Source organism: Periplaneta americana, chromosome 16, assembly GCF_040183065.1.
Source record: "Periplaneta americana isolate PAMFEO1 chromosome 16, P.americana_PAMFEO1_priV1, whole genome shotgun sequence".
Taxonomy (NCBI): domain Eukaryota; kingdom Metazoa; phylum Arthropoda; class Insecta; order Blattodea; family Blattidae; genus Periplaneta; species Periplaneta americana.
Genome location: NC_091132.1, coordinates 83,725,072 through 83,869,250, shown reverse-complemented (window position 1 = coordinate 83,869,250; position 144,179 = coordinate 83,725,072). Strand labels below are relative to the sequence as shown.

The window sequence follows — 144,179 nt, the reverse complement described above, 5'->3', positions numbered from 1 at the left end:
TCTAATATAAAATATTATTTCTCTGTGTCTACTTACTTAAAGCCCCAAAATCTTTCACTTTCATATCATCAGTATACCATTATATGTTGCGTTAACTATAATAATATTTCATTTTTAATGGTAATAATGTCATCAAACATTCTTAAGTTTTGTAGTTCTTAGTATTCAATACACAGCTGTATTCTGAAAACTACAGACCAGAGAATCAGACCTGTAAATTATAATTATTTTTTATACGTTATCAAAAAATTACACAAATGAAGATCGACATATTGGCAGCATTATGATGTGAAAGGATCTGAGCCATCTGAACTGTCAGCAATCCTGCAGGTCATGGCCTTCGTGTAATAGTCTATTGTTTGTTTATTGTAGTGTGTTTCGTTTTATTCTGAAATGCAATTAATTAGTTCTCAAAACTGACGAAAGATGGATTGTGGAAAAAAGGAAAATGATGTAGGAAAATTAACATTTCACTGAAAACTACTATTTTTCTGAAAAACTTTGGGTTCCAAGCTTCAAAATGAGGGGTCATTTGTTAAAATCCGTTCAGCCGTTTTCTCATAATTTCCATTACCAGTTCAAATTTTATATATATATATATATATATATATATATATATATATATAATCGGAATATAGGCGTACTTAATATTCTGAATATGATATAACTTCCTGAAGAGCTATACATTGTGCAGACATCTCCAGATATAGCCGTTGAAGTCCTTTGACTGTAATTTCTCAGTATGGAGAATACTACATTACTTTTAAGTTGGAGTACACTGGGCTGCAAAAGAAATACCGATACGAAATTATATCGTTTTTCCGAGGACTTTAGCAAACATAGCGAGGTGGGAAGATATTTCCCTGAGATTAATTTTTATAAACATATAAATAAATACTGAAATCAGAAGTAAACACTGAAGTAATGAAACAATTGTCTTTAGAGACAATATTAGGTACCCTCCACAAAACTGGCTTCATTTATATACACCGACGGATCCTTGATCTCCAGGGAACAAGGTGCCGGTGCAGGTGTTACGTGCTGTCTCTTCTCACTTTATAGATCTCTTGGATATGGAACAACAAGTTTTGATGGAGAAATCATTGCAATAAATGAAAGTCTCAGGAATCTTCTATGCCATATCAATAAATTTAATAATGCAATTATTTTGTCAGACTCAAAAGCAGCTATTCTATCAATAGTCTCTAGACACACACCTTCATCTCAAATAGCAGAAATAACTAAAATGCTCTCTCAATTAATAACACTAAATAAAAGAATTGTATTCCAATGGATACCATCCCATTGTGGAATCCTGAGAAACGAGAATGTGGATGCTTTAGCAAAGAAGGGCAACACTGCTACTTACAGACCTGTTACTAAATCTACGTATTACTCTGTGAAAAGATTTATTAAATCTACATACTTAGACTTCAACAAACAAAATTTGATAATACAATCTCAAGGGAAAAATGGAACTCTCTGCATCATAATCCACAGTTAATTCCCGATTTACCACGCAAATCGTCTGTAGCTGCATTTAGATTGGCAACAGGCCATGACTGTTTGGCCAAGCACCTGCATAGAATTGGAATATATCAGTCCCCTAACTGCCCATTGTGCAACTCAAACCAAGAAATGGATTCGAAACACTTCAAAATCTGTGCTTCAGTGGCTGGCCATGATAATATCTTTGAAAAATATTGGAGTGCAAGAGGTCAAATGACTTTTATCAAACGCCTGGCATTAGAAAACAACAACAACAACGTAAACATATAAATACGATTTTTAAAACATGTTCATGTTATTATTTAATATGAATTGATTTTGAATTATTATTATTATTATTATTATTATTATTATTATTATTATTATTATTTTTATTATTATTATTATTCCACAGCCTTCCTTATTGTCCATGGATGCTGTCATTGTTACAGTCGATATATAGCCTACAGCCAGTTACGTTTCATATTATATTAACAAAAATGTATCAATTTTATTATAAATATAAATATAAAATTTTATTATTAATACAGATACAAAACTGGAAGTTGAATCTAATTGAAACACACACACACACACACACACACACACACACACACACACACACACACACACACACACACACATATATATATATATATATATATATATATATAATATTTTATACAATTTGAATCCATTTAATGTTTAAGGTTAACCTTTGTATTCTATAGTTGTTTTAATTATTGTCTTAAATTGATGTAGAGATTATATTATATTATATTATATAAAAAGTGTGTTGATAACAGATGTACTCCGATAAGTAGTCTAAGTTTTTAATTTATTGAAACATATAACTACACATTTCTCCTTTGCATGGAATGAAAACTCTTTAGAAAATTCAGGTCAATGCCTTCTATGTATCTCTATTTCTATTGTTTTCTAAGAGAAGTCCTCGTAACACGGTAATGTTTCAAATCGATAGCGACTTCGACTCGGTATTTCTTTTGCAGCCCAGTGTACATATAGGTTGGACTTAATTACCTCCGATTGTAATATAGCTAATCAAAAATGATGGCTAGCGAATTGAATTTTGTCTTGATCAAGCAATAGCTGCCTGTTGTCTTCTAATTAAAAATAAATATTTATATAGTATATGCGTTCTTGTAACTTACTGCTAAGTCTGTTTGCAGTTGCCAGGCTCAGAAGTGAATCATCCTGCACATTCTTCTTTACCAGATCCTTAGTCCCTCATTATGCTCTATTATGGCGTTTCATAATATTTATCGCGGCATACTTCACTTGCATTCGCAGAGTGCCGTCCTTGTTTGTAGGCCTATAGGCCTACCGAGTCCAGAAAGTATTCGTACAATGAAGATTTTAAGTAATCTATCTGGGAAAATGAAGGCCAGAGTTATTATACAGTGACATCATTTTATTTTTACTTCAAGTTTTATTGTACCTGAGTTTTTTAATGTACTTCACTCCCCTTTTCTAGTAAACTTCCAACTGTTCTCCTCACAGAACCAAGCGTATACAGTCAAAGTCGCCTTAAGGTCGTAGTAAACACAAACAGTATTGAGTTAGTGAGTATAGTACGTTTCAGAAATATGTTCGCGTTTTCCAGTGACGAAAGAGATTTCAATATTGAATCATATTTTCTCACGGGTATTGTCGTCCGTTTGCCTACGTCGCATCCCGATTTCCCTCATCCGCAACTGTTTAAAATAACTTAAATAAAAGTAATTAACTGTCACGTGATTTCCCCCCTTTCTACGATCCTGCGACATAACCACTTGGACGGACAGAAGATAGCATGTCTAATGTTATCTGTGCGTGTCGGACTGAGGTGAAGATTGAATTTACAGTACGTAAGGTACTCTTTTATATAATAGGTATAGAATTATTTTAACATGAGTTACTAGTACGAAGGACGAAACTGGTAATTGGAATTAGATGCAGTAGTCTAAAGTGTGATAATATGCACAAAAGAACTGAAGCCTGTATCTAAATGAACGGCCACCATTTTCAAAAATGTGTTTAAATATCCATATTATGATTATTTTTCAATCTAACTTCATTCTCTACATTGTACGCTAATGTGCTGTAGACAGTGTAATATGCACTACATAATGAATAGTTCGCATGGATAACCCAGTTCGTGAGTAAAAACACTTATTGTTAATACTGTACTGTATTTTTATTAAACAAAAACCTAATGAAAATTATCAAACTCAAAATTACGATATCTCCTAGTTTACGTAAATGGATTCACTATTTTTCTTCCTTCCTATACTTAGTAAAGTGATTTGTTTGTATTTTACGCCAGAATCATCGAACTCCAGTCGTGGAAGGGGGTAGCAAACCGTGTTCCCGGCTCTGAACCATTAATCCAAAGGCATAGCCAGGTTAATATTAAAAATGTTAGTAAAAATAAAATGATGTCCCTGTATATAACTAACAAGTGGCATATTTTCTTTTCCATATTGAGATTCTTGGTTGAAAAATATGAAAATATAACATCCTGTAAGAACACAGTTAAATACCGTATTCTCAAAACAAACATTCGGACACCCGAAGTGTCTCATTAGATGGTTGCTATATTATTTATGTGGACAAATCATCCTTCCATTTTCCCTATTCACACTCACCTAGATTGAATCTTGTCCTCTGAAATGTTAGTAGTTTTCGCTATGTTGAACGGTTAAGTAGGACCTATGTTATCGTTTAGTCAACTGTCCGAAGACAGGTTTGAACCTGATACGTAGGGCTCGGAAGATGATGAAATATCTTTTTTCTGAGACATCACAGACAATGCAGGATGCAATATAAACTCGTTTCACTTCAACAGAAACTAATGTAGCCTACTTTTATTTTGCTTTTTTTTTTTCGATCTTTTATTGTCTACCGGTCCATTTTTAGGAAATGTTCTACTTTTTGTTGCATTTTTGCACTTTTCTGCTCATGAACGGACACTTTTTTACGGTGTAGTCGTAGTCTATATTCGAGAACCTACTGCAGATTGCTTACGTAATTCGATTGCGTCATCCAGGAATTTTCCTTATAGTTGCATTAGTCTTGACTTCTGATATGTGTGTTACGTGCTTCCCTCAATTCAACGCAACAGAGCAAATACTACATCCTCAGTGTCCGCAGTCAGCATCAATATCACACAAGTGAAGACGTAAAAATGCCGAAAGTAAAACAAAGCAGACAAAGTTTTTGCGACAGTTAGTGACTGAGTTTGATGACTATGTATTTTCCACAGATGGAAGTGTAATATTATTTTGTTGGTATTTTACTATTAAAATCGTGGTCTTTTTTTAATTTTAATGTCATGTTTTCATAAATTTAAGTCATTTTATAGGTAATTTTTCTGTGATTTTTATGTCAACAACTTCCGAGCCTTACTGATAAGTGATACCAATTAACCATCACTCATGAGGCAACTAAGTCAGAATATAATATGGTAGAGTGGCCAGTTCCTTTCCCCCTCTATTGCATACATCGCTGACCAGTAACATATTACACTAATCAGACTACAAATGTATACAAACAGTTGTTGCCTGATAATAGATATAAGAACCTCAATCGGTTAAGCATAGTTAATGTAAACGGGACATAAGGGACGGAGATGAATGGAGCTGAACGGAAGTTCATCATTAGGTACACAATAAGTGTAGACCATTCCTAGACTATAATCGACTATCTAATCAGTAATAAATCGTTTTGGAGTAACAAAGCAGTGGAAACTAGAAAAATAAAGAAGATCCAGAATTTCCTACAGATTGCGACAAAGAAATCTTAAAACGTGTGCTGCGAAAGTGATCGCAGAACTTGAAAATGGTGGCTTGTCAGTACATTATAAATACATGAAATCAAGGGTTTTTTAGAGTCGAGTGCCTTGAAAAAAGTGGTGAGTTAATGATAAGAACCGCAATTTACAAGGCCATGATTATGAATTGTAGACCGTAGACTTTGGGTGTAGGATAACTTTACCGACGAAAATAAATGTATTTGAGTCACATGCTAGGTATATGGCAGGCTTGCAGAACTGGGCACCAATTGTAGCGTTGCGTCACTCATCGGAATACGTCACTCATCCCCTCCTTCCACCCCCTCGTCTATAACTTGGATGGGGGAGGGGATTTGTATTCATTGTCTGTGATTGAGTACGGGCCACAGATACGTCATTCAACGCCGGTGGACGGTGGTCGGGCAACCAACGCTTGCTCCTTGCTTTCCACCCCTCTCTCGCCAGTTCTATAAACCTGGTATTTTGTATGGCTGAAGAAAAACGTAAGGGTTGTATTTTTTTACTTTATCTCTAAGAGTTTTAATTCAAACTTGATCCCTACGGTACGAATACTTTCAATACTCTTTGAACATCTACTTTCTACTCTCCAAGCCTACTCGTATTCTGATAATCTTTTCAGGAGCCTACTTATTCTTGTGTATATAGTGTATTTTTTTCTGTTTATTTCTATTATTGTATTTGTATTCCTGGTGTCGCGGAAGAGAAGGCCTGATGGCCTTAACTACACCAGAATAAATAAATAAATAAATAAACAACATGATCGAAATGATAGCCGTCCAAATCTTGGATTTAAAATATCGGCATCTTAATCAATTCAAATGAACAAAAAAGAAAATGTAAATTAATGTTAAAAAATACATAATGAAATTTATTAAAAGGAATATTCTGCGACAAGATGTGGTAGCTATCAAAACGATAAAAATTTATTGAAAATAAATAAATAAATAAATAAATAAATAAATAAATAAATAAATAAATAAATAAATAAATAAATAAATAAATAAATAAATAAATAAGTATTGTAGAAACTAGGACACTTTGTTATCGCACTCTATTTGTACTGCCAGTAATTTTTTCTATCTGTTTTCTTAAGAACCCAAGTCTCACGCCTTTAAAAGGAAGAAATAACACTTGAAATATCCGCAAAAAGGCGTCCTTATGAGGCAACTAGGCCAGGAGATAATGAGGTAGGGTGACCAGTTCCTCATTCCATTACATACATCGCCAACTAGCTACATCTTCCACTAATCAGACTTCAGATATATACAAATACTTATTCTTCCTCTGATACATATCGTCAAGTGAGATGTACTGCTTGATAATAGACGTAGGCCTACATATCTGCCAGAATCTCAGTCAGAGGATTGCTGTTATTATCACCTTCAAACCATATGCCTTTCCTCCTGACTCACCCTGTATTTAACCACTATCTATTTTTCGTGTCGCCTAGTTCTATATGGCAAAAGAAATGCCTGCTTGGATTGGCGATATAGGCCTAGTACAGCCGTGGCGAGAACGTGACTCGCGAGACATTGTGGCTCGCAGTGATAGCTGTGTATTTCGCTTGCTTCTAACCTCCACCAACCCCAACCCCCACCCTCTCACTCACTGGAGTCAAACTCCGTTCCATTTATATTTGTCTCTGACCTGCGAGTAGCATATGTCTCTCTCGAAACCATGTGCGAAAGTTTCAAGTAGGATGGGAGGACGCATTTTCTTGTTGTCAATATGATGAGAATATTAAATGTATGATTTGTTCACAAGTATTACGAGGAAAAGGGTTGTATAACATAAAACTGCATTATACTACATGTTACTGATCAAACATTAAAAGTTTAAGTGCTATTATTATTATTATTATTATTATTATTATTATTATTATTATTATTATCATCATCATCATCATCATAATCATCATCATCATCATCATCATCTCTGTACGTCGACCATTTTTCAGCAGATGTACAAATAATGCGGTTAGCTCTTCAATTTGAACTCACTGATTTACTATGTGATGTTAAATGAAAGCTAGATGTAAGGACTTGACAAATATTGAACTTTCAAATCTTCGCCAAAAAATAAATATCCGAAGCTTCGTTCTTTCGCTTGCTCTGTTGAAGCCATGTTCGCTACAACTTACGTTTGTGAAAAATTATTTTCAAGAATGAAAATAGTAAAAACCAAATTAAGATCACGACTGACAGACAAATATCTTCGTGATCAACTACGACTGGCAGTAAGTGACATAATTCCTGATTTTGAAACTCTGTCGCAGAGACATTCTGAAGACAGTTAATTTTAGGTTGTGATATTGTTCATTTATTGTTCATTTCTTTCTTCGTTATACGTACTAAACATTAGCTTGTAGCCTTGTACTTACTTACTCACTTACTGGCTTTTAAGGAATCCGGAGGTTCATTGCCGCCCTCACATAAGCCCGCCATTGGTCCCTATCCTGAGCAAGATTAATCCAGTCTCTACCATCATATCCCACCTCCCTCAAATCCATTTTAATATTATCTTCCCATTTACGTCTCGGCCTCCCCAAAGGTCTTTTTCCCTCCGGCCTCCCAACTAACACTCTATATGCATTTCTGGATTCGCCCATGCTTACTACATGTCCTGCCCATCTCAAACGTCTGGATTTTATGTTCCTAATTATGTCAGGTGAAGTATATAATCCGTGCAGCTCTGCGTTGTGTAACTTTCTCCATTCTCCTGTAACTTCATCCCTCTTAGCCCCAAATATTTTTCTAAGAACCTTATTCTCAAACACCCTTAATCTCTGTTCCTCTCTCAAAGTGAGAGTCCAAGTTTCACAATCATACAGAACAACCGGTAATATGATTGTTTTATAAATTCTAACTTTCAGACTTTTTGACAGAAGACTAGATGACAAAAGCTTCTCAACCGAATAATAACAGGCATTGTAGCCTTGTACTGTATAAAATTATATTTAAGTGCTTGACGTAAGGAAAATGAAAATCCGTTAATAAGTCAGACAGTTGCTGCACTTCCCCTTCGGGTATCCGCCTCCCTCCATAGGTGCTATGCACGTTTCAGGTTACACAGTGGCTCTGCGCACGATTACATTTTCGCCACCGCTGGGCTAGTAGAAAGTAAAGAATATGAAGGAGCTTGCAATAAGTCAATACGCTGCAGTGTGTCAGGGGACCTCGAAATAAAAAGGAAATAAAAAGTGATTACATGTGAAGCCCATATCATTCCTACAGGAAATACGATGGCTGGCAAGGTCAAAAATACCTCATGAGGCGTTAGTAATGAGATAATTAAGGATCACTAAAATTAGAGAGGAGAACAAGAGGACTTCAAGAACATCAGAAATCCTACTGGGCACATTGGAACTTGAAGTTGGTTGCATCTGATTAACTTGCAATAGTTTATCATCATCCTGGAGAAAAGAGTTTGATAATGTTACCATGTCGACTTGAATTACAACATTCCCTCTATTTTCCAACACAATTTGAAATAATTGATTAAATGGCGACCTTACTCGTGTTAATTATGTAAGCATATGCGGCTTACAGCTGTTTCGGTGCTATTCGACACCATCCTCAGAGCCTACTAGATCTCGGCGCTATCTCAACTTCGCTGCCTGTTGTGTGGGTGCGTTCATGTGATGAAGAGTTGTGTCAAATAGTGTGTGTGTTCTGAAATTCTATAAGCCGCACATGCTTACATGATTAACACGAGTAAGATCGCCATTTAATCAATTATTTATATTCAAGTGTTAAAAGTAGTGTACGAAAGATTCAACATGGATTATCAAGACAATTTGAAGATCTAGGCGATGTCATGATAATAGTACTATTCCTATTGTCACATAGCCGAAATCACTATTACATCGCCAAAAGTATCGCCACTGTCACAATCATGATATTAATTTTCATCACCGCTACCATTATTACAAAAAGCATATTCAAGGAATTTCTTCACAACGACTACCAACACAATTGAGGTCAGCGCCATTACTTTTCCACTATAACCTTTGATATCATCTCTACATCAGCATCACAATCGTTTCATCGACGCTTTATCAACTAGTAGGTTATTTAGCGTCAATAGAATTGGTGACAGCGAAATGAGGCCGAGAATTCGCCATGGATTACTTGACATTTGCCTTACGATTGGAGAAAAACTCGGGGAAGGGAACTCAATGATACTGTATAATAATAATAATAATAATAATAATAATAATAATAATAATAATAATAATGTTTTATTTATTCTGGCAGAGTTAAAGCCGTGAGGCCTTCTCTTCCACTCAACCAGAGGATAAAAAGGAAATGCATCATAATATAGGTAATGTTAATACAAAAGAAAGTAATAGGTAGCCTATACCTAAGACAAAATCGAAACAGAAAAATATGCATAAGCCAGAAGGTAATAGAACTTAAATACTTACTTAAACCAAATGAAAATTGAATTAAATGATTACTTCATAAACTAGTTACAATTGTGAATTATAATATATACCCTGGGACAATGTGCGTCTAAAATAAGATGTTTCACTTTGGACTTGAAAACATAATAATAATAATAATAATAATAATAATAATAATAATAATAATAATAATAATAATAATAATAAATTTCATTTTACTTGGCAGAGTTAAGGTCTTGAGGTCTTCTCTTTCACAAACCAGGTGGTAACAAGATGAGAGCTAGGATTTACCGTGAATTACTTGAAATTCTCCTTACAGTTGGGGAAAACTTCGGGGAGAAAACACATCAGGTATGAGCCCAAGCGAGAGACGAACCCACGCCCGAGAGCAGCTCTTGATACAAAGAAAACGCGCTACCGACTGAACTACGCCGGTGACTCAATATTGCAATTATTGCTGCCAGTATTATCATTACCTATATAATCACAATGATTACCAATGCCGTTATCACCATCGCCATAATTATTGTAGGCCTACTGAACCACCACCATCACCCCATCATCATCATCATCATCATCATCATCATCATCATCATCATCTATTTATTTTACCGCAAGTTTACTGGCATCAGCACTATCGCAAATCATCGGCGTAGCTAAGACGGCAGGCGAATTTACTGATTCGTAGTTGCACTCGGGCGTGGGTTCGATTCCCGCTTGGACTGGACTTTTTCCATTGTAAGGCGAATATGAGGTAATCACATTACAAATCTTCAACCTCATCTTGCCAAATACCATCTCACTATCACCCATTCAATTGATGCTAACATAGTATTTGATACAGCGTCTTTAAATAAACTGAAAAAGACACTACCACAGCACAATGCTCCACGCCATAGCGGAATGGTGTGAATGTGTGAAGGCTCCTCGCCAATCCCCTCCACGTCGCCCCCGAACTCCCCTACAGCCTACATGATCCCTCTACCTTTCCGTGTAAGCCTCACCGCGGTTCCTCATCCCCGGTCACACGAGCTACCATGAGCATAGTAGAGATCCCATTTGCATAGCGCTACCGCCAACAACGAATGGCCACATATCCATGAGTTCCAATTTGGGTGGCAGCCTGCAGCCGACTCTACACCGGAGCAGGCCCGAAATATAGGAAAGAAACGGAAATGACGATGGAAGAGGGGAAGTGTAATTATGTTTGCAAAATGAGTCCGAGGCTCGCCGCCAATAGTTACCCAGAAACTGTGCTTCAATTGGTTGAGGAAAAACTCGGATAAAACCTCAACCATATATCTTGTTTTAACCAGGATTTGAACCCTGGCCCCCTCGTTTTACGATCAGACATGCTAACCCTTACTCCTCAACAGTGGACTTAAGGCATCATGCCCAGGAATGCGCACTGATTCGAATCCACATGAGGAAGGAATTTTCTAATGAAATTTCACCCAATGGACGGGACGGCTAACCACTCATCATGATGAATTTAGGGGGCTAGATAGGTAGCGAAATCAGGTTACTACTCGTAAAACCAGCTATAACGATTGGTGGGGTCATCGCGCTAACCACACGATACCTCATTTCTGGCTGAATGATCGTTCACCTCTACTGAGACAAGTGGACCTGAGGTCAGCAGCCGGCTGGTCGGCATTGACGCTTCATGGGCTGTCACGTCACGGATTGTTGTTGTTATTATTATTATTATTACTATTATTTAATTAGTTATTTTACGACTGTTTATCAACTGCTGTGGTTATCTAGCGTCTGAATGAGATGGTGAAAATGCCAGCTAAATGAGCCCAGGGTTCAGGGAGCGCTGAAAGTATAATAATAATAATAATAATAATAATAATAATAATAATAATAATAATAATAATAATTATTATTATTATTATTATTATTATTATTATTATATTAATTGGTTTTTACGATGCTTTGTCAACTGTTATGGTTATCTAGCGTCTGAATGAGATGGTGATAATACCAGCAAAATGAGCCCAGGTTCCACCGCTGAAATTATTATTATTATTATTATTATTATTATTATTATTATTATTTTAATTGATTATTTTACGATGCTTTATCAACTGCTATGATTATGTAACGTCTGAATGAGATGGTGATAATGCCAACGAAATGAACCCAGGGTCCAGCGCTGAAAGTATTATTATTATTATTATTTTAATTAATTATTTTGCGACGCTTTATCAACTGCTGGGTTATCTAGCGTCTGAATGAGATGGTGATAATGCCAGCGAAATGAATCCGGAATCTTCGCTGAAAATATTATTATTATTATTATTATTATTATTATTATTATTATTATTATTATTATTATTATTTTAATTAGTTATTTTACGACGCTTTATTAACTACTGATATTATCTAGCGTCTGAAAGAGATGGTGATTCTGCCAGCGAAATGAGTTCGGGGCCAGCGCTGAAAGTATTATTATTATTATTATTATTATTATTATTATTATTATTATCATTATTGTTATTATTGTTATTATTATCATTATTATCGTTATTATTATTATTATTATTATTATTATTATTATTATTATTATTATTATTATCAACATCATCATTATCATCACAGCACAATCGCCGTAACCATTAGAGTACTATGATAATCACTTACCTATATCATCACTACGATGATTATCAATGCTATCGTCTTCATAACATTGATATTTATAATCTCATTATTTTCATTCTCAGGTAAAGAAGATCATAACAGAAGCAATTTACTTAGATTTGGCTAATGTGTTAAGCAATGGTGTTCTGATATCAAATCACAAGTTGGTGTCTCTACATTCCTGTATCAATTCTAAGTCCCCTCACCTGTTGGTTGCTCCTGCGAAGTGTTTTATTGTGGTTATTAACGATTTCATATGGTCATAATGTAATAGGACGTGCGTGGAAACTTGGTACCAATTAAAAAGTCACATCTCGGTTTTCGTGAAGATCTGACCGAGTGCGTTTTATGGCACCTAAACACGCCAAGGCCCCGGTGGCTGGCGTGACGCTGACCGCTTAATACTGGAACACCTCTCGTTACGCGTCGGACATCCCGGGAGCCGAGCGAGCATCTCACCTCGTTACCGCCACTGCTTTTTCTTGCAGGCAACACGGAATCGATTTTCTGCTTTAACGCGCTTACAGCCCAGCGAGGTCACTGATACATTCCATGCCCTTGCAAATCTAAAAACTGGAACTTTCAAAAGAAGAGTGAATCGCAAATTTATTACGGCCCATTCATACAGCAAACGTGGACCGTAAACTCGTTACTCTTACAAAGATCCATTTGCATGACAGCATAAATTGTAGGGTGGAAGCGGATCTGGTTTAATATCCTGACGTAAGTGGTATACACGAAGAATTTTGATGCTCCAGTAACTGATTCTGAGATTATCACGAAACAGCTCCTCGTTGGCTGAAAAACTAAATCCTCTCTCTCACCTTAGACCAAAAGCAGGGGCTGAAATCATGGTCAGACCAGATAAAATTTGTTATGGACAGATACTGTGGTTGAGGAAAATTCTCCTCTCCTCTCCTCTCCTCTCCTCTCCTCTCCTCTCCTCTCCTCTCCTCTCCTCTCTTCTCTTCTCTTCTAGCAGTCTAGCCCGTGTATAACATGGATTCACTCCCGTGTAGGGTTGCCAACCCCCCCCATATTTCCCGGAATATCCCGTATTTAGTATTTTCCTTCTTTTGGAGCTTTTCTCCCTTATTTTTGCATAATGTAAAAAAATTGAACCGGTTACATCAGCTGCTTCTCTATGTGGATGACGTGAATATGTTAGGAGAAAATCCACAAAAAATTAGGGAAAATACGGGAATTTTACTTGAAGCAAGTAAGGAGATAGGTTTGGAAGTAAATCCCGAAAAGACAAAGTATATGATTATGTCTCGTGACCAGAATATTGTACGAAAGGGAAATATAAAAATTGGAAATTTATCCTTTGAAGAGGTGGAAAAATTCAAATGTCTGGGAGCAACAGTAACAAATATAAATGATACTCGGGAGGAAATTAAACACAGAATAAATATGGGAAATGCCTGTTATTATTCGGTTGAGAAGCTTTTATCATCCAGCCTGCTGTCAAAAAATCTGAAAGTTAGAATTTATAAAACAGTTATAGGTATTACCGGTTGTTCTTTATGGTTTTGAAACTTGGACTCTCACTTTGAGAGAGGAACATAGGTTAAGGGTGTTTGAGAATAAGGTGCTTAGGAAAATATATGGGGCTAAAAGGGATAAGTTACAGGAGACTGGAGAAAGTTACACAACACAGAACTGCACGCATTGTATTCTTCACCTGACATAATTAGGAACATTAAATCCAGACGTTTGAATTGGGCAGGGCATGTAGCACGTATGGGCGAATCCAGTGTTAGTTGGGAGGACGGAGGGAAGAAGACCTTTAGGGAGTCTGAGACGTAGATGGGAAGATAATATTAAAATGGATTTGAGGGAGGTGGGATATGATGACAGAGAGTGGATTAATCTTGCTCAGGATAGGGACCAATGGCGGCTTATGTGAGGGCGGCAATGAACCTCCGGGTTCCTTAAAAGCCAGTGAGTGAGTGAGTAAGTAAGTTATGTAAAAATATATTTGAAACATTTCTACATGATTGAAGGTGATTTATATGATGAATTCTGTTGTTCCAGAGATGCTCTGAAATATGCAGAGCAAAGAGTGTTTCCTATTATGATCAGTAAGTGAACAGATGTTCGAAAAAGGAGCGTGACACATCTAATCAAATCAGAACTGCGAATCACAGTCAACTTGAACTACTCATGTAGGGAATCTTTAAAATTTGTTTGAAAGCATTACGCGAGGGAAAAGTCTCAAAATACTCTTAAGGGGAGGCAGAGGTGAAATTTTCGAACAAAACTGAAGAAAAAATGAAAATTTGGTTTTTTCCATTTTTATTATCTTTATTTTGATATTCCGATGTTAGTTTTTGATTTTGTGCCCTTAAAAGTATGAAATTAAAACCAAGATAATTGTATTACTATATTATTCCCACAATAAACTAATACTTATCATTATTTATATACCTTCTCTGAACATACTGTATAAATAAAAAGAAATATTGAAAATTTCTTACAATATGGTGCATGGAGCATTTTATATCAAACGATATAAAGTTTTATAAAATTATTAATATTTATAGAACTATTGTTTTTAGAAAGTTGAAGCTTGGTATGTCCATTACTAATAACATACTTAGTATCCATGATCAATTTCAAACAAATCGGATAAATTTTGTGCATTTTGAAATATTCACCTCTGCCTTTCTTTAATTTAAGCCAATCTGCCAAAATGTAGAATAAAGTTGTATTCCTCCTTGTTCTCGTTGTCTTCTCTTTGTTTTTCTCATTCCTCGATATTTCTTTAAAATCATTTTTTTCTCTTCCTACAACCAATTTCCTTCCTTCTTTCTCTTTTTACATCCCTCCACCTTCCTCTTCCTCCAACGTTCCCTATTTTCCTCATTCCCTTTTGTCCTCTCTTCCTATTCCCTTTCCTGCTCCTATACCTTCTTCCTTCTTCCTGCCTGCTTTCTTTTCCAACCATCCTTCTGCCTTTCCTTTCTTCCTCTCTCCTTCGTTTACCTACTTCTTCCTCCTGCTTCTCTTTTCTCCTCCTTTCCGACTTCTTTACCTCCTTCCAGCATTTGCTTTCTCTCTTCTTCTCTCTCGTATTTTCTTCATCCTTCTACCTTTTTCCTGCCCTGACTTTTCTTCTTTCTACCTTTCCTTCCTCTATATTTTCTCTCTTTCCTCAAACTCGTTCCCTCCCTCATGATTTCCCCTTCTCGTATCCTCATTTGTGTTCTGTGTTTTCTTCTTTCTTCTCCCTCCTCTATTGGAATTGTTATTGTATTGTATTGTATTTATTAACATTCCATGGTGTTCATACATTGCTTACAGCTAGAATATGGAACAAGTAAAAAAACTTAATACTATTATAAAATCTTAATTTATAGTCACAGTCTAGATGAAATATATACAGACGAGATTTACAATATAATCTACTAGTACAACACAAAGTTTTAGTATCAATTTCATGAACTATTATTTAATGTCATGAATTCACCTACAGAATAGAAGGAGTGAGAAATTAGGTACTTCTTTAATTTGGCCCTAAATAATTTTATGTTTTGAGTTTTATTTTTTTTATATCGATAGGGAGGCTATTAAAAATTTTTACTGCCATATAACGCACTCCTTTTTGATAGCACGATAGACTTGCTGATGGAGTATGAAAGTCATTTTTGACGTGTATTTATGCTATGAACTGTTGAATTAGTTACAAAGTTTTTATGATTACATAGGAGGAAGATTATTAATGACAAGATATACTGACAAGCCATGGGCATTATTTGTAGTTTTTTGAAAATAGTCCTACACGATTCCCTAGATTTGGCACCTACTATTATTCTAATTACTCTTTTTTGTAATAGAAATATATTGTTACTATCTGTGGAATTTCCCCAGAATATTATTCCAAAACTCATTACCGAGTGGAAGTATGCAAAGTATATTGTTTTTAAGGTATTGATATTTACTATCTTTTGCATAGCCTAGATCTAATAGCAAAACAAGCTGAATTTAGTTGGGGGGGTTATTTCTTTAACATGATTTTTCCAGTTTAGCACACTATTGATTTTTAAGCCAAGAAATGTGGTTGTTGTTGTTTCTAATAGGGATCTATTATTAATTATTGCGCTAGAAATTCGCGACGTTGAATTTTGGACAGGATTTAAACTGAATTATGTTATTTTTGTTACAATTTAATACCAATTTATTGACTGAGAACCAGTCACATATTTTGAAGAGAATTTCCTCTGTTGAAGATTGGAATGTGTTGTTATTTCTCCATCATGACTTTTCTTATCTATTCCCGTCTGCATTTTCTTGTTTCTTCTGTTTTTCTCCTTCTCTCCTCCGTTCTCTATCTTGTCCTGCTTTACTTATTTTCTCCCTTCTGCCTATTCTTTCTTTTGCATTTCTCCACCTTTCCTCCTCCTCTCAAATATACTAAATTTGTAAATGTTCTCGTGAAGTGTTCGTTATGCAAATTTCCGTGTGTTCATGATGGTACAAGTATCAGTATTGTTAATTCTCGTGACGTCCGCAGCATGTATTAGGCCACGAAGGCACGCAGCATCAGAACGTAGGATTTTGGAATTCAGGATGTGGGGCCTTGAGTTTGATGTGAAATTTTATGGCCTATGTTTAAAAATTACGACATCGTTAAAACAGCCTCACAGCACGTGATGAACCCAAGGACGCGCTTCTTTTTGTAATTTGTTAGACCTTACCTATTTTCTTACTTAGGTGCCATAAATGATCCTTCCTTCGCCTTACTTCACGTTTTTTTTAATTCAGCCTCATACGAGACTATTAATAAAGATCGTTTTACCTGGCTTCTTGGAGATTCATTTTAGACATTTTTACAGCAGAGTTAGGGTATAACTAATTTTCCCAGAAAACTGCATGTACGTTATATTTTGTTAATTTTTAAATACAATCTCAGTGAATAATGAACGTAGAGACATGAACATATTAACAGCCGAAGAATTGTTTAGCAATTTCTGTTTCAGAAATTATTACTTACTTACAAATGGCTTTTAAGGAACCCGCTGGTTCATTGCCGCCCTCACATAAACCCGCCATCGATCCCTATCCTGTGCAAGAATAATCCACTCCTATCATCATATCCCACTTCTATTCCAAGTTTAAATCTTTCTTTTATAAATAAGAATTTTAGATTTCTTCTACAATGGAGAAATGTATTGCATCTATTTTGATACCGTACTTCCAAATGTTTCCGAACTTTTCTTACCTCAACCTGAATATCAGTGTTTAATTAATAGTTCATAGTATTTTGTTGTTTAATTTGTAAATAACTTTTGTATACATGTAACTCTCATCTAAATCAAATTGTTGGATTCTTTGTAAGTTCATGCATATGTATATACACTTTTTGCTGGTTGAGTGGAAGAGAAGGCCTTACGGCCTTAACTCTGCCAGCTAAAATAAATCATTATTATTATTATTATTATTATTATTATTATTATTATTATTATTATTATTATTAATATGTTCTCATTCTATGACAGATTTTTTAAGTATAGTATCTTATTCCAAACGTGAGAGTTTCTATAAAATAATTTCAAAGAAAAGTTTCATGGGATGAGTGCTTAGAAGTTGACTAAAATATTTCACTTGTGTTCAAGTTATATATCTGTTTTCTGTAAGTCTCTCAATGAAACAAAATTGCTTTTGCTTTACTTATACATCTTAAGAATTTTTGGATCAAATATGATGCTTAAAATGAAATCAATAATACTGGCGAAAGCACTATCAAAAGGAAAAATAAAGCCAACCATAGAAGAAAGGCTTGCTTGTTTTAATAAACTTTATTCAGTACGCTCAATTATACAGGGTGATTCACGAGAATTTACCGTCCTTTACGGAGCTTATTTCCGAAGACATTCTGAGCAAAAAATGTCATATAAACATGGGTCCCATTCTCAATATGTGCAGAGTTACGTTTCGTTATTGGAACGCATTGCTGTGAAAGCGTGATCTTGGTCAGCGTGCAGTCAACAGCCAGCGCGAGCGCTACGGAAATCAAAGACAGCCGCATGAAGTTACGTAGAGCAGCCGTGGCGAAAATGTATTCGTGCGCCGAGCCACTGTGTAACCTGCAACGTGCATAGCACCTATGGAGGGAGGGGGACACCCGAAGGGGAAGTGAAGCAACTGTCTGACTTATTAACGGATATTCATTTTCCTTACGTCAAGCACTTAAATATAATTTTATACAGTACAAGGCTACAAACTAATGTTAAGTACGTGTAATCAAGAAAGAAATGAACAATATCACAACCTAAAATTAACTGTCTTCAGAATATGTCTGCGACCAAGTTTCAAAATCAGGAATTATGTCACTTACTGCCAGTCGTAGTTGATCACGAAGATATTTGTCTGTCAGTCGTGATCTTAATTTGGTTTTTATTATTTTCATTCTTGAAAATAATTTTTCACAAACGTAAGTTGTAGCGAACATGGCTTCAACAGAGCAAGCGAAAGAACGAAGCTTCGGATATTTATTTTTTGGCAAAGATTTGAAAGTTCAATATTTGTCAAGTCCTTACATCTAGCTTTCATTTAACATCACATAGTAAATCAGTGAGTTTAAATTGAAGATCTAACCGCATTATTCGTATATCTGCTAAAAAGGTTCGACGTACAGCGATGATGATGATGATGATGATGATGATGATGATGATGATGATGATAATAATAGCACTTAAACTTTTAATGTTTCATGAGTAACATGTAGTATAATGCCGTTTTATGTCATACAACTGGTTTCCTCATAATACTCGTGAACAAATCATACATTTAATATTCTCATCATATTGACAGCTCCCATCCTATTTAAAACTTTCGTTTCTGTAGAGGTACATGGTTTCGAGAGAGACATACGCCACTCGCAGGTCAGAGACAAATACAAATGGAACGGAGTTTGACTCCAGTGAGTGAGAGGGTGGGGGTTGGGGAGATTAGAAGCAAGAGAAATGCACAGCTATCACTGCGAGCCACAATGTCTCGCGAGTCACAGTCTCGCCACGGCTGACGTAGAGCGACGAGTGCCGTTAACAAGCGTGCGGCCAAGTGTACTCATGTGGACGGCGACATTTTTTTTAATGTGTTGTAAAGTCTCCAAGACTGTAAATTAGGATGCAAAATTGAAACTACAAAGAATTAAGTCGGTGGAAGTGGTGTGATTTGTAATAATTATTGTGATAAGTGCGTAATAATAGTCGAAATAATAATAGTTTTTATTTTCCCTGGCAGAGTTAAGGCCATCAGGCCTTCTCTTCCACTCAACCAGGCTCAAATCACATACAGAAAAAAATACATACCGGTATACAAATATGAACTTAAAAATAATAATAAACATAATTAAGTAAAAAAGAGAGATTGAATACATATACACAATCAGTATTGACTTTGAAATAACAATAATAAAAAATATATGTGTAATGGTAATTTTCTGTTTAAAAATAGAAAAAGATCTCTGTACGAAGCAACTAAGGAGTTCACAGCATATTTTTAGCTTCATAATACTTGCCAATTAAAGAAATGATACTTCTGAATGGTTCATTGTTATTTGTATTATTCGTTTACCTTCAAACTAAAGAAAAAACGTATTTTAAAACAACTTTAAATTAGTGTAACTCTGAAAATATTGAGAATAGGAGCTATGTTTATATGACAATTGCTCAAAATGTCTTCAGAAATAAGCTCTGTAAAGACGGTAAATTCTCGTGAATCAACCTGCATAATATCAGAATAATACTGACTGTAGGGTCGAAGATATTTAATGACAGTCCTTTAAAAGAACGAATCCTGTGCGAAGTATGAACAGAAAAGTCCTCCCCATTTTATTCCTCTGCGCTTTAATTTCCTAGAAATAACTATTTTACATAGTAATTTTATCCTTTTGTCTCCTAAACACATTTAGAAAAAACATTTTGTAAACGTTTTTACATTGAAGTTATCACTTCTAACAAGTAATCTGTATAAATATTAACATTTACGGATTAAGAGCATTTTAATGCTTTAATTATTAATAAAATCACAATAAGCAATGGATATTTGGTAACGCTGTTACCGAAATATAGGCAGGTATTTCCAATAAGGGCTCACCTTGTGAAAAAGTCTGATGTTAATATTGACTACATAACTGCCCTCATTGCTGCGGAGGAGTTTTTCCATGCATTGAAATGCTACTGAAAAGTAATAATGCGAACTGGCAAAGCAAAATTCTGTTCCTTTTATCTTAGGGATTTGTTCTGTGAAAATACTCCTATTGAACACCTTCACTCCGCATAATCCTATTTAATAATGAATAACAACATATTGTAGAACCCTAGATTTAATTACTTTTACAATGTTTCATAAGCAGTAGACTTAATGAAAATGTAACACATTTTTTTTAGATATTTTACAAAGAAGTTCTCCTGTGACACTGGTCATTATAATTATTTTCTTTAGCTCAATCGCTTCTCCCAGTATGTCCCTCTGATGTTTCAGTGTAAGCCTATGTTAAGTATTCTCAATTTGTGAATCTTCAATACATGTACAAGTAGGACCATCTATTGCGTCAAATAATATGTATAGGTATGATTTTGTTTTTTCTTGTCCACACTGTCTTATCATAGTCGTTAATGCTGCAGTGAGTAAACGTTCCATTTAATCTTGTCCGTACAAAGAGAAAGGTCTTGCAAGTAGTCCCTTTATACAGGGTGTAAGAGGTATAAGTGCCATTATTTTAACTGATGATTGTTCATGTCATAAAGAAGAAAAAATGTCCTCACACTTTGTTTCTAATTTCGATATTTAACTAATTATCAAAGTTTACAACATTAGGCGTTTGATAACGTTGCTGGATGGGTAGGAGCGAGTTTACAAGTAGTCTTCACAGTACAGGTCAAGCGGGTACAGACATACCGGTACAAAACAGATGCTCTGTTCTAATGCAGGAGCAGACTGTTGTTTACATAAAGCGAGCAGCAAATACAAACTTTCAGTCTCATTAATAGAAATTTATGGTAAATTTCCATTTTATTTAACGATATTGGGAATATTGGTCATTTTTAATTGTACGTCTAAAAAATAAACAATAATGGCTTACTGCACAAAATCACACGAACATTTTTTAAATGCAACATTTTAATCTCTCCCGCTTCCATAAAGTAGTACCATTTTTAAGAAATTTCTGTTTGTATGATTTTCGAAACGAGGTAGGAGTCTCTACTCCTAGTTTCTAATAATCGTTGAGAAAACGCTACAAAAGTTCGCCGATTAGGTAACCTTCATTGCGGAAAACATTAACGGTACATCTTCTTACCTCATTTGAATTACGACGACTTTCTCCATAAATTAACATATATTCCTAAACTGTGAATGACATTGTAAGTTGTTATCCTGTACTGAACTGTCATCCGCTCGGCAGTATACCTATGGACAGGGAGGTTGAACTCAACTGACATTTTTTTTTTTTTTTTTTTTTAATATTAGTTGAACGGCATGTCCCATTACAATAAAGGTAATACTACATGCCTTGCTACCTGTATGTTTGCAATATAACACATTATGTCTCGTTTCTGTCACTCTCTAGGCGTATGTAGATTTGTTATTCTGTTGTGAAAATTTGAGTCTTTCATTATATCTATTGCCTACTCTTATCTATCCTAGATTAAATTATCCTAAGTTTACTCGTCTAAATTTATAACATTGACATAATTTATGAATGTGTGCACATGTTCTTGCATTATTTTAAGCTTTGTGAAAGTCCACTTGCCAGTTTTCCTTAACATTTCCCGCTGGAACGCTAGTCTTTCTTTGTCCAATTTCGGGCACTCGAAAAGGAGGTGGTCGACGGTCTGTTCCTCTGCTCCACACGCACACGACGGGTTGTCCCTCAGCTTGAATCTATATAAGTAAGCACCGGCTTTTCCATGTCCAGTTAGAAAAGTTGTGACCTTTCCATTAAGTGGAATATTAACGCGTAACCTCTCTTTTACTGACATGTACGTACGTCTGTGCAGAGTACTGCCTGCTGAACACGTTGCCACGTCTGTCACGCCAGAATATTAACAAATTTAGGCATGCAATTCTATTTAATTTCACGAAAACGTAATAGAACACACAAATATGTATTTAAACTAATATTAACTCTTTGCTGGATATGCCACCGATGTACAGTAATTGTTTGTTACTAACGATATAAGCAGCATAACGCGAATAAAATAAGAGAAGAAATATTTTTCTTGGGAAAACTATCAAGTTTGACCCTATGTTATATGGACATTTTTTGAACATGTAGACAGTCCCCGACGACTGTGAAAAGGACGTCATTTATACCCCTTAACCCTGTATTTATTGGTTCACTGCTTCTGCCATTTTATAAGTCCTTCTTCCTTAACTTCACTAATGATAGCATTTTTAGACTTCTTGCTGAAGAGTTGTAGATTAACTTGATGACATCTTCTGCTGGTGTTTTCTTGGCCAATTTATCAGCCATTTCGTTACCGAGAAATCCCACATGTAAATACATAATCCTATGCTTTTCTTTAAGGAAAGCCTATAGAGAAAATATGACATTAAAAATGGATTTTATTTTGAAAATGGTTCCTAATACCCTACTCTACATGTTTCCAACGTTTCAAGTACGTAAGATCCTCCTCCTAATGACGTATTTAAAGATTAGTGCTCTTGAAGTGTCGACTTTAAAGTCATTTTTCTCTGTTATAATATTTTGTGCATTTCTTTTCATTGAAATGACTAAGATTTCTATAATTTTGTAGCTTAAGATCTGAACTTCTGTGTATATATTCATTACACCATGCTTAACAATTTTGTGCATGATTTTTTTTGTAACTCTCCAATTTATAAAAAAATATATGTGACATAAACAAGAAAATTCATAGTTCTCTTTCTAACATAGCAGTGGTGCTGTATAAAACATTAAGATTGATTGAATGAAATTTGTATGAGTAGAATTTTGAAAATTGCTTCATTTTTCTTAAAAAAATCGAATAACTGAAGTAATAAGTGTAGGCTATCATAAAAATCAAATTTTCATAACTTTATTACTTTGCTAAGATACATAATATGTAAACCAAAAATGGAAGCTGTATCTTAAACAAATTAGAAAATGTAATTTTTTTCTTTTGTCCTTCCCAAATACTCTTGATCCTACTTGGTATTTTTCTATTATGTAACTGTGGTGAGAGTTACTTTTAGGAGATGTGAGGTTATTTGTCTGCCTGTATAAACTGCTAATAGTCTTCCCTCTTGCCTCTGATTGAGGTTCTGGCAGTACATCTCATTTGATGATATGTGTCACAATAATTGATTGTACGCATCTGAAGTCTGATTGGCGTACATATAGTTAATCGACTATGTATGCAATGAAGGGAGAAAGGAACTGGCCACTTTATCCAAGTACCTCCTGGCCTAGTTGCCTCATAAATGCCTTGTTGGTATCACTTGTGAGGTTCAGACCTGTCTACGAACAGTTCACTAAACAACAACAGTCTTCCCTCAATCTTGATAAGCAATTTTCCAAGTGTCAATTGCTCCTAGTATTGCAATTTGTTCAGCCTGATTGTTGAGACATTCATACTGTAATTTACTTTTCACAGTATGTGTCAATGTAACGTGTCTGAATATCAGCACCCGCAGCTCCTACTTTTAAGGAGATATTGAAGCAATATTCCTCAAAGAAGGCAAATGATTGAGATACAATGATAGCGTTGAGAAATATTTCAAAAGTGCTAGCCAGTGATGATAGATGAAACTTGTAAAAATGTGAAACTTTGTTTATTCATCGGCGGGAAACCTCTAAGATTTGCAAGGTTGAATATGAAAATGGTGGTGGTAACAATGATAGGTTCTCGCTTCAAGGCTAAGATTGGAAGATATTCAATTTAAGGACGCTGATACAGGACTGAGGTTCGGCAAGTGGATTATAAGGCGTAATTAAATATTTTAATTAAAAGGACGATACCCCTTTCAAATATCAAATCTCTTTATTTAATTAAAATAATCATAAAATCTTTGCTACAGATAATGCATTCACAATTATTCATTTATTATCTTCATATAAAAATACTATTACAGCTGAAAGGAACCATAGTGTGGAGATTTCAGCATCACAGAGTGCTTTCACAAAGTTTACTTCTTACATAATGTTCTGGGGATTTATATTACAAACTAATGCAGAACATTATTTGCAGTCATGTTGAAAATTGCTACGAAAAGTAAATACGCCATTTTTGTAGATGTTTTATGCTGTACAATATATTAAATTATCTTAACTAGTTGTCTAGTGATATCAAATATCTAGATTAATATTATATAGTATAGAAGTAAACTTTATATAAATTCAGGAATTGTGGTTTAAATAATAATTTAATTCAATTCATAGCCATTATTATGTAGTTATTGTGTTTGGGGTCAGGTACATTATTCTGGCTCAAAGTTATCTTGAAAATTATATTTTATAAACGTAACAGAGAGTCAACCTTCCACCCGGCAAGTCCAAATAAAATTTGTGGTGTACAGGATTATGCTGGAGAAAGTTCTCACGGGGTACTCCTGTTTTCCCGCTCTCATTTTACCATTTCTAAATTAATTATCATCGCTCTTGGTGCAATAAAGATCCACTTCCAAGTGGTGAACTACGAGCAAAGTCGATGCGACAAAGCGAGTTACAATTTTAAGAGTGTCATGTGCTATTTAGAGGGAGCAGACATTTCCTTTTTTGTCTAATTATCTATGTTATTATTTTTCTCCTATTTTTAGATTGTTTTGTCTTTATTGGTTTGATTTGTAATTCCTTATTTTACTGGTTTTATTTCTTCAGAATTGGGTTTATTATTTTTTCTTTATTGTACTAGTTTGGGTGTATACACTGTTATAATTGCTGGATTATATGGATATGTTTTTAATTGCTTGTGATTAAATTTTAGAATACCAGGTAAAATTACACCATCGAAATTATTTCAACGAACACAACCTACTTTGTATGTGTAAATTTTAAACATGACTGCAATTACAATTAATATATTTTACATATTTAAAAATAACAGTTTTCTTTCAAATAAGATTCAAGAGAAAAGTGATTTGCTCTTAACTCATTACAAGATTAAATTCTGATCCCATATTAGAATCAATCTGTACAATATCCGAACTACCACTACAACAAATTGATACTACGTTACATGTACTACACATTTGAAAGACATCGGTAGTTACAGAGCTTCGATTACACTGTACTTACATACAAGCATTCTTCTGAACAAAATTTAGACATGGCATTTAAGGTTTTCTTAAAAAAATACATATTTATAAAAACATGCCAATCTACTACACATTCGTTAATGTAAAAATGTGCTCGGAAGCCACATCTATAAAAAAAAATAAATGTTTTTGATTACAGTCCTCATCTTTTTAAAATCGTGTGTCAACCAAAACTCATTTTCCTACTATTACGCTTAAATTCTGATTATTATTGTCCATTCGTCCATAGTTTGTCACCAGTAAATTTCATTAGTTTTTTTAGCATATCGAACATCTCCTTTATTTCGTATCAGGCCTTCTAATTTTTTACGTATTTTTTATTTTATGTGCATATCTAAGGTCTGTCTTACTATTTAATGTCATACCCTGCCAGTAGTCACGTTCAGTTGTCGTCACTATTAAGATCGGACACATTTTACTCTTTTTCTTAGCAAATTCTAGTGTCTTTATTTCTACATTTTGTTTCATTAGGCCTAGTCCCTTTTGCATCTTAAGCAGTTGTTCATTTATATGCCTTAAGTTCTATGCTACTCTTTACTTACAGATGTCAGTAAAAGTTTCGTCCCGTTAACATCATTATTAATAAGCAAAGATACTATTTTTTCTTTCTTCTGTCAGTCCCTTGTTCGTCTTGTGTCGTCTTCTCATTTGTGAGTTCAAATGTTGTATTAATTTATACAGGCCTACCTGTACATTATAGATAGTTTTCTTAGGTCATCATTAGTCATTATTTGTCAAATTCTGATCCAGCTCGAGTAAGATTCCCCGTCCTTGGTCCTATTCTTCAACTTGCACGTTCACATTAGTAGCTACTTTTCTTGAATCCTTATCACGACCGTCTGTCTGATCCGCCAGAGAGGTCCATCCGCACATTTTTGTTTCCCGTTTCACCGTCTATTTGATCTGTCCTGTCTGGTCCACTCATCTATCTGATGCGTCCGTCTGTCTTGTCCGTCCAGTTATCTGGTCTGTCCGTCAGTCTTTTTTCGTCTTCGTCTGATCCATCCGTCTGGTTATTTATCCGCCTGTTCCATTCCTCCGGTCCGTTCGTCCATCTGATCCATCCATGCTGTCCGTTCGTCAGCTCGATCCATCTGTCTGGTCTTTTCGTCCGCCTGATTCATTTTCCTGATCCAGTCGTCCGAGTGATCCATCAGTCTGATTCATCCGTTTTGTCCGTTCGTCCGTCTGATCCATCCGTCTGGTCCCTTAGTACGCATGCACCATCCGCCTGATCGTTCGCCCGTCTGGTCCATCTGATCCATCTGTCTGATCGGTTCGTCCGTTTTATCCATTCGTCTGGTCCGTTCGTCCTTTTGATCCATCCATCTGATCCGTTCGTTAGCGTGATCCATCCGTCTGGTCCGTTCGTCCGTGATCCATCCGTCCACTTCGTCCGTCTGATCCATCCGTCCAGTTCGTCCGTCTAATCCATCCGTCTGGTCCGTTAGTCCGCCTGCTCAATCCATTCGGTCCGTTCGTCCGCCTAATCTATCCATTCAATCCGTGTGATCCATCCACCTGGTCCGTTAGTCCGTCTATTCCATCTTTGTGATCTGTTAGTTCGCCTGGTCCATCCATCCTGTCCGTTCGTCCGTCTGATCCGTCTGGTCGTTCGTCAGTGTGATCCATCCGTCCAGTCCGTTCACCCGTATTATTCATCCGTCCGATCTGTTAGTTCGCCCGCTCCGGTCCGTTTGTCCGTTTGTCGCATCCGTCTCTCCGTTCATCTTATCCATCCTTCCTATCCGTTAGTCCACCTGCTCCATTCGTCCGTCTGATCCATCCGTACGGTCCGTTCATCAGCCAGGTCCATCCGTCTGGTCCTTTCGTCCGCATGGTTCATTAACCTGGTCCGTTCGTCCGTTTTATCCATGTTTGGTCCGTTCGTCCGCGTGATCCATCCATGAGTCCGGTCCGTTCGTCCGTCTGATTCATGCGGTTGGTCCATTTGTCCACGCGATACATCTGTCTGGTTGGTTCGTTCGTCCGCCTGATCCATTCGTCTAGTCCCTTCGTACATCTGATCCATTTGTCTGGTCCGTTCGTAAGTCTGACCCATTCGTCTGGTTCGTTTTTTATCCATCCGTCTAGTTCATTATTCCGTCTAATCTATCCGCCTAGTATTTTCGTCCGTTTTATCCATTAGTCTGGTCCGTTATTCTGTCTGTTCTATCTGTCCGATCCGTTTGTCCGCTTCTTCGTTAATTTGCAAAATGTGTCCAGTTTCATTTTTCTCTATGAAATACTAGATTTTCTCTATCGAAAACAGTCTCTTATGCAATTTTTTGTATGTTCTACGTCCACCGCAAGAACAGATCAAAGGTTGTTCCTACACTTTAAATTTTGAGAATTTTATAGATTTGACCTCGAATACAAAAAGGAATAACATAAAATAAATTTCTCCCAAAGGAATGTAAGGAATGACAGTTCACGTTCTCTTCTTGATCAATGGAGCTCGTGGAGTGCATTTCTTTCAATCTGGAAACTGTCTGGGAAATAATTCATCATTTATTTTACCTGATTTAATTATAAAAGCAGATTTAATAATTAATAAAGCCATGGCTATCACAGGCGAGCACGCAGTTTTACTTTCAGAAAGGATCCACGTTCATTTAGTTGTCTGAAGTTCAGTGACCTCTTATGTATCGACATAATTACGTAAAATTTGTTTATTATAACAAAATGCCAATTATATCAATGCGAATAAATAATTGGCTGGCTTGTGTACTGTTATTAGGATAAAAATATTTATCACGCGTAACTTAGCAAAATTTAGATTAAGGGATTAAAATCTGCACTAGTAAATTTTAACAATTGTCACTGAACAAAAGACATTTCATTTCAATATTTAAGTTTTCACAGTTTTTGAAACCTAGAAACAATTACTTAATTATTTTAATTTACATCTATAGTGAAGGTTATTTATAAAGACATGGAGAAGTATTTATTCAAATACCACCATCTTTTGCATTTAGAATGATTGTATAATTATTATTAGATTTACTCTTAAAGAACATGAAACTAATGAATAATTGGCTGTTTAATACAGTTTTTAATAAACCGCATGTCCCATTTCTTAATATTGTGTTATAGATGCTATATTTTTGTTACAAAAATGTACAAATTTTAACTGACGAGAAATAGAGGTATTCGAATAAATACTGGAGTATAAAATGCCAATGCACGTAATTTACATTGTCTTTTAAAAGTTGTTTCAAATGATTGATTACAGTGACATTTTGTTTTTTAAAACATACATTCATATAATCACACAACAACTACAGACTTATAGTAAGTCTGATGAAGTCAAAATAAAATCACTTCCCCATGCAATGTTTGCATATTTTATTCAGGTATCTAATACACTTGAAAATGCTTTCTTTTTCAAATCTATTCCATTGAATAATTCTAAGAGAGACTTGTTAAAACTTTGTACACATCTGAGATCACTGAGCCGTGTTGAAAGCAACGCACTAACAAGCTACAAGTTAATAAACCACCTCTCAAAAATAGAATCAACATCAGATTTATGAATTATATTATATCAGGAATATGTAACCTTCTGTCTTGAGAGAGATCAATGAAATTTCAAGTAGTGTACAATTATCAAAGTAATCTCACTAGAGGTTTTGATTTATCTAGAGAAAATCAAAACTCGAGTGGGATTTAATTACTATTACACGATTAGAAGAAAGTATATAAGGATTAGAGGTAACGAAGTACTCCAATACAATAAAATATTAATTGACTTACGAAAATACAAAACTGTCTTCAAATTTGTACCATCTCAACATTATGAATATTACGCTAATAGATGACAGTAGTGTTATGAATAGCTGTTTTCTTATCAGTTGTGCCAACTATGGAATCTGCATTGAACCCTGTGGACGGTTACTGGTCAAGAAAGCTTTGTTGATTCAGTTTCATTTTTATTAAAACAGTTGCATTCCACTTCAATTATCCCGATCCCAGTAATCAACATCACTTGACAGATGATTTTCAATAAATCTTAGTATTAAACAATCTCTGATACGTGACTATTCATAATATCATGTAGAAGAAGCTATAACATAACCTAAATAATATAAACGAGTGTTAGAAAAGTTTTAATTAGGGATGATGAAATAAACAAGAAACGTTTTAATTAACGATGATAAAATAAAAAATAAACATGAATAATTTTAAAAGAAACAATTATTGAAAGTAGGTACAATTTTCAAATTTGGATGTTTTAGTTGTTGGTGGTTCAGTTGATGTTATATTGGACGTGTGCGTAAAAGAAGTGAACTCGTTGATGTACATGGTGTATCCCTCAACTTATTCAGGATTTCCGAATGGTGCTCTTCATTTATTTGTAAATAGGGTTTCAGGGAAGATGCATAGCTGTGACCAATGATCTTTATTAATTCTTGTTCTTGAATGCCAATGTGAGTCATATTTGAAACTGCTGTGCATCGACTGGAGTGGTTTGTAATTTTTTTTTTTTTGACGTCCAGGCCAGTGCAATTTGAAATGTTGGCAAACAAAGAAACAAATGCTAGAGTAGTGATAAAAATAAACAAATGCTAGGGACGCGATAAAATTAAACAAATGCTAGGGACGCGATAAAATTGTGCGATAAGCAGCCATGATTGGTTGAAAGACGTCCTTTCGTACCGTTTTATTGGTCAAAAGTAGTGTGACGTAGTAAAAGTGTAATAGTCAGTAATAAATCTAGTTTCGTATAGTTTGTAACGAATTTAAGTGGCCAATTTTTATTTACAAACTAAATATATAATAACTCAACAGGACAATTAAGTATTGTTGCCATTTATAGACAATTCTGATAAGATATACAGTTGACATAGGGGTCAACTCATCTTTCGTTCAAGCTGTAGCGTTACCAACCACAATTTTTCTCGATCTCCGTCACTAAAATGGAAATTTGTCCCTCTCTCATTGAGATTCGTTGTGCATCTTACGTTCATTCTTTAGTGCTGGCAAACGCCATATTAAACTACATAATCACCGCACACCTACTTTTAAATATTTAGTGTTTGGTTTTTTTACCTTCACAGTTGATGATAGAAGAGACCAAAGAGTCCCAACTCCGAAAGATGATATTATGATGGTGATTGTTACTATGAAAAGAAAATTTGTGTTTCCCAATGTCTCTAGCGTATTGCCAAATCTATGTGCCTAAATATGCAAGATTTAAAATGCCTTATCAGTTGAAAGACCGTCGGGAAAATTGTAAAAAGAATTGTTGGGTTTTATATTATGAATATATTTGGTTGGTAGTTGACGCTCATAATTCCATGTTGTGATGGATTCGGAACTCATTGCTCCCGATTATAGGAGGAGAGAGAGGATTATAACTAAGAAAGTCAAATTTTGATTAGAGTGAGTAATGACGGTAAATTTTGCTAAGTCTCTAGTTCTGTTCAAGATTATTTGAAAGATAGACCTAAATAAATACGACATAGACAGCGAAGAAAATCATTCTAAGGTTATTTCATCTTTAAAATCTTTATTATGGCTATTATAGCAACCATTAAACGCCTAGAAATACACATTCGTGAATATAGGGGAGAATCGGGTAGTATCGGACGTCTGGTAATATCGGACAGTGCGTTTCTTTCATCTACCACCATATGGTAGTACCTGAATGACATGGTTACGTTTCTCTATGCGACATCACAAAAACGTAACCATGTCAATCAGGTACTATCATCGTGTGGTAGATGAAAGAAACTCACTGTCCGATATTACCCGATGTCCGATACTACCCGACTCTACTCTAAGTTAAATTTTTTGTAGATATAAAATTGTTTGTGATTTTTTAATTTTGCTTCTTATATGAAAATTCTATGAAATCATAAATAGTATAATTTCTTCAGTTTAATTGTAATAACAAAGCAAGAATCTTCAGTTCTAAATAAAAAAAAAATTGTAACGCGAAAGTCCATGAAGGTCCAAGGTGAAAATCATCCAATCAGTACGGGGGGATGTATGGTCAGCACTATAATATCCCCAACCTTGGCTTATTTACCAAGCAATTCTCACTGTATGCATTGATTACGATGCTTGCTCGACACCGGTCCCATAAACTATCTAAAGTTTCATAATACAAATTCTTCTACCATGTGGACTCGAACCAGCGCTCATTCAGTTTCTCTAGACCTTAGACCACACATCTACGGTGCGGAACTCAGTTCTGAATTGTCTCAAACATGTTTGACTGAATTTGATTGGTTTATGAAGCTAAATATATCAGTCATACGTAATGGTACATACAAGAATTTCATTTGAATCTCTCAGAATGCTGACAGTGACTTTTAAAATTGTCAGAAAAGAACTTCTAGAAAAATTCTCTATACCTGATATAATATTTTAAGCTAACTTAACAACTGTACATTATATAGAGCACTTTCGCCCTGCCTATTTAACCATTTACTTTAAAATATACACAAAATAAAACAGTAACTCCAAACGTAACATTAGTGCATAGTACTATAAATTACACAAAAAGTTAGGATATATATAATACTAATTAGTCTGCCATCGGGAAATGCTCCAGAGATTTGCATTTTTACAGAATGACTTTTACAATATTGAATTAATTATACAGGGTGTTTAAAAAGTATCGTATATTTTTACAGGATGTAGCATAGGTCTGAACTAAAAAAAAAAAGTTGCTATAAAAATGTGTTCGGAAATAAATATCTATTGAGATATGGGCTATGCTGTACTGCGGCCTATGATCGTTATTCGTTTAAAAACATAAAACAATTGTGCATGTTTTGAGAGGGATAATATCCCTCAATAGAAGTAAACAGAGAATGTAGTAGTAAACAAAGGTCCAGGATACTACGGAGTCTATCATTTTACTTGTGTTAGTGTGAGTACATACAGTATTCAGTGATGTAGAATGTCTGTTTGTTTATGCATGACGGGGCACCACCACATTTTCTACTCCTCGTGCGACAATACCTAACCCGAAGGTTTAATGGATTGGTCGAGGAGATCCAGTAGCATGGCCTTTCCGATCACCTGACCTAAATCCTTTGGATTTGTGGCTATGGGGACATTTAAAGACATTGGTGTATATCACACCCATCGACAACGTACAGATTTTACAGTAATCACATAGAGCACCTTCTGTAGTGTGTACGTAACATAGGTGAGTATCGTAGACCACAAAACAGCATGGCCCATACCTCAACAAATATTTCGTCGTTGTTCCTGCAATAACTTTATGTGCAAAATATAAAATTGTGCAGTAGAAAGAAAAACACAATTTATTCATTCTATGACAGTAGTACATAGGAGGTTGTGAATTCTTACACTTTCGAAAGAGAGAAATATAATACATATAGGAGACTTTATTATTTGCTGTATCACTATTCAAGCTATTTAATAGAGCAAAAATCTGAAATGCGATAAATATGTCACATAGGAGTTATTGCAAGAACAAAGACGATTTGTTTCCGGACACATGTTTATAGGAACTTTTTTTTTCTCGTTTAGACCAATGCAACTTCCTGTAAAAATATGCGACACTTTTTAAACACCCTGTATATACGTGTGTTTCTTGCCAGTTTGTGTGCAAATTATACTGAGAGGAAAACAGACGTGTTTAATTATTTCGACACACTAAAAGAAATGCTTAAAATAAATATTGAACACTTTTTTAAAAAACCTGAACAATTATACCTTGTAACTTGTACAAGTCTGTAATTTGAATTAACTCTTCTAAAGGTTATTGAATTTTTGCATTAAAAACTTAAACTAATTACTCCGAAATGCTGTATACATCCTCCACAATATGGTTAAATTGTGCATGGTTACTCATTCATTCGTTTAAACATGCTTATCTATAATAGTGTTTAAAAGTAATGGACTTAAATATGATCGGTGGATTGCAATGAACATAACTTTCCAACCACTTGTTGAAATTTAATTTTTTTTTTTTTTTTTTTAGCGGTTCTGCCCTTCGATCTTCATGCTTGCCTACTGTACACAATACTGCACTAGTCTAAGGAAATTAACAGAGTATGCAAATCTTTCTGTTTGAAATGACAATATCCTGAGGATGGAACTGGGAACTATCGAAACAATGTAAAAATTAGCCCTCAACAAAGCAGTTGCAAAACTACAAGCTACTTCGCAGTGTCTTTTTGATACAGTAGTTGAGAGTTTGTGGTTTATGAATTTATTATGGCTATTATAACAGTTACGTTTGGGTTTACACATGAAAGTACAAATGCAAAATATTATTTTATAACAAAAACATCATAAGTACAACGATACAACTTGAATAAATCACAATAGAAGCCCCATCATCTTGTAATGTTTGAGGTAATATAATTATAAACATATTATGTAAAGCAAACAATTTTCATTATATTTCTTGTGCATCCGATGGTGTACAGAATTTTTAAGGAGTAAAAATGGAAATTATAATTCGAAATTTTAACCTCGATACCGCAGTCAAGACAGGTATTTGAAACTGGAAATGAAGTGTTCTAGTTCATAAAACATTCCCGCGAGAAATTCGCAGTGATCATTTTCTTCTGGCTCCATTACAAATATTTCCTTTCAAAGCTGTTTCTGATGTACTGTATGAATATCTGGAAAACAAATTTCAATAGGTAGGAAATGAACAACACGAGTAGCGAAACTTAAATAATTCCAAGGACTATTATGGCAATAATGGATTTTATTTCATTGCCTGAATTTAAATGTTATATCTTCAACTGAATTCATATTTCATACGTTGTAAAGTAAATCACATTTACACAGGAGATTAGAATTAATTACATCTTATGTAGTGCGTATTTCCAGGCAGCTCAGTCTAAGTAATTCTGTAAAACAAAATCTATATTATTTAGAATTAAAAGCTCTATTTGCTGTTTCCGGACAAACAAGTATAGTCTTTAAAAGAAAACACCTTAATTTGATATAGAATTTGTAATATCCTATTGGATCCAGGCTGGCTTATTCCCTCAAAAGTTTACAGAGATGCTGGAAATCTGTCATTGTTCTTTTGTATAAAAATTAGTGATGGTCAGAGGGGATACGGAATAAAAAAAGTTTTTAGAGTTCTTCAGTTTTCCCTACCATATGAACTCCACTGAAGTTCTTTGTTGACATATTATTTCTTCGCCTCTCAGAGACTCTATATAAATTATACCTTAATTTGTACCGCGGCATCAAAGTCGGATTATATTACTCTGAAATAAAAACTTACATTTCCCGATGGCATTTTCAATATTAACACCACACACGTTTCGTTATTCTTCTTATGTCTTGGGAGCAGAGCCGATTTTACCCATCAAATTACTAACAATTCACCTCCACTTTAATCACATGACAAGACTAAGACATCTTAAGGCCACTCAAGACTAATACAATATAAAATATACAAAATAAATTGACACAGTTTTATTGGACTATATAAAGCAGACAATGAAAATGAACCTCTTCTTAGAACTGTTAACTTCAGCCTTGAAATCAAGCATTAAATTATTCAGTTCTTATTTAATAGCGGTTATTAAAATTCTGGAATGTAAGAAAGTTTATAATTGGTCAGTTTCACAAGAACTTGACGACTTTTAAACGCATTTAATTGTGTCCCCGCTAAATTGTAAAGATACAAGCATTTGTTGTTCTCAAAAATATAAAAATATGAGAAAACATAATTCCATTTGGTTAATTTATTTCACGGATTGTTTAGATATTCAGCCAAAGATTCAAATCATTTAGTTTTACTTCACAGTACAAATCATTAGGCCTAAATATAATTTAAATTCCAAAGATTACGAAACTGTTGCCTATAGACTTCTGTATGAGAAAGTTGAAAAGACCGTATTAGGCATTATCAATATTTTGCTGTCGTAATTTCACACTAAATATTATTATGTTTTTATATTTCACGGTCGAGGATATAAAATAAGTAAGATTTTTTTAAATAATAATAATTATTCTAATTACGTGTTGTTAATAGCTAAGAGGTGTGTGAAACACGAATTATTTTTTATAGTTCGACGGTTCAGAGAAGTTATTTTAGAAAATGCTACAAAAATTTAGTCCATACAAAGTGAATTTTCTAATTTAAAAATATTGTTATTTTTTTCTTTCGTCCATTAAAAATACTAACTGCACAAACATCGTCATTAGTTGAAGTGGATGAAATTAAACTGTTTTTTAAAAGCGAAGACTTCAGACCGGTGAGTGATTACAAAAGTCGAAAAGTAGCAATTCGATAGGCGATATGGGTGACAATTCGCAGATGGATTTCTTAACAGCGTAAAATTTGTTGCTGCTTCTTGCTGGTGGAGATTCAGCTGTACTTCTTGTTTGCTATTAATAGTCTATATTTGAGGTCCTTGTCGATGTGAGTGGAGGGTTTTTGCTTCAATTAACACTGTTTTTGAGCTCAACTGTACGAATATAACTCTTCTCTCGAAGCTGGTAGGTGGGTAAAACTCCAGATACTCACATGTGTGGCCCTTTTACCAAGGCCTCCACATGGGCTGCTGTTGTTGGTTTTGTCGGAGGTCTTCCTGCGACTTTCTGTTCGCCTGCACGTCCTTCATAGGAACAGTCATCAAGAGTCCTGTGATGGGCCGCGCGAGATCTTGGGCGCTGGGCGTCGAAGACAAGACGGGTTGCGGAGATCTGAAGTGGGCAACTGGGCTTGGTTCTGGGGAAGCCGACGACGGCGAAACGGGAGGGGAATAACAGAGCCTGGACGACGATGGGACTTGGACGCTTAGGGGTCCCGTGGGACTGTGGCTGGGTGGAGAGGCGCTGGACGACGGCGGCGGAGAATAGCAGAGCTTGGGTGACTGGGGCGGCACTTGGAGACTCAGAGGCCCGGCAGCGACGCACTGACCCAGGTGAGCAACGAGGCGCCGTCCTACTCGGGCGTCGAGTCCAGGGAGAGAGAGCAGGAACTGGCAGGCCTCAGTGGCGCACTGGCTAAACCCTGCCTGAAAAGAATAAAATTTTAGTGACCTTAAGTCAGTGATGTCAAAGCAAACGCATTTTTCTGACGACGTACACCGCGGGCATCAAGCGCTACTTACGGAAGGAGGAATAAGCAGCCTGTTTGGATTAAGAAAACAGTGGTGCACAAATTTCAATCGGAACGTGACATTTTATGTCGTTATTTTTATATGGCTCCTTTCTATTTGATATTATCTATATTGTCTGCAAAATAAAAGTATTTACACCATCTTCTTGATATTGCAGTTGTGTTTTAAACGTTAATAACATAATAAAGAGTTAAGAAGGAATATTCACATAAATTCCATAGTACCAACAACTATACTGTACTAAGTGAATGAAACATTCATTCATAGAGAAAGTGATATTCCAAAGAAAGAGACTGAGTATGCCATGATAAGTTGGAATTGATCTTGGTGGTATCTATAGTCTTATAAAAGTAATCAATGAACTAATCAAAACAATATTATAGTACAAAGCCAAGTTACCTAGGTACTGTATATGTTTTAAATATAACTAATATTACATAACAAACTCTTATCGCATTATGCTTTTAAGGTGATATTGGTGAGCAACTTCCTATCATCAGAATATTAAATTTTGTTATTTTCTCGAAACCTGCTGAAGCTACAGAGCTGACATTTTTATAACACATGGCACATATATTTTGCTTATGATGTAACAGTAGTTGGTTTGTTAATTCATTTTCTTACAAGCATTAATTTTCCATGCGAATATTTTCAAATTTGTAATACACTATCTTCAATAATACGTATTTACGGTATATTAGATTTACTACAACATTGATTCAGTACATGTAAGGCTAGCTACTAAATAAATAGGCCTATATCTGAAAATTTCACTTCTCTATAAAAAAAGTTGAAAAAATATTCCTTTTGAATAAAAAATCAAACTTGTGAAAAATGAGCATTAAAATTAAAACTTACAAACTTACATTCTTATAATGCACTTATACTTCTCAGACACATTTAAAAATTAACATGGATACAGTTTTAATAAGTCCTCTTCCTTCATCCATGGAATCAGTGCTGGCCATCCCTGTATATAGCTCGACCAAGCGGCATATACTACCTCACTCGTCTGTCTCTTTCCTTTCAGCTGTAAAGCGCTCAGGGTCTCCTGAGCTCTAAAGAGTGCACTTGCCCCTATGGGCATTAATTGACATCACTGCCTTAAGTTAACCGGCTTCGTTAAAAATAGATTTTGCACTTCAGGAAAGTAAACTTTGGTATTAGTATTTATTGCTACATACAATACAAAATAAATGCGTATTCTGGACATAGCGGACACCCGTTTGAGCAAGCTCGTGTTCGGAGACAGTTTTGTACCAAATGGAACATAACAAACATTCAATAAAAATAATATTACAACTTTTTAAAATTTGGACCTAAATGTTGAAGAGAATATATTATACTCGGTTTAGGACAAGGGATATGGCGTTATTTTCGTCAACGAATTGCGAGTTACTGTGTACAAACAATGTCAAAAGAAAACATAGAAAGCTTTATATAAAATGAATGTTGGTAAGAATAATATTGTTTTTTTTTATTATGTGTAGACAACATTTTTATAACATTAAAAGAAATCTTTCCTCAGAGATTAGTTAATTTGTTAAAGCAGGCATAAAGAGCTTAATTTTAAAGTATTGAGAGCTATTAATATGGCATTCGAAAGGAAATGACATTGAGAATTACACCAGAAATAAATATATATGAAGGGTACACGGGAAAAACGAACAATGTCACATTTCCTTTAAGGGTGATGTCATTATCTAATTCACCGTATTACTACAAACATTAGTGGTATTTTTACCAAAATTGGTAAAGGATAATTAAAACCACGGATACACTCATCATTTCCTTTATTTCAAGTAAAAACACCAATAAAATTTGCAGTAATATACTGAAATAGATCAATATCTCACTCTTAATGGAAATGTGACATTGTTCGTTTTCCCGTGTACTCTTCATATCGTTATAACAAGTACAAAATTTAATTGGCTAGAAAGTAACATTACTTGTTTCAGTGATAGGAATAAGTTATACGTCATCCACAGCTGTGAAGTAACGGTTAGAATGCCTGATCATGAAACGAACGGACCCGGGTTCAAATTCTGGTTGGGACAAGTTACCTGGTTGAGGTTTTTCCCGAGGTTTTCCCCTCAACCCATTACGAGCAAATGCTGGGTAACTTTCGGCGCTGGACCCCGGTCTCATTTCGCTAGTATTATCATCTTCATATAATTCAGACGCTAGATAATCATAGCAGTTGATACAGCGTCATAAAATAAACCAATAAATATAAAGAATATAATCTTGAATGATGTCACGATAAGATATTAGTAGAATTGAACCAACACAAATAATAGTATGCATTCTGTAAAGGCTTGTACATAAAGCAATAGTTGTTGTTTAGTCAACTGTCCAAAGACAGATCTGAACCTCACAAGTAATACCAAGAAGGCACCACTTATGAGGCAACTATTACAGGAGATAATGGGGTAGGGATTTAAGTGAACTGAAAATCAAGAACAGAGTTTTAAAGTGTCAATTTTGAATGATCTAAATTACGTTGTTATGTTTTAAAGGTGGGAATACCGATCAATTTAAATGTGGTCGAAAGTTAAATTACGAGTATAAGAGCGTCTACAAAAGGTATATCTGTAATGAATGTAGTTGTGACACCGGATACAAAATTGTGAAGTCCACGTTACATGGATGTAAATGTTGACATCAAATATATCATATCATATATCATATCATATCATATATCATATCGTATCGTATCGTATCGTATCATATCATATATCATATCATATAGCCTATCATATCATATCACATCACATCATATATAGGCTATCATATCATATCATATTACACTAGTCGCACTTCAGATGCATCCAAACAATATATTTAGATGTACATATCAGTCAGAACATCATTCAGAGGATAAAGCAATAGAATAATGATTTATATTCTTCAAAGAACACAGACCGAGTCAAACGTAAGGGATCGACACTTCTACCGTCTCTCGGCACTACAAACTGGCAAGCAGATCGCCAGCTTTCGCGGATAACGTTCTTCCCTCTTGAAATTGAACGTTTCTAAGATTTCTGTTGCTTCCTCAACTAGTTCTTGTGCTTTTTGAATGTTTGTTATGAATCTTGGGAAATATAATTCATACCTTTTTCACCTCTCGCACCTGAAGTTATAAACATTAGACCTAGCAATAACTTCTCGGTTCTGGCTGTTTTTCCTCTTAATTTATAAAATGAAGAAGACATACTACAGGTTATCGAAATTCGCGACACGCTACTGAATCCACTCGGACTGTACAGTGGTTCATCAGTTCCTATATTTTATAATAATAATAATAATAATAATAATAATAATAATAATAATAATAATAATAATAATAATAATAATGTATGTATGTATTTATTTATACTGCAAGTGGGCAAGCACCCGGTGGCAGTGGTATATACAATATAAACAATACACAATAAAATTATAAGCAATACACAATAAAATTTACAATACACAATAAAATTTTACAACACATATACAATTTTATACACAATACAATAAGAATACACAATACAATTTAACCCAATAATAATAAAACATAAATAAAATACCTAATTTTGCAATACAACCTACATAATTATGTATAGGTCCTACATAAGTTTCAATAGTCTTTCACTTTGCTCTCATCTCATTCCCTGTAGTGGCACTATGACGCATTTCATTGACACTTTAGCACACATTTCACTGACACTCTGTAACACATTTCACTGACACTATAGAACACATTTCATTGACGCTATAAATTATCACTGATCGGAACTATTCACTGCACTGTAAAACCATAACTTCACTGACTCACCTCGCTTCACTGATACAACAGTTCAAATAAGTCAAATAATTACACCCTTATGCATACTTATAAACAGAACTACATTTAAACTAAACATTTCTAGTCTAAGGCCCTCTTACACGCTATTTTTAAATAATTTACAATTCAAACCAAGGAAGTAAACTCGTCAGGCTAGATAAATACATGTCACCTTAAAAAAAATAAATGTTGAATGTCACCTTAATTTTAATTTGCACTTTATACACAACTTTTTAAATAATTCTTGAATCTCCTTAAGGAAGGACAGCCCTCAAAGACCGCTGCAGGTAGGTCATTCCAATCATTTATAGTTCTATTTAAAAATGAGAATTTACCTACATCCGTTTTCTGTTTCCTACATTTGATTTTAAAATCATGATCGTTCCTACCATAGTACGTTGGCTTTTCTAACCGAGCCGTTATGTCTACCCATTCTTTCTGACCTAGATGTGCTCTATACAGTGATGTTATTCTAGTTTTCCTACGACTGTTTTCCAAAGTTTCCCATTTAAGTTCTTTTATCGTATCGTTTCCATCTTCTCTTTTACCTTTAACAAATTTAGCTGCCCTATACTGGATTCTTTCTAAGGAATTTATCTGATATATTCTGTATGGATCCCAACATGTAGTTCCGTATTCCATTAACGGTCGCACTAACGTTAGATATGCTATTTCCCTCGATTTGGGGCTAGCCTTTCTCAAGATTCTCATAATAAAGTGAAGTGCCCTCCATGCTTTACCCGTAACATTATCAACATGCTCTCCCCAAGAAAGTTTGGAGTTTAAATACACTCCTAGGTATTTACAACATTGTTCTTGCGGAATTACAACACCACTGAATTCGTAATTAAGACTAGTTTCCTCTCGGGTTTTACAAAATGTTATAGATTACAAAATGTTATAGATTAATAATAATAATAATAATAATAATAATAATAATAATAATAATAATAATAATAATAATAATAATAATGAGCAGAGAATGTGCAAATATGCTATAAACAACAACGGAGAGCGTTACCGCAACTCATTAACACAGGACAATAGTGGCTTGTTGATGGGCACTGTCATCAAGGTTATACGCCAAAATCGTGGCGGTGACACGGAAAATGGTCGCTCTCCTGTGGCGTAAATTTTCCTTGGTTTCATTCGGGTTAACGCGAGATTCACACGGGGAAATATTAAGCATCCAAGTCCGAGGATGAAACAAGTCGTAGGAACGACGTATTTCTATGTCACGAAACGACATATTCCTTACGAAGCCATTATGGTTCAGCGATAGACCTCCTCCTCATTACAAAGACAGGGCATCGAATCTCTCTATGTAAAACGCACGCGTGTAAACACAAGCACACGACTATTACCAAGCAATTTCGAGGTGGGACTTAATGTCTGAACAGCAACCAATTTCCGTGTTAGAATCCTCTAACACGGAAATTGGTATGTATACTCATATATACATCATTGGAGCATGTTTACAGAACGTAGGCCTAATGGAAGATGTTTTAAACAACTGCTCTGAAATTGAGGTAAGATTTTCTCATTTTGCTCTAATAAATAATTCACTAGTTATGCAAAAGGTTTTACTTGTCAGACTGTAGTGTTATGAGACGGCAGGGGTGCCGTTCCTTTTGGTTTGAATTTCCTTGTATAATTAGAAATTTGAATAATGTAAATGACAAATGCTTCAATTTTATAACCCAAACCAGGTAGTGTGAATTGTTAAGAACAGAATGGTTAGAGGTTGCTTTTCCACGCCAAAGACCCGAAATCAGATCCTTGCAAACTGAAGTGGAATTTGTGATTGACATAAAAGTAGGCAGTTTTTGGAAAATATTTATGCAGGGCAGTGCTGTAGTTGGAAACAAATTTTAGGGAGTACTGTTGAAATGTCCTTGGTTAGACTAGACTTTGTATAGATTCGTACTGCGTTTCTTTTCCAAAGTTACTTCTGCGTCATGCAGTCGCAGCCACAATTGCATATAAGGCAAGAAATTAAACGCTGACACTGGTGGCCCAACACTTTTTAGGAACAGAAATCTAGGAACTCTCTTACTGGAAGAGTATTCCTTTTCTTAGTGCAGATGTCGTTCATTACAGTAATGCTCATTCACATTCTTTAATTGAAATTTGACTAGAATACTATTATGATATGTAACTGGACCCAAGATTCATGAACGCACGAAAATTCCCTCCTCTAGCAAACTGTTAGCATTACGCCTGAGCGAGTTTTAAAATTAGCGAATCAGTGCAGCAGAATTCTTGAGGCACCACATCATAAAATTAGTGTTGTGCGAAGGCACATACACAAGTTTTGAAATTAGCGAATCAGTGTAACAGATTTCTTGAGGCGCCATGCCATAAAGTTAGTGTTAATTACTTATAGAAATATCACGGCGGTATGCAAGCTCGAAATTAACAAATCACAACTACTGAAGTGCCAGACCATGGTTTTCGATAAAACAACGAATGGACGAACGTTCAAGCAAAGGATATGAGATGCCAGCCGCTACTTTTATATCAGATATCAAAATCAAAATGTTTTTCAAATAGCTAACATCCTCCATTTAAAATATATTGAAGGTTATTTATACATAATTGAAATATTTTCGAGTCTAATTTTTTTCCGGTACAGTAACAGCGAGTTATTATTTTAGACGGTACGGCTTACCGACCCGTACCGGCCCAACTACAGCACTGGTGCAGGGTATTCCCATTTACCCTCCTATAATTCCAAAATTTTGCTAAGAAGTTCTGTTATCATCATATTTCTAGTAAAATGTGGACCCAGTTCTCATGCGATGTCATGGCAATGTCTGAGATGCTAAAGTGATTTAGGCCTACACTTCTATCGCATTGCTCTTGGAGAAGGATGCTTGGTTTAATGTTGAAGATTAATGTAGGCCTTACTTGCTGATAAAAATGTCAGGGTGTATGTAATTATATGCTATGGAACATTAGGACTATCATAATAAAATTTATGCGAGACTGGAACAGATAGAGAAGAATAAACCTGATAGATTTCAAGAAGGAAAAAAAAATAGAGGTAAATTATTGGTCAGATTGTCCTGGAGTAGCCATAAAATAGTATTGCTTTCTCAGTGAAGGGTAGTTAACAATTCGGCTTGTGTTGGTAGGTCCATATAACTTCTGTAATTGACACTACATTATTGTGTATTCTACGAAAATAAACACTCGACTGAGAGCTTTTTTGTTTTGTCAAACTACAGTAGAACGGAGCTTCGATGAACCTTAATAGAGTCGCAGCAAATTATGTGTAGGAGCCTGGGATTGGACGATTGCCCATTCAGTGTCGTGAAACGAGTGCTACATTAAGGCATATCCAGACATAAAAACAACTCGGACATAAAATTGATGCTAAGTCCCCGAATCTGTCAATTAACTACATAATGATAATTAGTGACACCATCCCGAAACTTCTTCAGACGCTCTCAAATGGAGCTTATATCGCCACTTTTATTGTCGTGAGTTTTCTAAAAGAGACCGTTTACAATTTTATCCACAAAACCTTTCATACCATAAAATTTAAGCGGGTTGACATAAAACACTACAACGGAGTCATTTGAAATCATCTGCGCTTCTAACGAACGCGGTTCGGAATCGGAGGCTAATAACAACAACCCTGAATCACGGTTATTGTTGCCGGCAGGAATAGATGAAGAAATTTTTCTTTAAGACTCTTGGTGGAAATCGAACATAAAAATCTTCCGAAGAACTTTGGTTTTCTAATGAATGCCAAGAAACCAAGAGATTTTGTGACCCTTCTAAAGATCACACGAAACAATAACGGCTTTAAGCTGCAGAGTATGATATAAACAACAACGGTACGCCTGTAATAAACACGTCGCAGGGACGTATTAATGTCATCCAAGAGGGTTTGAATGAGTATACAAATTCAGGATAAGGACCGGGCGACAGTTATGCGACTCCACGGGGCAAGTATCTTATTTTAGTGTTATGGCTTACCTGTCTTTGTGGCTAGCATTTCTGCCTGCTTAGAATACGTTAGGTACCACATTCGATTTAATAAAACGTTCCTTTTCTTCAGAACGTAATTTTGTTTTAAATCCATATTATTATCTCCTTCCACTCCCTCTTCACTGTTTATGGATTTATTACTAGTTGTCCTTTTGCTTCGTTGTTGCACAAGATTATCTAGATTCAGATGTCATTATGTCCAACTATATCGATATTTGAGAAGGTAATTTATTTAATGTAACGTATATTGATTTAGATACGAGTATAATGCTTAAACAAAAGGAAACGTAACGGTCAAGACTTTCCAAGTCAAGAAAGAATACGATGACGATGATGATGATGATTACGAATGACAGGAGAAACAGATGAAAGGACAAAAGGAAGAGAGGAAAAACGGATGGAGGAACGGACGAGCAACTAATGACAGGACAGAAGGAAGAAAGGATGACAGGACAGACGGAAGAGAGGAAGAAAGGATGACAGGATAGAAGGAAGAGAGGAAGAACGGATGACAGGACAGAAGAAGAGAGGAAGAACGGATGACAGGACAGAAGGAAGAGAGGAAGAGCGGATGACAGGATAGAAGGAAGAGAGGAAGAACGGGTGACAGGACAGAAGGAAGAGAGGAAGAACGGATGACAGGATAGGAGAAAGAGAGGAAAACAGATGACATGACAGAAGGAAGAGAGGAAGAGCGAATGACAAAACAGAAGGAAGTGAGGAAGAGCGGATGACAGGAGAGAAGGAAGAGAGGAAAAGCGGATGACAAAGCAGAAGGAAGTGAGGAAGATCGGATGACAGGACAGAAGGAAGAGAGGAAGAGCGGATGACAAAACAGAAGGATGTGAGGAAGAACGGATGACAGGACAGAAGGAAGAGAGGAAGAGCGGATGACAAAACAGAAGGAAGTGAGGAAGAACGGATGACAGGACAGAAGGAAGAGAGGAAGAACGGATGACAGGACAGAAGGAAGAGAGGAAGAGCGGATGACAAAACAGAAGGAAGTGAGGAAGAGCGGATGACAGGACAGAAGGAAGAGAGGAAGAACGGATGACAGGACAGAAGGAAGAGAGGAAGAGCGGATGACAAAACAGAAGGGAGGAAGAACGGATGACAGGACAGAAGGAAGAGAGGAAGAGCGGATGACAGGACAGACGGAAGAGAGGAAGAAAGGAAGAAAGGATGACAGGATAGAAGGAAGAGAGGAAGAACGGATGACAGGACAGAAGAAAGAGAGGAAGAACGGATGACAGGACAGAAGGAAGTGAGGAAGAACGGATGACAGGACGGAAGAAAGAGAGGAAGAACGGATGACAGGACAGAAGGAAGTGAGGAAGAACGGATGACAGGACAGAAGGAAGAGAGGAAGAGCGGATGACAGGACAGACGGAAGAGAGGAAGAAAGGAAGAAAGGATGACAGGATAGAAGGAAGAGAGGAAGAACGGATGACAGGACAGAAGAAAGAGAGGAAGAACGGATGACAGGACAGAAGGAAGTGAGGAAGAACGGATGACAGGACAGAAGGAAGTGAGGAAGAACGGATGACAGGACGGAAGAAAGAGAGGAAGAGCGGATGACAGGACGGAAGAAAGAGAGGAAGAGCGGATGACAGGACAGAAGGAAGAGAGGAAGAACGGATGACAGGATAGAAGGAAGAGAGGAAAACAGATGACAATGCAGAAGGAAGTGAGGAAGAGCGGATGACAGGACAGAAGAAATAGAGGAAGAGCGGATGACAGGACAGAAGGAAGAGAAGAAGAACGGATGACAGGACAGAAGGAAGAGAGGAAAACAGATGAAAAGGCAGAAGGAAGTGAGGAAGAGCGGATGACAGGACAGAAGGAAGAGAGGAAAAGCGGATGACAGGACAGAAGGAAGAGAGGAAGAACGGATGACAAAACAGAAGGAAGAGAGGAAGAACGGATGACAGGACAGAAGAAATAGAGGAAGAGCGGATGACAGGACAGAAGGAATGGAGGAAGAACGGATCACAGGACAGAAGGAATAGAGGAAAAGCGGATGACAGGACAGAAGGAAGAGAGGAAGAGCGGATGACAGGACAGAATGAATAGAGGAAGAACGGATGTCAGGACAGAAGGAAGAGAGGAAGAACGGATGACAGGACAGAGGGAAGGGAGGTAGAACGGATGACAGGACAGAAGGAATAGAGGAAGAACGGATGACAGAAGAACGAATGACAGGACAGAAGGGAGAGAGGAAGAACGGATGACAGGACAGAGGGATGGGAGGAAGAACGGATGATAGGACAGAAGGAAGTGAGGAAGAACGGGTGACAAGACAGAAGGAAGTGAGGAAGAGCAGATGACTGGACAGAAGGAAGAAAGGAAGAACGGATGACAGGACAGAAGGAAGTGAGGAAGAGCAGATGACTGGACAGAAGGAAGAAAGGAAGAATGGATGACAGGACAGAGGGAAGAGAGGAAAAACGGATGACAGGACAGAAGGAATAGAGGAAGAGCGGATGACAGGATAGATGAAAAGAGGAGGAAATGATGACAGGACAAAAGAAAGAGAGGGAAAACAGATGACAGAAGAGAGGAAGAACGAGTGACAGAACAGAAGAAAGAGAGTAAGAACGGATGACAAGACAGAAGATAGAGAGGAATAGCGAATGACAGGACAGAAGAAAGGGAGAAAGAACGAATGAAGGAATAGAAGGAAGAGGAAGAAAGAATGAAGGAAGAGAGAAAGAATAGTGAATGAAGAAGAATTGATGAAGGCATAGGAGAAAAAGGAAGAGCGCATGGCGGAAGAGAGGAAGAACGAATGAATGGGTAAAGAAAAATGACGAAAGAACGGAGGAAGAGGAGAACGAATGGAGAAAGAGAGGGAGAACGGATGAAAGAACAGAAGAAAAGGGACAGCGCATGGAGGAAGAGAGAAAGAACGGATGAATTAATAGAAACAAGAAATGAATAAATATATATCGGATATACAGGTAGAAGGAAGGAGAACCACAAAATGCTATTCGGACTAGCCTAGGCTTCAAACCGAATGTAGGAAGTATTCGGTACGTGTGTACTTGATATTTTCACCTCTGTCATATTAATTGAACCTGTCGTGTGTGTTGAATTGACGAAGCTAGTTAAATTCTCGTCTTTCTCGGTCAGCAGTTTTCAGGTATGTAAATTTAAAGTACCACACCTAACCAATTCCAACACGAAGCTGGAAATAACACTCATTAGCAGAACTTGCGACATTCATGTACTGCTACTGGAACACGTGTTCCTTGTATCAAACTTTCATTGTGTCATGACACGCCGAAATATTTTTGACGTGTCCTTAATTAGTTAATGAACAAATCAAGTACTCGAAGTTAAGTAAGTTGGCACATTTCAGCTCCTGTTAAGCAGGAATTTCAAAGCAAGAGATTTATAGTCTTGGTCCGTATCACGAACTCGAACTGGAATATTTACAGCAAATTGTTTTAATCTGAATGTTATATTGTCAACTAGCGAACAGTTGCTGCATGCTCCACTTGGCAATTCAGCCGATAACGGAAAGAAATGTTAAGAGACTTCCATATAAGTCTTGAGTTCATTACTTCACAAGAAATATTTCCTGTCCAAAAACAATAGAGTGAACACTGTCAGCCAAGACTTTTTTTTAAGGGTTTAGGTACAGTAAAATTTTTGGAAATATTCAACATTTCTTCTCTCTTTGGTATGTGTAAAAACACTGTCCTGCTATATGAACAAAATATTTTTACGATTTAAAAGGAAAAATATATATATTTTTTCAAAATTCAAAAAGTGACAGTTCACTGTGCAGTGGTGAAACGTTTCCCTCATGACTCATAAACTCTCGTTAACTTTTGTATGTTCCCTCTCTTTTTTATTTTATTGCTGAAACTCATGTTTACAATATCATGCTCTTTCAACTACGTTCCTTAATAAATAATATCTTTTTTTATTTTGTGTTAGAAGAAAATACTGACATTTGACCATTTTTTTAAATAAATTTATTTTTTATCAGACAATCTATCAAAGGTAGAGAAGTGATTTTGCATCATATTGTAGATATGACATGCATAAATACACACAAAAAATTTCATCACAGAATGTTGGATACTTTTTGAGTTATGAGGGAAACTCTTCACCACTCCACAGTGAATTTTGAATTTTGAAAAAAATATATAAAAGGACAGTGTTTTACACACACCAATTTCCATTATTGTACAAGATACAATAATGGAGGAAAACAATGTACATTTCCAAAATTTTACTTCTTTAAGCTGTACCTAACCCCTTAAGACACACATTCAAGGAGTTTTAAATTCATTGGGTACAGCTGACATTAGAGGTTTCTTGGATAAACAAATGGGTAGAGAAGTCGTCAAGAAACAAGCTATTTTATTGATTGTAATGACAACACAGAAGGTATTTAGTTTTTCAGTGTGAACTGAATAATAATAATAATTTATAATATAATTTATTATTATTTATAATATAATTTATTATTATTTATAATATAATTTATTATTATTATTATTATTATTATTATTATTATTATTATTATTATTATTATTATTATTATTATTATTATTATGTAAGTACGCTTATAGTAGACCCATATGTGTTTATAGAGGTACTGAACGAAACTCCTTTTTCATTTCGACCATTGTTCATTTACATACAATCCCAGAAGGAAATGATTATGAGTGCAGTCTTTGCAGGTGAATTTTCAGTTCCTGAGATACTGCAGTGATAACTGGAAAAGTACCCTAACGGTCACCAGATTAGGACATCCATGAATACCAGCCAGTCCTCATCCACAGAGCGTCCATTCACTAGCTTAGGGAATACTTGCCATTGATCATCCCCGATTATCGCGCCGCACGCACACTGATCTTCCATTGTCGAAGACTATCTACGCCAGAAAGAGTGTAAGGCCCGTACAATCACCGGAGATAATATTATCATAAAAAGCGATACTCTATCACCACACTCACAAGCACAGAACAGAGAAACAGCTCAAGCGGATCTTGTTAAAGCTAATCTTAGAGAAGCACTTCATGAATATTGAGAACTAAATACGGACCAGTTGCATAGAAATCAGTTACACGAAGTTCGATCAGGCGTTCTAAATGATTTGTCAGAGAGAGAAACTTTCAGAAGAGAAAAAAATTAATATTTATGAACCAAACTACTTTGAATATATGAAGAGTCCACTGCAAGAATTATGGATGTCACTTTCTTGTCGAAAATGAACCAAGACTGTCAATGCATAGCTTAAGACATATAGAATGTACATAGAGAGTTATATGGCATTAACACTGATAGTCATTGTCCAGTAACGATCGGAAAATCACAGTTAAGCTTTGAGCGCTAAGCATTTCAAACTTTCAATTGCTTCTCCTGCAAAATGTATTCCAAATGACATCCATCATTCTTGCAGTGGACTCTTCATATCTAATTATTAATATTTAACATTTCACATCCCATTCGTGAATATTAACATTCGGGAAAATTAATTTATGGCATTGTATTCGGGATACTTTCCTTTAGGGGAAAATATCGTCAGAATATTGGATTCGGGATTTTATAGGGGAATTTATATAAACTTCTTAGAAAGCTCACTTATTAAACGCATATGGTGATGTCGATGATGATGAAATCAAATTTGAATTTGTGAGAATTCGGTTCTAATTATGGGTTTTTAATTTCTTCGTAGATTATTGCTTGTTCTCCTCATCCCCATTCCTTCTCTTCCTCCCTATTCGTCCTTCTACTCCTCCTGCCAGAAATTATCTATGTCTCTTCTTTCAGCACTCTTCTCTTCTCCCTCCTCAAGTCTTCCTTATTAAATACACGTGTTCATTTTCTGTATCCTCTGCATAAATAAGTTTCTCTTCAGAAATTAATGTAAATCTAAAAAGTACTAAAAATAAGTGATTCAGAGTTCTGGATTTTAACTTCTGTTTACGATGAAACACTATGACGAAGTTGTTTGCAAACTAAGTTTGGAATTTGCTTGCATTAAGGAAAAAAATTTTGGCTGTAAATGTGAGTTATGTAGTTTAACATGAAGTCATTAATTTACAACCATTGACGAAACCATGAAAAGCACTTCCAATTCCAGGGAATAACTTTCGCAGGTCTACTATAGACCCCAATAGTTTCGGCGCCACCCTTTGTGCTGTAACGTAAATTGGTTTCTTTGACACTGAAAACGCCATTCTGAAAGTCATAAAAGTTAAGGGCCTATCACAGAGAACCAGAGACACATTTTTTACCATCCGTCCACAAGTAAGAACCGTTGTAGGAGCTTGACACATAATTAAAGCTATAGCTTACCAATCTAAGTGATTATCAGGCAATTAAACTTTAATTAACTCCATAAATTACTCTACATAATTAGATGCTATTAATCATGGAGGTTAAAAAACTGGGAGGGTTCACAAAAAAAACAGACGTCGGTGTAAATGTAAATGTGGATTACAAGTGTTTTTTTCTGGTAAGTTCAGTGGTGCCTTCTGGGCCAGGTCTGCGATGTTTGTATGCGTGAGGATGTTCATTAAATGGGTTTTATTCTACAATTACTTCGTGGCATGCGTGGGAAGGGCGGAGTAGGATGGGTGCAGGGTTCAGGGTCCCGATACCTCGAGAGAAAAGCCCCGGAGGATGTTTCTTGCAGTGCATTCTTGTACGTACTTTCCGCCTGTTTCGAAACTTAATTATCTTACGTTTTAATGTATAATCAGTAAGAAAGTAAAACTGTGCAAAGCATTAATCTTTCTGCATGTATATTACAAGTAATTTACTTTTTCCCGTACGTCGTGATAAAGTTCTACACAGCGGATTTAAAATGAGGAAGGTTCTAGAACGAACATGATTAGTAATTAAGCACAGAACTTATTTTATTTTGAAGACTTTCAGCTGAAAAGTTTCTCGCCTCTTCCATCTTTCTTAAGATTTTATCTTACACAGTAGTAACAGGAACAGTCGAAAGGTCAGCGGGAACGAAATGGGTAGAAAGGACAGTGGGAAATGACAACGATGGAAAGGACAGCAAAGGAAGCAGAAACGGGAACAGTCGATAAACGGGAATAGTTGCAAGAACACTGGATTCATGAATTGTCGCAACAACGGTGGGGTCGTGAATTGTCGCGAGGATGGTGGGATCGTGAAATGTTGCAAGGATGGTGGGGTCGTGAACTATCGCAAGGACGCTGGGGTCCTGAATTGTCGCGAGGACGATGCGGTCGTGAATTCAATGGTTCCAAAACAAAAGATGATAGGCTTATGTGAATTTTTGGAAAAAAATAAGATTTTCCAATACGTTATACATCCTGATAATATCTTCATTGTGGTAGAAAATCACATATGTATCTTTATTACTTTTCTTTCTAATCAGTTGAATGATTATTATGGTTTTATACGGTCGCTCAAACTTTAAGTGATCATGCCTGAAGAACGGCAAGAAGTGATGTCACATTTTGCCTTGGAGCGACAGAATTGACGTCAGGAGGGTGGGATCGTGAATTTTCGCAAGGACAGTAGGGTCATGAATTATCGCAAGGACAGTGGGATCATGAATTATCGCAAGGACAATAGGGTCATGAATTTTCGCAAGGACAGTGGGGTCATGAATTGTAGCAAGGACGATAGGGTCATGAATTATAGCATAGACGGTGGGGTCGTGAATTGTCGCAAGGATAGTGGGGTCGTGAATTGTAGCAAGGACGGTAGGGTCGTGAATTATCGCATAAACGTGGGTCGTGAATTGTCGCAAGGATAGTGGGATCATGAATTTTGGCAAGGAATTGTCGCAAGGACGGTGGGGTCGTGAATTATGGCATAGACGTGAGTCGTGAATTGTCGCAAGGATAGTGGGATCATGAATTGTCACAAGGACAGTGGGGTCCTGAATTATCGCATAGACGGTGGGGTCGTGAATTGTCGCAAGGATAGTGGGGTCGTGAATTCTAGCAAGGACGGTAGGGTCGTGAATTATCGCATAGACGTGGGTCGTGAATTGATGCAAGGACGGTGGAGTCGTGAATTATCGCATAGACGTGGGTCATGAATTGTCGCAAGGATAGTGGGGTCGTGAATTGTAGCAAGGACGGTAGGGTCGTGAATTATGGCATAGACGTGAGTCGTGAATTGTCGCAAGGATAGTGGGATCATGAATTGTCACAAGGACAGTGGGGTCCTGAATTATCGCATAGACGGTGGGGTCGTGAATTGTCGCAAGGATAGTGGGGTCGTGAATTCTAGCAAGGACGGTAGGGTCGTGAATTATCGCATAGACGTGGGTCGTGAATTGATGCAAGGACGGTGGAGTCGTGAATTATCGCATAGACGTGGGTCATGAATTGTCGCAAGGATAGTGGGGTCGTGAATTGTAGCAAGGACGGTAGGGTCGTGAATTATCGCATAGACGTGGGTCGTGAATTGATGCAAGGACGGTGGAGTCGTGAACTGTCGCAAAGATGGTGGGATCGTATATTGTCCCATAGACGGTGGGATCGTGAATTGTCACAAGGACAGTGGGGTCATGAATTTTGGCAAGGAATTGTCGCAAGGACGGTGGGGTCGTGAATTATCGCATAGACATGGGTTGTGAATTGATCCAAGGACGGTGGAGTCGTGAACAGTCGCATAGACGGTGGGATCGTGAATTGTCACAAGGACAGTGGGGTCATGAATTTTGGCAAGGAATTGTCGCAAGGACGGTGGGGTCGTGAATTGTCGCAAGGACAGTGAGGTGGTTAATTGTGGCAAGGACGGTGGGATCGTGAATTGTCGCATGTCGTTGCTGCTTTGTAGTTTCTATATAGTACAAAATTATTTCTGTAAGTCACATAATGAACTACTTCAAGCTTAGTCTTGTTATTATAAAAATTAATTAGACAAAAAAAAATTTAGTTAAATACGTAATTCATACGCTTAGACGAGGACTTGTATGTAAGGAATTGTCGTAGAGAATGCATTTGGGACAACTTAGTTGCAATGGAAGTCTGAAGTTTGCGCACAAAATAAATAGAGAAAATAAGTGTCACATCGAATCACAAGATTTATGTCTTTTCTTTAGAGTTTCTGATGTCTCTTTTATACAGCTGACTTTTCTTGTTATATTCAATATTCAGTCTGCAGGAAATAGTATCGTTGACTATCGCGTGGAAAATATATCCATGTAATAAGAAATTTCAAAATTATTAGTTCAAGATAATAAAGCTCTGTTGTTAATTTATTATTCTGTGTGTACCTGAAAACGGTGAGCATCCTCGGCTGCGTCTCGGGGACGTCGCAGGCGATGCAGATGTCGGACAGTGAGTTCTAAGATGTCCGCTTTCTCCAGTTTGCTCACATTCTCTCCTTCAGCCTGAAAGGAAATATTAACATTAGAACAAATTGCTACTTTCTATTTCAAGAGAACAATGTAAGTAGGATGCGAGGTAGCGTCGTGGTTAATGTATTGTACTTTAAGTCGGAAGGTTTCGGGTTCGAATCTCATTAAGGTCATGGATTTTCTCCTTTGATTTAATACTACCCCCCGCACTATGGCCCTGGAGTTTACTCAGACAGCCTTTATCAGAAACAAGTTCTAGGTGTGTATAACCTTTGAGGAAAAGGCAGAGAAAATATGTTTTAAGCCCTACCTCTTGAAGTGGGAGCCTTTAACATCCCGTCAACCTAAATTGCCTTTCAGAGCCTCTAATGGGATAGCTTTATCTAACAAGAAGTCTGGCAAATAAACGTGTTCCTGGCAGATTGGTAGCTTTACAGATTTCCACGGAAACATACGTTCTCATCATTCCTGGTGTTCAAAGTATATTTTCTAAACATTTCTTCCCACGTGTCCTTTGGTTAGTCCGTTCATTAGACCTTTAGCTTCTCTCCCGTGCGTTCCTTTCTTATTTATTCGTTTCTTCCTTCATTTCTCCCTTTCACAGTTTTCAGTTCGTTCCTCTCTCTCTCAGTTTCTTCGTTCTTCTTTTCCCTTTGTCAGTTTCTTCGTTCACTAACTTCTCCCTTTTCAGTTTGTTCGTTCCTCCCTCCCACAGTTTCATCGTTCGTTAATTCTTTCCTCCTTTTCCCAGTTTTTTCGTTCGTTTGTTTTTTTCCTTCCTCAGTTTCATCGTTCGTTCCTCCCATCCACAGTTCATTATTCGTTCCTTTCTTCTCTGTATCCTCGTTCGTTCATCACTTTCTTAGTTTGTTTGTTTCGCTTTTTTTTTTCTTTCTCAGTTTCTTCATTCATTTGTTTGTTCCTCGCATACAGGGTGGGATGGACTGAGCTCACCGGCCCGATCGGAGGGGAACATCGCAGGAGGAGCTGGGAGTACTGTCCGTTACTCAGGAGAAGACGAGCGGAAAGAATGTGACCTTCTTGACTATCGCTGTTTATTATAAACATCGCTCAGATAAGCATCCCAGTAGCTCGGTTATTACTCGTGCAGGAAACATGAGTAACAATGCGTATGGAAATTAAAGCTAAGTTGAACAGAAGGAGATCTAATGTTTCCGCTTACTGCAGTACAAATATTGCACGTGTTGTCTTACGTTATCTGTTCACATCCCTTCCTCCTCAGTCCGCTCTCGTCTTCTCCTGAGTCACCGACAGTAAGAATGCAGTGGAACTGATAAGAGGTGATGAAAAACTAAAGGTACGGTCACACGTCGCTACTTTTGCTGCGCAACTTTAGTACTGCAGCTGCGAAAGTTGCGTGTCGTGTTCATACGTAAGCCAAAAGTTGCGCGCTGCACGCTACTTTTCGTGCTGCTCAACCCGAGTGCTGCAAAAGTTGCAATTGGAGGTTGTGAGTCTGTTCTCACACAAGGCGCTACTTTTGCAGCCACAGTCTAGCTGCAGGTTTCCATCTCCGTGTTGACTTCTCAATATACATTTTGTGGTTATGTTTGCATTATTATGAAACTCATGCGATAGCTTACTTATCTATTATTTCCTTTCTGTCCTAACTAGTATTCATAAATTGGCATTAGTTTTAATATAAAGCTCAAAACAGACAGTAAGTGCACCACTGTTTTCGGTAATCGTTTCTTGCGCGAGCTATACAAAGTGATGACTGTTCCGGTGTTGAAGTATGGATGTGGGAATTGGGCCTTGAAGAGAAATGGTAAACGAAAAACAGAAACAGACGAATTAAAATTTTAAGAACAGCCGGATATAAGCTTACACTAAGAGTTGAAAAATGTTATGAATGAATCAGAGAAGAATTCGAAATATTTAACATAGGAGAAAAAATAACAGAACGGAAGCAAAAGTGGTAAGCACATACACAAAGAATGAATCCAAATACAATAAATCGAAAAATTAAAGCCTGTAGATCTTCTGGACACCGAGACGCAGGACGTTCACGTAGAAGATGGGCAGATGACTTTATTTCAATGTCAGCGGAACGGATCTTTGAGTCCACCATGAAGATGGCAACGGTGATAATGAAAAAAATAGTATTTTGTTTATTATGGATTACTCATTTCATTTATTCGTTAAGTCTTTTAATTATTTACCTAGATCTGTTGTTATAAAGTACTCTGAAGAATTTACATGAAATGGAAATATAGAAGCAGTATGAAATTAAATTGATGCAGGGGAGACTGTTATACCTTGAGCAAAGTATACCTTGATATATATATATATATTTTGCTGCTACCTAGCAGACTCAAACTCAAGTAGTTATAGAGAAGTCCGCTAGGTAGCTCTGGTCAAAGTTCTAGCACAGCCTAGTACATGCAGTCACGAAGCTAAATACGTAGTAAATATGCATCCATAGATATTTGCTAACCACTAGGATCGCTAATATCGCCTCATTACAGACAATGTGAAATAGTACTGGCACAGTCTATTGTTTCTAGCACCCTCACAACTCAAGCTTCGTGACTGTATATACTAGACTGTGGTTCTAGTTTGATTTATTACAAAGTGTTAGTTCTGTGGACGAAACAATTTTTATATTCCTAAAAGTAAACATTTCGTTCATTGTTACACGTTTTCTAACACGAAACCAAATTGTATTTGTAACTATCAAGTAAAGTGTGTTTCCTATCATCTGGTGAGTAAATATCCATGTTCATTTCCAAGATTTATTCTCATTTCTAGTTTAGGCAGCCATATTTGTTCAAACGTGCACCCTCTTGCACGTTGAAACACAAAATATCTTGTACTAAGGAACATGATCCAAGGTACATGATGCTATCGGTTTTTGTTTTTGTTTTATTTTAAGATCATGCCACGAAGTAAGTCTGAAGTTAACAGGTCCCCAATTGATCCGGATGCTTTGAAGAAAGTTATTGAAGCAATTATGGCTTCTCCAGGAAATACAATCTCAATCAGAGAAGCCTGCAAGTGATGATAAATACATTTTTTAAATGATTATGAGATTTTACAGCTATATCTCCACCTATATTCCCTGCGTTCAAATGTTCCAAAGTACAAGTGGGTATGTTCCAAGGTACACGAACTTGTACCATGAAACACTTTACATATCCTTTCATTTTATTTTTTCATTCTTAATATATTTGTAAACCAAGTAAAATACGTGTTGGTAGTTGTAAAGGAATCTTTAATAATTTTTTCAAGTATTTTTTCATTAAAAAAATTTCATTCCCCAAAATTAAAAAATGATTCAAGATATAACAGTATCCTCTTCGAAAACGAAGTGCCCTAAGAACATATGTCCTAAAGTACATGTTTACCAAAAATGTGATAAACCACAGGGGATCGAGTCCCTTTTTCTTCGATGAGATTTCACCAGAGAAATTGCGACTAGCTTTTGAAGTGACACAGCCTACCAAGTAAAAGATGTGTAATAATGATGCCTCCTCACTTTTAACACGGTCGTTTATTGGGCTATTAAACCGGTTTTATATCGCTCTGTAACATTTGCATTGACAGACACGAGGTCTCAGTTACGGGCTGCCGAAATTGCCTGGAAATTAACCCGCTTATGAACTACGCGTACAATAACAGGGGAACACGCGCCCATACCTCGAAGGCGATGCAGTCACAAAACCTAGCTACCGTGATAGGTATACCGTATACTCTTCAACCATCCTCATAAACAAATAATCGTATTTTAACATCTACGACAGGCCTGTACAAACAGCGCTCAACGAGCGCGCGCGCTCCTTTGGAGCGGGAGAGCGGTGTGTTTACCGCTCGCCGAAACAGAGAGGAAGATACGTCAGAATGACATACACTTGCTATAGGTAGAGGAGAGGGAAACGACCACTCAGTTATCTAGTGGAGTGCAGTGTGTAGGCCTATTCTCAATAACTGTTTCACGTTGCTTACCTACTGCTACAGTACAGTATTGAGGAATCTAAATGACGGAACATAACATTTACCATTTAACGATTTACAGCTCGAACTTATTGATCTTCAATGCGACCTAAGGGCTAAAGATCGTTTGAATAATACTACTAGCCTGGTTGAGTTTTACAAGACTAAACATTAGCAATAATATCCACGACTACACAGGCTGGCTGTGAAAATGATTGCTATGTTTGGCACAACATTTATATTTGTGAGCAACAGTTTTCTATAATCAACTTTAATAAAGGCAGACATCGAACATCTGTAACTGATGTTTCATTATGATCAGTAGGCTACTGTTCCTTTCAGCTACCAACAGCATAAAACATCGTTTTGATGTACTCATAAATAAAAATATAACAAAATGATATTGTACATTAAAGTAGCTATAGAATTTCTATTACTTCTGTAAAATAAATACTTCTTTATTAATTAATAATAGTCCAAGATAGTTTTGCAAACACTGAACGGGAATTCATTTCATAAGCACTCGTAATAGTAGGCCTACTTCCTTTTTTGTACATTTTGTACGAGATCCACCCCTTCTTCCAGTCCACTCTTATACAGAGAGCAGCTAATATCTGCATTCCGCTCATGAGCTGTGAGCCGCTCGGAGAGCGCAAACCTTGTGCAGGCCTGATCTACGATGTACAAACAGCGTTCCTCCCAAGAAATTTACTTCGCTTTATACCGAGTGAACCGTAAGTAATGTCATTAATTTCAGGAGGTTATTTTTTGAAATATTTCAAACAAAAAAGTTTAATACAATTTTGCTCGTTTTTGATTTCTTTTCGAGATAAAAATAGTTTTATATGAAACCTTTCATAGCGTGTTTTCGGAAAGCCATTGATTTAATTCTCAATATGCGCAACCAGTTTAATATAGCAGTGTATTTTATAATAATAAATGGTTGAAATAATTTTGATCAGAACAAATGTAGGTAATATTTAAAAATTATTTTTCAGAACTAAAAGTTACATTTGTTCAGATCAAATTTCTGCACATTTAAAGAACCAAACTAAAATTATTTCAATAATTTTGTATCATGATACACTGCGCTCTTAAATTAACTGAGCATATTGGGAATTAAATAAATTACTTTCTATAACCACGCTCTGATATGTTCAAAACAAAACAATTTCTATTTCGAAAAGGAATAAAAAAAACGAGCAAACCCCCTGAAATTAATGACATTATTTACGTACGATTCACTCTGTAATCTCACAGTCCATTATTATTATTATTATTATTATTATTATTATTATTATTATTATTATTATTATTATTATTATTATTATTATTATTATGTGCTTTTCGATTTATACCCAATTCCTCTGACTTTAACTACGAGATTACCTGTAAATATTTTAACTGTTGTAGCCTTTATTCTAGACGTCAAAATCTTGATTATCAATTTCTTTGCAAAGTTATCAATGGTGATATTGATTGTGAGTCTATCATAAACAACATCAGCCTTCGTATTCCTACAAAAGGTTTAAGATTTCAAAAAAAATTTTATAACAGAAATTCTAAATCACTTTCTCCAGTCTGTAGTTGCATAAAATATGCCAATTTGCATGGGCACAGTTTAGATCCTTTTAAGGTATAGTTTCGTTTTGATTATTAGTATTTACTGTTCTTGTTATCTATTTTATGTATGTATGTTTTTGTTTATTTAAGATATTATTTAATTGCTTTTGTACCTTTTGTATCTTCTGTTTGTGTATTGTGCTGAACTATAATTGTCCTCTGGCTGTTGTTTAGCACACAAATATTAATAATAAATAAAATAAATAAATAATGTATTATTATTATTATTATTATTATTATTATTATTATTATTTCTTAGCAGGATAATATTTAAAAAACACAATTTCAGATTAAATGCTCTATACACAAATTTGACACCAGAATAAACAGAACAAATCCATTAGAGGAGAGTGAGGTAGTATCGGACATCGGGTAGTATCGGACAGTGCGTTTCTTTCAGCTACCACCATATGGTAGTACCTGAATGACATGGTTACGTTTCTCTATGCGACATCACAGAAACGTAACCATGTCAATTACGTACTATCATCGTGTGGTAGATGAAAGAAACTCACAGTCCGATATTACTAGATGTCCGATACTACCCGACTCTCCCCTAATTGAACCAAAACGTGTAGCTATTACTAATGTATCTAGAGTGCAATATCTTTATACAGTATTTCCTTTCTTCATAATTATTTAAATTTACGCTGCAATACGTGAATCTAATAAATTTATCCCAAGACTATCCAAATCTGGTCTCGATCGTCGGCCTGCAGGTTCAGGACACGAACTACTCAAATTCGGATCAGGCGTGGCAACATGTCTGTCATAAAGTCAGATGTGATTTGAAGTCGGGACCGGACAGAATCTAAATTGCACGTTTAAACCGACATTACAACCTGTTCTCAGTCCGTCCCGCGGCGTGTGAACGCTGCTGATGTCACGTATTTGTCGGTTTGTTTTCTTGTTTGTGGATTGTTTAGCGCTGCGTGACAAAGTTCCGCTTGAACAGGCTCCGTTCAAACAATACGGGGATGGACCGACACAGAACAAATATACAATCTGCCAATCACATGCGGCACAAATCTTTGGAACAAAAACTATTTCCGATACTGGAGCGACATTCAAGTGTTTCGAATAACAGATGCCTGTCGTCGTGGTTTCTGGGCTTAAGAATTTCTAAACTACAGATTCTTCACACAGCTTGGAATGCGAGACATACCGAAACATAGATTCATCATGATGAACGTTTTCAATTGAGATTCCAAGACGTGCGTCGATCAAACGTTGACGTATCTCCATCGATTTCTAAATATTTAAATAGGGCTAATCTAGGCCTACTCTGATATACCGGTACAAAGATTTAATGTAAAATGTACTTCATGTATGTATGTATGTATGTATGTATGTATGTATGTATGTATGTATGTATGTATGTATGTGTGTGTATGTGTGTATGTATGTATGTATGTATGTATGTACGTACGCACGAGGCGCATCCAGAAAATAAGTTTCCCTATTTAAAAAAAAAAGGAACACGCACTTTCGGGAAAACATTTATTGGCATTGTTTCAGCTGTTTTTCAACATAGCCACCATCAGAATTGAGACACTTGTCGTATTGTGGGATCAACTTTTGTACCCCTCTGTCGTAGAACTCTGCCGCCTGTGAATGGAACCAGCGTGTGACAGACGTCTTCAGCTCTTCGTCGTTGCCAAAACGCTCACCGGAGGACAGGAATTTTTTGAGGTGCAAGAAAACGTGAAAATCGCTGGGAGCAAGATCAGGACTGTAGGATGGGTGATCAAACAACTCCCAGCCAAATTCCGTCAAAACAGCTTCTGTGCGCCCAGCCGTATGTGGACGAGCATTGTCATGGAGGAGCACAACACCTGCAGTAAGCATTTCACGCCTCTTGTTTTGAATGGCACGTCCCAATTTTCGCAGTGTTTCACAGTAACGGTCAGCGTTCACTGTTTCACCTCTTGGAAGGAAGTCAATGAGCAGAATGCCCTTCCTGTCCCAGAACACCGTGCACATCACTTTCCGTACAGACAGCGTCTGTTTGAATTTCGTCCTGACCGGAGATCCACTATGCCGCCAATGCATTGGCTGCTGCTTGGTTTCCGGGGTGAAGTGCGAAATCCAAGTCTCATCGCCCGTGACGATCCTGTCGAGGAACTCGTCGCCGTCATCGTGATACCGTTGCAGAAATGTCAGTGCTGCTCCTAAACGTTGCATTTTGTGTTCGGCATTAAAGAACTTTGTCACCGACCGAACCTCACAGGCGGCGGGAGAAGGAATAAGAGCTTCCATTTTGGACCACTGCTGCCACGCTACTGGCACCAGACGGGACCTGTCCGGCTGGCATATGATTGATACGTCATAGATCTGTTACGCATGCGCAATTGACACGGCTAATTACGTTTACTTTCAAGGGGAAAAAATCGGGAAACTTACTTTCTGGATGCGCCTCGTATGTATGTATGTATGAATGTATTTTCACGACTATTACACTTTTACTACGTCACACTACTTTTGACCAATAAAACGGTACGAAAGGACGTCTTTCAACCAATCATGGCTGTTTATCACACAATTTTATCGTGTCCCTAGCATTTGTTTAATTTTATCGCGTCCCTAGCATTTATTTATTTTTATCACTATCCTAGCATTTGTTTCTTTGTTTGCCAACATTTCAAACTACACTGGTCTGGACGTCAAAAACAGAAAATTACAAACCACTCCAGTCGATGCACAGCACTTTCAAATATGACTCGCATTGGCATTCAAGAATAAGAATTAATAAATGTCACTGGTCATATATGAAGAGCACCATTCGGAAATCCTGAATAAGTTGAGAGATACACCATGTACATCAACGAGTTCACTTCTTTTACGCACACGTCTAATATAATGTCAACTGAACAACCAACCACTAAAACATTCAAATTTTAAAATTGTACTTTCAATAACTGTTTCTTTTAAAACTATTCATGTTTATTTTTTATTTCATCATCGTTAATTAAAACGTTTCTTGTTTATTTCATCATCCCTAATTAAAACTTTTCTAACACTTGTTTATATTATTTAGGTTATGTTATAGCTTCTCCTATATGATATTATGGATAGTCACGTATCAGAGATTGTTTAATGTAAGATTTATTGAAAATCATCTGTCAAGTGACGTTGATTACTGGGATCCGGATGATTGAAGTGGAATGCAAATGTTTTAATAAAAATGAAACTGAATCAACAAAGCCTTCTTGACTAGTAACCGTCCACAGAGTTCAATGAAGATTCCATAGTTGGCACAACTGATAACAAGAAAACATAATTATAAAACACTACTGCCATCTAGAGTAATGTTGAGATGGTACAATAATACATTTGAAGACAGTTGTATTTTCGTAAGCCAATTAATATTTTATTGTATTGGAGTACTTCGTTACTTCTAATCTTTATATACTTTCTTCTAATCGTGTATAGTCAATTAAATCCCACTCGAGTTTTGATTTTCTCTGGATAAATCAAAACCTCTACTGAGATTACTGTTGAAAAAAACATTTTTAAGTTTTTTTTTTATCATTCTGTCTTATCTGTAGACATATGTCTGAATATGTGCAGTGTTTTCTTCTGAATTTTGGCTCGGATTTCGTATTTGAAACCTACAGGTCATTGAAACATGGGATGAACTTGAATAATTATAATTAATCACAGTTACTAAAATTTTATTTCAGAAAAATAAAACAAACTAGCATCTTACACGGAATATATCCAAACAAATTTCTTCGTGTTTTGCGTTAAGTAAAAATAAAGGACCTATATTAAATGTAAGGGTTCAAAAGTTATTTCCGAACATTATTTTTGCATAATTATTCCTATACTAAAAACTTAAGCAAACAAAAATGACATCTTAAACACAGAGCGCTCGCTTAAGGTCTGGGCCGAATCGCAGTCAGCTGATATTACACCACCTCTTTTCCCCATTTGGCAAGTGAATTTTGTGTCATAGGGTATGTTTCCTATGATAAGCAACTGCCTACAAGTACTTCGAAAATCAGATATGGAAATCAAATACAGTGATGCATAATACTAAGCTAATGAGAGTTACCCAAATATATAAAAATGTACTTCATGCATGTATGTATGTATGTATGTATGTATGTATGTATGTATGTATGTATGTATGTATGTATGTAACTCGTTATGAATGGAAGACATTCGAGTATCGAAACAATACCAGAACGCCATAAAAGGTGTTTGAACGACTGCTTTGTTTTAATAATAATAATAATAATAATAATAATAATAATAATAATAATAATAATAATATTAATAATTATTATTATTATTATTTTTATAATGGTTTATTTAACCTGGCGAAGTTAAAGCCATACAGCCTTCTCTAACACTCAACCAGGAGTAAAACTGTGATTAAAAAAAACTACAAATTTACAATAACGCACACACAACGCACACACCACTGAAGTAGATAATAATAATAATAATAATAATAATAATAATAATAATAATAATAATAATAATAATAATAATGTAAACAATAAGACAGTAGAAATGAGACCATAATATATAACATATAGAAATAAAGGAAAATACATAATAAAATGTGAACAGTAAGTCAAAATGAATGAGATAACCACATTCTAGAAGTATGAGACAATAATAATAATAATAATAATAATAATAATAATAATAAAATAGTAAAATACAAAGCATACAATGAATACAATATTTATTAGGTACACACAGTAAGGAAAATTGTGATAAGCAGGCCTAGCTCAAGTTATCAGATAATTTTCTAACTTGGATTTGAAAGATTTCAAGGCTCGGCAGCCCTTGACTTCAGGCGGCAGAGAGTTCCAGTGACGAGAAGTAGCAACAGTGGAGGATGAGGAATACAGAGATGATGTGTGAAGTAGAATTTCTAGCGTGTTATCGTGTTGTGATTATTAATATCAATATTATTTTAGAGATAGAACGTATAATTTTAATCTATTTCCAGAATTTCTGGTGATATTTAGAAGTTAATTGAGGCTCGTTCTCTACAAATCAATTTGTTTTACACCTCTCGTGAAATGATGTATGTTAAATTAACAATCTAGTATGTCTTTTACTTGATGGTTGGCTTGGTAACGACAGCTGGGAAGCTAATTTAAAAAGAAAAAACTCAAGTTTCTAGTTGGTCGTAAGAAAGAAATCTAAAAGTACTAGTCCTAATTTGTTTAACCTGTGCTGGTGGTATCCATCACTGCCCGGAAGTTATATGACAAGTGCTACTCCACGTAGTCGCTTTTTCATAGGGCGACGATATGCCTAGCTGCACGTTCTAGTGTTGGCTTTCATGTGGAACCAAGCATCTCTGATGCAATTTGTCCCGCCTTATGGCAATTTATATATTACAGAACTGACAACATCGAAATATTCTGCCTATAACAAGTTTTTGCAGCTGCAGCGCTAAGGAGATTTCTCGCGGTATTCTTTACATATCAAAGAGCCTAGAAACGTTTTTTTTTCTCCCGACAATATTTATCCTGGATATCTGTACGAAGTACATTCAACTTTTCTTTAAACTATTTGTGAAGAGGAATGTTCTTTAATCTGTCTATTCGCTATTCTGCCAGTTAGGCTAATGAAATTGGACGTACATTTCTGAGGGGAGATGAAAAGGAATTTTAATCATTCAAGTATAAGAAATAAATTGGTTATGTGAGAACGTGTACGAAGAAAAAGACTTTCGGGGCGCTGCACTTTTATGTGCGATGTAAAAAATTAATCTTGCCAGAATTACGTCGATTTAACACTCTCTGTTATGATAATGGTATTAATTTACGAAGTAAATGGTGCCACGCAAATCAGAAGACATCAGACCATCCGGGTTAAAGTACTCGCTGGATTAACTGGAATTTGTGGTGAAAGAAATAGTATTTGAAGAAAGTTTATGCGTGGTGCTCCATTTCTCCTACTAAAATTGCGTAAGTGAATTCATTTAATTTAATATAATTTTATCATCATACAGTTGCAAAGTACTTCCATCTTCCATGATATAACGAAGACAACTCCAAAGACTAAGTGACGTAAAATCCCGGTGCTTTACTCACAGCGAAGTTATTTATTTATTTATTTATTTATTTATTTATTTATTTATTTATTTATTTATTTACTCTGGTGGAGTTAAGGCTATCAGGCCTGCTTGAATGAAATATATTTATCCATTTTTCATTCATAGTTTCCTACCCAAGGGCAGGTCTTTCACTGCAAACCCAGCATTTTAAGTCATTTTATAGGACATTTTAGGGTTTTTTAGGTCAAGAAAACCCGCGTCCTGATTATTACTGTCAGAATCAGCAATTTCTATAGTTAAGGCACTTGCTCCTTAAGCATAATTAAGGGTTGATTCACATTATGCATAACACTTCCTTTCAATGTCCGTAAGTTAAAAATTTCTACAGTTTAAATGAGCATAGCTATATACACTTTACGCTTGGCATACGTCAGTACAAGTTTAAAACTTTATAAACTATAACTTAGCTCGCCCTTGGCAGAGTGGTTAACCTCTCTGCCTTCCACCATGGCGACCGGGTTCGATCCCTGTCTGAGTCACGAAGGAATTTGTGGCGGACGAATTGGGCGCGAGAGTTCTTCCGTTTCCCCTCATCATTATTTATTATCATTCTACCATACTTCACAACTCCCCTCACTCTGCGAGGTCCTGAATCAGACTTCAAGAACGAATGAAAAAATTGCTGAAAAGTTGTACACATTGTGTTTAATAAAGTCTATTATTGTAAACTACAGGGACATCATTTTATTTTTACTAACATTTTTAATATCAACCTGGCTATATCTTTGGATTAAAGGTCTAGAACCGGAAACACCGCTTGCTCCCACTTCCAAGACTGGAGTTCGATGATACTGGCGTAAAATACAAATCACTTTACTAGGTACAGGAGGGAAGAAAAGTAGTTAATCCATTTACGTAAACTAGGAAATATCGCAATTTTGAGTTTCATAATTTTCATTAGGTTTTTGTTTAATCAAAATACAGTACTGTATTAACACATAGGGCCGTATTCATAGACATTCTTAGCGCGGGCTTTCGGTGGATGATCAGCGAACTAACGTTTTTCGTATTCATAAACCAATGTCAGCTATATATGATATGAATCCTGTTTAGCACGCTAGTAGCGCGGGCTAGCGTAATGTCTATGAATAGCACCCTTAGTGTTTTACTCACGAACTGAGCTATCCATTCGGACGTATTAATTATGCAGTGTATATTGTACTGTTACAGCACACTAGCGTACAATATAGAGAATGAAGTTAAATTGAAAAATAATCATAATATGGATATTTAAACACATTTTTGAAAATGGTGGCCTTTCATTTCGATACAGGCTTCAGTTCTTTTGTGCATATTATCGCACTATAGACTATTGTACCTAATTCCAATTACCAGTTTCGTCCTTCGTACGAGTAACTCATGTTGAAATAATTCTGTACCTACTCTATAAAAGAGTACCTTACGTACTGTAAATTTAATCTTCACTTCTGCCCAATCCGAAAAGATAAAATTACAGTACTCAGAAATGCTATCTACTGTCCGTTCAAGTGGTTTTGTCCCAGGGCCGTAGAAAGGGGGGGGGAATCACGTGAAAGTTAATTACTTAACGAGGTTCTTTTATTTAAGTTATTTTAAACAGTTGTATAATATTACGTAGACGTCCAATTCCTAACATAAATTAATGTTTTCAGAAAAGAGTTAAGACAGCCCAGCTACTAGACTTTACAGAGGGGCGAACAGAAGCAGGTGGGGGAAACCGGGATGCGACGTAGGCAAACGGACGACAGTACCTGTGCGAAAATATGATTCAATATTGAAAGCTCTTTCGTCAGTGGAAAACGCGAACATATTTCTGGAACGTACTATACTCACTAACTCAATACTGCATACGCGGCATCGGTTCTGTGTGGAGAACGGTTGGAAGTTTACTAGTAGAGGGGGTGGGAGTGAAGTACATTCAAAAACTCAGGTACAATAAAAATTGAAGTAAAAATAAAATAATGTCCCTGTATAACTAAGAAATATCGAATGGAAGGGAAACGGAAAGGTTTTGCGTACAACGAGAATCAACCCTAACATTCCTGGTTCTCAAACGAAATCCTTTGAAAGAAAAATTAAAAATTGTAACGAGTTGCTAATTAACTTTTTAAGCTCTACATCTCTGAGCAGAGGAAAACCCCGACCACTTGAATGTGATTTGTGTTGCCTACCTCTAAGGCTCCGACCATGAGATCCTTGAGTTCGTCCAAGCACTTGTTTATTCTTGCACGCCTTTTTCGTTCCAGTAAGGGTTTCGTCACCTGCAACACAAGTGTTGAACAACATTACACATAACTCAGATCAGCATTCTTGAACAAGTCATAAATATTTATAAGAGCAGCGCATGCCTGGGCTTTGGAAGATAAATAAATTAAAAGTTCGTTTCTGTCCGTCCCATGATTAATCAACTTTTGAACATTAGGCTACATTGCAAAAAAAAAATGGAAGCTGTTCTTTACATATCGATTTTAAACCTTATGAATAGAATTCGAAGCGTCATTCAAGAAAAATGAAGTTGTCGACGTGTTCATTAAGCAAGTAATACTGGCGTAATGAGAGCGGGTTCTGGGTTTGAATAAATTAGTACTCTAAGATTCTTGTTCTTCTGTATTACTCTTATCTGACAGGTGTGAGATGTCGTACCTTTGTCCATTTTTACATTCTCATTATATTAATTTTAAAGACAAAGTATTGCGACGCTGAAAAACAATCTGTGATGTTTATGTAAATATGGAACATGTTCTTAGGTTCCTGATACATATAAAGCGTTTTGTTGCATGTCGTTTATTTCTTCTGGCTGGCTGTTCATTCGTGTGCTGTGATTAAATTCTTTGACGTATATTGATTATATCTATGGGTCAACTTTTGCAGGGGCATCCTTGTCTTGTATTGTAGTGCTGTTTTAGCTATCCTAGAATCTGACATATTTTGCAACTGTTTAATCTCTGGATATTAAATTCTTTCCTAATTTTAGTACTGAACTTATAATCAAGCAATGAGGAACCTCCTACATAGCGAATAAATATATATTTATTTTCCATTTGATTCCACATGTTTTAACTCGCTTCTTGTAAAGCAGTATTGGTAATGACACAATTTCATAAAACTGTAATAACATTTCTTTGCTTACTTTATATTTCAATGTATGTTATATTATTCCGACAAAATGTCTAAAATCTACCAAATTTAATATAGAGGTATTGTTATTCCAAATATTTAAATTCAGGTGCTTGTATAATTTTCACTTTTCGCCCTAATTGGATTTATTCCTTCAAACGTCATCATTTTAGTTTTTTTTTATTTCATTTGACATTTTCATATTGAATTTTTTGGTTTCATGACTTAATTTATTGTTTGTTTCTATTGGCGGAAGAAGATTTGTTCAATTGCACACCATGCTTGATCATCTGCATACATTATATTATTACTCTATTAGAATGTATTCCTTTGAACAAGAGGTCATATTCTTTTATAATTGATTTTAGATATTTGATGTTGTAAACACCATTGTACTTGATGATACCCCTAGGAGGGTGAAAACGTTTGTAGAATAATACAACAAAATGTAAATATACTGCGTGTTCAGTTCAAAGTGTGTCATGGATCGCCGTATGTCGTCATGTGGCTAGTCGTTGAGCCTAGAGAATTCAACCTTCCTACACTTCCGCAAAGGCGTATTACCTATGTGCAGAGAAGTTGCCTAGCAAGTACCGCGTTCATTCTGAAGGGTACGTAGGCCTACCGATACGTACGGTAACGCCGGTAGTGGCAGGAATGTAAACTGTTTGGAAACACGTACTGAGGTGAGTTTTTTTTCTTACTGTCGGGATATGGGGAGAGGGTTAAGACGATTACTTACGTATTTGTTGACATTAACTTGGACGGTCAACATGGACACGGAACATTTGATTTGTGTTGTGGAATGTTGCGGTACGCAACCGATGATAACAAATACCTTGCGTACGACTTGCCCGCGCAAAACAGTTCGAAAGAGGTTATGGTAGCACACAGACTTTACAGACCACCATCTGTTGCTACGACGTTCAAGTTATACCGTACGCGTTCTCAAGTTCAGATTGAACGCCTTGAATAATAGGCAACTTCTCTAAGCTGAAACTAGCTTCAAATCGCTCACTCACAACAGTGACGTCATGACACACTTTGAAATGAACACCCAGTATAAAACACTGAGTTAATTTGCTTTATATTTTACGTTAAGCTATAAGTTTGGAAGATTTAATAACTTATATTGATATACTCGTATAAGAACATTAGTATTGGGCTTAGCTGACCATATCAGAATGAATTGTAAAAAAAAGATATATGGTTGTCTTCATTCTAATACTCTGGTCACTGCTTGCTAGAGTGTAAGGTTTAAACATACTTTTTCTCACAGATGAGTACAACCTTTTGTTATCTCTCTTCCTCCTCTCAGTAAATTGTGACGTTGCACAGAGGCAGAGATATAATAAAAGATCTGTATGAGATGGGTGTATTATGGGATATGAGTGTACGACGACAGTGATAAAGATAATGCGTGAGTGTATGACGAAGAGGATGACGAGTTTATGAGAAAGATAAGGAAGAGTGAAAAGTGGTCTGCTAGTGATGGTCACGATTGCTGCACCGAGGTGTTCATTTTTAATCGGGTGTCTAGAAAAATCCAAGACAGGTGCAATTTCTGTTACACGCTGGGAGTGAAACTATCCATACCGAGACTGTGTGGTCTTGCTAAAGAGTACAAGACAATGGCGGATCACTGCAACTTCATTACCCGTCAAAAAGAAGCCGCCTAGACCGCAAGGCGCAGCGATCTTCTCGGATGCGTGCTTTACGTCATTTATTGTCCTAATTTCATGAACAGGAGGAGATGGAACAATTGCTAATTGCGGTGCGGAGAGTTTATTGCCTAGCAGCATAAAACGCGAGAGTGCTATTATGACCGTGTAGTGGTTTGTACACAAACAATTTTAAGGCTTTTTGTTTTAAAGGGATTGCAGAGGCGGATTTAGGAACTTCTTTTCTTCAGCCAGGTAGGCACTGTCTTTCCAGTACAAAATTAGAAAGAAATTTTGTACATTAAAAGAATGGCTGTCTGTGATCGAGTAGCTAGCTTCTTACCATTATACTTTAGACATTCTTGGATTCAAACTCGGACGAAAGCAATGCGTTTTTATAGGTGGTAACAATTCTTATAGCCTCCTTCGGACGCGAATAGTTCGTGTCGTAGAACTGTCCCTATATGAGTTTTTTCTAGAAAAATTTACGTACCACCTCGTCTCTTTTTTTTTTTATTTTATTGGGTTAATTTACGACGCTGTATCAACATCTAGGTAATTTAGCGTCTGAATGATATGAAGGTGATAATGCCGGTGAAATGAGTCCAGGGTCCAGCACCGAAAGTTACCCAGCATTTGCTCGTATTGGGTTGGGGGAAAACCCCGGAAAAAACCTCAACCAGGTAACTTGCCCCGACCGGGATTCGAACCCGGGCCACCTGGTTTCGCAGTCACCTCGTCTATCAGTCTAAAATCAGGGGTAATGAATTTTATCTTATTTGATCTCAGAAACAGAATTTTCCACGCTGACAAATTAACAGAATGCAGGACCCTATACCACAAATGTATGGTATAATACATTACAAGTAAATTCATCTGTAATTTGTACACAGTAAGAAGAATAAAGTGTATAGGCCTATAAGATTTGCTGATGATATGGCGTTGTTAGCATAAGAGACGATACTGAGGGATATACTACAGGAGCTAAATGACAATTGTGAACAGTATGGGATGAAGATAAGGGTATATGTACGTGAACAACCACAAATATTATCGGAAAATGCAGACTAAATTTCTGAAATGTTAAAAGGAAATGAACTCACAATTGGACAAAAATTACAGGGTATCACAAGACTTATTAGAACTTAAATATCTGATAAAAGTATAAAAAGGTTACCAATAATATTTTTTAAAATTCAATACAATACTACAATAATGCCGATTTCTTTGAAAATAGAAAAATTAGGTCACAAAACATTATGCAAATTTTAATATAGTTTATATAGGACAAATAAAAAATTAATTGTATTAAAATAAACAACTCTACATGTGTGAGAATAGTCTACTTTTCAGAAATAAATGTTTATTACAAGCAGGAAAAATATTAAAGATGTCAGAGAGACCATAACAATATTATGGTTACCAAATGATGTAACTGCAGAATTCTTTTGTGTTTTTCATACTCTGATAAAACTGGTTTGAAAAATATTATTAGTAACCTATTTTATACATACTTTTATCAGATATTTAAGTTCTAATAAGTCTTGTTGCGGTACCTTGTAATTTTTGTTCAATTGTGAGTTCATTTCCTTATCAAATTTTAGAAATTTAGAAATGAAAACAAGACGAATACCATGGTTGTCGCAAGAAAAATAAAGAAGGTAAACTTGCGAATTCTAAATGAGACAGTAGAGCAAGTGAACAGCTTCAAACAACTTACTTGGGATGTAGGCCTACTATACGCTGTAACATGAGCTGCAGCCAGGAAGTCAAAAGGAGGATAGCAATGACAAAGGAAGCTTTCAATAGAAAAAGGAGCATCTTCGGCGGACCTCTGGAAAAAGAACTAAGGAAGAGATTATAGTATCCGTCACGTAACTTGGCGATTCGGGCAAGATGCGTCGTGGCATCGACCATGACGTCATATCGTATTAACAAACTTCTTGTATTCACATCCTATTTCAACATTACGACCTTTGTCTTCAACCTGCTAACTTCACTGACGCAGCAACATTGCTGAACGTAGCTCTTTCTCTCTTGGCGCGACCGACCGCCAAGTTACGTGACGGATACTGTAGTGAAGTGCTTTATGTGGAGTGTGGCATTGTATGGGACACAAACATGGTCATTACGACAAAATGAAGAGAAACGAATAGAAGCATTTGAAATGTGGGTATGGAGAAGAATTGAGCGTGTGAAGTTGACAGACAGAATAAGAAATGAAGTTGTGTTGGAAAGAGTTGATGAAGAAATAATGATGCTGAAACTGATCAGAAAGAGAAAAAGGAATTGGTCGGGTCACTGGTTGAAAAGAAACTGCCTACTAAAGGATGCATTGGAAGGAATGGTGAACGGGAGAAGAGTTCGGAGCAGAAGAAGATATCAGATGATAGACGTCATTAAGATATGTGGATCATATGCGGAAACTAAGAGGAAGGCAGAATATAGGAAAGATTGGAGAATGCTGGGTTTGTAGTGAAAGACCTGCCCATGAGCAGAACACCTATGTATGAGGACTGTGTTCAACAAAAGTATGGTGGACAATTGTACTTTATTGCTCCATGTTTACAAGTTACAAGTGAAATTATTACTGTTCTGTTCCGCAAAAGTATTAGTATACATTCATATGTACAGTTTCAGAAAAAAGAAATGGGCCGCCTAATTGTACTGTTCCAGATACATTCCAGATACAACGCATTGCGCTTGTGTAGTAAACAAGAGCGCCTGTATAAGTATATGCTACTTGTGGACAGTCGTGCCAAACTCGTTGCCTAGATATAGGTGGACTGTCATCAAGACTCGGTCCATTATTTTTCTGGTACTGTAAGCAGCTGTATGTACTGCGTGTTCAGTTCAAAGTGTGTCATGGCTCGCTGTATGTCGTCATGAGGCTAGCCGATGAGCCTAGAGAATTCTGTCTTCCTATACTTCCGCAGAGGCGTATTACCTATGTGCCAGAGAAGTTGCCTAGCCAGTACGGCGTTCATTTTGAAGAGTACTTACCGATACGTACGGTAACGCCGGTAGTGGAAGGAATGTGAACTGTTTGGAAACACGTACTGAGGTGAGTTTTTTTATTACTGTCGGGATATGGGGAGAGGGTTAAGACGATTACTTACGTACAGTATTTGTTGACATTAACTTCGACGGTCAACATGGACACGGAGCATTTGATTTGTATCCTGGAATGTTGTCGTACGCAACCGATGATAACAAATACCCTGCGTACGACTTGCTCACGCAAAACACAGTTCGAAAGAGGTTATGATAGCACACAGACCGTACAGACCGCCATCTGTTGCTACGACGTTCAAGTTTTACCGTACACGTTCATGTTCAGATTGAACGCCTTGATTGATAGGCAACTTCTCTGACATAAAAGTTGAAACTCGCTTCAAATCGCTGACTCACAACAGTGACGTCATAACACACTTTGAAATGAACACCCAGTATATGTGATCATTATTATGACGTCACTTGCACACATTTACTATAATGTATGATGTTATATATAATTTTGTGGTACAGAAGGACATAAATCCATGCTTTACAATAGCTGTCAGATGAAATTTTTAATGTATTATACCATACTTTTGTGGAACTGGGTCTAGAAATGTCTTTATGCAAAATAGTTTGAGGTGTTCCCAAACTTTCTGAAGGCACGACCCTTTTTTGGGCGAGATTTCTGTTTGCGACTAACTACCGTACAGGTTCATTACCCCATTTGAAAAAAAAAAAAACAAATTCCTGTAAAATTGCAAACAACTATAACCTTAATCAAAATCAGTGGATAGGCCTACCACCGTAAAGTAGGATTTTAAACACCAGTTTTTTTTTTTTTAGTATTCTCCGGAAAATTACGAAAGTGACAGATGGATACTGCTTCCGTTTTTATAGAGTTGCGTTCAACTGACAAATTAAAAAATAAGATAAAGAAAAAGGCATTGAAACATGTACCTACTTATGGAAAATGTTGAAACTAAACCTTTTTCCTCATAGTAGACCTATAGACCACTTCTGAATCAAGTTTTCAAAAGAAGTTTGATAACATTTGCAATCTCGTATTTATGCAAAAATAATTTTCTCGTCTATAAATATCGTCAGAACAAGAGCGATAAATCTCCTTGAACTTGAAAATGATGAATACTTAGTCAATGTTTAAGAAACTACTCTCTGAAAAACAGGTACGTTTATCGCATTCATTATTGTTTATTTTATAACTATTGAAACATTTCTTTTTTTTTACTTTTTATATTAAACGTTGTATATTTTTATGTTCCTACATATAAAATAAACGTATGTTAATAAGGCGATTTTAATGTATTTTATACATCATCTCACGAGCCCCCTCAAGTCTTTACATGACTCACCAAGGGGTCGCGGCCCCCACTTTGGAAACCACTGACTTAAATTATGATGTTTCTGGCTACAAGTGCAGTGGATTTCTAAAGGAAAGTGGAATTCCATGTTCGTTAGAAATTGACTCTGTGTTTCAATATGTCCTGTGTTGTTTTAAGCGTGTTCTTGCGTCATGTTAATTACATTGCAGGACAATTCGGATTTGTGAATAACAATCTAAACAACTATGTTGAAAACAGAAAAGTCTCAACAGCTTGTAAAAATGTTAATACAGGGTGTTAAAAAAGTATCCAATATTTTAAGAGGTGATAGTATGCATCAGAACAAGAAAATAATGTCTAATAAACATAGGCCCTACAACACATACTTTCTGAGATCATAGCAGGTGCTCAATGTGACGTCCATTCATGGCAATGCATTCCTCTGCCCCTCGGCGTAAGGAATCACGCACTCTTTGAAATTTGTTTTAATACGTTAATAAGAAACTCCTGATAACGATCCCCAGTTAATCTCTGTGGTAGCACGTATGGCCCTATTAATCTATCACCAAGAACGCCTGCCCATAAGTTGATTGTTTATCGATGCTGATATCTTGTATATGCTGATTACGAAACTTCACAACAACATCTCTGCTGAAACCCGCTCATATCCGCAACCAGACTTTTGTTTTCAGTATTCCTTGCGAAGTATCATTATTTCATGCCAGGGTTGTCAACTAGTAATAGTAACACACATTTCTCATATTTATTCTGCGTTTTATTTCCTCCCGAGTGTCATTTATATTTTGTTACTGTTGCTCAAAGATATTTGAATTTTTCCACTTCAAAAGATAAATTTTCAATTTTTATGTTTCCATTTCGTACAATATTCTCGTCACGAGACATAATCATATACTTTGTCTTTTCGGGATTTACTTCCAAACCTATCTCTTTACTTGCTTCAAGTAAAATTTCCGTGTTTTCCCTAATCGTTTGTGGTGGTAATATTAATTAATTTTTATTTGGTAGTATTAATTAAAATAATTACACTTCAAATAAAATTATTTGTAATAAGTTCATTATGTTTACGATTATTAACTCTTAGGAAGTCGCGCAGTGCTTTCTAACATTAGGACTCGTGAGGGGTGTTACTCCACTCAATGTTCTGGACTTGATATTTAGTGATTCACATTTGTCTAGATATTGTTAAAATCATCAACTTGCAAGTAATTTTCAACTTTTAAATATACAGTAATAATATGGGGTAGTTAGCAAAAATTGGCAATTTTATAAATTCCAAGAAGATCTGACATCTAGCAGACACTGCTCCATCAAATCGTCCTCATTGCCCTTGCACACTTTTAAAATAGACGTACATTTACACATAAGCAGGATAATTAATTACATTTGAAAATAAGGGATATCAAACGTAAATCATGTTAATTCACTCTGTGTCACTGAATGTTATGCCCTTCCGAACTTTCAAAGCATTTCTCACAAGCCAAAACAGTAGTCTACCTATAATATTGTGACAGCGACGTGAGATTCGAACTCACGACCAGCGTCCCGCAAGAGAGCAGACCGCGCGTGAGCCGACGCGGGCTTCACGGAGCACTTTGGGATGGCGCGCGGCGGAGAGAAGTAAGGGGAAAGGGCCTACGTGACGAGGGAGTTTGCGCACGCATCTTCTGCTTGCCTAGAGAGGCCGAGAAATTCGTCGAAGTGGAAGAATCGCGAATTCGAACTTTCGAGGCTACGTCGCTGTGGTTATAAATTACGGACGCGAAGGAACGACAGCAGTTTTTCAGTTGATTAATCAGCCAGTCAGTGACTAAGCCAGAGCAAGCAAGCCAGTCTTGTGTACCGGAGTTCGACTCGAGTGTGCGTCCGCAACTGTTGTCAGCATCCGAGGACCTGAGTTCGAGTGCAGTGGACCGCAGTTGGAGGGACCTGAGTTCGAGTGCAGTGGACCGCAGTTGGAGGGACCTGAGTTCGAGTACAGTGAACTGTCTCTGAAGGTCTGTGGTTCGAGATTCTGTGAACTCGAGTGACTGAGCTAGAAGAACTGTGAACTGAGAACTGACAGTTCTGATTTGTAAATAGTGCTTTGTAAATATTAGTTAAGATTAACAGTTCATTGTTGTTCGTAATAGTCCAAGTAAATTGTCATTGCCGTCAGTGAAGTGCTATAACGAATACTGTGTTGAGTGAAAATCCTGTTGTTGACGAGAGCGTTTAAGGTGAATTGTAGAAAGGAATTATTGTTGTGACGAATAAATTACATTGTTGTTACTCATAAAATTCACAATATTAAAACCGAACGAGACAAAACTGGCAATTTCTGTCTAGACAAAGCTTAACATTCCTGAAAAGTAACGGTAATGAAGATCACAGCGTTTTAAATGAAACAATTTTCGACATATAGTGTTCAAAATGGAGGTGGGGTAATTGTACACTCTAAAGAGTTCTTAAGGCTTAGGCTTCTTAAATTAATTACAGCATATGGGTTAATCAGGACAACATTAATTAAGATGCCTTTGTTTTTAATTGAGTATACAAATAAACCTATCTGAATGTGTAAATTTACACATTATTACATCCATTGGTATTACTTTGCAGTCACAATTACTTTCAACATAAAAATGGTTTTATACTTACCTGTATATTCTAGTGTACTGTTGTAACCTCACCTTCCCCTACTTCTTACAAATATAACACTCGAGAGATCCGGAAGAAATACCACGGAAACTGATCGTTTCCCAAGTAATTCGCCCTAGATCTCTCTCATGTCGTGTTTGTAATAAGTAGCAAATGGGGAGGGTCTGCAATGGTGCATTATAGGTATCAAACGATTTTTTGTTGAAAGTAGGCCTATGTGTGGCTGCAAACCAAGACCACGTGTTTACCACTATATACATCTCACAAAAGTCAGTGAAGGAAAAGAAAATTGTGCCTTTATTTGGTGTAGCTTTTCTGGATAGTTATGAATCAGTTGATAATTTTGAAATGTGGTTGGTTATAAAAAAAATTATTGATAAATTGAGGTTGTGTGATTATTTTTCATCGTTTTAAAATTGATCTTTTTTATTGTATATAATATGGTGGACAAATTATTTGGCTAAACTTCTCCGCTTATACACCTTGCATATACGAATCTGTGACAAGTCAGATTTGGTTAGTTCAAGCTTTTATTATGCCTGGACATATACCATCAACGGCTAAACTAGTGTTGAGGTAGTCCCTTCATACTCTGCATATACACCTTGCATATATGAATCTGTAACAGGTTAGGTTTGGTTAGTTTAGGCTATGTTATGCCTTGCATATACGATCAAATGCAGCTCCACAAAAAAAAAAAAAAAATTCCTTATAAATTCAACGATTTTGACTTCCGAAATTACCGGAACTACCTTAGCACTAGTTTGATCCGATCAACTGCATCTCCACAAAAGATTCCTTATAAATGCAACGATTTTCACTTTCGAAATCACAGAAATTACTTCAGCGCTAGTTTCACCATCTTATAATAAACGATGTGGTGATTAAACGATTTAAATAGCAACACCATTGGTTACTAGTACTTATCTTGTGCATAATCCTGTGTGAACAACTGTTTTGTAATTACTTTCCAATGTTTTTCCGAATACTTTTGTGTCATTAATTTTTATTCTATGACTCAATATTATAATATTAATTCACGACTTCAAATAATTTATCCACTATATTATATACAATAAAAAGGATCAATTTTTTAAACGATGAAGATAATCAGATATCCTCAACTTCTCTATACACAACTACATTATTTAAAAATTATCAACTGATTCAATACCTACGAATAATATAATCTCTTGGTACATGAAGTTAACTTTGACACGTTACTGTTCAGTAGGTAAGTATTTATTTATTAATGGTACGTGTACATATTTGTTGGATTTCCCATATAAATCACTGATATGTGGCGTATATAGAGAAATCGTATTTATATTTCACTGCTCTTTGATATTTCATGTTCATTTGTATCGGCATGACAAAATATCGGTGTAATTCATGCATATTTTGCTTACTTATCAATACTGTATTTTAAAAATATCGGTGTGACAAAATCACCGATAAAAGTCACAGATATTCAATTGTTACATTCACTTGAAAATATTGTTTCAGCTCATCTCTAGTACCGTACATGAAACCTAGAGCTCAAGATGAATTATGACTTGCCAACCAATAAAGTCAGACTTCCGCTACGAACTTATTGAAATTCCGCTACATTCCTCTATATTCCAAAAAAACTATTATAAATACTAAAATTTAAACAGAAAACATGCTACCTATTATAATATTATAAAATAATGTAGGAACTTACAATTCTAGTTTGCGTACATTTTTCAGTTAATTTGCCATAAAAGTCTCAGGAAAATACGGGACATTTTTACTATCGACTTTTTTGTAAGGAAATTTAAATTCAAAGTTACTGAAAACTGTATTAAGTAAGATTGAAACAAGGAACTCAAAACAAAAGGAAGAACACTATTGCCTTTAAACAGAGTTTATTCGTGTCTATTTAAGTCATTTGGCAGTACTTTGCACCTATTTCATCTAACAGCACCATACAGACGTAGTTAATTCATATTAGCTGATATTAATATCAAACATTTGCAAACGTTAATACAAATCATAGCAAAAATTTCAACACTAATTTATGAAGCAAATATCAGTTAGATTTTACGTTATGAAATAAAGTTTGATTAAAATACGAAACTTTCGCGCGTCCCGAAAAAAATTATGGGGACGCCGGACACCTGAACCAAAAAGGGAACTGTCCCGTTTTTTACGGAATGCATGGAAAGCTTAGACGACACTGATGAAACCGACGTCGGTGGGGTAGCTGATATATTTATAAAGTATTTACGCCATGCCTATAGCACATGACTATGATAATCCTATTGCTGTGGTTATGAATGCGAGTAATAAAATACACTAAATAATATAGCCCTACATATTATATGGACATGAAGAGTATATGTATTTATGCTTTAAGAATATGATAAACATGTGGGATTTAACATTCTTCGTCAAAGGGTTCCACCACTACTCCTTTCTTCTTCTTCTTCTTCTTCTTCTTCTTCTTCTTCTTCTTTTAGAGTTCGAGAATTGGTGCATACTCGTACATTTAAACAAAACGGAACGCGAGAATACCATCTCACACCAACGCGAAACGCGGGAGCGGCAGCGAAAGCGAAACCGACGCGAGTTATTTTGAGTACAGCGGGACACAATCCCTCCGAAGTGCCTACTGCTACTTGCACAATGGACAATGGTCAACGCACTCAAGCTGTAAGGGCGCGAGGGCGGCAAAATACAATCCATTATCGAAATAATATAGTGGCTCAAAAATTAATTCGGCTCTCAATTACTCATTTTAAAAATTAAAATATTGTTGAATGTTATTTAAACTTTGAAATAAAAATTTTGTGGGAAGAGGAATCATATGTAGAAAACTACCAAAATCCGCTAGGTATGTTTCCTACATTTTTCGAATTCCGCCGCTTTACCTCCATGATATTCAAATTCCGTTACGCGTAGCGGAATTCCGCCACGGTTGGCAACACTCTTTTCAAAGCATCTTTATATTATAAATAAAAATAAACATAGTGGAATACATATTAATGTTGTTAGACTCAAATAATAATCACACAAAAAACAGAAGCCGATAATTCAATAAAAAATATACACAGTAAAAATAAAAATAAACACATTGGAATACATATTAGTATTAGTTTACAAGTAAGTAAGATTCACATAATTAAAGCAGAAACCGACTATTGAATAAAATGTACACAATAAAAATAGACTAATAATAATAAATAATATAAAACAACACAGTGGGATATATATTGGTGCTAAGTGATAAATAAACACGATTTACATGATTACACAATAAAAATAAGAAACAAAAAATAAAAATAAATACAGTGGAATACATTGCATTAAATATTTGCAACGCGTTAGGTCTGGCAACTCATCATAAGATATTTTTCTAATTTACATTTAAAAGAAAATAAAGTTCGGCAGCTCTTGGCTTCAGGTGGCAGAGAATTCCAGTGACGAGAAGTAGCAATACTGAAAGATGGTTTAGTAACCTAATTTTATTATTAGGCCTATGGTTTCTCATTTTCTTGAGTTACGTCCTTATTCCAGTTTCAGATGCTTGTTTTTAATAAAATAGTGTAATATCAAGGTTTATGACTTAGTTCGAACTATTGTTACATTCTACAGACACCAGAGAATCATATTCTGCAGTAATTATCTGAAATAAGTACGTAACGTGACTTAGGGAGTTCTTCCATCCATATTGTCAATTTTAACATTGTAATATTTATAATGGGACCTAAATTACCTCAAAGTTCGAACTGCCTCTCTCATTCCAACACTTCTACTACCACACTTTACACTACTTCTCGATTTATCATGCCCTTTTAATTAATAACAAAATAATATTTTGTTTCATTTCATTTAGGAATACAGTATCTGTAGTATGTTCGGAGACTTATTTAGAGGATAGTTTTTAGTTATACTGGTCAACAATGTGTTGTAACTTTACATTGAAAATCTCCTCTTCGCTATGTAGCATACATGATCGTAAAAGGGGAAGAGTTTTGTTGAATACAGTATTCGGAAAGGCAGAGTCATGAAAGGGGAAGAAAAATATTGACCTTCCCTAAGCAGTAACTACAGAGAGATGTTAAAAGGAAACTAATTTTTAGAGCTCAAGTAATGCTTTTTTTCTTCTAGTGATTCTCAAACAGCCACGGTGGAAGAATGATGGACACCGAATTTCTAAAACGAAACATTGAAATGGTCACCCAACCCACTTACCGCGTTACGAAAACAATAACTTTAAAAATGGGTAACTCATTTTTTTATACAGAATGAAAGTCTCTACTTTTCAGAAATGTTGAAGGGCAAGGTTTGCCGTTTTTCCTTCTTTTCACTGAACTTGTGAGACCGTCATGTCTCGTTTTTATGGTTTTATTTCTCCCCCAGTTGTAAGTGCACGTGTAACAAAGGTTTTAGGCCTATTTTCAAGAATCTTACATGTGTCAATTTTCCTTTCAAAATAAAAAAAATTTTTGTTCTTCAGCTTTCTAAAATCCTTCTCCAGTACTACTTTGACTTTAAACGTCAGTTTTTTTGTCTGACAGCTTCAGCCTGATAGTCACTCTCGACTGTTCTACATTAGTTTGGTACAGTTCAACTTAAGAACATGTTTGAGTCTTACAATATATCCATCCTTCCTTCCGCAGCTACCCACCACACCCAGGAATCGGAGACACTTCTTGACATTATTGCCACGACTAATCCTCAGCTAGCATTAACGAATGGACAACTACCAGCGCCGGGTATCTCAGCACACGACATAATCTTTCTAGAATATTCCTTGTATTGTCCAAAATATAAACCTCACATCACATCATACCGTGACTTGAAGCATATTGAGCATGATGAATTAATCAACGATGCACTTAGCCTGCCTTGGACTGAAGTGTGGAATTTACCAGACATTGACGACAAAATCGAAAAATTTAACGACCTAGTAATTCAGTTATACGATAAACACGCACCCTTGAAAACCAGACGAGTTGGTAGACGCCCTGCGCCTTGGATGTGCGATGCCATAAAATTACTCATGACAGACAGAGACACTGCTTATCGTAAATACAGACGGAGCAAGGACGAATTAGATTTTAATACTTACAAAGTTTTAAGAAATAAATGTAATCAAGCAGTAAGAAATGCTAAATTACGCCATGCACATTCCCTTATTATACCTTCGGTCAGTGCGAAAGAATTGTGGCGTAACCTTAATAACCTGGGTCTAACAAAAGCAAAGCCTCGGGTAGATAACATCAACTTGTCACTCAATAGTCTAAATGAACATTTCGTCACTGCTCCACCTGAACCATTACATAAAAAAGAGACTCTTGAATTTCTCAGATCTTACCCCCAACCTGTATGGGATAAATTCTTCTTTAAATACGTTAACCCGACTGACGTAATGAAGACGCTGCGATGTATGAAATCTAAAGCCCAAGGTGTAGACAATATAAATATCACTCTCCTGTATAAAATAATAGATGTGATTCTGCCGACCGTCACCCATATATTCAATGCATCTATTATGACTGGGTCCTACCCCTCACTCTGGAAAATGGCATTAGTGAAACCTTTACCTAAATCTAAAACACCTTCTACAGTAAACCAATACAGACCGATATCAATTCTTCCCACTCTTTCAAAAGCATTAGAACATATTGTACACGGACAACTTACGAACTATCTCGACGAACACAAACTCCTCGATGACTATCAATCGGGTTTTAGGCATGGACACAGCACTACTACAGCCCTACTTAAAGTGACCGAGGACATCCGTGAAGCTATGGATAGGGGTGAAGTAACGGCACTAACTCTTCTCGATTTCAGCAATGCCTTTGGGTCTGTTGATATCGACTTGCTTCTTGCAAAGATGAAGGCTTTGCACCTGTCAGACAATACCTTGAGCTGGATGGACTCCTACCTACGGGACCGCCAACAGTGTGTTTCACTTGATAATCAATTCTCCCAATGGCGATACACAAAGGCGGGAGTGCCGCAGGGCTCCGTATTAGGACCACTACTTTTCTCTATCTACATTAATGACGTATCAAAGAACTTACAGTATTGCCGATATCACCTCTATGCCGACGACCTACAACTTTACATACATTCCAGACCCAATACGATCAATGAATCGATTGACAAGTTAAATTGTGACCTAGCCACTGTCTCCACTTGGGCGGCCAATTTCGGACTCGCACTTAATCCAAGTAAGACTCAAGCCATAATTATTGGACATAAGCGTTTAGTTAACTCCCTTAATAACAGTAATCTTTCAGTTGTTACCCTTAACAACACGCTAATCCCTTATTCATCTGTCGTAAAAAATCTTGGCTTCTTTTTTGATAATAATCTAAGTTGGAATTTTCAAGTTAAAGAAACGATAAAAAAAATCTGTTCCTCCTTTCACTCTTTGAGTCGCTTGAGAAACTTCTTGCCCCAGCAACTAAAACTTACCCTAGTACAAACCCTATTAATGCCGCACTTCGATTATTGTGACGTTTTGTTAAGTGATCTAAGTTCTGAACTGTCAGTCAAGTTACAGCGAGCTCAGAATATGTGCATCAGATACGTGTGCAACATCCGACGATATGATCACATATCACCGTCCTTCGCAAGTCTCTCGTGGCTCCGACTTAAAGAACGTAGAACTTTACACTCTTTGTCTTTACTCTTTCGAATTCTGCACACCTCAACACCAAATTACCTTTCGTCTCGTTTCTCTTATCTATACTCTAACCACGACGTAAATACCAGATCAATTATCTGTGGCACGCTAAATATACCTCTCCATAGAACATCTTGTCATTCCTCATCTTTTACAATATCCACCTCGCGTCAATGGAATTCCTTGTCACAAAGTATTAGGGGCTGCAAGACAACAAACACCTTTAAGAACAGCTTATAAGATAACCTTATTAGCATTTCACTCCAATCATACTGATTTAAAATATTACAGACTACACTGTTGCTTTTTTTCTTTAGACATCATCCTGATTGTGCTGCATTTTCAAAATTGTCTCATAATAATCTCTTTCTATTATCTAATATAATTTGAAATATATTAACATTCTATGTATTTTAGTTTAATTCTGCTACACAGTTTATTTCAGTGTTTAATTAATAGTTCATAGTATTTTGTTGTTTAATTCGTAAATAACTCTTGTATACATGTAACTCTCATCTAAATCAAATTGTTGAATTCTTTGTAAGTTCATGCATATGTATATACACTTTTTGCTGGTTATGTGGAAGAGAAGGCCTTACGGCCTTAACTCTGCCAGCTAAAATAAATCATTATTATTATTATTATTATTATTATTATTATTATTATTATTATTATTATTATTATTAGTTTGTGTTAAGCTAGTGCGAAATGTTAAGTATACGTTTTTCGAACAGTGGAAGTGGATCCTTATGTAGGGAAAAGCGCATTATTAGTTATTAATATTCATCCATGTGTTTGTGTCAAAAATCTGTGTAACGTGTGTATAAAAAACCGTGTGGCTACAGTTTCTAGCATAATAAACTTACGAAATATTAAGTTTATTAATTTTCGTACAGTGCCATCTCTATGGATCGGTTTCTAATAAAAACAATAAAGGTGACAAAGAAAAACATCAGAATACCGTCATCGCCTGGATGTTGCACCAGACAGAGAATTCAACTTTGTTTAATTTTCCCCAACTTCAGAGAAATTTGTCAGACGAGGTAACAGATGATAGAAATTATAAAGTATTATTTTCGTAGCTGTGCATGCAATTACTGAAATTATAGAAATATTAGTATACAGCAGTACAGAGCTCCAATGTAAGCTTGTCCATTTTATATTACCTTTTTCTTATATAATTCGTACTTAGTATGATAATTTACTTTGTAAATGGACACGCGGTTTATCCTTGCCACCCAAATTTTTCTTCTTTTCTTATCTCTCTGTCCTTGAGGTATCCGATAAAGATGTACACCTTTTTCTTGCCTTGTGTAACATCCATATGAACAACATTGTGGCATTTTACTGCCTTTAAACTAAGAAGAAAATTGGTATTTAACTGAATTCAACGGTTTTCTTATGCTACTACTACGGGCTTTGGGTCCAGAGAAGCGCGCGAGGTCACGTGAACCAATTAGAGCGCCGCATTGTCGGCTAGCGGTAGGGAAGACAGTTGCGGTACTCTGTCTATATAGAGCTCTATACTCGCTATGTGCTTTGCGCTATCTAGTGAGAAAACTGGGAACAACTACGCTCGCGAACTGTGAGCTCTATACTGAGCTCCAGCTCTTTAAACAGTATTGCCAATTCAGCGGTTTTCCCGCTAAATCTAGCTTTTTTTGGATAATCGTCTCGCGGGTAAAATTATATTATCCCGGTTAACGGGAATACTAGCGGTTTTTAATTTTTAAAGTTTCTGAAACGAAATTCATATTAGCGTTTTGTTGTTTTGCAAGTTTAATACCGGTCGATTCTAACAGCCGGACAGTAATAAAATTTTATTTTATTTTAGTAGGTTATTTTACAACGCTTTATCAACATCTTAGGTTATTTAGCGTCTGAGTGAGATGAAGGTGATAATGCCGGTGAAATGAGTCCGGGGTACAACACTGAAAGTTACACAGCATTTGCACTGTTTCAAGAGCTGTTTAATGCCGGTGAAATGAGTCCGGGGTACAACACTGAAAGTTACCCAGCATTTGCTCATATTGGGTTGAGGGAAAACCACGGAAAAACCTCAACCAGTTAACTTGTTCCGACTGCGAATCGAACCCGGGCCACCTGGTTTCGCGGCTAGACGCGCTAACCGTTACTCCATAGGTGTGGACGAGTAATAAAATGTAAGTGTGGTGGCATTCTAATCAAACGTTAAAAATCGAACATCTGCTGCCAACGTGTACTTGTACTTCATGTAACAACAATGACTGTAATATTGTATAGAGATTACAGACAGATTAAATTCAATTCCTTAAAGAATATTATTTGTGTAAGACGTGTACCGTGACAGTGTTAACTATTATTTGTTTTACAAATATACCGGTACCGGTACAATATCGTTAAACCTTTCTCTGTGCTATTTATCCGTAAATAATTGAGATATGAGGCCTCAATATCAGAAACGATTTCGGAAAGAGTGGTCACGTGAAGTGCAACTTAAAGACAAACACAATTGAATTCTGGAAGTGAAGTAGCCAGTTATAGGGACGCAACTGATATAAATCCTTTTCGAGAGCTGGTTGATCATATTGTAGGGTGACCAGACGTCCCGTTTTTAACTGGATTGTCCCTTTTTCAGCCTCTTGTCTCCTGTCCGGAGAAAAGTAGGCTCGGGACGCCAAATGTTCCTTTTCTTTTAATGGTGTCCTCCCGTTTCCGTAAATTATTGTTGAAATATTTCTTTTTATTTTATTTTATGTGATAATCATGTAAAGCATTGATTAATTCTATATTGTTTCCATGAGATATCACCGTAATGAATTAATCACAAAATGTCATTTTCAAAATGTGTATTGCATGGACTTCTATAGTTTTCTGAAGGAAAGGTCTATAGCAAACTCACTTATCAAAGAAATATGGCTGATTGTACAGTTCATCTTTATGGAGAATGCTGAAATAGTAAAAGATAATATGAGGCAAAAAATTTTGTTATGAAATAAGTTCAGAATACAGTGACATGGATATAATGTAAGGTCCAGTTAACCTGAAGTATTTAGATAAGTTAACCTAATTAATCCACACTAGTTGTAATATAAAAAAATGGTTAACAGTGACTTAAGCCAAGTATTCGTACTACTCTATTATGTATAATTAATTATTAGGCCGCCTATAGGATAGTCTTTGTAAACAATGTAGCACTTATTACTTTAAAATAAATAAAACTGGACCTGAAGTTTTGGAGAAAATAGGTATACCCTGGTTACGTACAGAAATGAAAGTAGACAGGCTTTGAATAGCACCCCGGGGACCTTACAGTCACAGCATTATATTCCTGCGTTAGAAAAATTCGGATGGAGATGATCCAGAGGGGCTGCTAATTTGAATGAGTAATTTTTAAATTACATGCTTCTTATCAATACTAATTGCATCCGTATAAAATTGAATGTCGTACATTGTGCTGAAACGAAAGCTTCATTGACCAGCTTCTGCGAAAGTTAAACTTGTGCGCTATACCACTTATTTTATTTTTATTATTATTATTGTTGTTATTATAAAATTGAATAATAATAAATACACATTAAAATCTAGAGATTTTTGTTAGAAAATTGCGGGTTTTCGAAAGCCGTCTAGCGGGATTATATGAACAACTGTTGGCAACGCTGTCTTTAAACAGTGATCACAGGTCGAAGACTAAACTGCTCACCAACTGAGACAGTTCAGATTCTTTACTCATTATGTACATTGCGCTCAGAGTCCGTGGATATCCACGGACTCTGCGCTGCTGTGCTTATGCTATCTAATGACAAAACTGGGAACTACTACGCCCGCGAACTGTGAGCAGTGAGCTCTGTACTGAGCTCACTGACTGTGAGCGCCCGATTCAGTGTAGCCACCTCAATAGATTTCAAGCTGATCCTGGCAGATTTCAATTTCTTACAGCCAGAGAATAACCTATTGTCGGCCGACAGCCGAAAATATGGCAGGATTTTACATTGCTTAATTGAGTCCATTGTTTTAAAAAGTGAAGTGTCAACACTATTCAACAACTAAAACTACAATAATAACAAAATTTTATCAAACATGACAATCATTTAAAAAATAACAATGTTTCATTCATCTTCTGAGTGATGTGTGAATTATGTTAAAATTACTAATTTTCCATTTACCGGTACCTATATAATATTTCACTCAGGAATACTGTACAAGAACAAATGGACAATCATTGTATTCGGTACGCAGACGACAAAAATGTTCGGTTTGTCCATAACATTAAATGAAATGAAATGAATGAATGAATGAATGAATGAATGAATGAATGAATGAATGAATACTAACTTTCAAACCTTTAATGTGTTTTTAGAATGATGAAACACCTATACTTACAACTCACTATTGTGTTTTAGAGGTGGGGAAAATATAACGTAACAGTTATTTTGGAACCGTTCCTTGTTTGGAACTGTTCCAAAAAGTAACGGCACCTTGGAATACTATGTTCCAAAATAACAGTGTTGCTCTGAGCTAGTACGAAATACTTGCGGTTACAAATACTCGTTTCACTTTGGAACAACATTATGACAACGCCTGTTCCACAGAGCGGAACATGTTTGACACTATTGAAAGCAGTGATGCCAACTTTTGGAAAACGGTGGGTGGGCTCAAACAGTTGACGAGCCTTATGGTAAATAAATCTCACAACACGACAAATTATTGGGTGGGCTCGGATCCCACGAGCCCATATAAGTTGGCGCCACTGTTTGAAAGCAGAATTTGGAATCCTTTCGTCGTACTGAAATAAATGTTGGAAACTAAAGTAAAAGATAAATAGTAAAGATACGAAGATTGTCTTTAAAAAATGTATACATTATCTTGGAACTGATGTTAATTGAGTATAGGATTCTATCAAATGCCATAATGCCTATATTATAGTAACTACATTGTGAATTTTATCAAGGGAGATGAAAATATATAGGTTATGTTTTATTTCCAAATATTTTACAGTTTTAGTTTCATTACCAATTCTTGAAATTAAACTAAAGTCTGTTGAAACATGAATGTATTATTGAAATTCTTTTGTTTAAAAAAAAAAAAGTACAATGGTAAATTTTCATATTTCATTAAACATCTAATCCGCCATGACGTGAACAAAGATTGATGAAATAAATAAATAAATAAATAAATAAATAAATAAATAAATAAGATATTTCATTACAATGAGATTATTATTCTTCATGACGGCACATTATTAATATGAATTTTAGCACGGCCGAAATGATTATAGCTTTTATTTACGCATTTTTGGAGAAATTGAACACTACTGTGACCTTCAGCTAAGCAGAAGAGGAAGAATAGGTTAGGTTTTATTTACCACTGGGATCCATTTCGATTTTGTGACCAATTTACAAATAATTTAAAATTACATTACATTTCCTGCTTCGAACAAACCTGATCTACGAATTCAATTTAGCATTAGAAAAGATTTCATTTCCAGGAATTCACATCTCGACTCATTATGACATCGTACTGCATCACATGGCATACAGGGAAGTATGTGATCATTTAGCGTCCGTACATGTTCCTAAATACCACTGTTACATTACGTACTAGTAGTACGTGTCTCTTCCACTGTTACATTAAATACTCCTGTTACAAAAAATACTTGCTGTTACAAAAAATACTTGCTGTTACAAAAAATACTTGCTGTTACAAAAAATAACTTGCTGTTACAAAAAATACTCGATGTTATGGAACTACATTATGAGTCATGACTATAAAATAACGTAACGGCCTGTTCCAAGCCATCACTGTTACATTACATACTAGTAGTACTGTACCTGTTATACAAAATACTTGCTGTTACATGTTACAATATACTCGATGTTATGGAGCATGGTCGACTTGATGCTAGCTTCGCTTGCCGTGTATGGAACTACATTATGACAACCGTTGCTGCAGTGTTATCAATTTACCGACTTTGTCACTAGATCTGGCTACTTTTAACAATTTTCAGGAACAAAATCAATACCAACTTTTAATCCTGAACTGGCGTCGTGCATAAATATAACGTATCTGGTTTCGTAGTGTCAATACTGTCAGTATGACGTCTGGACTTTCTCATGGCCCTCGACTTATACTTTTGCCTTTTTTACCCAAATGTTTGCATAAACTACTTTGACTAAAGGGTTTTAACAAAAATAAATTGTGTCACACGCTTCACAGAATGACAGAACTGAATTTAGGGACTTGACTCTGGAGGAGTTTCGTTCATTCCTGGTGTGTTTTATTTTGATACAGTTTCCACATTACATATAATGTAAAAATTAATTTCTGATCCTACGGTAACAACATGGAGTCAGGCCACAAAGAGAAAAACACTGGAGGAGGGATTCGATCCGGTGCTGTGGAGCGAACTTAGGCGTAGGCTATATAATATATGGTGGTACTGTTATTTTGGAACTGTTATTTGGAACCTAGTATTTTCATGGAACTGGAACAGTTGGAACTGTTACGAGAAAATAACTTTTCCCATCTCTATCATGTACATTATTTTTAACTAAAATCGATTTATCTTGAATTGTAGTTACTTACTGTACCCTTAACAGTAATCTACGAAAACTATATTGCGTTGTCATAATACACTGAACATCTGATTTGAAGACGATTCAAGGGCTTTGAAATGTTCATGAAGCAAATGAGAGATTGAAACAATGTTGTAAACACATTCTTATATAGCTGTTACTTTGGAACAGCTTCCTTCATGAAACAGTTACGGTCGAAACTGTTCCTTAATGAAAACAGTTTATCTCATCTGTATCGAATACTGATCACAAAAAGAACTTTAGCCTTTAGCAGCAGGAAAATGAAATGTCTCTTAATTTGCTGAATACTGGTGATCTCATCCTATATAGGCAAGGGAACGAAGGTCACTTGAGGGTCCCAGAGAATAAATAATTATATGAATAGTCAAAACGCAGGAATTAAAGAATGAAGATAGATTTGAAATATAGAAAGATAGTACTGTAAAATAAAACGTCAATGTATATCAGCATTTCAAATAACTAAGACAGATTAAATCAGTTTAAAATGTGTGTAATAAGGATAAAGGACGATTGCTGCCATCTACCGTTCAGAGAGAGAGAGAGTCTAGAAAACTGAAGATAGATGGGGTACCCTATGCTAAAGAAATATAATTAACTACATTAGTCCCGAACAAATAATTATTTACGCATATAGTTGTTTAAATACCTTTAACATTATGTATATTTTTATATTATGTTATATGTTTATAGTATGTGAAAGCTCAGGTTTCATCCAGTTATTCCTATATTGATGTAGATTTCCTACTAAGCTAAGAAGGTCGATTTGCCTTCTGATATCTTCATTTCTCATCTTGCATAACACAATAAAATACTGATTATTAGTTAAAATCTCATTTCCCCTGCTTCGAACTTTTTTTCTTCTTTCTTTTTTTTTATTTTTAATATCCGATAATGTTGGAACCACTTCTTAAAATTTTAACTTACTTTCTTTCCGAGTATTCTTCTTCCGAGTATTTCGATTTAATATGTTGATTTTTTAGTTTTGAAATATCTTAGTCGCGATAGTTATTACAGATAATCCTTTTCTACTGTCCTTCCTTCCTATTATACTTCTGATTCCTAAATGCCATTGGGCTATTTAATACTTTCAAGATGTAACACAACCAGCTCAAACAGTTCTTGAACGAAACATTTCGTGGGCTGAGATGTCAATCCGCTCGTGAGCGAAGAAAAGAACGAACGAAACGTGCTTCAGAAGTGAACAGGTTCTGAGCAAAGATAATTAACACCTAACTCTGATTTTCGCGCGTGGATAATTTTCGTTATCATAAAGTTTCTAATTGGTTATTTAATGACACTATATCAAGTACATCTTTATTATCGTAGATGAATTGTTCAAATCGAGATTTTTTTTGGCAAGGTGAGGCCGAGGATTCGTCGTAGATTACCTGACATTCGCCTCACGGTTGGGAAAACCTCGACATATCTCAATCAGGTAATCAACCCACGAGGGAATCGAATCCACGCCAGAGCGCAACACCGGATCATCAGGTAAACCAAATATAACTACAACCCTCCGATGCCCCATAATCATGCCATTCAGGCTTGTACTGCTCATAGGTTGTTGTTGTTCCTCGGACTAGGAGTAAAGCGTACTGTATATCTAAATGGGGTAGCTTACCCATACAGAGCTGTAGTTTCTGCTGTCCGTTTAGTAGTACCGAAATTAACATGCGAACTACAGTGGTTAGACGAAATGCAAATAATTATTTCTTCCCTCACAGTAATTTCGAGCGAACGATTAGTACATGGAGATGGCTGATATTTCAAAAACCGATATTTTGTACAGGTATTTTGGTTGTCATTTATAAACCTGTGACTGATGACGCGAAATATGTGACAAAATTTCTCTATCGAAATCTGCTCCGTAATAGATAGAGTATTGAATATTTAGTACTCTGTCACTGATATTTCTATCACTTGTGATCGAAGAGTATTGTTCAGTACTCTTATCTCTGAGGACAGTGAGTCTGTGACGCAGGGTTGCCAGATTGTTTTCAGGGAAATTCGCAATTATTTCTTTAAAAGTAGCCTTTTAGAGGAAAAAATTGCCCAAAATTTTAATTTCACATTATCTCCTATCTTAATGAAAGACAAAAATCCTGTTATAATACCTACAATAGATAAATTGCGAAGATGTATAATACATCTGTCGATTCGTTAATAATAATTCAGGAAATTGGTACTTCTTTCATATCTCATAAGGAGTATCTACACGGTTCAACTTTTCTTTCAACTTTACACTTTCAAGCAATGCATGCATGCCATGCAAGATTGATATTTAATATAGATGCTGAATTTTGTTTGTATTTTGACGAAACTACAGGTTTCCAAATCTACTTTTTGTGTCCCTAGTTCCACTCGACAGTTCTTACTGTACACTTTTTCCACTTTCCGATTGCAATTACACAAACTATTAATATTATCGCAAAGAGAAATATTACAATACGCAGTGTGAAAGAGACAATAATAAACTCACTGTTTATAGTCTTGTAAATAAATACACACACAATAAAAATAATTAACTTCCAATTGGTTTATATTAAGACGCTTTATCAACTGCGGTTGTTATCTGACATGATTGAAATGAAGGTGATAATGCCAGCGGAATGAGCGCAGTTCCAGCGTCGAAAGCTACCCAGCTTTTGCTTCTATTGGGTTGAGAGAAAACTCTAAAAAAACTCAACCCGTTAACTAGTCACAATTAGAATTAGAACCCTCTCGTTTCAAGGTCAGACATGCTAACCGTTACTCCACAGCGGCGGACAATAACTCATAATCACTATTGCTACAAATAACATGCATACCGATTGCGAATATAACAGTAAAATAGTTGATCAACTGTCAAATTTTTCTTGCCTAAACCCACGAACTAACTATTAATTGAACGCAACTTACACTGCATCTAGTCTATAGGGCCTACACTTGAGCCTCCTCAAGCAAGTGACGGAGTGGGGATGGCGAAGCCCCATCGAATACACGTGGAGATGTAACACTGTGGTTTAACATAGGTGATGACTCACGTGTATTTCAATTATTGTATAAGTTATTAGAAGGAATAAATGATTTAGAGATCGAAAATCCATTTCATATTAAATATAAACAAACTCAAAGAAAAACGAAAGAAAGGTGTAGGCCTAAGATTTTTTAAAAATTACGAGGAATTTCCATCCGCCCAAATTTCGCTCGCCAAAATTTCTAGTAGCCCATAAATTAGCAAATCGCCTGAATTAAAAATTAGTCGCAAACAGGGCTGCGGAGTAGCCCAATCCGCGACTTTTCGCCCAATCTGGCAACCCTGCTGTGACGTTCTCACAAATTTCTCGTGGGTTTGCGCAGGCGCATGATATAAAAACAGCAATCGGGAGGTAATATTTGATTATTTTTCATGATATTTTGTTAAGTATTTTCTTTTGCAAAGTGATGCTTTCTTGCAAAGTTATTAACGGCATTATAGCCTAATAATATAATCCTGAGTCTGATATTTTGTTTTCATAGTCTGTATATGCTGTATGTTTTATAAATATTATTTGTATTCCCCCAGATCCCTATTTTTTCATACAATTGTATTTTCCACTTTATTTTTACGCAGTAACAATACTTCTTCAATTACATTTTTAATTACAAACTGAATGGTTAAAGGAGCCTATAACATTATTTGTAATAACCAGGGTGCGAATTGAGATTTCTGATGAGGGGGGGATAGAATTCTATATATGTAGAGAATACCATACATAAAATTATCTTCATTCGATACGGCTCAACGCTTGGTTGCACAGAGTTGCTTGTCTTGCATCTTGATCGTAATAATAATTATATCCATAAGCAGGCTTAAGGTAAGATGTGTAGGCCTAATTCCTAAGTTATTGATTGTTGTCAGCTTGCCGGTGATGATAATACATCAATATTATTTTCTTTGATTACTTTATAGTTTACAAAGTACATATATCTTATTAAAACAATTATATTTTGTGAGGGGGGATAGAAGTTATCCCTGGGAGGGATGTTAACTTAATATGAATTTATGAGGGGGGGGGATAACTTTCCGACGGGGGGGGATTCCCCCCATACCTCCGTTAATTCACTCCCTGGTTACGGACCAATAAGAAAATGTTTTAATGGATACTTATAGTGCAGCGTTTTCCAAACTGTGGTGCGCGGACCTTTGGGGGTCAGCGGCCCCAAGATATGATTTTTTTTACTAAGATTAGCTTTACAGTATAATATTCTCTAAATTAATGGAATAATTTTTTCCCTAGCTCAGAATTTTGAGACACAGAGTTTAATAGGGATGAGATCGCCTGAAGGACTTTTCTTTATTTACAAGTCTTGTCTACCTATATGATAATAGTGATAATTTATATTTACTTCGGAATATGTATGATAAGAACTTTCTTGTGTTAAATATTAACGTACCTTGTTAACATGTTTCGACCTATTTTCGGTCATCTTCGGAACTGGTCGTTGTTGGTCTTGGCGCCTCTTGTTTCCTGTGTGTGTGTGTGTGTGTGTGTGTGTGTGTGTGTGTGTGTGTGTGTGTGTGTGTGTGTGTGTGTGTGTGTTCGTAGTGTAGAGTCAAAGAGTGTATGTGTTTTGAAATTGAGTTGTGTGTTGAGAATATCGTTGGAGTGTGTTTTCGTGTGTCTGTATATTTCATATTGTCCTAGTGTGTTGAGTTTCTGGCTTTTTGGTTGGATGTGCAGTATTTCCATGTCTGTGTTGATGTCTCTGTAACACCTGCAACAACGTCTACATAGGACAGACAGGCAGATCATTTCAAACACGTTACAAAGAACACATCACAGCCATAAAGAAATTACAAAACACCTCCACATATGCAGAACACATCACAAATGCCAACCACACCTACAGAGATGTAAATACTGCACATCCAACCAAAAAGCCAGAAACTCAACACATTAGAACAATATGAAATATACAGACACACGAAAACATACCCCAACGATATTCTCAACACACAACTCAATTTCAAAACACATACAATCTTTGACTCTACACTACGAACGCACCCACACAGGAAACATGAGGGCCAAACCAACAACGACCAGTTCCGAAGATGACCGAAAATGGGTCGAAACATGTTAACAAGGTACGTTAATATTTAACACAAGAAAGTTCTTATACATATTCCGAAGTGATACAGTGTTAAAAGTTGTGTAATCAAGATGTATTTATATTTAGTTTTTAAACTGTCTAAATTCCAATTCATGTTAAGGAATAGTCAGCTAAGCTCCTTGTTAATAACATATATCAATATAATTAATTATTCCGTCTTATGACTTAAGCATTGATTATATATAAAACAAAACACTTATGTTTTATATCTTATTTAGTCTTAATACTAACGTTTTCACCCTTACAAGCCATCTTCAGGTACGAGATATAACAGATATACATCTAAAATCAATTACAAAACTTTGCCTTACATTTGGAAATTACACAAATAGAGTGAAATATAACATAGTGACAATACTAATCATCCAAAAACAACATTAAAGAAGATCATGTCCAATATTAAAAACAAAATTAAAGCAACATAAGCTTGCATAGCTATGAAGTAATACTGAATACGCAGTGTTGGCACACAACGTTAGATCTCAATACATTGGTATCCTAAACATATTGTATTGTTGCCAATAACTTGTTGAAAGTGAATAGAGAAGCATACAGAGAGAAGTAATCAATGTGCTGATCATAGTAAAATTAATAAATTACTAGAAATATATAAACCTGATATTACTAATTGTAGAGTCGTGAAAGCAAATATGAACTGGCCAATTTCGACGGAGCGAGTAAAATTCTTGTTAAGTGTTCTGTGCTCAACTATAAAATCATGCGAAAATTCTAAATCATCACCGTACACAGGTTTTCTGAAATGTTGAAATGAAGGGATGTATTTGTTGTACATGTGATCAGTTTAATTGAATAAACTGCATCTCGGTAACCAAATATTGTCGAATTCTGACGTACTGATCGATGAAACTGTATGTAGTTGTTGGCTTGCGTGTTTTCTTACGACTCGATATCGTTGGATATATAAATAACGTCTTTATTAATTGGCATTAAAATTAATAGAATATTTTTCTTTCTGCAATGGAAAAAAACAACATTTGATCAAAAAACCTTTCTTGATGACAAAACATAGTCCACCCGTCAGATAATAAGTAAAGCTGCTAGAATTATCGCCTAACGAGCTAGTTTAGTAGTTCTCTTCGTACTCCGCTTATAAACCTTGCATAATTATACGAATCTGTGACAGGTCAGGTTTGGTTAGTTTAGGCGTGCGTTATGCCTTGCATATGCCCAACTGCATCTCAGCGGTGGTTTCACCGAATTATCTTCTGGTTCGAGTTTAAGAATAGTGTTTCCCACGAGTCTCTTGAAAATGTGGTTGTATGTACAAACTCGTACCCCCGTGTTTTCCAAATTGTAATAAAACAAATTAATTAGTATCAACGTACAGTAGGCCTACTTGTAGAAGTGTGTGCTTTCTGCTCTGGTCTTAAATTTAAATTATGGTTTATTTAACGACGCTCGACGCTCGCAACTGCCGAGGTTATATTAGCGTCGCCGGTGTGCCGGAATTTTGTCCCGCAGGAGTTCTTTTAAATGGCAGTAAATCTGTTGACATGAGCATGCCGCATTTAAGCACACTTAAATGCCATCGAACTGGGCCGAGATCGAACCCGCAACCTCGAGCACAGAAGGTCAACGTTATACCGACTATGCTACCCAAGCTGACTCTGGTCTTCTTGAACAAATGTGTATATAGGGTGAACCATAAGTAATAGTCTATCATTAGAGGAGAAGGTGGAAATATGGACTACCATTTTGTTTTCCTCATAATAATGGGAAATGGTGTGACATATTGCTTGGAAATCTTTATTGACATACAAAGTAATTATTCATATACAATTTTTTCAGTCTTAAAGATCAATAGTTGCAATAGATATTTGCACATAATTACTTTTTGAAAGAAATATGAACTGGACCTATATAGGTAGTGGGGTCTAAATATGGGCTACAACAAATATTTGAAAATAAAATTGTAAAAAACAAATAAACATAAGTCAGAAACCTGTGTCACATGAATGGCAGTATCCTGTAACAAATAACGCAAATCACGATAGTGAAAATACGGGACGTGTTAACGTGCTGGTAATATGGGCTACCTATCCCATATTTAACACATAGCGGTAACCCATATTAACAGCATAGACTCATGAAGGTTTCTATGATTATGTATGGCAATTGTTGTAAATAAATATTACTCTTACGCCATGTGATAGAGCTAAGTATTCTTTATTAGTGCAACACAACAAGCGTGATTTCTAAACACGAAATATATTTTTTTCAATAAAAATGAGACTACATGCCTGCAAAAACTTTGAAAATGATGAAAAACACGAAGGACACACCACATCCACACCACAAAGGCAACTGGTTTGTGCACGCAGACTGATGGACACGAGATATGCTTTGAGCTTTTTCGCTAGGTAACAACACCATATATAGTAAAAAACGAGGTAGCCCATATTACCACTCCTAGCCCATAATTCCACCTTCTCCTCTAATTTCAATGGGTTATTCTTTGAGATATTTCAAACAAAAATGTTCAATATAATTTTGCTCTTTTTTTGCTTTCTTTTCGAGAAAGTAATTGTTTTATATGAAAAATTTTATAGCGTGTTTTGGAAAGCCATTGATTGAATTCCCAATATTCTCAGTCCACTTAAGAGTATTCTATTATGACAATACATAATTGAAAGAATTTTAGTTTTGTTCTCTAAATGTGCAGAGATTTGATCGCATCAAATGTAACATTTTAAAATTCCTTTCCAGAACGAAAAGTTATATTTGTTCAGATCAAATTTCTGCACATTTAGAGGACAAAATTGAAATTCTTTCATAATTAATTATCACAATATATTGCTCTCTTAAATTGACTTAACATATTAGGAATTAAATTAATGGCTTTCCCAAACACGTCATGAAATGTTTCATATAAAAACATTTTTATCTCGAAAAGCAAGTAAAACAGGTTAAATATAGGCCTATTAATTTTTTTTTTGTTTGAAATGTCTCCATGAATAATCCCTTGAAATTAGTGACATTACTTACGGTTCACTCTCTATAGATGTAAATTTAATGTTCAAGCCAGACTTGCGACTCAGAGCAGTGGTATTCAATATTTTTTTGTAACATACTCCCAAAATACATTTTTTTTCCCTTCGTACTCCCAAACTGCATTGCAATAAATCAATAAATTATATAATAAATAACAAAAGTGTATGATTGATGTTGTATGCAAAATAAACTATTATTATTATTATTATTATTATTATTATTATTATTATTATTATTATTATTATTAGGGCCTATTATTATTATTATTGTTACTTACTTACTTACTTACTTACTTACGGGCTTTTAAAGAATCCGGAGGTTCATTGCCGCCCTCACATAAGCCCGCCATTGGTCCCTATCCTGAGCAAGATTAATCCAATCTCTACCATCATATCCCACTTCCCTCAAATCCATTTTAATATTATCTTCCCATTTATGTCTCGGCCTCCCTAAAGGTCTTTTTCCCTCCGGCTTCCCAACTAATACTCAATAATGCATTTCTGAATTCGCCCATCGTGCTACATGCACTTCCCATTTCAAACGTCTGGATTAATGTTCCTAATTATGTCAGGTGAAGAATACAATGCGTGCAGTTCTGCGTTGTGTAACTTACTCCATTCTCCTGTAACTTCATCCCTCTTAGCCCCAAATATTTTCCTAAGCACCTTATTCTCAAACACCCTTAACCTATGTTCCTCTCTCAAAGTGAGAGTCCAAGTTTCACAACTTCCGAGGCTTATTTTGAGGTTTCGTAACAAATTGTTTTTTACGGTGATGGGTTGTTAGCCCTTCGCTCAACCCCCAAGCTGGAGGACCACCACTCATCGGCTGTCCGCGACTGCTTATTCAATATATTATTATTATTATTATTATTATTATTATTATTATTATTATACACAGTCTACAGTAGTTATTGATGCAATGATAATAGTAATGAATTATGGGGAAAAACGTAATACGGCGAACGCTAAGCTCCGCCCACGACCCCTTTCCACTTTTCCCCTACAAGCTCACCACACACTCTACGTGATAGGCTAATGTTGTGTCGAATGCACATTTCATGTGGGTGGGGATAACTTCCCCTACTGGCGTTCGCCGTATTACGTTTTCGCCGAGCCGATAATAAGTATAATAAAATAATCTCAACATTTTACATGCGTAGTCCGTGTGATGCGTACCTCTTGAGACAACCCCTAGCTTGAGTAACACTGACTAACAGTAACCTATCTACAATTGGCAAACCTGACAGTTGTAAGGAAGGCATTATTAACACTCCCATTGTTCCTCAGCGAAGACATCACAGTATGTAAAATAGGCTAACTTTGTACTTACGTATTTTCACGTTGTAATAGAAGGTTGTAATTGATTTTAGCCTAATATTGCTACAAATTTATTATAATTGCTCAATTTAATATATTATACAAATATTTAATAGGTACGTCTTGGATGCAAAATCTGCGTACCACATAAATGTGTATGTGAGGAAGTTGTCGACACTTTTGGTCATCATGCTCTTAGCTGTGTCAAGAGTAAGGGACGGTTTTTTTTTTTTTATAGACATTCAACAATTAATAACATAATCAAGAGAGCATTAACATCTTCTGGTATCCCTGCTATTTTAGAATCCACTGGGATTAGTCGCACGGATGGAAAGCGCCCTGATGGATTAACCTTGGTCCCGTGGAGCAGAGGAAAATCACTAATGTGGGATACGACATGCGCGGATACCTTAGCTCCAGCCCTCTTGCCGTCAACTTCTAAAATCGCAAGCTCTGCTGCAGAATCTGCTGTACGCAGTAAACGTCGTAAATACGTACATCTAGGCCTAATAGACAATTACATCTTCATCGTCTTTGCTGTCGAAACAATAGGCTCCTAGTGTAAAGAAGCAAAAGGGCTAGTTTCCGAAATTGGTAGAAGTTTGGTGACTGTTACTGGAGACCCTCACTGCACCAATTACCTATGGCAACGAATAGGAATAGCCATCCAACGTGGAAACGCAACCAGTATTTTGGGAACCTTTCCAGACGCCAATTCTCTGGATGAGATTTTCTTTACTTGAATATCTGAAAGCAAGACAAAGGTGAAGTACGAAACCCCGTAGGGTGAAGATAAAACTCCACTCACGGTAAGAATCGAGCCATGGACCGCTTCGTTGGAAAACACACGCACTATGTACAGAGAAATAGTGACAGACCATAAATTCAACCGTTACGAACTGTATAACTTATATAAAAATCGATTGTAATTCATTTTATATTATTAAGTTTTATCATAAATATGCTGTAATAAAATAGATATTGACATTTGTAGAACATGTTTATGGGCCTAAATTATGCAAAAATATTTAGGAGATTCGCCAAAATGAAATATACCTAAACTTTAAGGGCTCGTGGCACTAAAAATGTTGAAAACCACTGTTATAATGCGTTGCATACACACAGCACAAAACACTAAAATATTCCATCTCAAAATGTAACTAGATATACATATAAATGTAAATACAACAGACTCGAGAGGGAGTATTTAAAATTATTCTGGCTTGCCGACAAGGAGTATAATACAAGTAATCGCTAATTGAGTGGCTCGGTGCCAGAGTTACCTAAGCCACTATTACACTGAAAAAAAATTTATTAAAGTCTAAACTATGACGTCTTTTTTTTTAATTTTATGCTGTCAATTGGAAATTATTTCTCATTTACTATCATCTAATTATATATATATATTAGTACATTTACTTTGGTACATATATAAATGATAATTTACAGTCATTCTTTACAGAAATCAGAGGCTTAAAATTTTGTGGGATAGGCAACTCTGGCACTGAGCCACTCAATTGTTTTCTGGGCTAATGAATAGTGATCCGCGATAGTCCTATTTATAAATTTAGAGGAACAAGCAGGAGTGTTTTCGTAAAATAAAAATATTATCCTTGAACCAAAAATATAACATAAATGCAGTAAAAATTAGTAATTTGCCGTGAACCAAATTTCTTTCAAAATTACTTAATTGTTTTCTACATTCTGCAGAACAGTGCAGATGCTCAAAGCTGAAATGTAAGTGGTAAATATATATGTTGACTTGCGTCTAAAAATCTCGTAAATGCGTTTGAGGAGACTGTAGGCTACAAGAGAGCAAAATCACTTCTTATTCTTTTCACACCCCAGCTAACAATTTAGGACCACAGGGGAAAAACGTCATTAGTCCAAAATTATCAATTTTCTGTTTTAGATGTATAATAGTTCAGATAGTGTAGATTTGTGTACTTTAACTGTACAGAATAACAACCTCATTATTCCTAAGAAATTTGAAGAATTATAACTCAAAGACAATAGACTGTAATGGGTCTTGAAACTTTTAACTTGTTCTTCTGCAAAAACAGTAAAACGTGACTTATCAAATTGTTCCCCTGTACTCTTCAATTGTTACGCATTTGTTATTTAAAATTATATAAACATTAAGGGCCATATTCATAGACATTCTTAGCGCGGGCTTCCGATGGATGATCAGCGAACTAACATTTTTCGTATTCATAAACCAGTGTTAGATATATGATATGATATGATATGATATGATATGATATGATATGATATGATATGAATCCTGTACAAGTAATCAGTCGATAGCCGGGGCTAGTTTAGCACGCTCGTAGCGCGGGCTAGCGAAAAGTCTATGCATAGCACTCTTAAAGTCTTACGAAGTGTTATCAGCAGACGCACTTTGAAAATATACACAGATTTCAACAATCTGGGAACACTGGACTTACGAGGTTTTAGAAGCAAGCTGACGATATTCAGAATTCTCGTCGAAGTCACGAAAATTGAGGAAAAGAATAAGCTGACTGTTATATTACCTCATTTTAATGCAAGTGACAGTTAAGTAAACATTTTCAGGTAAATTATTTGTAAATTATAAATATTTTAAGATCTTTTAAATACAGTTGACAGATTTTTTTAACAAATTTTACGCCATGGAAGTCTAAGCTATGATGATGATGATAAATGTGGTCATAATTATCATTCATCACAATTATAATGATGAGAATTGTTTGCACTGTAAAACGGAATAATTAGGTCGTTGCGGACTTCGACACACAGTTTGCTTACCTTCTTGTACTGTATGGTGCGCGAGATGGGTGGCGCATGGTAGTCGTGTGGCTGTATCTGTAGATGGTGGTGGTGATGTGCCGGAGGTACACCGCGTGGCGCCAGCATCTTGGAGCTGCACTCGCTGTGGCACGGTGACGGCGACAAACGTCCATCCACTACAACACATAAACTGATTCTCCGAGACCCGACTTGTGCTAACAGAGGAGGGGGGGGAAGAGACCCGTACTACAACACTTACATACACAAGTCCCAATCTTTCCTACACTAAAGGAACTCCCATTATCTCTGTCTTTTTCTTTCTCCCCCGCTTGCAGCCTTACGCACACCCCACTCTTTTTATAAAAAAAAAAAAGAGGGGAGCTTAATTCTTATACACCCCCCTATCAACTGTTTACCTCTCCCCTGGCCCCCCTTCTTTAAACCAGGTGTATGATTCCTCTTCTTCTCTCCCGTTTTTTCTTGTTTACCGTCATCTTCTTCTGTCCCTCTCTCTTCCGCGGCCCCGTGCCGTGCTTGTGGTAGGCAGTGGGGAGGCAATGGGTTCGTGGGAACTTCCCTAGACTCCACGTTCCCACAGAGACGTAAGCTGGCAGGAGGCGAACACACTTGCTTGCTTTTTAAAAGTTGGCTTGCCACTCGTTCTTGTTACGAGACGGAGGGGAGGGGGGCGACACCCGTGAGCCACTAACACCTGTACGTTTAACCTCGCATTACCTTCCCCTCAGCTACATGCTAAGCAGGTTTTTCAGAATCGCAATAATAGACCGTGCGTAAGTCATCCTTACGGCTTCTTTTATTCTCAGCGTTGCGATATGGGTATTGTACTCAATAATTAGGTAGCGGGGGGCACGCTGTGCCTCAGATGTAAATTTACAGGGTTCTGAGCTCTTAAGAAAATCTAAAGGACGTGGAATATACGCATCATAAAATCCTACACTATTTCTGATAGATAGATAGATAGATAGATAGATAGATAGATAGATAGATAGATAGATAGATAGATAGATAGATAGATAGATAGATAGATAGATAGATAGATAGATAGATAGATAGATAGATAGATAGATAGATAGATAGATAGATAGATAGATAGATAGACCGACCGACCGACCGACCGACAGACAGACAGACAGACAGACAGATAGATAGATACTTTATTGCTTGGACATAAATACATTATGCATTAGCAACGTCAATATAAATAAAATCATACAAAATTATTTGCCAAGTTAAAATATTCGTTAATGCTATACAAACTGTGTTCATATAATTTTCTTTTAATTAACGATTTGAATGAATCGTAATTTAAATTTTTAGTTGAGTTAATAATAATAATAATAATAATAATAATAATAATAATAATAATAACAATAACAATAACAATAATAATGGCTTTATTTAACATGGCAGAGTTAAGGCCGTAAGGCCTTCTCTTACACTCAACCAGGATTAAAACTTGCTTACACAATTGAACATAAAACTGGATCGGAATTAAGTAATTACATACTGATACAATTCAGGTACATAATGAGATAAAAAGAGGTAGTTACATAAAATAGCTATTATAAAACTTCAGAGACATATAATAAAAACTGTTTTGTGTAGTCTTGTATCTACATAAATCAAGTCTTATATCGTTACAACTTCTCGTATGGTGTTCGTGAAAATGCAAGTTCAAAGGGAAATTATCAATATTCACTTTGGTGTATAACAAACACTGCAATACATATAGCGATGGAAGAGTGAGAATTTTACAGGATTGAAATAACGGTTTACAACAACAATAATAATAATAATAATAATAATAATAATAATAATAATAATAATAATAATAATAAATAATGATTTATTTCAGCTGGCTGAGTTAAGGCCGTAAGGCCTTCTCTTCTACTCAACCAGCAAAAAGTATACATACACATGTATGAACTTACAAAGAATTCAACAATTCGATTTAGATAAGAGCTACATGTATACAACGAGCAAATGCTGGGTAACTTTCGGTGCTGGACCCCGGACTCATTTCACCGGCATTATCACCTTCATTTCATTCAGACGTTAAATAACCTAGATATTGATACAGCGTCGTAAAATAACCCAATAAAATAAAATAAAAATAAAGTATATGTATACAAGAGTTATTTACGAATTAAACAACAAAATACTATGAACCATTAATTAAACACTGAAATACAAACTATGTAGCAGAATTAAGCTAAAATACATAGAATGTTAATATATTTAAAATAATGTTAGATAATAGAAAGAGATTATTATGAGACAATTTTGAAAATACAGCACTATCAGGATGCATGTCTAAAGGAAGGAGTAACAATGTAGACAGTGATAGTTTAAGTCAGTATGATTGGAGTGAAATGCTAAGAAGGGTATCTTTTAAGCTGTTTTTAAAAGTGTTTATTGTCTTGCAGCCCCTAATACTTTGTGACAGGGAATTCCATTGTCGCGAGGTGGATACTGTAAAAGATGATGAATAACGAGATGTTCTATGAAGAGGTATACTTAACGCGCCGCAGATAAGTGAGCTTATAAGTACTGGTGAGAATTATATGCATGCTAAAACTCTAAAATATGCATGCAAATATGCACTTAAAATGCCGAAATGTACTTATTGGTACTATATTGGCTATAAAACAGAAGAGCCGGCAAACTTACTCTAGTCCTATAAAATCCCACGAAAAACAAAACTCTTGCCATATAGGCGTAATGGGAAATGTTCACTTTATTTAGCACAAAGAAAAACACAATTTAATTTCTTAGTTATTACCTTATTGGCTATTGCCAATTTAATTAAAACCAATTTGATATAAACAATTAAATTACACGCATTACCTTCTCCTCACATCGGCACTCTAATAGATAGTACATTCTTTAAAATCGCAATGGCTTTACGCCTTGGGTGTAAACTCTGCCAGCCACACCAATGTATTTGCAGAGGAATTGCTGATATTTACGGTCATCATGCACTCAGTTGTGCGAGGAGCAAGGGTCGCATTTCCAGACATACATCACTCAATGATATCATTAAAAGATCTCTGACTTCTTGTGGCATCCCGTCTCTTTTGGAACCACCAGGTATTAGTCGCGCGGATGGTAAACGATCTGATAATCTCACCTTAATTCCATGGTCTAGAGGAAAATCTTTAATTTGGGACTCCACTTGCGTTGACACTCTAGCTCCACCTCACTTGTCAAATACCTCCAGACTCGCAGCATCTGCTGCTGAATTAGCCGTGAAAAAAGAAGTCGATAAATATGCTTATCTTTTAGACAATTATATCTTTGTCCCCTTTGCTGTGGAGACCTTCGGTCCTTGGAGTCATGACGCTAAAGTTTTGGTATCTCATATCGGCAAAATTTTGATCTCCATTACCGGTGATCGTCGTTGCACTACTTATTTGCGTCAACATTTAAGTATTGCAATTCAACGTGGAAATGCAATGAACGTTTTTGGTACCCTTCCCGCGTCCAGCCCTTTGGATGAACTCTTTTTCTTGTAAAATTTATTTAGTATAGATAGATAGATATTTTTAGAAGTAGGCCTACTTTATTTTTTCATTACAAGATAATATTTTACACAAAAAAAAAGTATATTATATTTTTGATAAGAGACCAAGAGTTGAAATAATATTTCAAAGCAAAATAAATGAATGAATTTTATACAATAAAAAAATTTTTGCTTATAAATTAAAAAAAAATAGTTTTCTTTCATGACTATGAATCTTTGTGATACATTAAATTAATCTTTTCCATGTTTTCAGGATTCAAATTATTTCTCCTGAGCGTAAAAATAAATTTGTAGAGAGAAAAAGTTATTTCTGTATCATATTATAATCTGGTAACAAAATAGGATTAACGTCCACATCTAAGGATGCCAACTTTGTTAGCTGATTCCTGGACATACTTCAAATTTTACATTTGAGCCTAAATTGGAATACTAGAAGTGTACCGGTATATACTGATCCTCAATTATAATATTTAATAACCCCCTCAATCACAACACAGCACAATGGAAATTTGAAACACCAGATAGACAGTATTAACTTTTTAATGAAAAATCACCGTTAATTTCTGTTAAACCTGTTTTATTTTCACAATTTTTTTTTGTGGTCAATGCTGCTTCAGAGTATGAGATTGCGTTACAACTGTACGTGATTAAAAAAAAAAAGAGATAAAGTATATGAAGTATGTAAATTTGCAAAATGAGACTTCAAATCTTTCCACAGACAATCATCAAACATCAACCCTTGGCCCTTAAGAACTCGTCGTTGACAACCTAACTTTTAATAAACTCCTGAGCCATTACATAGCACGATAAACACAAGGCCAAGAAGGAAATTACGAGATTGTATATTATGCACTTAATTTATAAACGTCTTTTATGGTACGGATTATCCGATTTTTTTCGATTAACCGTTCAGTCCACGCACCCCCTTCATTACCACGGATAATAGAGATTCTACTGTACAATGAAGATTCATAAATATTTTCTACAAACTTCTAAGCGGTTTGAGTCTTAATTTTACCTAGAAAGTCTTATGCTTCTTCAGAAACCATGCTAAACCATCGTTTTCCTAAATAATTTCAAACAAACCTTGAAAAGCCAACAAATTAAACTTTGAAAGGGTACTAAACTTTATTTAATGCAGATAAATATTCAATTTATTTGTCACATAAGTGCAGCTAGTATCAAGTCAGGTGATGTAACTTTTGGAATTGAACAGAACTAAGTGGAACAGTTAGACTACTTTCTTCGCCAATTTTAAAGAAGAGGTCATCTACTCCTCTACATGGTTGCTGTAGATACCTAGTTCCTTTCATTACCAATTGATAGAGCTATCTTAAAATATAAAAAAAAAAACAATGTAGGCCTATAACTCACTTTACCAAAAAAAAATGTCGCTTAGTGCCTTAGTCATATATTTACATTACTAATTCTGGAGTATCTCAAGGCTCAAATCTTGGCCCACTATTATTCTTGATTTATATTAATGATTTGCCTAAAGTAATTAAATATTCAAAATGTTTACTTCATGCTGATGATCTAAAGATATTTAAATCGATACGAAATATTTCAGATCTAGAATTACTACAAATTGATATCAACAATATTTATCAATGGCTTTTAAATAATGGGTTAAACTTTAATACAAAAAAAATGTTGTTATATGACTTATACAAGGACTACATCTTATTTAAGAGGTAATTATACATTGAACGATGAACCATTACAACGAATATAGGCTACTGTGTAAAAGATCACGGTGTAACTATTAATCATAATTTGACTTTTCATAATCACATATTTAATATAACAAATAATGCTTTCAAAAATCTGGGTTTTATTGTTAGAAATTCAAAAACTTTACAGAACACTTCGACTTTGACACTCCTTTTTAATTGTCATGTTCGCGCTAAATTGGAATATGCCTCTGTAATTTGGTCACCCACTTGCAAATCACATAGTAATCAAATTGAAAAAATTAAAAAACGATTCTCTAGATATCTGTATTTTAGAAGATATCATTGTTCAGCCCTCCATAACAAAATTTCGTACAACAATCTACTTGTTGAATTTAATTTAATGTCTCTTGCCAGTCGTAGATTACTTGCTGAGCAACTTTTATTGTATAAAATATTCAACGGTCTACTGGATAATAGCGAAATATTATCACAAATCCAGATTAACGCTAGAACATCACATTTAAGAAATCGTCAATTGTTATATTATAAAAAACCAAACACTTAAGCACATAAAAATTCACCAGTGTTAAAAATGTGTTCAAATTTCAATGAAATCTGTAAAACATGGGATCTAGATTTCTGCATTTCTTACATGGAATACAAACATTTTCTTATTAATATACTGAAGGTAGTTGATTTTAAATAATATTGGTATCTATTTGTTACTCTGTAATTTGCCAATTATAGCTACATTTTACATTTTTGGCTATGATATCTGTATTTAACGATTTTTAATTTATTTTATTTTGTATTTTTCATTTATATCTATATCTGTGTCTTTTATTTAGGTAGTATCTATTTGTCTGTTCTTTTTTTTTTCCTTTTCTCATTTTCCATTTTAATTTGTATTTACACTTGTATCTGTTTCATCTCTTTTTTCATGTTATATGCAATTCTATGTTTTTTAACGAATATATGCACTGTCTATTGTAATTGGGGCTTTGCCCTGTTATAGCCATAAATAAATAAATAAAAAATAAAAATTCTGACCAATTCAGAAATAGGTCTATGCTCTTATGCATAATATGCACGAACGTCCAAGATATGCGTCAAACGTTTTCAACAAGAGACGTGTAATTACTACAGAGGTGTGAAAATTATTAGAATAATCTTAATTTTAAAGGTTTTTTAATAGTTCCTTCACAAATATTCATTGAATTGATGAATATTGGTATATAATATTACTATACTGATGTAGGATATATTTACTACTAACAATGCCGGAAAGCATTGTTATACATCGGTATTTTTCTTATTTTACAATTGTTATGGGAATTCAGAAATTATTATATTATGTTGGCGGAATTGGAAACATAAAAAATTAATTAAGAAATGCTTTAAACAAATTGTTCTTGTCGTTTACATTGTTGTGAAGGTTCAAATGAACGTATACATCTGTTTTGTGCATACAATTTTTTATGTTTCCAGTTCCGCCAACATAATATAATAATTTCTGAATTCCCATAACAATTGTAAAATAATAAAAATATCAATGTACAACAATGCCTTCCGGCATTGTTAGTAGTAAATATATCCTACATCAGTATAGTAATATATACCAATATTCATCAATTCAATTAATATTTGTGAAGGAACTATTAAAAAAAACTTTAAAATTAAGATTATACTAATAATTTTCACACCTCTGGTTTCATTAAGACATGTAGCTCCGGTACAAATACGCATTTGCATATATTTCTCATCGCTACTAACAGACTCTAAGTTAAAGGGACGCTTTAAAGTTGAAGTTTTCCTCTTGCTTAAAATAATGACCAAGATTTTGATAAACAAAAAATTGCCAAGCGTATTTACAAAACCATCTTAAAAGCATTAAAAATGTCCATAATTTGCAAGGAAAAAAAAGCACTTATTTATTTTACAGCAAAAGGAAGATGTTAAGCGCTTGCTACAACTTGAGAAATTAACAGTAATGAGGTCTTCATTTCGATGGCATTCTCAAAGGTAAAAAGGTATTTACCTCGACCGATATTCTGCTTTAGAATGAGACATTTATTGATTACCTCTTTCTCTCTTATAATATGCAAAACATAATTCACTTCGCAGAAACATGTCACTAATTTAGGCTTAAGCTGTGGCTTTCCACTCTTCCATCATCTCAAATCTGAAAAAAAAAAAAAATAAAAAAAAAATAATAATAATAATAATAATAATAATAATAATAATAATAATAATAATAATAATAAAATAAAATCGAGAAAATTTGCAAACACATAGGCCTATACCTTCGCCTTTATTTGCATTTGTACGAAACGATTTCTATAGGCTATTGTTTCCTAAAGATGAGGTGAGATATTTGAGAGAGCCTTTTTTGTGTTGAAATCTGAACAAATGTTTCTGTGTTTTACGTAGACTATACCACTTAGGTGTTGTGTTAATGAGTTTACCTTATGTGTCTCACGCTGTGTACACTGGCGAATATTAAGTTTGAGATAAGAATACTATAAACACACTAAAATAAATAATTAGACTGCGCAGTTCTTGTGGAAAGAAATTAATAAATCTGTTGGGTCTGGCAGTCAGTACGAGCAACAATATTTATGGCGGTCATGTGATTATAATTTATGTTTCTCGATTTACTATGTTGCAGCGAGAGTTTCTTGCCCGTATTCTCATCAACTTTACCAGATAATTAGATAGAAAGTATGGGGAGAATTTTTGGGATAGGCCTACTGAAATTCTTAGTCGATATAGCCTACATATACATTGCAATTTTATTTCTATTTCTTATTTGCTTCTCCTCTTTGCAGTTCTTTTTTTGTATAGATACGACTATTTGTATTCCGGTGTTGTGGTACAGAATGCCTGCTTAAATAAATAAATAAATAAATAGATAAATAAATAAATAAATAAATAAATAAATAAATAAAGTGAGCGAGTAAAGTGACTGACTGACTGAGTGAGTGACTAAGTTGTTGTTGTTTATTGACATTTCTAGCTTTGAGCCAGAGTCCGTTTTAGGGTCTTATACGCGCAGGATGCCCTCTTCAGCCATTGTACATAAATAATAATAAAAATGTATTTACATATATAACACTATTTCTGGCATAAGTGCCAGTAGGTGTGTGAGTGCAGTGATAGATTCCTTTTATTTTGGTGTAGGCCTAATTTGTTAATTTGCGATATTTAAGGAATGGTGAACAGGAGAAGAGTTCGGGGTAAAAGATATCAGATGATAGACAACGTTAAGGTATTATATGGGGAGATTAAGAGGAAAGCAAGAAATTGGGAAGAATGGGAGATGATGGGTTTGCCGTTAAAGACCTCCTCTTGGGCAGAACACTGTGCATACATACATACATACATACATACATACATACATACATACATACATACATACATACATACATACATACATACATACATACATACATACATACATACATACATACATACATCTTTTTTTTTTTTTAGATTTTTAAGTTTCCCCTTCCGGTGGCAGAAGCGTCTGAATCGTTATGGAGACTTTCATGGTGTGGTGTTATTTTATTGATCTGTCTCTCTGTTGCTGTCGTGTGTCCTCTCAGACAGTATTCAAATTTCCAACACGTGTTTGCGGTTTTGTTTGTGTGTTTTAGTTCGGTGGTTGGGGCTGGTGGTAGTTGTGGAGGAGTTTCTCCAGTGTTGTTCTGTTGTTTGTGTTCGGTGGATTTGCGAAGATGTGTTGCGTATATACGCGATTTACTGCCGAATGTATGTATTTCCTGTTTATGTTGTTTAGATGTGTGAAGAGTGGCTTTGTTTTTGTCGTAGTGTAAACTGTGTTGTTTCTGGTGCGTCTGTGCAGGTGGAAGATTTGGCGGAGAATTCTTCTTTCGCAGGCTTCGAATTTTGATTGGATCGTTGGAGGGGCTTGTGTCAGGAAAATGAAGGGATGTATGCATAGGGATCGAACCAATGCTTTGTATAGGTGGAGGAGTGTTTTGGTTATATAGCCAGGTCGATTGATGCCACTTAGATAGCTTATTGCTCTGGTGGTTGTGTTATATTTCCTCCAGGTTTCTTTAGTTACTTCGGTCCAGGAGAGTTTGGAGGTGAGGGGTATTCCTAGTTAGCCTATGTGAGATTTCACTGGAGTGAGTAAGTGACCGAGTGACTGATTGAGTGAATAAATAAGTGAATGAGTGAATAAATAAATAAATAAATAAATAAATAAATAGAGTAAGTAAAGTGAGTGAGTAAACTGACTGACTGACTATGTGACCGAGTGGCCGAGTGAGTGAATAAATAAGTGAATGAGTGAATAAATAAATAACTTAAATAAATAAATAGAGTAAGTAAAGTAAGTCAGTAAAGTGACTGAGTAACTGAATGAGTGACCGAATGGCCGATTGAGTGAATAAATAAGTTAATGAGTGAATAAATAAATAAATAAATAAATAAATAAATAAATAAATAAATAAATAAATAAATAAATAAATAAACTGTGATTTGGTTAGAATACTGAGAGAGGCTGAAAGTATAAAAGATGAAAATCTTATGTACGAGACGATGTGTTTTGACCCAGTAACTCGAACAATATAACACTAGCTACTTTATGTAAAACTTTTTAAAAGGAAGCTATATACGTTGGTTATATTTTAAGTGTAACAGTTATGAGTAGGCTTATGTAGGCTACTAATGATGAATGACAGTCCAAGAAATTCTTTTGCGACTCTCTTGCGTTCTAGAAGAGCAGCTGCGGGCAGTGTAAGTGCTTCTTAGCGGTAAATAAAACTTTCGTACTATATTATATTTACCGCAATAAAAAATAGACGTCTGACGTTTTTAGTGAAGCACGTGGAAGATACAAGGCCAGAGCGCGATGTTACAGCTAGCAGCAACCCTCCTCCTCACACAACGGAGGCAAACTCCAATCGTGAGGTCATGAAGACTGAGATTGTTTTGTTTATTACTGATAAGGGTGGAAGTGCTTACAATAAGCTTACGACATCTGAGCTAAGCCGACTTTACTTGCCTTGTGACGTCGGAAATACATTGACAAATCCAGTTCCTATTGGTTACCCCAAACGGGTAGCAGTACTAAGCCAGGAGGTAATGAATAGGGTGGACAATTTCCTTTGCCTCTGGTAATTTCGTCCAAATTAAAATGTCCGCAGATAGAAAAGATTCAGTCAAAATTAATCAAGTTAAAATTGTCCGAGGAAATTAGTCAAAGCAGTAAATGTCCAACAAGCAAAGAGATCCAAAATTTAATACGTCCAATATACGAAAAGATCCAATACGCAATAGGTCCGATATACAAAAAAAAAAAAAAGTCCAATACGTAGGAATGCGATAATATATGAAAATATATGGCGTTTTATTGAACATCTCAAACGGCAACAAAAACAAACAGAAATCATGGTTACATCACAGTCTAGTAGGCCTATATCCAGTCACGAAGCTTAATACTTACTAAATATGCAAACATAGACAGTTGAAATATGCATCCATAGATAGTTGCTCACCACCAGGATCGCTATTATCGCCTCATCACAGACTCTTTCTCTAGCAGACCATAAAATGTATTGTACTTTCGATATCGTGTTCTTTTGAAAAAATTAACACATTCCTTCCACTATTGAAATATGAAATACTAAGGTTTATATATTATTTTCATTATATATATATATATATATATATATATATATATATATAATATTCTATGAACTCACCTTCCTGGATCTTTCGGAAGAAGGATAACTCTAACCTATTTTTCTTACAATTTATAGTAGGCCTACTACAAACGTCTCCTTGTCCCATATTATTATTATTATTATTATTATTATTATTATTATTATTATTATTATTATTATTATTATTATTATTGTATTTTAGCCATTTACAGTTATTACAACCGATAACGAACATTTCACAGTTTACATAGCTTTTCACAAAAATGCGAAATACGGCACAGTCAATGCTTTTTCGATCTAGACCAGGTCGTAATGTTTGTTCGGGTTTTCTATTTCAGTGTATGGAGCTCAATGAAATATTATATTACAACTTTATTGCTTATCATTGCTAAGCTTTATTTAGTGTAATGTGTCCATAAGTTCCGTTTTGTTGCATAATATGTTGCAGAATAATTACAAAACTGTGTTATTTTAATGTGAAGAGAATTTTACATGTTAACATAATCTGTTCGCGTCAACATTTCAAGTTTAGAATGGAAGCTATTTTGAGGTTTAATAAAAAAGAATTTATATTGTGGTTTCAATTTAGCACATCTACCTTCCTTAATTTTAGACAAAACATTTACCATACCACTCCTATGAAATTAGTGTACGTACGATTGTGTTACTTCGTCTCTTAAGTAGTAGAAAAATACAATAATTCAGTACTCAATTTTAGTATTAAAATACAGACAAATTGAATGTCCGGGGTATAATATATGACATTATGCTTAATTATAATGTATGATTGCGAATTTAGGAATATAAGTTAAATATAGTAAACATAACCTATAATTTTCATATGAATGGCAAGGCATTGGAGATCACTAAATTTAGACAGAAAGGGGTAACTGGTACACTAAACATAACCTATAATTTTAACATATCTAAATACCCGTGCGGTGAAATTAAAAATTATTGAATCGTGCATAAATGAATGTACAAGAATTTCGCAATATTTAATCGAAATAAAGGCAGGTATTACACATACGAACAACGTAATTTTCACATCATAAATAATGTTACATCTTAACTCGCAAGTGATTTATGTCTGAAGTGTCTCATAATCATTGTTTTAAATTTTATTAGTGGAATTACACTACATTTTAGATAAACATATGTTACTATTTATGCATTCCAACTAATTTATATGGTTGAAACGCCGCCCTTCGTGATCGGGTTAAGCGAATTACATGGTCTGCCTTACGGCCTGTATTAGATCACGATGGCTGTGGCACAGTCTATTGATCCTAGTACTCACAGCGCTCCAAGCGGCTAGCAACTATCGCGAGAATTGCAAAAAATCATCCCAAGCTTCGTAACTAGGCCTATATAGTAGACTGTGGTTACACTAATATAAAACGACTCCTAAATAAAAGGTACATAGAGAACCAAAAAAAGAATCACTGTTCTAGTAAACAACTACCAGCAATATTAAGCTGAAAATTACTTACCTCGCTATTTAAGAGCAATTTCATATAATCTCAAATTATACAGTAACCTGGATGACCCTGACGAAGACTAAATTATGTTACCTGCGTATTCGAAGTCCTTAAAAATTTATTGTTTGCAAGGCTTCCGTTATAACTACTATACTACTAAATAAAGTTGTATTACAAAGATCCTTGTGTGAGTAATTGTGTTCTTATATTATAGGCCTATTTAGATTAGATATATTTTTTAATGTACCGAAGTACATATGATATTTCCATGCAGATAATCTGCGTCATCATACGATGAAAGAGTAATGGAACGGAGAAAAATTCTCTCCGACACCGGCATTTGAACCCGGGTTTTCAGCTCTACGTGCTGATGCTTTATCCACTAAGCCACACCGGATACCCAACCCGGTGTCGGACAGAATCGTCTCAGTTTAAGTTCCAACTCTTGGGTTCTCTCTTGGGTTCTCTCTAGTGACCGCCCTCTGCACTACGTCATAGATGTCTATGAACTCTGCTGTACGTTTCACTGAGACACATTTTAATGAATCGAACTAGTTTCTTGGGAAGACCAAATTCAATAAGAATATCTTATAAAACTTTTCTCTTGACCGAGTCATATGCCTTTTTTAAATCTATGAATAACTGATGCACTGTGCCCTTATAACTACATTAGCCTATATGACAAAAAAGGTCTTTATACGTCATGAAATTTAGTAAGTGTGCTAATAAGATTATATTATAAAATTGCCAAATAAAATAAAAATGTAAAACATTATAAAGGCAAAGATTTAAACCTTTAACCTCTAACATACCAGTCTGGTGTCAAAGTAGTCTTATTGCTATCGATTTTACTTGCATATCAGTTACGCCTATAAATTTATGCGTAGTCAAGAAACCTAATGACGGTAGTTCCCTGTCATTGAATCTCAATTTTAGAGAAACTGCTGTCTACCCCAATGACCCATTGTTCCGTACTATATTTCAACTTGATATGGGTTTATTAAAAGATCGGGTTTCTGCCGCGTTCTCCCCTTGTTACGGAATTCAGGTCATTCTTCTGTTGGGTCTGGTAGGTTCAGTTCAGTTCTGTTACGTTACTTGAAGCCCTTGTTACAATATTTGCCGATAAATGTATCGCTTTCGAGCAAGACATATAGGCTATACACAGTGGACCAGAAAAAGTGGCACAAAATTTAAATGGTTATATTCCAGTAGCTAATGATTTCACTTGAAAGTTTATTTCATAGGCAAATTTCACAATCTTTGTAGATCGGGAAAGTACCGTAATATTTAATTTTTTACCATATTTATGTTAAACATTATTTTTTTATTTTTTATAAAGCAGGGCAAAATCGATCGTTTATTCCGAACTAAGCATTATGGTCTTACGAGTTCAGCAGGCCAAGCCGTTTGTTGTGCTATCATCATTTGTTTTCTTCCGTTTCAAGCAAATACCTTACTATAATAATACCGGACAGCTATATACTAGCAGCATTGACGTGAGTGCGAAATATCGCGGACTTGACATCTAGCGGAGCGGCGTGGAATTACGTCTACAATTACAAATATTAACATAGCGGAAATCGGACTATTGTTTAAAACGTGAGGTACCAATGTGGAATAATATACTAGACACATAAGAAATGTTGAATAGTACCGTATTTAAACATTACTTTGTATCAAAGCTGCGTATTATGAGAAATATTGCATGCTTCATATTATTTTCTGTAATTAATTGTTGCGTATGTTTTCTTTACTTTAGTGGGACAAAATTAATTCTGACATTGTATGTATGTCATGTATGTATTTATTTACACTACAAATGGGCAAGCACCCGGTGGCAGTGGTATACACAATATAAAACAATACAAAATAAAATGATAAACAATACACAATAAAATCATAAACAATACACAATAAAATTTACAATATACAATACAATTATACAATACACAATACAATTATATACACAATACAATAAGAATACACAATACAATTTAACACAATAATTACAATTAATAATAAAACATAAATAAAATACCTAATTTTACAATACAACCTACATATGTATAGGCCCTACATAAGTTTCAATAGTCTTTCACTTTACTCTCATCTCACTCACTGTAGTGGCACTATGACGCATTTCACTGACACTTTAGGACACATTTCACTGACACTTTAGGACACATTTCACTGACACTATAGAACACATTTAATTGACACTATAAATTATCACTGATCGGAACTATTCACTGCACTGTAAAACCATAACTTCACTGACTCACTTCGCTTCACTGATACAACAGTTCAAATAAGTCAATAATTACACCCTTATGCATACGTATAAACAGAACTACATTTAAGCTAAACATTTCTAGTCTAGTCATTGAGAATTAATTTACAATAACGCTTTATATACCCATTGCTGACAACTGCAAAGATAAAAATGGTAGTAATCTGATGCTTGTAATAATTAGTAAAGGCGTATGGACAACAATAAAACTTGATTGGTTAAACCTTAAAATTTCCAATATATTTCAACTTCTATTCATTTATTAGGCCTAAATAAAAAAGCTAATTTTTATTGTTTTATCAACACAGAGACAAAGGCATTAAGACTAATAAAGAATTTTGTTGACTCACGTTGTATGAACTCTCGGAAATCGAAAGTACGATTCGGAGCAATTTGTGATGCTGTAATTGTAGCAATTATAAACAGCACATATACACCCTGACATTTTAACACAGCACTAATTAATAAAATTATTAACTAGCCCAGCAACAATATACATTGCAGTTGATTACAGCTTGTTTCGCTAGTATCTCCACACCGGCCGCCTAAGTGGCAGCACCAACGTCGTTCGCGCGAAAAATTGCTAGCTGTCCGGTATTATTATAGTAGGGCTAAGGTATTTGTTTCAAGTGTATAACGTTTGATTAGCAAGATACGGACATGATATTCCTCCTGAGAGATTATTGCGTGAAAGATCGCATTTCTCAGATTCTCTGATGGTTTTCGCTAGAGTTTCTAAATAAATCTTAATCCTATGGACTATTTTGTATGGAGTCAACAACAAAAGCAGTTTACTACAAAACAAGAATTCGTAATATTGAACATTTAAGACAACGCCTTCTTGAATGTTTGGACCGACTTGATCAAAGACAGATATTCAGTATTATTGGACAATAGAGAAGACGCCTACAAATGATTGTGCGGGCAAATGGCGGTCACATAGAGCATTATTTTTAATTTTGATTATTTGAAAGCTCATTAATTATTATTAATTTTACCAACATACAGTTTCTGCATTTTGAAGTAATAAATTGTGTTCAAAAACCATATTTTTCGCATCATTGTGTATTAACCTCCATAAGATTGTAATTGAGCCTCAAAGAAACATAATAAAAAGTCCAGCTCATCTTTAAAGTCTATTCTTTCCAACAGTGTATTCATTATAAATTAATGTTATGTATTAGAATATTTCTAATTTTGTGCCGTTTTTTGGCCTGCTGTATAGGCTCTCTCTCTCTCTCTCTGTGTGTGTGTGTGTGTGTGTGGTGTGTTTTTTTTTTCAATTAATTTTATTGCCACATAAACGGGGGGAGGGATCATAAATTTGCGAGTGTTTCAGATTGATGTGTTACAGTACAAACTATTAATCATTTATGCCACTTTGACAAACTAATGCCTTATAAGTTAGAATCAATGCCAAGAGATATAGGCCCCTAACGACTTTCTTTAAAATGAAAATTGTAGGCCTATGTGTTCATCAAAGAAGCCGCAAGGGCGTGAGATTCAATAGACCTAATAAGCACAATACTAGTTATAATATTTTAGGGATTTCATGTCTTTAACCTGGCTGCTTTTTCTATGTTGTATCATTCAAATAATGTGTCAAATGGTGTGGAGAGGACTGTGTGTAACGTTCAGGGATTGACTTGTCATATGTATTCAGGTTGTTATTATTATTATTATTATTATTATTATTATTATTATTATTATTATTATTATTAATTCGTAGATGATATATGTAAAAGAATAACTTCTGACTATTTATTATTTGCAGACGATTTAAAAATTTTTCGTACAATCAAAAGTAGGCCTAGTACTGACTGTCAATCATTTCAGTGTGACATTAATTCAGTCGCTAAATGGTCGGAAGATAATGGTATGAAAATTAACGTATCCAAAACTAATGTAATAACCTTTCTAGAAAAACTTCTTCACTGAAATTTAATTATTATCTAAATAATGTTCTAATTAACAGAACGGATTGCGTAAAAGATTTGGGAATATTCTTTGACAGTAAATTGTATTTTCATAGTCACGTTGATTACATTTACAATCACGCAATCAGAATGTTAGGAATAATACGGCCAATAACTTACTCTTTTTCCACGCCCGACTCTCTTTTAATGCTTTACTATGCATTGGTGCGATCGAAACTCGAATATGCATCTGTAGCTTGGAACTCGATTACAAGTACGGACGCGGCTAAATTAGAAAATACACAAAGAAAATTTATATCTTTATGTTCATTCAGATTTCTGCCCATTAATTCCGGGTACAGTTATGAGAGAAAATGTGAATATTTTAATTGTCAAAATCTATATGCTAGACGCCATGAGCTAGATTACCTGTTCTTTTGTAAAGTCATCAAAGGTGATATAGGGCCTATCCTGTGACTCTTTCTTAAACAATATTACCTTACGTATTCCAACAAAAGATATGAGAGCCCACAAATTTTTCTATATTAGAAATTCGAAATTTCTTTCATCAGTCTCCAGATACATTAAAAATGCCAACATGCATGGCTGCGAATTCGACCCCTTCAATGTATAGACTTAGTTTGCTCTTGGCAACGATTTATCATTTATGTATTCTTTTAGGCATTATACTCAATTATCATTGTCTCATAGTATTCTTAGTTCTGTATTTTAAAGTCATCCATTATTTATCCATTCATCGTCATTATTGTAATTAATTGTAATTGTATTTATGTGTAATAATTATTTTTGTATTATGTTTTTGTTATATTCTTTGTGCTGAACTGTAATTGGCCACTGGCTGTTCTACAGCACATTAAATATAAATAAATAAATAAATAAATAAATAATGATAGTAATAATAATAATTATTATTATTGTTATTGATATTATTATTGTTATTGATATTATTGTTGTTGTTGATATTATTGTTGTTGTTGTTATTATGATGATGATGATGATGATTATTATTATTATTATTATTATTATTATTATTATTATTATTATTATTATTATTGTAAGCGTCCCTGAGTTCGCCACCTTAAGAAAATTTATTTTTAAATTGATAATGACGTCGTATTTCGAAAATATATTGCAAATATTGATACTAAAGAGCATCTTAAAAAAAAAAAATTTCGTAAATAATAAGGTAGGAAGCCTACTACTTTTTGTACAAAAACAAGAGAGACAAGGGGATGCAAGTGGCGAAGTTAAAACAAATGTTCCCTAAGTTCGCTACATGTGTGCCTGTTGTAAATTCAAATAATATTTTAATATCATCGGAATACAGATATAATATATTTTAATAGAGAAAAATGGCGATAGTAGAAATTAAACAAAGTTTTATTATTAATAAATTATCACAGGCTTTATAATTTAGTATTTCTTTACCTACAATATATCTCAAATATCACTCATTTAAATACTTAAGTTAAAATATAATCAGTTATTTAAACTGCCAACTGTTTAATACAATCTCAGAGAAGCAGCAATGGATGAATCAACATTTTATTTTTATATCTGTGAACAATCATTTTTCATTCGATGTTCATCATTTCAAACAAATTTTATTTTGAACATTTTATACGTTCTCCGGATGATCATTATTTTCAGCAAATGTAATAATTACATTCCATAAAGTTGATTGTACCGCAGGATTACAACAAAAAAAAAGTTCTGAAATGTGACTATAAATTTATTCCTCAAGCTGTATCCCCCACTAGCAGCTAATGTTCGTCATATCACTTAGGCATCAAACAAGACTTCTGCTGGTATCATTAGACAACTCCGACCCCGAAATGAGAAAATAGGACTGGTATATATACTCGTACTTGGTTTCAGCCGTAATTTCTGCCAGTTAGGTATAACTAGATTAATTTTACACTGTTAAATAAGAGTTCTGGTGGAAAACCTTAAGACAGTAGTCGATAAAACATTTTCCATCTCTGATAAGAGTAGTGTCGGAGCATGTCGTTTCTCGTTCAGCAGGTGTTAATGTGATGTGGCATTTAGATGTAAATACGTGTTCGTAGGTTACCGGTTTATCTTAAAGCTTCCATTGATATCTGGTTTCTCACGTATGTATATGAATGTATTCTTCTCCCTGCCATTCTTTTCCCCTCCTTACACATAATTTCCCCCACTCCTCCTCCTCCTCCTCCTCGTCTTCCCATTCATTCTTTTATTCCTCCTAAAAATTCTCCTCCCACAACTCTACTTTTGATCCTCCTCCAACTTCTGCTCTTCCAAATTTTTCTCCTCTTCCTACTTCTACTTTTTCTCCAAATTATACTCCTTCAACTTCTACTCATACCTATCCAAATTCCGCCTTCTCTACTCGCCTTTCCCAAGCTTCTCTACACGCCCTTCCCCAACTCCTTTACTCTCTCTTCTTCAGTTTCTCTACTCGTCATTCTCCAATTTTCATATTTGTCCTCCAGCTTTCCTATTCGTCCTTCTCCAGCTTTTCTACTCGCTCTTTTCCGGTTTCTCTGCTCTCCCTTTTCCGGCTTCTCTCACTCTTCTCCAGCCTATCTATTCGTTCTTTTCCGGCCTCTCTACTCGCCCTTTTCCGGCCTCTCTACTCGCCCTTTCCGGGCCTCTCTACTCGCCCTTTCCCGGCCTCTCTACTCGCCCTTTCCCGGCCTCTCTACTCGCCCTTTCCCGGCCTCTCTACTCGCCCTTTCCCGGCCTCTCTACTCGCCCTTTCCCGGCCTCTCTACTCGCCCTTTCCCGGCCTCTCTACTCGCCCTTTCTTAACTTCTCTACTCGCTTTTCTTCAACCTCTCTACTAGTACTTTTCCCACTTACCTCCTCCAACCTCTCTACTCGTCCTTCTCCAGCTTCTCTACTCGTCCTTTTTCGACTTATATGCTAGTCCTTCGAGTTCTCTATTTTTCCTTTTCAGGCTTCTCTGTTAGTTCTTCTCCGAATTCTCTACTAGTCCTTCTGGCTCTCCTACTCGTCCTTCTCAGACTTCGCTATTCCTACTTCTCCTACTTTTCTACTCGTCCTCCTCAAACTTTTCGACTCGTCCTTCTCTGACTTATATACTAGTCCTCCGATTTCTCTACTCGTCCTTCGAATTGTCTGCTAATCCTTCTGCGAGTTCACTACTTATCATCCGGCTTTGCTACTCGTCTTTCTTGGACTTCCTACTCGTCATTCTACAACTTTTCAACTCGTCCTTCTTCGACTTCACTACTCGTTCTTCTCCGACTTTAATGATCGTCCTTCTCCAACTTCAATGATCCTCCTTTCTAATCTTCTTCTATGGCTTCTCTACCCGTTCTTCTCTGGCTTCTACTCGACCTTGTCCAACTTCTACTCGTCATTCTCTCCTCCCCTACCTTCTAATTTTTCTTCTCTAAGTCACCTTCTCCTCCTAATTTACTCGCACTTCAGCAACTCTACCTTTCCTTTCCCAACACTACTTATTCGCAAACTATTTCTGTTTCTTCTCTAACTTTTTCCGCTTCAACTATTTCTGCTTCTTCTCCAACTACTTTACGTCCTCCAACTTCTGCTGCTTCATCTCCAATACGGCTTCTACTGCTTCTTCCCCAGTTTCTACTCCTTCTCTCTATTGAATACTTTTTATACCTATTTTGTGTGTATTTCCAAAATCATATTTGCTGGTTGATAAACAACATTCCTTGACAAAACAAACTGAGTCATAAGAAAAGTAGCAAGTACTCGTATAAGCTCATTTATAATCTGCACATTTAAGTAGTTAATTTATTTAATGATGATTAATAGCTTTGTATCAATTTTGTTCTATAGCAAGACTAACGATTACCTTATTATACAGAGTGATTCATGAGGATTTACCGCAACTTACGGAGCTTATTTCCGAAGACATTTTGAGCAAAAAATGTAATATGAACATTTGTCCTAATCTCAATATTTTTAGAATTAGACCTACACTAATTTGAAGTTGTTTGTAAAATACCTTTATTCTTGAGTTTTAAGGGTAAAAGAATATTACAGATAAAGAATGAACTAATCAGGAGTATCATTTCTTTATTAACTAGTATTCTGACGCTAAAAAAATGTGTTGTGAATTCCATAGTTGCTTCGTACAGAATTTGTTTTGTTTTGTTTTTTTTTTTTTTTTCGAATTTTAACTACAAAATTACATTTTCTTACGCATTTATCGCAACATTTGTTACAAATCACGCCACTCTTGTAAATCCTTAATACTGTACATTAGAATTCATAATTAAACTATAATTAATCAAGTTCCTAAAGTCGTATGATTTGTAACAATTTTTGTGATAAGTATGCCTACGTAAGAATGATATCAGTTTTAGTTAAAAATTGAAAAATAAAATCAGTACAAAGCAATTAACAACACAGTTTTAGCTTCAGAACACTAGCCAATTAAAAAATGGCACTTCTGAATAGTTCATTCTCTATTTGTAATATTTGTTTTATCCTTAAAACTAAAGAAAAAAGTATTTTACTAACAATTTCAATGAAAATAAATATCATAAATCCTTCAATAACTGTCTATTTTTAACATAATGAGTAGTACAAGAAAATTACATTGGGTTATACACATAAAACATATGACTAGCGCTTTCGCCAATAGGATGGCATCTTCAGGTCTAGTTAGCATATTATGATGCTTTTTACATAAAGACATAGATGAAATGCAACATAATAAAAAGTGATAAAATAATTTAACATGACGTGAGAAAAATTACAATATTAAAATAACTGCACAAACAGAATGCAAAGTGAAATAATGACTTGAAAACAGCGAGGTGGTTGTAGTAATTCGACCTCTATAAAGTCTAGATACTAAATTACAGAATCTATGCCTTGAGTAAAAGTCTGCAAAAAAATTTCAACAATTTCAAATTAATGTAACTTTAAAAATATTGAGATTAGGACAAACGTTTATATGACATTTTTTGCTCAGAATGTCTTCGGAAATAAGCTCCGTAATTGACAGTACATTTCTGAATCACCCTGTATAAAATATTGAAAATAAGAGTCACATTATCATGTCCTGTTTTCTATAATCAACTTTAATAAAGGCAGACATCGAACATCTGTAACTGATGTTTCATTACGATCAGTAAGCTACTGTTCTTTCAGCTGCCAACAGCATAAAACATCGTTTTGATGTACTGATAAATAAAAATATAAAAAAATGATATTGTACATTTAAGTGCTATAGAATTTCTATTATTTATGTAAAATAAATATTCCTTTATTAATTAATAATAGTCCAAGATAGTTTTGCAAAGACTGAACGGGAATTCATTTCATAAACACTCGTAATAATACTTCCTTTTGTGTTTATTTTGTACGAGATCACCCCTTCTTCCAGTCCACCCTATACTGAGCTGTATTGTTATGGCGATGAGGGAATGGAGCGATGCCCTCCATCCATCCAGTGGCGGAAGGGACTAGTTAATACATTCTATAGCGCAAAATAAAATAATAAAATATCTCTCTTCGTACTGTGTAGTTCCGTCACTGAGCTTGTCTTTCAAGAAACTGAGTTCCGGCAGCCTGTACAATAACAAGGTTTTGAAAGGAATCCTGAAAATTTACAACCCTCCTATAATCTCCACCCTCATTTGAAGGGACTTGGTTTTATTGCTACTGAGACAAGATAAGCCTTACGAGGTATAATATCTGCATTCCGCTCATGAGCTGTGAGCCGGCCTGTTCTAGAGCATAAGCCGTAACGGAGGACGGTTATTTAATATAGTCAAATTATTATTCTTAAATGTCGGGGTTAATATTTGGTCCCCACGCCCTGGAAAGAACCCAGTAATGTCCCTCTCTTGAGAGGGTCAGCAGCTGACAAGCACGCGGGGACAATCAAAACCTGTTGCACTAATGACTTCGCCTTTTGCTGACCAGTACAGACACACACGCTCTCCTGGGAACGCGACCGACGACGCAGTGAACTGTTTTCTTGCCGCAGGATTCGGGACATCCTCCATCTGATGTGAGAACCGACAAGACACACGAACCCCACACGCCCACTCTGCGCTGAATCAAAACCCGGCGCTGTCGAATTCATAATCAGCCAGTCCTGAAATACCTGCCTTAAGTAGTATTCCTCTTCCTATAGGAAACACATGGCACTATTAATAGCATACTATCGCTTTATCTGAGTGAAATCGCGAATTATCTTTTGTTAAAATGGAAGATACGAACAAAAAAAGCACCCTAAATATTTTCTGTGAACTCTGTACGCAGTAATTGCCTTCATTTCCAGATATATTCGATAATGCCTTTGTTTGGTATAGCCTAGCTGTGTAACTAGGCCAAGAGCAGGTAACGATGTTAAAACATGGAGAAAAAAAAGAGAGTTTTCTGAAAATATTTGTACAGTTCTCACCATAATAGGCCTAGCCACACTTTATTGTGGGTTAGTTTCTCAATATACAGCACGATATACGTAAGTGAAGCGGCTACTTAAGGGAAGGCAGAGGTGAATATTTCAAAATCCACAAAATTTATCCGATTCGTTTGAAATTGATCATCGATACTAAGTATGTTATTAGTAATGGACATACCAAGTTTCAACTTTCTAAGTACAATAGTTATGTAAATATTAATAATTTTATAAAACTTTATATCGTTTGATATAAAATGCTCCATGCACCATATTGTAAGAAATTTTCAATATTTCTTTTTATTTACATGTTCAGAGAAGGTATATAAATAATGATAAGTATTAGTTTATGATGGGAATTATATAGTAATACAGTTATCTTTGTTTTAATTTCATACTTTTAAGGGCACAAAATCAAAAACTAACATCGGAATATCAAAATAAAGATAATAAAAATGGAAAAAACCAAATTTTCATTTTTTCTTCAGTTTTGTTCCAAAATTTCACCTCTGCCTCCCCTTAAAAAGGGCCCAACTAGCATTTTTTTCATTTGATTGTACTTCTTTAGAAGGCGCATCTGGTCAATAGAAACAGGATCCAGTCATAATTACAATTCCAGTAAAAAAACACATAATGAATAGATCGATTGCTTTTGTAACGCTATTGTATCAATACCGTATTTCTAAAAAAGAAAGAATTACTAAGTAAAAGAATATATCCACTTTAACAAATCAGAAAAATAATACCAATAGAAAACATTTTGGATTATCTTACAATAAATATATATCAAATAAATGATCTATTTTTTTAAGAAAGAAAATATATCCTTAGCACATAGCTAAACCGGGTAACAAACTTAATAACAATTTGAATAGGCCTAATAGACTTTAAAAATCTAACAAATTAAATAATAATGGCATTTATAGTTTGGAATGTTACATCTGTAAACAAAAATACATTGGTCAAACAAAAAGGAATTTCAAAGTTAGATATAATGAACACATAGCTCATTTTAAACACAATAGAAGAAAATCCACATATGCCACTCATTTAATAGGCACAGGACATGAATTGGGTCGTCTCCCAGAAACATTTAAAATTTTGAAATCTGGAGTAGATAGAAAATTGATAAATTCAACCGAAGAATATTATATCACTAAACAAGTTCTAAAAGATAATTGTGTTCTTAATGAAAACCTAGTTCATATCCGAAACCCCCTATATAACCTCTAGAAACAAGTCCGAATCACAAGCTCTTAATATTCTTCCGCGTGAAAAATAGTTAATCGTAAATAACCACATACGACATTAGTCGACAGGATGCGTCGTAACCACGTTAGCCACAGTACCTAATAGGCTAAGTACGTTTATACAGGGACATCACTTTATTTTTACCAAAATTTTTAACATTAACCTGGCTATACTCGGAAACACTGTTGCCCCCTTCCATTACAGGAGTTTGATGTTGCTAGTGCAATATGTAAACAAATCATTTTACTAGGTATAGGAGGAGAGAAAAGTAGTGTATCCATTTATGTTGTAGGGAAATACGATATTACGATTTTCAATTTGATCATCACTTTTACGGAATTTATCAAAATACAGTAGAGTAGTAACATTAAAAAAAAAACTCAGGCGGCTATGTTCGTTATGTAATGTCTACTTTATTTAGCATATTAATTATTGATGTTAACATACAATATAGAGAGTTCATTTAAATTGAGGGGGTCATAAGTAAAGGGCTGTAAGTGCACTTAAGTTACTTTTGAGAAAATGGGGTTTAAATATTTAAGCTTTCGTAACTTCGGTGAAATTTTTATTTAAATTTTAATGTGTGATGCGATTAAAATATCTCTTTGCCACTAAAATTTTAGATACTTTTGCTTACACTGGATGCACTTAACTCATGTTATTACAAATGTCACTAGCATTTATTCGCTTCTAGCCACCTCAATTCAAAAAAAGCTAATCTGAATTTTTAAACAAGTTGCTGAAAATGGTTGCCGTTCATTACAATGCAGGCTTCAATTCAGTATGCATATTATTAAAAACATTTTGAAGCATATTCTCTGAAATTGAATTTATCGTTTCTTGAATATAATTTTTTAGTACGATATTATTAATATAGGTTCTTTCTTCTATAGAAAACGCAATCATATTTATGAAACACACTATACACTGCAGCGTTTATTTCACTGCTTGAAGGCTTCGAATGCAACAGCGGCCGTAAGTTTGTGTGTCTGACGGGAGCAAGGACATTAGTGAAGGGGTGAGAGTGAAGTACATTCAGAAATGCAGGTACAATAAAAATGCAAGTAAAAATAAAATGATGTCCCTGTATAATTGTCATAGGTTTTTTCAAATAACATTTTATAGCCTACATTCTGATATATTACATTTTGTTACAAAGAAACCTATTCCACCAAATTGATTTTTAACACAAACGCAAGTTTAAAAATGTCAATTTATATAATCTATTACATCACATATAAGGCCTTTCTATGAACTCAAACATATATTACAGAATGCATTCCACCAACGAATGGATTATCCTATCAGTGAGATCTGTGTTCGCACTCCAAGTACACAACTAACAGAAAATCATTGATATTGGCCTATTATGAAGTTTAATAAGAACCGTATGATTTTACTGCGTTATTTTAATAATCACACTATTATTAATTAAGAAATATATGATTAATAATAACATTTTAGTCACAATCAATTTTATTACAAATGTAATTTTATTTTAATGTCTGTACCTTTATTCGAATTTTAAGTTGTTTGCTTACCATAGAGATAACCATTTAAACTGTTATTTAATGCTGTACACATGATTTGTAAATACAGTATGTTAGATGTAAATTGTTTGATATATATTTCACAGCCATCATATGGTAAAATTTTGTATAAGATATTGTTGAGTCAAATGCCTGAAGATGCCCGAAGGCGAAAACGTTAGCACATTAGTTGTCTATAACATTCAATGAATATTTACATTTGTAAGTATTGTTGATGTTTTTTAAACCATGATATGTCATTTAGACTGAATACTAAATAAAAAATATAAAAAAATATACTATATTATATTGTATTTCAGTTTGCAGAAGGACGGTCCAGTCATTTACAGTTGGACCATTCTTGTGCCAGCTTCGATTAATAATATATATAATATAATATAATATAATATAATATAGGGTAAATTAGGGTCTGTTGGACAGTCGGGCATGTTGGACACTCTGTACTTTAACGTGTTACCTCGCCACTTGTGGGCACCACATTCTGCTAGAAGTCAATGACAGAAGTAGCTCCACTCGTGGCTACTTCCGTCATGGACTTCTAGCAGAATGTGGTGCCCACAAGTGGCGAGGTAACACGTTAAAGTACAAAGTGTCCAACATGCCCGACTGTCCAACAGACCCTAATTTACTCTAATATAATATAATGTAATGTAATATAATATAATATAATATAATACAGTACGATTGAAAAGTCCCTCCGCAGCTCTCTTAGTTCTAGTAACCCTAGAATACAACCTATAGAAAGTTGGCACTCTCAGATTCATTCCGGTTTGACAACTTCACATCCCCAGCCCATCATACGCTTAGCGGCCAGTGCTGCCATTTGAATTCTCTATCAAATACACTTGAATTCTCTGCCTAGTGGATTCTCAGCTACATAAGCGCTGCGGAGAGACTTCTCGATCGATAATATAATATAATATAATAATATTTATTTTATATGTTCTGTCGAAATGACATCAATATTTAAAAACAACAAATATTTATAAATATAAATAATTCATTGAAGTTAAAAGATTTAATGCTAACGTTTTCGCCTATTTGGCATCTTCAGGCACATATTCCAACTATCTCATGTGGTACATTTATTTATAGTAATTGGAATAACTAATTAAATATATACATAAACAATCTTAAAATAAACATTAAAAACCATGTGTACAAATTAAATAAATTAATAAACTAATAAACAACAATTGAGTTAATTATTGTTTTTAATTAATGTATTTGTGTGATGGTTAAAACCCAATCAATATTCATATTTACTTAAATTTATAACAATAATTAAAACGACTATAGAAACACAAAAAGTTAAAATAAATTAATAAAGATCAGTTGAGTTAATTATTGTTTATAATAAATTTATTTGTGTGATGGTTAAAACCCAATCAATATTCATACTTACTTAAATTTGTGACAATAATTAAAACAACTATAGAAAAACAAAGTTAAAAATTATTCTCATTAAAACAGGTTCAAATTATACGAATGTTATCGTGTGTTTAAAATTAATTACTTCTGAATGTATCTTATTAATGTATTGCACATGATCATATATAATATGTTTTACAAATTAATAGTTTGTGTCGTTATGTTATATCAAGCATTATTGTTAAAATTATAACTGTAATGAAGTGATAAAATGTTGTAGTTCATGTTAATTCCAATGTTAAACTTCATTTATTAGCAGATGTCGAAATGTTTCAAATGGATCCTTCAATTTAAGTTGCAAAGTAGAATGCAGGTATAACTTTTGAAACAGGAAATTGAGCAGTTATGAAGCATTTCATTCTGTAATAGCCTACACGTACATCGTAAGTAAATAATATAAAAAATATAGTAAATGTTGTTGAATAATTTGCTATGAAAAATACTCACGTTTAGATTCAAGCTACTGAAGTTGTTTGTAGAATTATGGGTTGCACAGGCCTTATGTTTTAAAAATTGAGTTGCGTATGTATCCAGCCATCCGGGCCTTACAGGGCCGCGACCTGTCGGGAGAGGAATTAATCTATGACTCACATACATACTTTTTTGACCACACAAGGACATGGAGGGCCTCCCCGGATGAGGGATCAGCTGAATGCCAGGGCCACCTCCGGTACAACATAAACATTTAAGACATCACACATATGAAAGGATTAAGGGAAGAATCGCCGGCCATGGCCTGACTTTCAAGAGGTACAATCCCGGCATTCGCCTGGAAATAACTGAGGAAACCATGAAAAACCTCAGTTAGGATTGCCGGCCCCTGGGACCTCCCGAATGCAAGGTCAGCCCTCTACCACGCCGATAGCTAACGTATTACAAATGGGAATATTATTTAGTAATCTATGAAGGATGTTTAGATATACTTACGGAACGTTGCAGATGTCAAATAGGCGAAAACGTTAGCATTAATTCTTTTAACTTCAGCGAATTATTTATATTTATAAATTGTTGTTGTTCTTTTTAAATATAGATAAATCATTTCGACTGAAAATATAAAATAAATATTCTTATATTATATTGTGTTGTACTTTGACTTATCTAAATACTATCACAATGTTTTCTAAGATTCGATTAATAAGACTGTTATTTCATTAATATAAATCAGTAAGTTCACACAATAGGCCTATGGTAATACGTTTTATACGAGTATTTTGGAGTTGCAATTTTCTTAGTATGACGTCACATATGTTTGAATTTACTTATAATTTTATTTGTATTCAAATTACAGTGAAACCTCTGTATTTGGACACATCTATATCTTAAACACCTCATTATATTGGACATATTTTCTTGGAACTGGACAAATTTCTATGTTTTACATGTCCAATATGTTCTCTATATTGGACAACCCTCAATCCTGGAAGCTGGATACGCCTTATAGTTCTATCTTGGACGATTCTCTTGTTGTATTGTGTATTTCTGCTGCCTGTTTAGAGTTGAGTTTCATTGAACCCTTGTGTTTTACAAGGACCATTAGCACAGTGGAATGAGAGGGGGTTTTTCCTTCTACCACAGTCTAGTATATACAGTCACGAAGCTTGAGTTTATGAGGGTACTAGGAACAATAGACTGTGCAGGTACTATTTCACATTGTCTGTAATGAGGCGATAGTAGCGATCCTAGTGGTTAGCAACTATCTATGGATGCATATTTACTACGTATTGAGCTTCGTGACTGTATATACTAGACCAGTCCTGCACGAGGTTTGCGCTCTCCGAGCCGGCTCACAGCTCATGAGCGAAATGCAGGTATTAGCCGCACTCTGTAGCCTATAGAGTGTACTAGAAGAAGTGGTGATTTCGTACAAAATATACACAAAAGGAAGTACTATTACGAGGTTCATGAAATGAATTCCCGTTCAGCGTTTGAAAAACTATCTTGGACTTATTAATTAATACAGAAATATTTATTTTACAGAAATAATATACATTTTATACCCACTTAAATGTACAATATCATTTTCTTATATTTTTATTTATCAGTACATGAAAACGAGGTTTTATGCATCTGAAAGGAACAGTACTCATCGTAATGAAACATCAGTTACAGATGTTCGATGTCTGCCTTTATTAATGTTGATTATAGAAAACAGTTGCTCACAAATATAAATGTTGAGCAAAACATAGCAATCATTTTCACAGCCAGCCTGTGTATTCGTGGATATTATTGCTAATGTTTAGTCTTGTAAAACTCAACCAGAATAGTAGTATTATTCAAACGATCTTTAGCCCTTAGGCCACATTGAAGATCAATAAGTCCGAGCTGTAAATCGTTAAATGTTATGTTTTATTTAACGACGCTCGCAACTGCCGAGCTTATATGACCACACTTAAATGCAATCGACCTGGCCCGGAATCGAACCCGCAACCTCGGGCATAGAAGGCCAGCGCTAAACCAACTGCGCCAACCAGGCCCACCTGTAACTTATATGACATTGTTTCAACTGGTGTTGAAGAAATTTATTATGATAACTTTAAACTTCTTTCCACTTAAGACAAGACTTTTAGTAGGTTATTTTACGACACTTTATCAACAGCTTATGTTATTTAGCGTCTGAATGAGAAGAAGGTGATAATGCCTGTGAAATGAGTACGGGGTCCAGGATCAAAAGTTACCCAGCATTTGCTCATATTGGGTTGAAGGAAAACCCCGGAAAAACCTCAACCAGGTAACTTGCCACGACCGGGAATCGAACCCGGGCCATCTGGTTTCGCGGCCAGACGCGCTAACCGTTACTCCACAGGTGTGGACTGAAATATAGAAATATCGCCTATTTAGGAGAGAGAATGAAATAAGAAAGGATATTGAGAACAAGGAAAGAAACAGGGAAGTATATAGAGTAGAACGAAGCATATAGGAAAAAATGAAGACAAGAGGCAAAGGCATTGCGAACACGAGGGTAAAAGACATTGAGTAAAAGGGAAAGGAAATAGGAAAAGATATTGAGGAAAAAGAAGGAAATGAAATCAGATATTGAGGAGAAAGGAGCAAATAGGGAAAGATAATGAGGGATAGGTAGGAAAGAGGAAACGATAAACCCTTTTGTGGTGAGGGAAGGAATGAGGGAACTTCGAGAAGAAGGTAGCAAACGAACACAAATATTGAAAAGAAGGAAGGAAAGAGGCGTAGATAAAAGAGAAGTAAGGCGAGAGGAATAGGTATTGGGGAAAATAAAGAACTGTAGAAGACTGGGTAGAAGTAAATACCTGTTGATGGTCGGATATTGCATATTAATATATCAGACGTTCGGTCTGTAGTAGGTAATTCTTATTTGTCCTTTAGGGCCATAACTGCTTGCTTGCTTACTTGCTTACTTACTTTTAAGGAACCCGGAGGTTCATTGCCGCCCTCACATAAGCCCGCCATCGGTCCCTATCCTGAGCAAGATTATTACCATTATATCATACCATCTCTACCATCATATCCCACCTCTCTCAAATCCATTTTAATATTATCCTTCCATCTACGTCCCTGCCTTCCCAAAGGTCTTATTCCCTCCGGTCTTCCAACTAACACACTAGAAGATGAGTTTCTGGATTCGCCCATTCGTGCTACATGCCCTACCCATTTCAAACGTCTGGATTTAATATTCCTAAATGTCAGGTGAAGAGTAAAATGCATGAAGTTCTGCGTTGTATAACGTTCTCTATTCTCTCCTGTAACTTCATCTCTCTTAGCCCCAAATATTTTCCTAAGCACCTTATTCTCTAACACCTTAACCTCTGTTCCCCTCTCATAGTGACAATCCAAGTTTCACAACCATACAGAAGAACTGGTAACATAATTGTTTTATAAATTCTAACTTTAAGATTTTTTGACAGCAGACTGAATGATAAAAGCTTCTCAACCGAATAATAACACGCATTTCCCACATTTATTCTGCGTTTTATTTCCTCCCGAGTATCATTTATATTTGTTATTGTTGCTCCAAGATATTTGAATTTTTCCACCTCTTCAAAGGATAAATTTTATATATATTATGGTCACGAGACATAATCATACACTTTGTCTCTTCGGGATTTACTTCCAAACCTATCTCTTTAATTGCTTCAAGTAAAATTCCCGTGTTTTCCCTAATAGTTCGTGAAATTTTTCCTAACATAGTCACGTCATCCGCATAAACAGCAAGCTGCTGTAACCCGTTCAATTCCAAACCCTCTCTGTTATCCTGGACTTTCCTAATGGCATATTCTAGAGCAAAGTTAAAAAGTAAAGGTGATAGTGCATCTCCTTGCTTTAGCCCGCAGTGAATTGCAAAAGCATTTGATAGAAACTGGCCTATACGGTCGCTGCTGTACGCTTTTTTTTCTTCTTTTTTTTTTAGTAGGTTATTTTATAACGCTTTATCAACATCTTAGGTTATTTAGCGTCTGAATGAGATGAAGGTGATAAAGCCGGTGAAATGAGTCCGGTGTCCAGCACCGAAAGTTACCCAGCATTTACTCATATTGGGTTGAGGAAAAACCCCGGGAAAAACTCAATTAAGTAACTTGCCCCGATCGGGAATCGAACCCGGGCCACCTGGTTTCGCGGCCAGATTCGCTAACCGTTACTCCACAGCTGTGGACCTGTACGTTTCACTGGGACACATTTTTATTAAGCGAACTAGTTTCTTGGGAATACCAGATTCAATAAGAATATTAGTCTATATAAAACTTCTCTCTTAACCGAGTCATATGCCTTTTTGAAATATATGAATAACTGATGTGCTGTACCCTTATACTCCCATTATTTCTCCAATACAAAAAATCGTATCAATAGTTGATCTAGGCTATTACGCCTAAAACCACACTGATTATCTCCAATAATTTCATCTACATAGCCTATGGAGTTAATCTTTTCAAAAGAATAGGCTATTGGACAAAATTTTGTACGGCGTAAACAAAAGTGATATTCCTAGAAAGTTACTACAGTTAGTCTTGTCCCCCTTTTTAAAGATAGGTACAATTATTGACTGCTTCCATTGTTCTGGTACAATTTCCTTTTCCCAAATAGTAAGTACAAGTTTATAAATTTCGCTAGATAATGCTCTTCTATCCTCTTGTATTAATTCTGCTGGAATTTGGTCGATACCTGGAGACGTAATTTTTCAGCTTTTCTATCGCAATTTCGACTTAAGAAAGTGTGGGTTTGGGTATAAATGGCTCAGCAGTTTGTATTTGAATTTCATCCCGGTCATTTCTATTTGGCCTATGTACATTTAGTACAGTAGTTGCCTAAAATAGCTTTTCCATCTGTTCAGGATTGATTGAGTGTCTGCGAGCAAGTCACCATTCTCATTCTTGAGCAAATTTACCCTTGCCTGATATCCATAATTAAATTCCTTTACTTATAAATGCTTACTTAGCCTAAATCATTAAAGTATCAAAGTGCGATGGTGAAGTGTAGAATGACGGATTATTGGCCTTTGCAAGTAGCAAAATCATATCTCAGACTAAACAATTGTAAAAACCGGAAGCGACGGCCTCATATTACACGACGTAAATAAAATGGAATTCAATAAAATCATACCTCAGACTAAACAATTGTAAAAGTAATTTATACCGGAACCGACTGTCTTATCTTACACGACGTAAATAAAATAAAATTGCATTGTAACGCAGTGCATTATCCTGGCATATCCGGAAGAATCCTAGTTTTAAACGTAGAAGAAGCAAATATCAGAAGATGACGTGACCTGTAACGCAGCGTAAGCATGCTTGGGGACAACGCTCTCAGAAAAATGTCCAGCCGTCCAACATTGAAACTGGATATTGAATCACAAATCAAACTCCCGATAGTGAGAACGTTTCACGGAAGTATGACGCAGCAAGTCTTGTGCGCCTCAATGGGCGCTTTGTTGTGGCTCCAGTTATGAATTAGATGATGTCAGGCGCAGTATTTTAGTCGAAAGTCACGTTCCTCCAACTAGGAGTCTGGACTCTGCCACTGCTCTGTTCTCCCGATTCCTATTCAGTGTTGCCAACAGTTGTTCGTATAATCCCGCTAGATAGCTTTCGAAAACCCGCGATTTTCTAACAAATATCTTTAGATTTTAATGTATATTTATTATTCAATAATAATAATAATAATAATAATAATAATAATAATAATAATAATAATAATAATAATAATAATAATAATAATAATAATGGTCAAGATAGAGCATCCACCCGCCAATGTAACGACATCTGCACACTTTTATCATTCCCAATGTGGCGCTATAAAGCAATTTTAAACACTTTTATCACAGACACAACACATTTAAATTCTTATTGCATTATATATGTTACCGTTAAAACCCAAAATCCAACAAAACCAGTTTACCAAACAAAAACATAAACAAACCAAACCTAACCTCACACTGATTGTAGATCATACGAAAACTCACATTCTAGCTATCTTTATTTGCTTAAACTAGTTTTTACTATTTGAAACTGGTTTTGACGGATTTCGGGTTTTAACGGTAACATATATAATGGAATTATCACTACATTGACACATCCATTATTTCACAAAACACACACTGAACGAATTAAACGTAATTATGAAGGCCGCTTTTAATGCTAATATGAATTTCATTTCAGAAACTTTAAAGATTAAAAACCGCTAGTATTCCCGCTAAGCGGTATAATATAATTTTACCCGCGAGACGGTTATCCAAAAAAGATAGATTTAGCGGGAAAACCGCTGAATTGGCAACACTGTTCCTATTGACGGTAATAAAAGCGAAGTTAATAAACTTCAGATGTGAGTCAAGTCTGTCTTTGATTCGAGAGCTATGCGCTGGTCTTCCATCCAGGGTTCGATCCCCGACGAGATCATGATGAAATTTTTGGTGAATAAAACAGATGTAGTAGAGTTTTTTCTCAGCGTACTCCCGTTTTCTCTATCATTCCACCAACACACTCTATCTTTGTTTCATTTCACCTATCATGTGTAGGGACCATATTTTTTGTGAAATAAAATGTGTGATTGCTGTGTTTAACCTGCCACTATTTCGGTGGGCATTTCGTGAATTAAGCTGTTATTTAAATGTAGATATAGGGTAAAGTTGCCTATTTCCGTGATACTCCTAATCCCGTGATACTTTTTTAAAATTGAATGTCAGTCAAAGCTTTGCCGTTCGATCATAGCGCCAGACATCTTTCTCGAAAGAGTAAATCTTTCGCCTAGCAAGATACCCAATCTCGTGACATTCAGTGAAATAAACGTAGGCCTATCACGGAATTAGGAGTATCACGGAATTAGGCAACTTTACCCTACAAGGAGATTATTGTAGCCTACTGCGGGACTCCTCTCCGCAGCTCGCGCGGCATTCGCCGGTAGCTTATCAGCGTCTGTCATTCCACAGCGCAATAACTTCCCGTTATTATGTCGAACATAAAACTTTTGTGACGTTTTTCTTTTTTGCTTACACTTGTAGTATTTGTGGACCAAGAAAAGGCTTTTGACAGAGTGGATTGGAATAAACTGATGGAGATCCTAAAAAAATAAGTCTAGATTGGAAAGACAAGAGGCTGTTCAGTAATCATTATATGAAACACGAGTCAAAGTTAGGAAAGGAGAAGAAATGTCAGAAGGAAGTGAAATTGGGAGATGAGTACGTTAAGAATGTCCTTTATCATCTACCCTGTTCAACATCTACTTGGACGATTTAGTAAAGAACTGTTTTCAGAACATGGGAGGAGTGATAGTAAGAGGAAAAAGAATAAAGTGCATAAGATTTGCTTATGATATGGCGTTATTAGCAGAAGAGGAGATGATACTGGAGCTAAATGACAACTGTGAGCAGTATGGGATGAAGATAAATGCAAATAAGACAAAGACCATGATCATAGGAAGAAAGGTGACGAAGGTAAACTTGCGAGTTCGAAATAAGGCAGTAGAGCAAAGTGAACAGCTTCAGTTACTTGGGGTGTATTATAATGCTACGGTTTCTTTACGGCGATCATCGCCGGACGCACATCGTCGGAGATTATAAACGGTGGCGATGACCGTCAGGATGTTGTTTCCTTATCAGCGTACATCGCTGTCAATTCTCATTTGTTTTGCTGCCATAACTCGATTCAATATTTCTACATGGCCTTCTCTAAATATCGATTATTGAACATGTATGCGGCGAATTTGCTTCAGAAGCAACCTCCAGCGGTCTGAGTCGCGTCCAACGATCTACGTTGGCGATCATCGCTGTAAAGAAACCGTGCGCATTCGTTTTAACTGCTAGCAACTTCACGCGACAATCGCTAACGATGTGTGCTCGGTGATGATTGCCGTAAACAAACTGCTTAAGCAGCAACATGAGCTGCTGCCGAGAAGTCAAAAGGAAGATAGCAATGGCAAAGGAAGCTTTTAATAAAAAAGAGCATCTTCTGCGAACATCTAGAAAACGAACTAAGAAAGAGACTAGTGAAGTGTTTTGTGTGGAGTGTGGCATTGTATGGGCCGAAACATGGACATTACGACGAAGTGAAGAGAAGCGAATGGAAGCATTTGAAAAGTGTACATGGAGAAGACTAGAACGTATGACGTGAGCAGACAGAATAAGAAATGAAGCTGTGTTGGAAAGAGTGAGTGAAGAAAGAATGTTGCTGAAACTGATCAGAAAGAGGAAAAGGAATTGGTTGGGTCACTGGCTGAGAAGAAACTGCCTACCGAAGTATGCACTGGAAGGAATGGTGAACGGGAGAAGAGTTTGGGGCAGAAGATGTCAGATGATAGGCGACATTAAGATAGACTATATGGATCATATGAGGAGACGAAGAGGAAGCCAGAAAATAGGAGGGAATGGAGAATGCTGGGTTTGCAGTGAAAGACCTGCCCTTGGGCAGAAAACTGGATCAATGAATATCACATATCAGCATCAGCAGAATATAAACTAAGCATGCTTTCTGCATCGTCCGCACGAAGATTTGTGCGACAATCAGTGAGAATTTTCGTGTACGCAGAAAAGCTATCTCTCACCGTTCACATTAGATATAGGGAACAATACCGCCTGCATACAATTCACACCAAACTCATTCTGGTCCTTTAGTAGTCCCCCGAAACTTTTCAGCATCAAAATATAGTCTCCTGTGCATAACACATAGGTGAATATTTTACCTGATTTCGGTGATTAAATTGGTTTAATTTCGGTGAATATTTCGGAAAAAAGGAAACAAGCAAGTTCGCGCATATTTCGCACCCTAAAGAAACTTAAAAATTAATAAAATAACACTTTTTAAAATTATTATTGAAAAAATTCCTTTGAAACTAACAGAAAATTGTTTGCATAATTAATTAAAATTCTTAATTCAATTTTATTCGACTATGAGGAGGTAACGGCATTGTCTTCTTGATCTCACGAAAATAGGGAATGAGAAATGACCGATATCCAGCCTCGGAACAACTTTTCCCCTGAAATTATTCAACAAAAAATGACCGTTGTCTGTTTGCGTTGCTCCCTGGAAGTAGGCATACTCCCTGAAACATTGTTACCAGATGTTACACGTATGTAATGCTGTACGATCAAATATGTAGAAATTCGTATTCATGTACCTATATTTTATAAGAAAGAAAATTTCCACGTTTTATTTGGAAGAAAGAGTCATTTTTCGTGCGAATTCTACATAAAACCTGTTTTTTTTTTTTGCTGAAAATATCGTGATAATAAAGTAATTTCGTGGATTTTCATCAATTTCGCGAAAATTCGTGGATATGTTTCACTTAATTTTGGACTTGCATTAAGATATTTGCATTGTCCATGCATATAATTAAGTTTTTAACACAACTGACGCTAATACCAAAAAATCACACCCCGACACAAAGGCCTAACATTCTTCAATCTTTGCTGCACTCGACTACAGAAATCGATAGTCATAGAGATAGTAAAAGTGAGTGCACACAATAGCCTATCCATAGAGAAAATGAAGAAATATTGGCGGTTGGCGTTACCAAACGATTGACAAATAGGCTAAAACAGAAGTCACAAACAGGTTTTTTTTAGCAATAGAGGAGGTGGAAATATGGGCTAGGAGTGGCAATATGGGCTATCTCGTTTTTTACTACACAAGGCCTACAGTGTTTTTACCAAGCGAAAAAGCTCTGAAAGTACATCTCGTGTCCATCAGTCTGCGTGCACAAAGAGAGAAACCAGTTGCCTTTGTGGTGTGGATGTGGTGTGTCCTTCGTGTTTTTAATCAATTTCAAAGTTTTTGCAGGTATGTAGTTTCAATTTTATTGAAAAAAAAAATATATATATATATATTTCGTGTTTAGAAATCACGCTTGATGTGTTGCACTGATTAAGAATAGCTCTATCACATGACATAAGAGTAATATTTATTTAGAACAACTATTGCCATATATAATCATAGAAACCTTGATCAGTCGATGCTGCTATTAGGCTATGGCTACCGCTATGTGTCAAATATGGGATAGGTAGCCCATATTACCAGCACGTTAACACGTCCTGTATTTTCACTATCGTGATTTGCGTTATTTGTTACAGAATACTGCCATTGATGTGACACAGGTTTCCTACTTATGTTTCTTTGTTTTTTACAATTTTATTTTCAAATTTTTGTGGTAGCCTATATTTAGACCCCACTACCTATAGAGGACCAGTTCGTATTTCTTTGAAAAAGTAATTATATGCAAATATCTATTGCAATTATTGACCTTTAAGACTGGAAAAATTGTATATGAATAGGCCTAATTACTTTGTATGTCAATAAAGATTTCCAAGCAATATGCCACACCATTTTCCATTATTATGAGGAAAACAGAATGGTAGCCCATATTTCCACCTTCTCCTCTACTGGATAAGATCATGGTGCGTATTTCGTGGTTTTTGCTATAGGGGAGTATAAGTTACATTTCATGGTTATTGACATATTTCGCACAATGATCCAAACTTCACAGTGTTCATTTTATTTATTTCCTTGTTGCTCTTCCTTCGCTTTTTCCCTTTCTCCTTCTTTTCTATCTGTTTATTTCAGTTCACTGCTTTCACTCACAATTCCGTTGCCACACTCATGCTAGCATTATTTCATTGCTGCCGCTTTCTTGTCGTCGATATGAATATCTCCTGCAGTTGGTTGGAAATTGACCCTGATTAACGAATTACTCTCATTGTATTATTGTCCAAATTAGAATATGCTTAACACTTACCTTAGCTAGAACTATGTGAAGAAGGAAAAAAAGTGTTTATAACTAGACCTATGCATGAATTTACATAAGTTCGCAAAAATAAAAAGCCACGAAGATACTATTCATACGTTATAGTAGTGATGTCAAAGCAAGCGCATTTTTCTAACCTTGACGTCGTGCGCGGGCAGCAAGCGCTAAGTATGGAAAGAGGAAGGGTTGTGTATGTGAATAAGCAACCTGTTGGATTAAGAAAACAGTGGTGTACAAACTTCAAACGGAACGTTAAATTTTATGTCGTTATTTTTATATGGCTTCTTTCTGTTTAATATTATCTATATTGTCTATAAAACAAAAGTAGGCTACTAACATGATTTCTTAACATTGCACCTGTGTTTTAAATCTTAATAACATAATAGAGAGTTAAGAAGGAATATTCACTTAAATTCCGTAGTAGTAAGATATTATTATACTATATTAAGTGGATGAAAAACATCATTCATAAAGAAAGTGATATTCCAAAGAAAGAGATTGAGAATGACATGATAAGTTGGAATTTATATTGATGGCATCTTTAGCCTTACAAAAGTAATCAATAAACTAATCAAAACAATATTACAGTACAAAGCAAAGTTACCTAGGTACTGTACCTGTTTTAAGTGTAACTAATATTACATAACAAAACTCTTATCGCATTATGCTTTTAAGGTGATATTTGTGAGCAACTTCCTATCATCAGAATATTAAATTATTTTCTCGAAATCTGCTGAAGCTATAGAGCTGACATTTTTACAACACATGGGCACGTATCTTTTGCTTATGATGTAACCGTAGTTGCTTTGTTAATTCATTCCCTTACAAACAATTTCCATGCGAATATTTTCAATACACTATCTTCAGTAATACGTAATATATACGGTATATTAGATTTACGAAAACATTCTGTAAGGCTACTAAATAAATAGGCCTATACCTGAAAATTTCACTTTTCTGTACGAAAAGTTGAGAAAATATTTATTTTGAATAAAAAAATCAAACTTGTGAAAAATGAGCATTAAAATTAAAACTTACATTCTTATAATGCACTTATACTTCTCAGGCAAATCTAAAAATTAACATGGATACAGTTTTAATAAGTTCTCTTCCTTTAACTATTGAATCAGTGCTGGCCATCCCTGAATATAGCTCGACCAAGCGGCATATACTACCTCTTTCGTCTGTCTCTTTCCTTTCCGCTGTAAAGCGCTCAGGCTCTCCTGGGCTCTAAAGCGCGCGCTTGCTCCTGTGGGCATCACTTGACATGCCTGCGTTATAGGCTACGTGTTTCGCAATAATTCAGCTCCCTTCTCATGTTCCGAATGATGACACTATTCACAGTTTTTACTTCAACTGTTATTCATACTTAGGCTATCTAAAGGAAATCTATCCAAATGCAAAAGTGAAATTTTGTCTTTACGATCACTCAAACATTGCAACTAAAATTGCAACGACAACAAAAGAAAAAAACACAATAGTTATGTCAACACGCTGTGTCTGAGATGTATGAGATTCACAGGGATTACAAGGTCAGACAATGACACGAAGAAGCAGCAGTTGTGCCGATGTAAAATCTCTTCCAATAAATCAGTTACCAACTGGAATATAATGCTCTCAACAATCAATTTTTTAGACGAACTTGATTCTATTGTGAAAATAAGAGTTCGTAATAGGATGGGGAAAAATAATAAGGGTGAAGGTTACTTATATTCTGACCACTATAGGAGACATAGGCCAGTTTTACCCTAATCCTAAACATCTTTAGCATGACTTGTTGCTTGTGAGCTGTCCCGAACCCCGACCTCCACCACTAAGAGCGCCAGTCCTTATATACTCGTCAGTCAAGGCCTACTGACAAATAAAAGCAATTAACAATAGATACCTCAGTCATGACAACCTCATAAAATATCCTATCAATTGAATAATCGATCTTGCTACATACAACATAATTATATTATATTACTATAATATTACTCATTTCAGCGAGTACTGACGACCACTGCAAAATACGATAATTTTGTCCAGGGAGCATTCTCTTTTGGTACAAGGATGATTTATGTAACATGTTTCTAAATTAGTCTTTTTTAAATACAGGTAGGCCTACATTCTTTAATAAATCACTGAAAAACAAATGTGAATATAGGATGTGGAGTGAGTACGAAATTATTTTTCATTTTTTGACTCATCACTTTTACGTAAAAAAACGATAAATAAAAACTAACATGCTGCATAACATTATTTTAAGAAATACAGGAAATTATGCATGAAAAATATTCACCATTCTTAATGACCTTGGGATAGAAAAAAAACGTATGTAATAGAAATTACATACAAATGTGCGTGTAATAAACAAGGTACAAGGTACAATTATTGTCTTTCAGAACCTAAAGTTAGATTAAGTAAGTCCAAAAAATGGTTGAATTCTATTGCTATAACAATGTTTAATAAGTTACCACAAAAGGCGCATGATGCAAGTTATAGACAATTTACTGTAGATCTGTAGTTTTGTATAACTGGTTAATCAACCATCCATAATACAGTATTAGTCAATTTCTTGATTCCAATATAAATGTATTCTAAATTTATAAGCTGCATTGCTCTTTATTATTACGATTGTTATTAGTATTGATTATTGTTATTATTATTACCAGTATTATATTCCATTTGTATTGTTGTATTCATCTGTTTTCATATTTTATGTCAAATATTATCTCCTGTAATTTAGTGTATTTTATATCTATTGCAACAAACTGTTGCTCATGACATTAATAAACGATTGATTGATTGATTGATTGATTGATTGATTGATTGATTGATTAATAAGCAAAGCATCTTCGATTAATCATTTCAGAACAACGTGAATATAGCGTGGATTGTGTAGGAAAATAATTCATATCCATATTCATATTTATTATCATCACACGGCTTTCAGGTAGTGGTTTCCCTCACATTTCTGCATACGGTCCACCACTATCC

General features: G+C 35.4%; 1 protein-coding gene across 1 annotated transcript; it reads right to left on the bottom strand.

Moving 5' to 3' along the window:
- Positions 1-24,323: 24,323 nt before the first annotated feature.
- Positions 24,324-102,969, bottom strand: LOC138716544 (enhancer of split mgamma protein-like). Its single transcript, XM_069849700.1, has 4 exons — positions 102,761-102,969; positions 67,663-67,752; positions 53,764-53,880; positions 24,324-36,598 (listed from the first exon to the last, which is right to left on the bottom strand). The coding sequence occupies exons 1-4, from the start codon at positions 102,866-102,868 to the stop codon at positions 36,119-36,121; spliced, it is 795 nt and encodes a 264-aa protein (XP_069705801.1). The 5' UTR covers positions 102,869-102,969; the 3' UTR covers positions 24,324-36,118.
- Between the last annotated feature and the right edge of the window lie 41,210 nt (positions 102,970-144,179).

Excerpts from the sequence above, each read along its gene's own strand:
- LOC138716544 (XM_069849700.1), bottom strand. The coding sequence starts at position 102,868 with ATGCTGGCGCCACGCGGTGTACCTCCGGCACATCACCACCACCATCTA. Across the intron at positions 67,753-102,760 it reads GCACCATACAGTACAAGAAG|GTGACGAAACCCTTACTGGA; the intron begins GTAAGCAAACTG and ends CTTGTGTTGCAG. Across the intron at positions 53,881-67,662 it reads TCATGGTCGGAGCCTTAGAG|GCTGAAGGAGAGAATGTGAG; the intron begins GTAGGCAACACA and ends ATTTCCTTTCAG.